Here is a 109,280-nt window from a genome sequence, read left to right as displayed (position 1 = left end):
GAAAAAGCCAAGCGCCTCACCTTAAAAATCATTTGACAACCTCATCTCATCTCCTCCCAGATCCAAAGGTCCAAATAGCACTATGGGTGGAAAGAGACAGTGAAATGGCAGAGAGAGCAAGAAGACTGTGGTTAGATGGGAACTTAAAAGGAGAAAGAAACACATTGAAACATGAATTAAAGTGAAAGTGAGGGATGGGACAACAGAAAAATAAGATAAAAGAGCAAAGAAGAATGAGTAAAGAGCTCAGAGCAAGAAGATTACAAAAGTAGGAACAGGGAGCAGGAGTGACTAACTAGTTTTGTAATTGGATAACGAACATTTTCGCAAGGTGTTGTGACTTATTATGTAGGCCATGATACAATTAAATTAAAGCCACTATTTTGGGAGTTTCTTTTTCTTTTTTTCTTTTTTGCTATAACTATTATTATTTCATCTCTGTGCATTCAACACAGAGGTGGGTCTTTGACATGTCAAGTCAAGTCAATAAATGGTAAATGGCAAATGGACTGTACTTGTATAGCACCTTTCTAGTCTTCCGACGACCCGCTCTACCTCCTGAGCCAAATCACAACAGAAGTTATCTCAGGGCACTTTTCACCGAGAGCAGGTGTAGAACATGCTCTTTCATTTACAGCAACCCAACATTTCCCCATGAGCAAGCACTTGGCGACAGCAGCAAGGAAAAACTCCCCTTTAACAGGAAGAAACCTCAAGCAGTACCGGGCTCTAGGTGGATGGCCATCTGCCATGACCAGCTTGTAGTGCTGTGTACCTAAGTTCATGTATTCTATTCATGTATTCTAACACTCACTCATCAATCATCTCATCAGCATTTAGGGTGGAGCAAGGGGAGGTATATGTATGAGTGTGTGTGTGTGTGTGTGTGTGTGTGTGTGTGTGCGAGACAGGGATTCAGTGGGTGTCTCTAACAGGAGGGTTGTGTAAAATGACAGAACTGGAGGGAGGAGTGCCTGTGACAGTAAGACAAAAAGGAAGACAGAAAAGGAATTTGGAATGAAAGAGTTAGACTTTCACTCTCTCTTTGAATGTAACATCTAGGTGAGTGTTATCCGAAGGTCTAAATAAATTAAAGTTGTCACCATTATGATGATTGTACTTAGCTGTGATCACATTAGCAACAGACATTTTGTCAAAACATTTTGGCAACAAATATTAGAAATTATATGATGAAAGACGTTTTTAATGGTTCGCCCGTGTTGCAAACAAGCTTTATTGTGCACACAACCACAAGATGCTGTAAACTTAGTAATGTTAAGAATGTTAAAAAATGTTAAGCCGACATGAAACACCCATTTCAGACTTGTTTTAGTGCAGCGCATTAGAGCTATCATACATTTTCTTCTATTGGTTAATTACAATTAAACCCTCAATTTTTAAATTTTGTCAGCAGACGTGTTTAAAAATCATAATTATTAATTGATTTTTTTTTTGTCATCAAGATGGAAGCGTAAACCTTTAACTGAAAAGCAAACATTTTGACAGCTGTTAAAAGCTGTTAAAAAATATATGAAGAATTATTTGATTAAAAGTATTATTTAACTGTAAAATTGTAAATGGTTTGAGTTTATACGGTCTAGATTCTTTCTTTCTTTACATTGCTTTTGACTGCTGCTGTTATAAAAATGGCAATAATGGGTTAATTGTACTGCTTGTGTGCTACAGACCAGAAATAGGCCAGACTGATTATGTAACTTACCAGGAAGTCCAGTTTGTGTGAATTTTTTCCCATTCTTGTGACTGTACATTCACAATTTTGACTCTTAAACTCAATGCACTGTTTTCACTCAAATCAATACTGTACATTTACAATTTGAGAAAACACAACCTGGCCTCAGTTCCTCAGTACTTTTTAATAAATCGTCATCTGTTCAACTCAAGCATTTGTATCATCTGTAATTTTTGCTTTGTATTCAGTCTAAACACAATTTTAAAGGGTGGGTCACCGTCCCAGAATAGTGAAGCACTGGGGCACAGCTAAAGCTGTCAACTGTGTTGAAATGAAGCACATTAAAGTTAAACATTTTAAACTTTGTGCTTTATTACAGAAAAAACAAGATGTTTGTTGTCATTACTTAAATCCATTTTTCATCTTTAAGAGATGTTTAAAGCTTGATTGTTGCCAAGTGCTAATTACATTTGAACGGCTGTATGACAATACTGACCCATTCTTTTTATATAAACCTAAACCCCAACTGTACAAGAAACTGTACCTATCCTGCATTGAGCTAGATTTGATAGATGTCAAATGAAGATATCTGTTTTTTAGTTCCTGTCATTGGGGAAAACAGGCATTCAATAAATGTAGAATGATCAAGTGAACCCTCCTCTGCACTCTTTTTGTTAGAAAAAAAAAAAATCCAAATAATTCATATCATTTAATATCATAGAGATACATATGTACTTTTTTCACAATTCGTTGTGCAGAATATGTTTACTGTGATAAAAGTATAAGCATTAACAAATAATCTCGTTTGTGTCTAGCCATGTTATACATAGTCTGGGTTTAAATTGAACTAGCAATTGTCACCTCTGAGATTCCTGCACCCTCTCCAGGACAGAATATAAAAGCAACACAAGGCAATGTAAAATGACATCTAAATACAATTAAAAAATGTTACATTTGGAAATGAAAAGAGGCTAAAATAGAATAAGACAGATAAAACAGGAGAATAAAAGTGACAGTGTAACCCTCAAATTTGATTTGATGAAAGGCAGCAGCAAACAGAACAGTCTTCAGCTGTGATTTAAAAGTACTGAGAGTTGCAGCAGACCTGCAGTTTTCTGGGAGTTTTCCAGATATGTGGAGCATAAAAACTGAATGCTGCTTCTCCATGTTTAGTTTTTACTCTGGGGACAGAAAGCAAACCTGCCCCAGACCACCTGAGAAGTCTAGATGATTCATAACGTAGCAGCAGATCAGAAATGTATTTTGGCCCTAAACCATTCAGTGCTTTATAAACCAACAGCAGTATTTTAAAATCAATTCTTTGACAGAAAGGAAGCCAGTGTAAAGATCCAAAAACTGGAGTGATATGATTCACTTTCTCAGTCTTTATGAGGACTCAAGCAGAAGTGTTCTGAATCAGCTGCAGCTGTCTGATAGAATTTTTAGGGAGACCTGTGAAGAAACCATTACAGTAGTCAAGTCTACTGAAGATAAATGCATGGACAAGTTTTCCAAAGCCTGCTGAGACATAAGTCTTTTAATTCTTGATATAATCTTTAGATGATAGTAGACTGACTTTGTAATTATCTTAATGTGGCTGTTGAAATTCAGGTCTGAGTCCATGACTACACCAAGATTTCTGGCTTGGTTTGTGGTTTTTAACATTATTGATTGAAGCTGAGTGCTGACTTTTAACTTCTTCTTTGGCTCCAAAAGCAATTACTTCAGTTTTATCTTTGTTGAATTGAAGAAGAATTCTGGCACATCCAATTGTTAATTTGTTCAATGCACTTACGTAGTACTTGTATTGGACCATAGTCCCCTAATGATATGGTTATGTAAATTTGTGTGTCATCTGCATAACTGTGGTAACATATTTTGTTGTTTTCCATAAAATGGGAGGTTACATTTAGGGCCTATAGTTGCTCATTAGTGAAGTGTGTAGATTGTTCTTTTTTGAATGGCTTGATGACGGCAGTTTTCAGGGCCTGTGGGAAGACACCTGAGAGAAGAGACGTGTTGACAATCTGTAGAAGATCTGAGGCCATGAAATTTGAAATGATTTTGAAAAAGCCTGTAGGCAGAATATCAAGGCAGCAGGAGGAGGATTTCAGATGTTGTATAATGTCCTCCAGGTTTTTATGGGTGATCAGATAAAATTGTGTCACTATTTATCATTCAGTTCTTAATCAGTGCTCATATGTTATCTTGGCAGAAGACCATCACCAGTAGAAAATGTCCATCCATAGTGGAAGCACATTGTTTTAAATAATTTACAGTCATAAAAGGCGGACTATTTAATGTAGCCTGACAGATACTGGACTTTTTAGGTTGATATTGATATATTGTTATCGATATTTGGGAGTAAAATACCTTTAGACTTTACCTGTCTACCTCTACTGTCCAATGCCTGATGCAGAGAACAGACATGAGATACTGTGAAACCTAACCAAAGCTCTTCAAGTTCTTAGTACAGAGGCATTTACCAGCAGGCACAGCCACAGTGGCAGCGACAGAGTTAGAGCAGGAGGGCAGGCAGAACGTACAATGGAGTGATAGCACTTGCCCACATTGCCAACTTTATCAACAGCTATAAACTCAACAATCTGCGAGCAACAGGAGGCGTTGTAGTTTGCCTGGATGATGGGAGAGCTCAGGGAGGTGTATGTGAGGGTTCCACCACCTTGACGCAGAGAAATGCGCTTAATCCCGGTGCCATTTCCATCAGTAAGGTTGGCTGATAGCTCCCACTGGAAAGGTTTACACTGAGATACATCTTGGGGACAATCATCAGCCAGTACACTAATCACTTTACACAGAGGCTGAATAAAATCTGTAATCTGGACAGAACAGAAAAAGAAAGATGGGAAATGTATGCATGAATCACAGTGATTTTTGAAATTGGAACATGAATTTCAATTTAGATCTGTAGGCTACTTGTATATAACTTTGTGCATCTGTTATAGCCATCTTTGTGGCTGGCTTTGTAGCTATGTTTCAAAGCCTTTCTAGAAATTTGTTTTAATCTTTCCAACTGGGTGTGAAGGAGAATTTGATCGGTTACCTTATTAACAACAGAGAATCTAAGAACAGCGTAATTAGAGTCGACGCCACTGGGTGACTTGGCTTCCAGGGTCAGAGTGACATCAGTGCCTGTTGGTGTGTCAGCAGGTGGCGTGATGGTCAAAGTAGCATTAGTATATTGTCCGGTGGTCAAGCCTAGGCTGTCAAGAGAAAAAAGAAAAATACACTGGTTACAGGAAATTATTGTGAGCAAGCCACACATTTGATTTTGCTTGAAATTTTGATACATATAGGGGAGATTCTTTGCAGATTGGTGTGGAGTAACACCTTTGGATGACTCAAACTTTTCTCCAACTGTGGGATTGCATTGTACTTGTGCATAGTACTCCACCCAGATGTAACTTTGCCCTAAGCTACAGGCAGCAGGAATGGGTACTTGAGATTTGAGATGTGTTGGCATTGATCAGGACATTTAACAAAGTTTGAAACAAAGAATGGCTTTTGGCTGCTTCCCCTCACCTGTTTGGGTAGGACATGGGGAAGTCTCTGTTATTTCTGGCACTGATGAGGTATTGATCTCCAGAGCCCTGGGTCATGACACTGAAAGGGAGCTTGAAGGCTTTCCCTGGCTCTACACTGCTGTTCACCAGAGCCTGCAGGGAAAAGTGGTAAAAGAAGAAGTTCTTATACTCTTAGAGAGTTCAAGGTCTGCAAGAGTTAATATAATTCAATATGTAATTTTTATAATGAACAGGATAAAAACTGTGGGGACAGGTACATGAGATGTGAAGAGGAAGTGAAAAGACTGACCTGGATGTTCACTTTGGAGACAGACATCTGGGTGGTAGACTGTCTCTGAAATGTACTGTCTGACTTTTTGTCAGTTCCTTTCAGAATGACCACAAATTCCCCCTCAGGGACCTCATCAACTGTCACCAGGATGTGTCCGTTGCCCATGTCAGTTATTGCACCATTTCTAACAGCCTCAGGACCAGACACAGTTACCAGGCCAACATCTCCAAATGTCATTGAGGATGGACCTTTTCGACCCATCACTGAGAGCATCAGGGTGGCTGACTGGTCTGGTTGTAGAGAAGAAAGATGCAATGTAGGGGGAAGAACAAGAGGGGAATTCATTTTCATGGCCAAAAGTCAGCGGCTGATTTTAGAGTTAACACTGTACACTTTTAGGAATGGGTTGTGGAAAGATGCCGCAATTTGCACTACCTCATTTTTAAACTGGGATACACCATCAATTGTGGACTGAGTGGTTTAACATGTGCACTAGTATCCTGGTTTTGAATCTTATCCTGGTTTTGATCATATGAATGAAAATGAGTGAATGAAACTTTATTATTGTGTCATGCATACAACTGTATGCCCAGCCCACATGGGTTTACAAGACACCATAAATCCAACAAGCCAGAACCTGAGTACAACGCATATACATTCTAATTTACTGTCAGAAGCTTACCATAAATTACTGAAAACTCTAAGTAAATACTAATTAAACTATATATCTTGCTTTCTTTTCCAAGCTTTTGAGATAGCAAACTCAAAGACATCAAAATTAAACAGCTATTCCAGTTTTTGCTCATCTGAACACCAGAATATTTCAGGGTTTTGTCGAGCAATTTCACGAAACAGTAACTCTCTTAAATTATCATAATTTGTACAGTACAATAGCAAAGGGGACTCACTTTCCACTTCATCCAGATCACAATTCTCACACAGTCTATTTTCCTCCGGAATATTTTTGAATCAACCAACATCAATGAGCAGAGGAAGAATACCAGCTCTCAACTGTGAAACCAAAGATCTTTGGCTTCTAGATAAACGAGATGTTACATATAATTCAGGACCAAAATTCTGTTTGATATGCATATATGTCCTTAATTTTGGCTTTGAAAGAACATTTTCAAACCATTTTTCTTCAAATTTCAGTAAATGTTTATTTTTAATGGAGTTAACATTACAGCACAGATTATTCCTATAGATATACAGTATATCCATCTCTAAAATTGAGTGAAGCTCTTTTGCCTAAGGAGAACTGTATAATTTACTCCACATAAATACTTTCTTATTTATTCTATCTTCTGCCATTTTGATTAGACGGTTCCATAGTCGGATCATTTCACATTTTCATTGGACAGACCCTGGTACCCAACCCATGTCTTCCTGAACTGCTGGAATTGGAGCAAATCAATGAACCCCCAGAAAACATCTTATAGCTCTATTCTGTATGAAGTCTATAGTTTTAGATTCTTTTAAACCCCACACCCCTGCAGCATAATTCAATATTGGGGAGACACATGCATCGTAGAGTTTTTAACCAATATCATTAAATACTTTCAATTTAGTAATAACTGATCCCAAAGCTTTCCCTGCTGAGTCAGCAAGGGACCCAATTCCAACCTCATAAGTCATAAATCCATCAAGAAATAAACCCAAGTATTTATTACCACTAACATACTCTGCTTCTTTCCATACCTTTCAAAATGTATAATGTATAATGAACAATAATGTTCAGAAACCTGGATAAGGTGTTAACATGCAACAGTATCTTGGTTTCTATCAGAGTACTACAGTTAGCATATCCAGGTTTCTCAAAACCAGGATAAGGCCTCATACAGGTTTCTGAGAACAGGATAAGGTGTTTACACGTGCAAAGCATAACCAAGATACTCGAAAACAGCATCAGCACCAGGATACTAGAGTGCATATAAACATGTTTCTGACCCCTTCTGAGTAATTTGCTTATCAGTCAAGCTAAACCTGCAGGAACTGTTTTTGGCCACTTGGGGGCAGCAGAAACAGGCTCTAATCATGTTGGCGTACACACTGTATATTATCATCTTATAGAGTTGTTATGCAGAGCTTTACAGGTGCCTATTAACACGTCCAGCAGATATGGAGCAACATTAGTATTCATTTGAAATTGTGTTTCTGGCCACCATTTGATACCTGTTTTTAGCTCTGTCATGAACTTCATGAACTCCTGAGGGAAATATCTGACTCTTTAGCTGCTAAATGCTCCCTATGTTCACCAGCTAATTGCTAACTTTATCTGTCTACAGTGGGTTTATCAGAGCTTTTTTACTTGCTCTCCACATGTGCCCCTTGCCTGCTATGAGCTTTGAGAGTGAACCAAATTAATAAAGTTTTGTCTTAAAACCAAAACAACAAGCTTAAAGATGCTAAAACGTTCCTTAGAGCTGAGGAGAACTGTAGTCGGATGATTATTGCCTGTTGGTTTGTGACTAGAGTGACACCTTTTACATATGGGTAGTGATGTGATCCATCATTAATGTGAAAAAATATTGATTATAGCTGCTTTAAATAGGTATTGCCTTGTCTGCCTGAAGTAGGCAGTGATGAAGTAAGAAGGTTATTATTTGTGTCTTTATTTTTTTTCAGTTTTCTTCCATTCTTCTTCCATATTCTTCCAATTTGAGCAGAAGTCACTTAGGAGGTACTTCTGGTGACTTAATTTTTTTAATGAGGCAGTTGTAGCACAGTGAAATCTACTTTAGATAAAACATGTCCAGCAATTTACTACAAAGTAATTTGTAACATTTTTTTCATTCATAGCCATCATATGATGACTCACAAACAATAATTTGAATGCTTGGTATTATGGGTGGGAAATTTCCTTAAAACTTTTACACATGCTGTATGGTTGGAAAAATATGAAAAGAAATATAATTACATTAAAAAAAATATAAATCCCTACCATAGGTCAAAATTAAAAATGACAACAAAAATGTCGTGGGACCATAGCATTTATGATTGATAATTACACATACTTACTCTGTGTTTTTAAAATGTTCAGTCAGGATGATACTGTTTCTTTATTGCATGTACTCTACCTGCCTGTGGACGTCCACTGAGTATTGCATAACCTGGGTGAGATCCTTTGAAGCTCTCCACAAAGTCATAGATAAAGGTGATAGTACTCTGGCCTGGAAACATATGCACAGACTGACGGTAAATACAGATACACACCAAAAGAAGCTCAGTGTACTTTTATGAGATCTGACTGAATGCCTCTTAACTGTTGAAGTTTTACTAACAAATTTGCAATAATTTGTGTTATTTGGTACTTTGAAACCAGAATCACTATCAAGCTAGATGTTTTGCATGGACAAAAAAGCAGTGGGAATAAATGTGAGCATGCTACTGATTAGAACCCATTTTAAACGCCACAGTCAGGGTCAGGGTGTGAATATGGGCTTGGATTACCTTAAATTAAGGGAAATTAAGCTTATATGTGTATGTATAAGACACAATTTCAACAGCAGGTTCGTTTTCTGTAGGACATTGTGTGATTATCAAATTATAAGTATCTGACCTGTGACTTTAAGTGTGTATGGTTGGTTGGAGTTGATGTTGATCTGCCAGGTGCCTGTCAGCTTGTCGGCATTGAGACGAATTCTCCTCAGGTTACCTACTGTCTGAATGGTTCCCAGTTTACCGCTGGCCTCACTGTGGCTCTGGCTCACACCTGGAATTTCCAAGAATGAAATTAGTCATCAAGTTATTTCACAATGGCATTCTCAGCAAGAAAGATTAATTGCTGCATTGGGAGTGATGTGTTACCTGCAGGGTTGGTCAGTGTGAAAGTAATGGATGTGCCTGTGATGTAGATGGTGATGTTTTTCAGAGGCTCGTCCAACGTGAAGGGGAAGGTCTCCTGCTTCCCAGGGTTCCTTGCTTGCTGAAGGACTGTCACCTGAGGGAGGGGCAAGAGGAACCAAATGGGTGATTTACCTCTCGATTCTTCATAATAGTCTAACCATTTAAGGCCTGGGACATGCTTCAGATAGTGGGAATTGTATAACGGACTTACTTATGCTTAATCAGAACTGCACGATCTTACCAGGGCTGAAGTGGATGTGTCAAGGATGACGTCTGTGGCCTCAGGCAACTGTTTCTTGGACACGTGGATCGCCTGGCCTCCAGAGACCAGAGCCAGGTCCTTGTAGTCATCAAAGGAAGCAGCACTGAGGGAACGACGGCGCCTTGTGCTGGTGTCAGTGATGAAGAATGACACCTGTAGATGAGTTAATAGGGAGATTATATCCCCAGCCTCTCAAGTTAAATACTGAGTGAACATGGGACATAACTGGATGTCAGTATTTACCGTTGACTTAGTGCTCCTGATGAGAGCATCAATAGTATCCTTGAGGTCGATGTCTTTGGCTGGAGCATCAGTGAAAACATAGATGTAGGAGGAGGCAGGGGCACCGGTAAGAGCCAACTGGAGACATCAAAATAGTTAACCTGTTAAGTTCATTCTGAATCATCATGCTCTTAGAGGGATCCATAAAAATATGTGGAACTACATTTTGAAAATGTCAATCCGTTTTAGCACCTGAAGTCCTGATAGGCACATCTCGGGGAGATCACCACCTCCGTTCACTGTGAGCTTAGAGATTTCTATTTTCATCTCATCAGCGTCTGTTGTCCTGATTATAGGTCCAAACTCTACATATAAAACACAAAAAGGGCTAAATGCTAGTACATCATTCTTGTTTGGACTGTATCATTTCTCATCCTGCAGAACGACTGTGACTGTATGCTGTATAATATACTATGTGCAATTCAGTTTGATAAATCTACTTTACATTATATTACACTAATATTTAACTAGTGTAACAAGCATAACATAGAAAACAATAAATGGCAATATCACAACAACAGGGGTCTAACAGCACTAATGGTGTCCTAAACAGCTGCATAGAAGAGTTCATACCTGGGTCATTGAAGGTCACCAGAATGTACTCGGATGGCTCGTCCTGTGTTCCTTTTTTGCTGTCAATGATTTCATAAACAACATCCCTGGCTGCATCAATGTCATCTGACATACTGCTAGTGGTGTCAATAACAAAACACACAACAGAGGAACGGGCGATCCCCATCATTCTGTGAGAGAGGTGAAAAATTAAACGTCAAGTTAAACCTAATAGACCTTGCCACTGTGGACAGTGTTTATTTTCATCATATAGTATAATTCTTTCTTTCATTCATGCACAGGAAATAGTTAGATTGAGATGTTTTCCACGTCTGATGATTTACCTCAGGAAGCCATTGTCCCCAGCGGCCAGCCGGATGTCCTCCAGCAGCTGAAGGCTGGCGGCTGTGGCTGCATTTACAGCAGCATTGTGGAGGGCCACATTGTCCGAGCGACGCTCATCTTTGCTAATGCCTCCGCGAGGAATTACCGTGCTAGTCAGGTCAGCTGCACCTCCATGGCTACATTTACCTGTCACAGGATAGAAGGGACAGGTCGAACTGGGACATGGTTCAAAGAGCTATTTATAGTAGACTTGTGCCTGCAATGTACTCATGTGTGCTTTTCATCAGAAGATTGACTTGCCCATCATGAAAAATTATGTTTGTCTTGTACTCTAAGTAGAACAAACATGTTTTTAGACAACTGGCTCATGAGTGCAAACTCAATAAATGCTGGGATATCTTGAATGTCATATGAGAGTGACAGAAGAGAAGTGTGTTAGTTATCGGTTTAAGTCCCCCTCTAGTCAAAAATGTGTTTGAGCTTTACTGTGCAGCATGATGTATGTGTAGAGTTTGACACTAAAAGACCAGATTAAAAACCTAGGAGTAACCATGGTTGGTGAACTAAGCTTTAAGGATCATATTAATAACATGATCCTTTGCCTTTTTCCACCTCAGAAACATTTCCAGAATCAGAGGCTTTCTTTCTCAGTCTGACTGTCATGAGCAGGGTCTTCCAAACAAAACAATGCATTAATTACAATTAATCCAGAACTCAGCTGCACAATTTCTACCCAGGACAAAAAGATCAGACCATATAATTCCAGTCCTCCGGAACCTCCACTGGCTACCCGTTGTTTTCAGAATACAATTCAAAATCCTCCTTTTGGTTTATAAAGCACTTGCTAGTCTTGCTCCACAGTACATCTCAGACATGCTGTCAGTTTATAACCCCAACAGATCTCTCCATTCACAAGGTGGAAATGTCCTCCGTGTGCCTAGAGCACTCTAGTTTGGAGCCAATCGTGGTCTAGTATGCAACTTACACAAGTGTGACGTGCAAACTTGAAGCCTCCAGTGCACAAACACTGAGAAGGGACTTTAGAGTGAAGGAGACATTCTGCTTGTGTCCAGCAGTTAAACATTTAAAACAACAACAACATTTGTTCAATATTTGTATATTCAGAGATTCTTGATTTTTCAATGATGGAGAAGGAAAAGATGGAATTTTGAAATTTTTAACGAAGTAATTGTACCTTTTTTGAGGGAAAAAATTATTTTAGATACATATTATTCCGAGTATGTTTTATATATCTTACAACATGTCTGGCGGGGATCTTTAAATGTTTTATCTAGATTCCCAATAGAAAATTGATTTGCTTTCTTGCAGAGAACTTGATAAAGATTGACATGTCTCTCATATCTGTCTGTCTAGCCAGCAGCCAGTTTGCTAAGCTTAGCATAAAGACTGGAAACAGGGGGAAATGAATAACCTGGCTCTGTGTTGTAATAAAATCCAGCCAGTAGCTTCTCTTAAAGTCCATAATTGACACATTATCTCATTTGTTGAATTCATACAAAAACAAAGTGTAAAAATAACTTTTGATGTTTTATATGTGGGACTATTTCTTGGCCAGGAACAGTCACTTTCTGGAGCCTCAGCTGGTGGCGTGATGTCAGTGGTATCGATCTTCTTATCAAACTCTTCTCAAAAATATTTGCCAAAATGTCGAACTATTCCTTTAAGGTGCATTGGCTGATCCTATCCCTGTTTGTGAATAAATTAATGACTTCATTCTTAATGTGGCCTCCTATATAAATCAACATTTTTCGCTAATATTAAATATAATTTGCTAAATCAATAAGTGAAATATCCTCTTGTTTTGTTTGCTCTTTCTGTCATGGTGTGTTGTCGAGTCATGTATGCAGGTAATAATGATTTCATATCAATGTTCACATATTTTGACTCGCTGTGGAAATTAATTTCTTCCTTGAGGGAAATTAAAACTGAATTTATTTAATGTAGTGGACCTTGATAGGGCATCTGCACAATTCACAGACTGTATTGTTGGTGATCACAAGCCTCACTTAGCCTTGTGTTAAGAATCAGTAGCCCTGACTGTGAATGTGGGCCTGCGTATTTGAATATGTGTTTAAATATGGTTTGGTACTGATACTGATACCTTTAGGCTTGTCAGCAGAGAAGATTCCCATGTAGCCTGATGTGAGTTTCTTCTCTTGCAGGATGTTGGGAAGGATCGGATTGGGGCAAGTTCCACTGGCACAGTCACGGCAGGTGGCAGTGTCGATGTCTACACAAGCAAAATGCAAAGAAGATGTAGAGTGAAATATAAATTTAACTGCAAAACAAGGTAAGTGAGCATCACTTACATGGGTTGACAACTGCTGTTCTTCTGTATATGTTAGGGATAATACACAGAAATGCATGTGGTCAGGAGTCTTGTAGTTTTCATAACTGTACAGTCAGAGTGGAAGATCCCACTTATACCAGTCTCTGCAATTAAGATGTGTGTATTGTTTTTGTCAACTTTGAAATAAACTTGACTGCTTTAATAGCTAGGAGAAAGCTGGTAACAGCTGTGTAGTCTTCCAGCTATTCAGTTACTTTGTTTTTCATTTAGAACAAGTTATCTGAAAGTAATGCACACCCACCAGCCACTCTACTCTTTGGTCTATAAATATCTTCCCAGATCAAGTTTTACCCAGCCTACAATGATATGAATATTGTCTACTTTATGACATTGAACCCACCATAATATACAGATAGTCCTCCTATGTATATGGCAAAAATAATACACACGCACCTGCTAGGTTTTCCAGAGGAAGGTCTGGACGTATGAGGGCGATGTATGGCTCTGTGTATCCCAGCTCCACCCAGTTACTGTGGCTGTAGAAGTCCTGTCAGTACATGGAAACACACACATTAACACTTTATAGACACAGTTATCAATACTGTCTGTTATTCCAATGTTTTTCTCACCTCTCTTTTCAACATCTCCATGCCCAGGACTTTCCCTCCACCTCTCTCACCTGTAGTGTATGAAGGACTCTGCCCAGTGTTTCCCTGGCAGCCTGGAAGTTTTCCCAGCGAATGTTAGCTTTAATGGCCGTCATGCCTTCCATGATTAGGCCACGTCCCTCCAGGAAGGTCTCTGAGTTGAAGTGATGTGGAGCACTGAGGGAATTTTCCGCAGGTAATTACTTGGACAGTTTGAAAGCAAATCTAAAACTTTGCAATACATACATTCATTTATTTCATTTCTAATTATCGTGAGCTGTTATTTTTTTCCCACCTGTTGGCAAAGTCACGGTCTACCAGTCCGTGCTGGATGAAGATCTCTTGAAGAGCAGAGTGAAACTTGGCGCCTGATACTTCTCCTGTTGCTGTTGGGCCAAGACAGGCCTGGACCAGCTCTTCAGGAGATGAACCCTGCAGTCAGAGGGAAGAGGCTAGAGGTTACAGCTGCAGTAACAAGTCAAGAAGGGAGAGTGTAGTACTGTGGACGTACGCAAACGTCTGTTTGCCTAAAGAATGGAGCCATGTTTCTCACAAAGAATAGGATTAAGAAGTTACAAAAAATCAGCTTAATGACTGTTGTTCTAGATAAAAATGACTCTTATACACCTCCACTACTCTCATCACACTCAGTTTCAGTAAGATTTGATGGCTATATTTTAAAAACGTAGCATGAAACAACCACAAAATTATCATTTATCCAGTATTCTACATACTGTGTATCAAGGCTGAATTAAAACACACTAATATGTTGAAATGAGGGTGAATGTGTGTATATTGGAGTGTGTGTGTGTGTGATTATGTTTGTGCTGTTTGCACAGTTTTATCTTCCAATCCTACCGTGGGTTTGAACTCATGACCAGCAGCTTCAACCACCGCTCGACATGTCTCTGTCACTTTTTCTAACAGGGCCGTTCCTGTAATGCTGACATGAGTTGAAGCCCCACCCCAGATGGGGACAAAGGCAACAGTGGGCCCTGATAGGACCAAGGCCAGCAGGGCTATGCCGAGCACTGAAGTCATGATCAATCTACAGAGAGAAAAATATTATTAATTATCATGTGAATTACGGAAAAAGACTGTCAGTTAAGTTGGTTCAATGGATACGTGTTCTGATTGTGTATACTAACATTGCCAAATGTTTCTGGAAGATATATTGGAAGATGCATTAATGAATAATGAGAATGACGTTATGATGTTATTTCAGTTTTACTGAAAATGACAAAGGGAAAAGAAAATGCCAGGAACAGTGTCAAATATGGAGATTTCAAACCCAAAATAATGACTATGTAAAGGAGAAAAAGAGAGAAAATTAATATATAATGAAGAGCTGATTTTTAGGAGCCTCATCTGCCCTATTCTGAACCAGTATATTTGTACTTTGAACTTAACATAAAGGGTTAAAGACACACATTAAATACACACCTGAAGAATGTCCTGGTGTGCCACTCCCAACCAAGCATATAATTGCACTTTTTTTCCTATTATTTGCTATTCCGACAGATTTCTCAATAAGAGTGATTATGTAAACATTGAGCTGAAAGCCATCGAGACAATCAGTCCCACCTCTTATAAAGCAATATTTACAACAAAGTTCTGAGATAAACTGCAACAAAGTGTAAAAAGAAAATGAAACCAAAAACTATTAAAAGTATTAATATATAAAATATATACAAAAAGGAAATGTACAATGAAAGTAGCTCACAAAAATGTACATTTTATTTCAATTTAATTGACAAACTGCACATGAAGTAATGTAAAGGAAAACTTTTTTCAAAAGGAAAACTTAAAAAATGTTTTAATAATGTACTGTATATATTGATTACTTTCCCCATCAAAGGCTATTATATGATAAATTATAACACATTATCTACACCCAAAATTATTTTGCCATAATCCTTTCATTATTATAAAAAGAATGTCAAGAATTTTTAAGGATTTTTTTTTCAAGATTTTTTTTTCAAAAGGCAAAAAAATATTTCTGGAGATCCAATTTCTAAGTCTGATCTAATTTCTTTTCTCTCCTGTGTTTATGACTTAAGAACAGGTGAAAAAAATGTTTTGCCAAGATAATCTTTCTAAGTTCCATAAAAAATAAACAAAATTTCATCTGTGAAACAGATAGGGAAAAAAGTTTTGCCTGGCGAAAAAAAAGTTTTTCCAGGATCATTTTTCTAACTTTTTTTCCCCCTTTCGTAGAAGTGGGCTAATCTGAAGAAGGCTACAGAGTTTATGTTGCTATGAATGCAACCCCTTCAAGGTGAATCAAAACCCCTCATTTTGCAATAATGACCCGCTCACTGTACATTATCCTACTTATTATACAGCTATTTATTAAAGAAAATAATGATTTTACACAAAATATTGATTTAAAAAGTGATTTTATTGATTTCAAAATGATTTTAATGCTTCTGCTAACTCTATAGCCTTCTTAAGATTAGCCTACTTAGCATTTTAATTGTCGGGACTTTGCAGTTGACACTCCTGGAAACACAACTGTTACTAATGATACAACCGGTATCAATATGACCATTATCACTATCGCTTATCAGTTAAGTTAGTATGTAGCAATAGGCAACTAGGAGAGGCGCTAACCAGATCTGCTGCCGTTGCCTGCACTCCACTTTTCCCTTTCTGTAATGGTTGGAGCCCAGTATTTTTTTTTGTTTGTTTTTTTTTTTTGCCACAGGGTGTCGCGAATGAGCTTCAATTGGTATCTTACTGGATTTCTTTCTGTGGATTGATATTATTGGACCTGGTCCTCCAGAGTCTATAATCAGAAATGCATCCATAGCAATGGTCTGTTATTCAGTAATTATATAATTGACCAGAATCAACAAAGTTGTGTAATAATTAACATTAATGACCCGCTCACTGTCCCTTACATAGTTGGCAAACAGTGTTGCTAATCAACAGTATCAGGAAATGACTCAGAAAAATATGTTTCAAAATGACCACACTGTGACAAAAAAAGGGTTTTACCGCTCACAGAGGTTCAAACAAAGATGGGGCAAGTTAAAATTTGACTTGATACATTCCTCCCACGTCTCACATTGGAGGTGGAGGAGTGGAGGGTAATGATTCCAACAACATGGTATAGACTTTGAATAACATTATGTAATATTCATTCATTTCAACATTGAGCTTTGCTTTCTGGTTTGTCCACATGCCAACATGGAGACTGAGTATGAATTACATTTTCATGTGAAATATTCCCTTATTTGATGTATTTTCCATTTCATCCCTGTCACCCTGATCTTTATCCAGGATACAAAGCTTGCCAGTGTTATTATAGTCTTAAATGTTCTGAGGTCAGAGCATGATATTTTCTATGAATTATTTTCTCCTTATCTTCACTGCCTGGGACTTTCATTTTAGTATTATATACAAATAATTTACATTTATGTATCTATTTGTTTGTTTTTCTGAGTTCATTCTCTCGCTGTCATAAATACCCCTCATAATGATAAAAAATGCTTGGCAGTATACACAAAAAGTTTACTTGACAAACTAAATATGAAATAAATATTGTCCACAGCTTTACTCTCTTTTTTAAATTTGATTTGTTGATACGTTCTCCATGTACTCATCTATCACTTTCTCCAACATATTCCAGCTAACTTGTCAACTCATTAGGACATTATCATTTCTCGCCAAACGACTGTATGACAAATGTGCTTTTTGAAAGAAGGTACACTCATCACAATGTAGATGTTGACTGTTTCCAGATGAGACCAGATGTCAGCCAATTGATATGAAATTGAATGCCTCCAAACTAGTTGTGATGTCACAAATCCTGCTCAAAGATATGCACCTTAAACTCAGATTTTTGGTAAGCACAGAGAAAGTTTCTTTCTCCTTCTCCCTTCAGCAGATTAATGTGTAAAATACCATTCAAAGTCAGCTCATACCTCATTCTGCACAGTGTTTATTTTTAGTTTAGTAAGTAGTAAGTACTGAGGACTACCTAGTTAATTGCAAAATATGTGGATTGGTTTTTGCATACTGTAAAACAGTTATCTTTTCTGTGTAAGCACACAAACAGTCATATTTAAGGTGAAATGTGTTTTAAGTAGTGTTCACCACTAGATGGGGACAGAGAAGTTTGTAACCGCTAAGCAAAACACAATTTTGTTCTATCCACACTTTGCTCTAATAGATACTGTAAGCTGCCAAGTAAGTCATATTTGAATGTTGTTTTTCTAGTTGAAAGTAGATTATGACAGTGTTAATCACACAGTGGATGTCAAAGTCAAAATGTGTTGGTATATAGACTATACTTCATGTTGATGCAAAATACAGTATCATCATAGAAACTACAACACAACTCGTGAAGTGTCAGGGGAACTAGTTCAAACAAGTCTATTCTTGGCATGACAAGCAGTCACGTAGGACAGACAATGACACATCACAAATATCAGATTTCAGTGTTTTGTCTATTAGACCTCATGAAATTTCCTTGTTCCCCTCAATTTCCAAGTACCTCTCTGAAATGAAATATCAGTCATATTTGCATCCATGTTCACACACTCACTCATTCATCAATCATCTTATCAGCATTTCAGGTAGAGCAAGGGGAGGTGTGTGTGTGTGTGTGTGTGTGTGTGTGTGTGTGTGTGTGTGTGTGTGTGTGTGTGTGTATGTGTGTGCGAGACAGGGATTCAGTGGGTGTCTCTAATAGGAGGGCTGTATAAAGTGACAGAACTGGAGGGAGGAGTGCCTGTGACAGTAAGACAACGAGGAAGACAGAAAAGGAATTTGGAATGAAAGAGTTAGACTTTCGCTCTCGTCTTTGAATGTAACATCTAGGTGAGTGTTACCTAAAGTTCTAAATGAATTAAAGTTCTCACTATCATGATGATTGTACGTAGCTGTGATCACATTAGCAACAGGGCCACAGCTTTTGACTAACTATGATTATTGCTATAGGCATCATTGCATGTTATGATGCTCCTAAATTTTCATGATTATATTCGACTTCTTGTCTTTATTAAGTTATTGTGAATGTTTTGTTTGTACATTTTATTATACAGCTCATTATAATATAATTTTTGTTGCAGACTTACTTTTTTCCATGCTGCCTTAAAACTCCTACAGTAGGTATGTTTTATGCTTTTTCTATTACATTTAATTGACAGTTCAGTTTTTTATCATATAACTCAAACATGGAGATACTGTACCCAGTCATACATACTTTCAAGAGGTAGTAAACATGCAGCTCCACAACACAAACAGCTCTATTTTTTTTAATGTAAAAAGAAAGTATTCCAATACAAGATACTGTGTCTTATAAGCATACTATACTCCACCTGTACAGCAGTAATGTGGATATATTTGGGATAAGGAATTCACAATAAAATTTGCTGTGAGAATAGGAACTTTTAAGAAATCACAGAAATTTTTAATGTGTGCATTGCCAGTTTATTAGGTACACCTGCCTAAAGTGTAAGCAGTCTGATAAAACAGCTGGAAATAAAACTTTCCTTCACAAAGGTTAAAACTGTGTGGCTCACTTTGACATTAATTCCTCTATACTTTATGTTTGGCATTCCAAGAAACATCTGCTTCTCATATTGCAATTATTCAAGGTCTTCATTTTTCATTTTAAAGGCAACTCTAATACCACAACTCAAAATTTTACTCAAGCAAAAAACAACCACTGATTTGTGACCGTAATACATGCAATCTACATATTATACATCACTTATAGCTGTACAGATAATGGTTGAAATACACCACCAACAGAGGCTTCACTAAATTCTCTTGAGGAGGAAAGCAGTCATGTCATCAGTGTTGTGTCATAGGTATATTTACTCATATGTCTGTGTTCATGTGCAGACATAGTGCTGTATTTACCTCATCTAGGCATGCAGTAGGAGTTGTAAGTCTGTGGTTGAGTGTAAGAATGCAATGCAAACACTTGTTTTGATTTGTCACATTTTTATTCTGAACTTTTTAATGATCAGAACATGTTCTATGAAATGACAGCTTATTCTGGCTATTATCCTGAAAACAAAAGCCCACTGCTCCAAAGGCCCTTTGCTCCAAAAATACACACTCTGGAGTCGGAGTTCAGTGACCGCTGGTCTTTTTACTTTCCAGATTCCATTAACATATTTCTCAGTTTAACAGATAATGTATAAATCATAACATATGACTTTGTATGACTCCTAAAGAAAGACTTTTCATTTCAGCTGATATTTAACTTAACTGAGGGCTCTTCTGTGAACTAAGTTAAATAAACTAAAGTAAGATGTGTAACGTTACTGTTTGACATTCCGAAACACCGCCAGTCAGCAGGTCCACACAATTTTTATGACGAGATTTCATTAAATCAGAGTTCTGCTTTGTGAAACATCATGCCAAATTTATCATAAGAACTGAGTGAATTGTGATAAGTTTGTTAAGTTAATTTACATTCTGTTTCCTACTGTTGGAGGAAAACCTCTGTTAACGCATTGTTACATTTAACGGAGCCAGGCTTAGCGGTAAACATCTACTCCTTCTAAAAGATAATTATGATTTCGGCAAACATTTAACATAGTTCAGTATTCATTTTAGCTCCATGTAAAGTGAATAATCATGACGTTTCCTAGATAATTCTCATCTGCTGTAATGATGCAGTTTACATGTACTTACATTTTTATAACTGCTGATTGATTAAATTGGAGATCTACTGAGTGAAACATGACGCTGAATTAGCAGAAGACCTCAGTAATATATAAAAAGTCTGCTTTGTCACATAATAAACATTATCAGTGTCTGATAACTAATAATGATGCACTGCCATTATTTATGGTTAGGCATTCCAATTAGGCAACCTGTCGTCTTTTGTCCTTAATATCTTAGTGTATTTTGATGTGCTTGTTAAAAAATAATTATGTTTTATGGTGTGACAACACTGTGGTTAAGGTCTGGTTAGGTTTAGGTACAAAAACTGTTTGAGTTGGGGAAAGATTGTGGTTTGAGAGCAATGGGGCCTCAGAACAGTGGGCTTTTGGAATAACGGGCTGTCAGACTATAGGCTTTTTAGTCCATTGGGAAGTTTTTCGAACTATTGGGATTTTGGAGTAATGGGCTGTCAGACCAATGGCATGGCACCCTACTGTAGCATGTTGGAGGTAGATGGGCGGAGTTCCCATCATGCTCTAAGACAATGTGTTTATGGACATAAGTTTAGGTATATTGTGTTTCCAAATCACCTCACACAGATGTTATCTGATACACAGTGATTAGTGTTACTGTTCTTTGCACTAACTCTACGATGTTTCTTGTAGCTAACAGATTGCTGTAATAGAAGGCATTTTTACACCATGAGTGAAGTCATGTGGATGGTTAGTAACCTCCCTCCAGTAGAAGTGTGAGCATGCACAGTGTTGATGATCTATTCTGTTACTAATAAAAAACATTGTCTTGGAGCTGTGCAGTGTATGGGGCACAGGGACTGCTATGAAAACTGAGATTATTTCTCCGCTTGAGTTCTTGTCCCTGCAAAACACTAGGAACTGGATTGACACTCTTGTATGTGTCTATAATTGGAGATATAACAGTGAATTATCAGCCCAGAAGAACACTGGTAGAGGGCAGCGAAAATAAAAAATGAAATTGAAATTCCCTTTCTGCTTACAGAATCTGGTAGGTCAGAGCATACTGCATAGCACCTGGTTGTCACAGCAAGTCTTAGATCACTTTGCTATGTTTGTTTTCTGTAGAGGTATTCTTGGTTTAGTTGTTCAGTTTATGCTGATAAATTGTTTGCATGTGCAGGTTAGCTAACTGTTTCACTTGTTTTTACTATTTTTCATTGGTTGGTTTGCAAAGCTGCCAGCTTGATTTTACTGACCACACACATGCATTATGTCACAGTATACATGTTCTGTTACAGTACACAACAGTGGTAATTGCTGTAATCATTCCTCCTGTTTATACTGGCTGCTAAAAGATCCCCCTCAAATGTGCTTTTAATGTAAATGATAGGAGCCAAAATCCACAGTGTGTCCACACAGTCATTTTGTGCAAAACTGTATGTAAGAGTTGATCTGAAGCTTATATGAGGCTTCAGCAGTCTGAGTTAGTCATATCAAGTGGATATCTGCTACATTTACAGTCTTTTTAGCATCAAATTCCCTCTTTGTGTTTCCTCTGGGAGTGTTTCCCTGTTTTATTTTATTTTAATGTTTATTTGGGCACCTGACTATTGACAGACAAATTCTGAACCCGTCCTTTAGCTGAGTCCTTACTTATTTTTTCCCTGGTGACAAGCAGACTTTGGTTATATCCCAGACTCTAGGGTTTAGCGCCTATTGGCACAGACCGACTGCGGTTACATGACTACATTGCTGTGGAGACATTCTGAGTTGCTTTGCATTGGATGATAGAGCGTTGCACCACGAACAGATTTGGCTGACTTTCACTTTCACGTGATTTATTGTATGTATTGTGGTAGTTTGGCCCAAAATATTCACAAAGTACAAAGTGAATATCTCAAAGAAAACAAGATAGATTGACACCCAGCTTAACACTTTAATCCTGACAATATCACATCAGTATTCAGTATTATATAAGTTCCCACACATTCCCTGACTGTATTGCTTGACTAAGCATGTACAGTTTCCCAAGAGCTGGTATGTGGTTAGACCACAAGAACAGGCTTTGACATGCTGTTTGTGTCAAAGGGATACTGTAGAGTTGTTATTTTCATTTGGATTTCTAGAGAATGAGGAACAAAAGGAAAGTGTTTTTAGTGTATTTTCTGAGACTAGAGTACACATCTAACAGCTGGTATGTAAAGCAGTTTTCCTTGGAAATTCTCAACTGCACGCATAGCCTGAGTACAGGCATTACATTAGTGTGTCATTATGCAACTTGACAGGCTGTAGAACAGGACATGAATACATCATACGTGAAATGTCAAGTCACTGTGAATTTTTCATTCCTGTCATCACTGTGTGATTGTACTGTTGAAAATCCTAAAATGCAGGCTGTTGTGGTCAATATGAGTCAAAGTCATAGTACAGTAGACTAAAGCCAAGAATAATACTTTAATCCCATCACTGATATTGTTGATTTAAGTCTTTCAATTATCTATTTAATTGCACTTAATAAAGATTTCTTTACCGTTTCCTTGGCAGCTTGGTAAATTTGTAATTGATCAATGAAGATTAACAAGCAAGACGATTATGATGCTCATTTGATTGAATCATGGGATATGAAGATAGGAAGTGAGGATTTGTCAGCTGTCTACAGGCAAGGGCATGTCTACTGGTGATAGCATCATCATCACCATCATCACCCTCAGCTCCATCACTATAGCACAGTGTACTCGTAAATATTTTCTGCTATAAACAAATGTGAACATGCAAAATAGAACATCAGCTACTACAGAAGGAAACATGTACAAAGCATTCAGCTTCCCAACAAGAACAAGCAGGCAAGTACCCGTACCTCTGATTTTAATCATTAGCTTCTTGTTGCTGTCTTTTTTCTTTTAGAGCACCAATGTCGAACATGACCTCCACCTTGGATGGCTTAGAGGAGAAGCAGTATTGTCCCCTGCTACAGATCATGCGGAAGCACAACCTCAACAACAACACAGAGGCCAATTTGGTTGTAGTTTGCTTCCACGGTCTGGTCTCCTGCTTAGGGATTTTGGAGAACACCCTGATCCTTTGGGTGGTGGGCTTCCGCCTACGGCGCCGTACTGTAGCTTCAGTTTGGGTGCTCAACCTGGCCATGTCTGACTTCCTAGCCACCCTGACACTTCCCTTCTTCACTCACTACCTTAGCTCCTCCCACAGCTGGGAGCTTGGCAGCCTACTTTGCAAAATACAGGCTTCCATCTTCTTCTTGAACATGTTTGTGTCAGCCTTTCTGCTGGCAGCCATTTCACTGGACCGCTGCATTCTGGTGGTCAAACCAGTGTGGAGCCAGAATCATCGGTCAGTGGCAGGAGCGTGGAAGGTGTGTGTACTGGGTTGGCTATGGGCAGCAATTAATACATTTCCTTACCTCCTGTTCCGCTCAGTGACTGAGAAACTGGATGGGAGGAAACTGTGCTATCATAATTTTGCAATGTATTCAACCATGCTTGAGAGAGACTGCAAAGTGAGGCAAGCAGCAACAGCCATCTCTAAGCTGTTGCTAGCATTCTTGTTCCCCCTGGTGGTGATTGCAGGGAGCTACATCCAAATTGTTCTCAGCCTGAGAAACAGAAGCAGGAAAAGGAAGCAGAGTACCAACAGGTTAACTGATACACTGATTGTGTCAAACAATGCAAGTACCCCTACAACCACAAAAAACACCAATATCTTTCTCAAGCCTCTGGCTTCTGATCCATCATTGTCTCTGGCACCTACTTCCTTGTCCCCCACCACTACCCCTAATCAGAACAGTCAAGGCCAGTTGTCTAAGAGCTTCACCAAGATGGTAACATTTGTGATCGCAGCATTTGTACTGTGCTGGGCTCCCTATCACATCTTCTGTATGATTGAAGTAACAGCCCAGTATTGGCGCCCAAATCTCAAACTGGTAGAGGTGGGGCTGCCCCTGGCCACAACCATTGCATTCTTGAATCCAGTGTTGAACCCCATTCTGTATGCCTTCAGCTGCCCAAACTTCTGTGTGAGAATACGACAGAGTCTGGGAGCGGTGTTTGACGGACTGGTAGAGGAGGGAGGAGGGATACTGATGGCCCAAAGTAGAAATATACGAGCTCATATTAGGCGGAAGAGCAGTCGAGATGTGAGCTTTGCAGTGCCAGGGTCACCAAAGGGTTCACATTCACCCCGTCAATCACCTGACATTCCACCCCCTTTCATGCCCTCTCATCATGGCCTCAAAGACAGTCAAACAGAGAAATCAGGACAAGAATCAAAAAGTGAGGTGGAATGTAGTTGAAATGCCAAAAGTATTGGATTTGTGGCTTTATATTTGTTTATAACTGAAAATTTTTTTTGTTTGTCCGTATCACTTTAGTATTAAATTGACAGGCATTTTATACAGTCTGAAATTATTGAGCTGCTTTGGTTTATTAGTCATGTCACTGTTTTTACTGTAAAACCTTCTTGTGAAGTCTATTGACTTCACAAGAAGGTTCTGGGCCGAGCCTGCACGGTCCTTTACAGTCCTGTTGGCATCCTTCTCTGGCTGCCGTGTCATTATTGTTATGATTGTTGTTATGATCGTTGTTATTCTGTCTCCCCCCCCCCTTTCCCTCTTTCTCTCTCTCTCTCAACCCAACCGGTCAAAGCAGATGGCCATCCACCAAGAGCCGGGTTCTGCTTGAGGTTTCTACCCGTTAAAGGGGAGTTTTTCCTTACCGCTGTCGCCAAGTGCTTGCTCATGGGGGAATTGTTGGGTCTTTGTAAATTAAAGAGCACGGTCTTGACCTGCTCTATGTGAAAAGTGCCTTGAGATGACTTTTGTTGTGATATGGCACTATATAAATAAAAAAATGATTGATTGATTGATTGATTGACATGTTATCATTTGATTCCAGTGCCCTGAAATTTCTCAACATTTCTCTTCTCACAGTAAATTGTACATAAACAGGAAAAGAAGTGAAAGAAATGCACTCCTGCTCTCCCAGGAGAGATTAGCATGTATCTTGCAACACCTCCAAGAGGTCTGAAGATAAATGTGAGGGGTCATGAGAGGAATACAGGAATATGAAAGAAAACAAACATATTTCAGCTACAACAGACTATGTTTATTATTTTATTCAAGAGAAACATAAGAGAGAAAATTTATATTCAAACTGCAAAAGCTAACAACTTTGGTTGCTTTAGGTTGAGGGCTCGTGCTATTCAGATTACGGCCACCAGAGAGCAGTATAGCACTGATTACGTAAACAGACATGAAATGACAATATAGGATTATTTAAATCTGAACTAGTGAACGTCTGATCACCTTTCTAAGTGATTGGATTTGATCATATCTGATACCCATTTTGATTGACTGTCTCATCACTGCTGTTGCAATTGTCTAGTTTCATCACGCTCAGTCGGACACACACACAGGCGGAGGTGTAATGTAGGCCACAGCAGTGTGGGATTACCATGGAGGTAGTTGTAATTTGGAGAGAATATTAGAGAGTGAAGATCCAGAATATAAAGACAGAGCAGGATTAAACGGGTCAGACTGACATACAAAGTTCCACTTTCCTCTCTGCCATTCAGTTCCAGCAGATTATCTTCCACTCTCTATCCCTCCCTTTGGGATGATCTCTATTCCTCTATTTCCCTCTCTACACTATGTCTTTGTGGATGTGCAGCAATGGCTTGTCTCTTCAAAGTGATGGAGCAAACAAAGAAGATTCAAAGTGAATTAAAAAAAAACAGGAAACAGAAATGCAGTGAGGAATGAAGTGTTGCCAGAGGTTGACGTGCATCCTGTGTACATTCTACTGAATAGTTTTACCATTGTGGATTGCAGAACAATAATATATTAAAAGACATCAAAATGCTTTGAAGGGATCTTTTAAGTGATGTAGTGATGCAGTGATGGATGGGGATAGATAAGGAAAAAGATAATTAAACAGCAGGCGAACAATGAGCACATTGACAATGTAAGATGTTGGAAACGATGGAACCAGAGAGATTATATAACACACTGTGAAAAACAGTTGGTACAGATGAGTGATAAGGAAAGAATGAGAGAAAAAGAGAGTAGGTGGGGGGAGGGTGGAAAGTATTGCTTTAAAAGGGTTTAATGCATTGCTACAGTACTTATAGCCGACAGATGCTGACTAGAGAATTAAAGCTGCATCGCAGATCAGTGATTTTCTTTTTACCATCATGCACTCAAATGCTGTATACCCTCATATATACACACATACAGTGAAGGGGAAATTACTTGGCATTTGTTAAAAAACTTGTAAGAGCAAGACAGTTGCATGTCAGCGTAAATTCAACCAGAGAGGATCAAAAATAGCAATGTGTATGCACACACAACTGTGTATAAATATTATGTATGTTTGTGTATATTCAAGGAGAGTCTAATAAAATTTAAATAAAATGTTCTCTGTTGTGACTGAAAGTATTTCTGTTTAAGAGTTCCCTGAGTGGGAACAAGCAGGTTCATAGTGTCATTTTGTCTGTAAAACATTATTTGGAAGGAGCATTGCACCACTGGCATTATATGATTCATTATTGTTATATATCATATCATCATCATCATCATCATCATCATCATCATCATCATCACATACCACTGCACAACCACTACAAGATCACTTAAAGCTGGAGAAAGTAATAAACCAACTTTTTTTTTTTGTAAATATCAGTATTAAACTTACCACTGGGCTCCAAGGAAGAACCAGGCTTTATAATGATTTCAAGTTTGTCAAAAATTATTTTCAAAAAGTGTCTCTTGCTGTAAGATTATGAAGGTTGTCGAAGCCGGTCCCAGAATCTGGCACACTGAGAGACTTTGTCTTTGCTTGCAGCTGTGTGTTTGTCAATGCTGGCAGGATGCAGCATGTGAATTTATCTGCTGCTGTGACTTGTTGACTACATAACTTTAAAGGAAATGAGCTTGACCCTTGTTAGTAGATTTCCTGTTTCTTGTAATACCAAACCCTGGGTCACAGTACATTGGTACTTTCCTTTTGTTTTAGCATGGGTGTTCATAATAAGACAAAGTGTGTTTGATTTTCATTGTAATTGATTTTAAGCATATTGGCAAACCTTGTTGTTCAACTTGTGGTGTTCCACATGATTCATGAGTTACCAAGAATCAGTAGATGTAATCACCTAGGTAGATTATATTTTGCTGATTATTGAGAACTGATTACTGACAACAAATTGTTGGTATGACAAGGCATTGTTTGTAACATACTATGCCTTACTATTCCTTTTCAGTGTTTTGCATGTATGTAAAGTAGGATGTGTGGGAGATATCTAGGAACTAGATTCCATCAAAGCAAAAAGATGTAACACCACTGAAGTGTGGGAACAAGTAGAGCACAAGTAAAGAGTCATAAAGTCAGTGAGCTGACTGAGTAATGTCAGGTAAAATGTCTAAAGTTAAAGTTGGCTAACATTAGCTGCCTTAAGCTACTGGTCATACCAGACCAGGTAATGGTGTAGCAGCAAACGGTGAGTGTTTTAAACTGAGCAAGGACACGTTTGATTGCTTATGAATTTATCTTTTAATTTGTAAGAAGAACAATGTGTAATTTCAACATTCAAAGGTAGTCTCACTTTAATGTGCTAATTAGCAGTACTCTAATGCTTATTTCAGATTTATTCCTGATGAATGAGCCATTCATGGACTTACGACTAGTTTGCAACTGCTGATGAATGTGTCTACCTTATTGTAAAGTGAGTGCTTTGACTGACAAAAGGTGACCCCAAGACAATGCCTGTCTCTGAGATGCTGTCAGATTTCCACTGTGCAAAGGATGAAGGTAAAATAATCTTTGCTGAACAGAAGCTAATGTGAGAGTGTTAAAGTAAATGTGTAACAGTAGCACAAGTAGAGTAGAGTCATTAAGTCAACAAACTGACACAGTAATGTCAGTTACACTGTAATATCTGTCTAGTTTGCTACCATTGGCTATCATTAGCCACCATAAAATAGTGGTCATACTAGATCAAGTAAAGCTGTAGCAACCTAATGTTTTATCTTTCATTTGAAAAGGGGCAGTGTATTTTTTCTTCTTTCAAAAGTCAAAAGTTGCACTTGCAGTTCTCAGGTCAAACTTTACACTTTTTACTCCATAAGTGGTAAGGATCGTGGAAAGGTCGAGTTCTCACTCCATTTTTCATCCATCCAGCAATTTTGTTTTCTAGTGTGTAATGAGCATTTGCATCCTCAACAGGCTGCTAGCATGACATTATCTCCAAAGATATAAGTAATTTGCAAAATAGTGACAAACTTTTCATTTGCACCAAAGCAAATAAGCATAACTTGACTGAAATTGATATTATGGTCATAATTGGAATGATATTGATAAATATGAAGTCACATTGCCCTAATTGCTCATAACCTAATGATGCTGTGGTTTGAGGTTTTGACACTTGTTGCTGTCGAATTTCTGACCCAAAGGATAAAGCATGATAAATGTGGATTTTTTTTCCAGAAATCCTTGTTCTAACAACAAATAGTACATAAAATTTAAAAATTAAATAAACAAATGACTTGGTAAACTACACAATTGCAAAACAACTGCATTCTCACTCAGTGTGTGAGAGAGAACCCTAACCCATGAGTAAGTCCATCATTATAACCCATGTTATGCTGACAACTGTAGGCCTTTTTCACGGAAGACATGGTGACTTGTCACAGTGGGAAAAGCACAGGTGTAAATAATGAAATGAATCAAGGCTGAATTCCATTTATCTGCTTCAGTTTCAGGGTCCTGATATTGTGCATGTTGGCTCACTGTCACACTGTCATGACTTACTCAGACACTTAAATAGAACAGAGCCATCATTAATGGTTATTAGTAACACGTATGCTTATTATTACATTTCAAAATGCCTGCTGTGATAAAGTCCTACTGCTCACACCAACAGAATTATTTTTTTTAAAACATTTTAACTATATTTTTATTGAACAAGTTGTGGTTAAAAAAGTATGTTTTCAAATTTGTTTGTTTCGATGTTCAATTTGTCTATGGGAATATTCTCTTTAATAAAATGCTTTAAAGTGATGGGTCGAGTCAAGTCAAAGTGACAGTCCTCACAGTGGGAACTCCATGAGGTCTACTCAGGTATGGGAACAGTTTGGCTCTCAGTTTTCCTTCAGACTACATTGGAAATGGCTCATCCCCTTTATTTATCCTTACCTGCTCCGCTGAGCCCTTCTTTGGTTCCCTTTTGGGGATCAGTCATTTCCAAAAATCTACTTAATCCTGTTTATCAACATAAATTTAAGCTCCACTCAGTTGCAGGTGGTGTTTAATTCATGCCCCACCTATTTTATAAAGAGTGATACAATTTTATACAAACAACATATCACAATGGTGCCCTTGGCCCAAAGCAGGAGAATATCATACATTGTTGGCCAACACATTGTACATGTACGAATTGTGTTCGCTCGTGCACAGGCCCATATGGTGAATGTGATGAACAATGGGAAGTATTACAAAGTGCAGAGGATTGGGGACAAGCCTACATCAGCATTGGAACAGACGAGATCATAGAAATAGAGAGAGAAAGAGAGAGGGGGAGAGAGAGAGAGAGAGAAATACAGGATTATTGGAAATGTCATATACATGAACAGAAAATAGTGTCAGGCTCAAAAAAGACAAAATGTGTGTGTCACTGACATTTTTTCAAAATATTTGCATTTTTAAGTTAATTTCTTTCACGAGAGAATCCAGGAAAACACACACACACACACACACACACACACACACACACACACAAACACACACACACATATACACACTCATATTGATTATGAAAGTAATATTAATCAACACCAAGAGTTTAAAAAGACTGTGTGTAATGAAGAAATGTACAGTGAGAGAAAACCAAGAAAAGAGCTGGATACAAGCCAACGGATGAAAAATTGAGTGATGAATGTCGATACAGGAGAAGGGATGAAAGAGAGATGAGAGAAGGAGGGGCAACAACAGTAGGAGATATGCCACAGATTATCAACCAGTGTCAGATGCTCTAGAGACACATAAAGGGGAGGAGTGGACAAGAGCGTGACAAGAGGAGAGACAGAGAAAGAGAACGTCTCTGTGCATGCAAGCCAGGCTGCAAAGATGACTGACGTGAAGAGCGTATCATCTATGGAGGAGCCAGAGGGGAAGTTAATGAAGAAGGTTAGTTCACAGTGATGTCAGAATACAGTATGACTTTGCAGTGTCCTATGTCCTGCCAGTCTTCCTCTTATAAACTCAACGGAGTTGTCACAGCATCTGTCATTTGAGGCCTGGCTGGCATGGACACTAACTTATTTGTTTACTGCTTACAAACTGAATTACCGGGTGTGTTTTACTTACTTGAAAACAATACATATCAATGAGGATTGCCATTTAGAGCAAAACTAAGAAAGTAAAACCAACAATTTCCATCGCTTAATTTTTTTTTTTATATGAGTCATCTTTTCTGTCCAAATTCTACAAATGCTGGAAATGCTCTGGGCTGGTACACTTATAAAGGTTATATTAAATGCTAAAACTAAGTGTGTGACCAACAGTATATGTGAGTGTGCATGTTTTTAGTCTTAAATCTGCTGCTGCAGCTTCTCTACCTCAGCCTTTTTCTCTTTTACAGTATTTCAAGGAATGTTGGTTCATTTGATTTTGAAGTGTGCAATTCATCCATTCAGTTATTTATTCTTTCATAATCTCTGCTACATAAATACATCTCTCACTCAGTTCTCTTGCTCTTGCCATTTATTTAAGTTTTGTTGCATCCTTTGCTTCTTGTAAAATAACTTTCTCTCACCTACATGTTAAATCTGTGTCTGTACACCGTTCTACAGGGTTCCATCAAAAAGAAGATCGAGTCACTTCGGCGATGGAGCTCAGCCAGTATGAAGAGGCCTCCAAAGACTAAGGCCAAGACCTTGAGTCTGTCCTCCCCCGTGGGAGACCCAGAAGACATCTGGCTGCAAGAGGGAGACAAGAGGAAACTGCGACCCATTGTTGACTCTGTCTTCGGACAGGTAGGACAGTGATTGGGCTTTATAAGGGTCTGTGTGTAAGTGCCCTTCTGAAAATGACATGCCTGTGTCTGTGTGACATTGTTAGCATGCTTCACTGATGATTATAGGGAACAGGGAAGAAGAAGACCGCAAACTAGCAAAGTTTGGTGTAAATAATACAGGTTTCATAACATTCATGGAAGAAGCTTTGCAAATGTTTTATGGGGAAGGAAATGCACTCAATATGTTTGTTAAGCAACAAGGACACATGATTCATTTGAGATGAGAAACAGTGATTGTAAGTATAACTTGGTTTACAAGAAAACTCCAGAGGGTACATTTAAATTGTTTGATTGAGTTGGCTTTCATGAAGTGAATCTTACCTTGCACGTGTCAAAGAAAAAATACAAACCAGCAATTTAAGGATTTAAGATTTTCTCTTATTAAACTGTTTTCTTTTATCTTCATGAGAAATCATCTGAGACCCATAAATATGAGAATGTAAGAATATGACACCCCAAACCTACTTGGCAATAAGCCTGTTTCTCATTCTGATTCAAATATAATAACATAGCGCACTAATTTGTAGATCACAGATATTACAAGCAGCCAGTAATGAGGAATGCAGAAGTATGTACTGGAATGCCGAGACATCATCCTGTGACCCTACTACAATCATGTTGCAAAAAGACTCCTTCCAAATCATAATAGTAAGAAGGATTATTTTTTCACATCAACTCAAGATCATGTTAAGAGTGAGGAGATGGCTGGTGAGTAGAGGACACATAATTAGATTTCTCATAGACTGATGGAAAAAAGCCAATGACCCGATGGAGACAGGCCACAGGCAAGCACAAAAAAAAAACCACAAGAACAGCAGAAAGAGGAAGTTAATTTCAAATGACATCAGAGAAGTAAGTGGTCACAATGAGACACAAAGACAGAATAACCACTCTACATGTACTGTACTGTAGATAATCAGAGCTTCAGCCTCTCATACTGATTTCACACCCTGACCTATGACCTTCCAGAGGCATGTAAACACTGTACTGTGCACATGTGAGAACATGCTGACTGTGTCTCATATGGATCAGTGAAAGTCAGTCCAGTACATTCAGGCTTGTGCATATGCTTCAAAAAGTGCTCTGTTGTGTGTACAGTATGTGTGTAGGTGTATGAACATGCAGGTGTTTAACATGTTTGAATGTGTGTATTCAGATGGACTCTGCTGCACTTTGTTCAGCTGTACTTGTACCCATATGCATGTACACAGCTGAAGGGAGTAGGTGTGGATTTTTTAATTGTGGTTGATTGGAATTGCCACACTTCCTGTTGTCATCAACAGCAACAGTTCCTGACTCAACCCAAAGTTTGTGTCTATGTCACAAAGCCAGTGGCTTTATTCAGTTCCTGGTCAGGTTCATGCTTGTGGTTCAACTTATGATTTGAAATCTGTATAAATGCTTTAAATATTATGTAGTTTGAATTATTCCCAGTTATAATGTCTACTTGCAATTCCATCATTATTACTTAATAATAATGTAATATTAAGGCAGTTGTTACTAAGTGTGTTTTAGTGAGCTCTTTTAGTGAGTATTACAGTAAATATCTGCTCTTTCGTCTATCACTGGCAGTAAAAGCAGGAGTTCATATCACATGGTTTACAAAATGTCACTTTCTAATAAATCTTTGCATTCACAAGACAATGACTCACTGAAAGGAAAAAGGAAGTCTTGGTGTATTTTTCTTCTCTCATGTATTTTTCTTTTTTTATCCTCCAGTTCTCATTGTTCAGATGAGTCATCCATACACTCAGCAACAGATGGAATGAATGATGAGAAACTGAAGGAAGGGAGGGCTGGGATGAGGGCTGAAGAGGGATGGATGTCATAAAGAAAGAGAGAAGAGATTGATTGTGATGTAAACAGGATTTAGAGCTTTAAAGAGTGAGAGGACAAGACAGACAGACGCACATCACTTGTACAACAGGAGAAAGAGTTAACTTGAGGCACAAAATACAATTTCGTCTTATCTTAACGCTAACAAACATGGATTTGTTCGACAGATGCAGCGCATCAAACTGTAAAGAGTCAGTTAGTGTCAGTGAGAGATTTTGAGTTTTAAAGTTGAGTCACACCACACAGTGACCTGCATGCTAATCCGTGCATTATACAAGTTTAATTACTCTGCTTAACTTCTATTTCTTACTATCAAATGCAAAACATGGCTTATAAGCCAGTTTACTCACAGATAAAAGTGTTGGTTACTACTGAGTAGGCAAATTAAACATCCCTGTGCATTATAACATAGTTTAACACAGTGTGACAAAAAGAAAAAGAACGTTTTTTATCGTAAACAAACATGGCGATCACTATAGGTTGTAGGACGAGTGTGGTTGTTCTCACCTTGTTTTTGCTATTTCAGACCCTGACATGTACACCTGACCACTAATGTTTTCATAAAGGTTTCCAACTTCTGACACGTTCAGTGAACAGTCACCGTATACACACCGCTTTGCATTTGTTCATTATAGTAATTGTAAAGATTGAAGATGTGTCAGTGTGTCAATATAGGTCAACAACGTGGGTGGTATTGCTGGGAAATAGAGTACCTTATCACATGGCCTTGTTGTATTTACCAAGTGCATCTGTCATTGCTCAATTATGACTAGACTGTGATTACTGGAACAGTCTAATCAGCAGCAGGATTAATTGTAAATAACAGGATGCCAAAGGGTGTAACTTTAAACAATGCGTTGGGAAAAAGGATTGGAATTGAACTTTTGAACTTTCATGCCTTAATGTTTTGTCTGAAGTTTTGTCAGTTTTATAGTCTGGTCCTGAAGAAACCTGCAAGTAAGAAAATCTGTTTTCTGTGATTTAAGTAGTAGCAGTTACATAAATTGTCTGTGAGGGGCCAGTCTTTATAATGAATAATTTTACCGTACTTTTACTAAACTTTTAAACTTTTTAACAAAATGTTTAATGCAGGACATACTCGAACAAAAATAAATACCCTACAATAGAAAATAACACGAACAGTGCCAATTAAAGATCAAAGTAGGTAAATTTAAAGTCCTCCTCGCCTGTTTTGTCTGTTTTTCTTCTTGTTCCTTCAGTTGGATGTTTGAGATTCAATTTACAGAATGATGTACGTATATGTAGAGTTTGACACTAGAAGGCTGTACATTCGTCTGCTGAGGGGAGAAAGTTTCTCCGTGCTGATCATAAATCTCACTTTAAGACATGTACCTGGCAGGTACAATCATAATTTTATGGCATCACAACTAGTTTGAAGCCAACTGTGCTCTAGTATACAACTTGCACAAGTGTGATGTGGAAACTTGAAGCCTCCAGTGCACAAACACTGAGAATGGACTTTACAGTGAAGTAGGAGACATCTTGAGTCCAACAAAAAATATTTGCATATTCATAGATTCTGATTTTTCAATGAGGGATAAGCAATAGATGTAATTTTAATCATTTTTAACTAGGTAATTTAACTTTTTTGTTGAAAAAAACATATCAGACACAAATCACAGCAAGGTTAGGTCAATATTGTATAAAAATCTAATTGTGAAAACAAGAATATCCAAATATTCATATATTTGAAAAATCATCCAATGACATAATTGATTACTGAAAATAAATAATACATGTGAGGCAAAGACAGTCTGACGTTAAACAGGATTCAGCCTCTGCTGCACCGATTTTGACCACTCTTTTTTTAACCTGTCTCTCACAACTCCCATAACTTTATGGAACTGCAACATTAAATTGGCTAAAGTAGCTCTTTAAAATGGGTTCATTTTTGCATTTATTCATCAACTGCTTTTACCAAACTTTAATGGAGTGTAAAACATTTCACAGAGAATTTCATCCACAAAATTTATTTTGTGGCACTAAATACATTTTTGTCCCTTGAAAGGATGTCAGTTGTCCACTGAAATACTGTGCGTCATGCTCTGAACCATGGAAATAATACAGTATTCTGCCTTTTAGAGATTTTCAAAATAACTTTAAGGAAACATGATTATTTTAATTTTTAGTACTTCTTTTCTCTTCTTTTCACTGCAGTCATTGTCATGACATAACATAACAGTTGTTAATCAAATTATAGATTTAGACAGTGAGCTGAATTTTTACTCGCAAACCTCAGTATTTGTAGAAAATGAGAACAGTGTTATGAAAACAAGAGCAGCTTTATTAGACAGAATTAGTTGATGGACCTTTACCCCTTTGAGCAGCGACAGTTTTGTCATATACTCATGGATAGAGATAAAGAACAGGCAGTTCCAGCCTTTTTGTAATTTTCTATCTATTATTATTTTCTTTGCAGAGAATTTATAATCCACTGGACCTCTAGGACCTTAGAGAAAACTCAAATCAAACTTTTAGGTCAAATGACAATGCATGAACTAAATCTGGACAGGTGCAAAAGGAATTATCTTCCTTTTGGGAATGGATAAGTGGGCGAGAATGAGAGCAGGGACTGTGGAACAGTCCAGACAGCCATATGTGGCTGCAGTCTGTAAATTCAGGTTAAAATCGGGTTAAACTGAAATCCTCCACTGACTGTACCAGCACTTTTACCTTACCTTATATGAATATTGCTGTCAGCACACTTACTCTGGGATGTTGATCAAAGTTCAAGACTGATTGAGGTTTCATTAAGTAATACTTAATAATGTATATAACAGATGTATAGTCCTTATCTGTTTTTGCTTCTTTCTTTCTATCTCTGTTCTTGATCTCCTCCTCAATCTCAGTATGTTTCTGGGTCTTATACAAACATACACAGACTATTTGGTGAAGTGATGTTAAATAGTGTGTCCTCTTGTGAAATAGAACTGAGCAATTCTGATGTTGAGTCAGAACCATAGAATGTATAAAAATAATGGACGTAGTCACCGTGATGTCAACCACTGGTTTGTGGACTCCCGTTTTGAAGCCTCGAGTTTAGCATTTTGACTGTTGCCATCTTGGATTTTTGGTGCCAGAAGTGATGAGAAGTAACCATATTTGGACAAGAGGGTGGAGCTGACCCTAATGCTAGTTGCTAGCTTGGTTAGCAGGGTGCATTTACAGCCTACGGTTAACTGTGATAATGCTAATGCTAATTTTTGCTAGCAAAAAACAGGCTTAAAACCATTAAAACAAAATTTACCAGAAAAACTTAACATCTGATTCCCTAGTGGGTCTTTTAGTTCAACCAAACACTGTAACAAGTGTTACAGTTGACTTTCATGAACTGAAAACACACTGAAATAGCTACAGCTACAGCTATGCCTATACTCTGTGAATGTGGAGTTATGCCATGATTACATTACCTAACCAACATTGTCGCTGTGGTAGCAACTTGTCAATCACAACTTAGCCATGCCTTAAAGCGTACCTTGCTTTATTGTCTATTGTACTCTAAATGGGGCCGTAATTTACAAAATGAACATCATGATGCATTGAAAAAGACTTCAAACTAGCAATTGAGACCATAAACTCAAGTCTTTACTGAGGTAATAAATAAAGTTAGAAGTAGGATCATTTTCTCATAGACTTCCATACAATCGGACCTCTTTTTGGAGCAAGTGGAGTCATCCCCTACTGGCCATTAGAGAGAATGCAGGTTTAAATAACTTCCGCATTGGCTTCACTCTTCAGACCCGAAGCTACCCGCTTGGTCAGGACCAGCTTCAGTCAGTTAATGGATAGATTGGCTTTAAATGCATCTCACCAGGTTTCACGTGTTAAGTGGTTGGACTTAAAGCTGCATTCATTGATTTTTTTTTTTCTTTCTTTTGCAACTCGGGGGCAGCAGAAGAAATTCTTACCTTTTTTAAATTCCTATGTAGAACATGTTTGCTAACAACGGCATATTTACATACCCAGGAGATAGAGATCAACCTTAGCATTCATTTGGAGTTGTGGCTCTGGCCACTTGGTGGACAAGAAGCCAAAATTCACTCTTTTTTTTTTTCTTTTTTTAGAACTGTTCTGGTCTCCACCCCAAGAATAAATATCTGGCTTGTTAGCTGGCTAAATGTTCCACTATGTTCACCAGCTAGTCAGTAATTTTGTCTTTGTGTGCTGTTTGGTGCTGGGCAGATAGCATGGTGTTTAGCAGAACTTTTTCGCTTAACACAGCTGACTGCTGCTGTTAGAAAAGAGTTGATGAGTGTGGTGAGAGTGAGCCAGAACAGTAATGTTGTGGGCCGTAAACACCAAAAAAATGAGCTGCAAGAGGCTAAGGAGAATTGCAGATAATTCTGTGTGGGTTTGTGATTACAAGCAACAAAAAGTCATTTGATACATTGTCAATATAAAAATATTTATTAGTGCTTAAGAAAAGGTGTAATTATCACTGTAACATTTTGAGGGGAGTCAATCATTTCAGCATATCCCCAAAACAAGGTCTAACAAAACGTTGGAATTAAACACAGGAGATTGCTGTCAGTTTTCTGTTTCCTACCCACAGTCAACATCGATTTCTAACAGATAACCATCACTGCAATCATTCACCAACCTTAACCAAGTGGTTATTATTGTAACCATGACGATGCATATATATGTCATTCTAGAGAGCATAGATAACAACGTATTTTGTCATTTTGTCAACTCTCAGGACTTGTTGTTTGAGGGCCTTACATAAAAGAGTCAGGTCTGGACTCATCAATTATATTACTATTTTCTTCTATCATTCTGTTGACAGCGCCATTGTGTTGTCCCTCATAAATGTGTGGGTTTTGCATGTGTTGGATGATTTCAGCCTTCATCTGTTTGCTGTGGACATTGACTGTATATAAATATGGACAACGCATTTCCACTTCCTACCGCTACACAAAAGTGAAACCAAAATATCTCCTTTCTGAGAGCTGCCATCTTGCTTGTGTTATGTCATTTGGCGCCAGAATCTGCACAGCAGGGTCGGATGGCAGGATGACAGCCTGCAGGGTTCACCGCATCAGCTGTCCTGCTGCCCTGACAGAGGTTTAAGAGCAGCTGTCACAGCTGTCAATCATGTCATCACACCCCCTTTTTATATCATCAAATAACTAATTAAAAACAAACTTATAAGAAAAATGAGCACTTGGACATACATCAGTGTGTACCTAAACTGACAGAAACATCTTTGGGAAAAATTTATTTGATGTGTATTTTGATTTTTTTAGTTTGGCTCATGTAACATGGAGGGGGCGTACAGCAGCCAGCCACCAGGGAGTGATCAAGTTGTTTTGGCTTCACTTTTGGGGAGCTGTCATGACATCCATATTTATATACAGTTGATGACTGTGGGCCATGTTGGTGGCACACCTCAAAGTCATATTAAGTCAACTGGGTTCATCTTACATCTGTCTTAGCAGACATGCCACATAAACTCATTTGCTAAAGAGATTAGCTCACGTTCATTCAGAAGGCATTGTTTGATGTGAATCGGTGGAGTATACAGACAAAGACTGAATGAGAGGATGAGCACCTTATATTTCTATGAAAGCACTGGCATTAGAAAAGGCTTAATATACACATAGGAGTGCTTTTACACTTGTAATGCACTGGGATTATGGTACCAGCCTTGTGGGAAATGCAGGCTAGAAATTTCAGAATCACAGTTTAATGACACTGATACTATGTAGGCTGAAACTGCTATACCGCTAATCACAATATGATGTTGATGACTGCAAAACTGCTCTATTTTTTGTAAAACTTTGGTTGTTTGCAACATGTATCTACGTAATCATAGTTGAGTCATATTTGCTGATTTGAAGCCTCTGTTATAAATGTGTGTTCGTATGTCAGCGTGCATATGTAAGCATGCAAATACATGTGAACACATACCATCTCAGCCAAAATGTTTGACTTGACCCGCACCAAAGCTGTTAGCATAGCATTGCATGCAAAATCCCAACTTTTGGAATCTGTCCATCATGTTGTTTACTGCACCAGCACTGGATTTTCTGTTGGCCTATCTTCAAACCTTGTCTTTCAGGCATCTGGTCTGCTTGCTGTTGTCGAGGGATGGGGCATGAATTTTCACCCAACTGCTCTGTTTTGGATTTTATCACTGAAAAGCTTTCTGTTCACGCCAAGTTTTTTTGTCGAGATGAGTATTTGTGCTTTTTTTCCCTCTTCTTCACTGAGCAAGACAAAACCAATTCCACTATCTTGTTCTGTGCCCATGTGCTTTTCTGCAGGTGTCTGTGTCTACTTTATTTGTATGTAACTCTTTACATTTGCGCAAGACATCTCCCACTTAAAACCACCATAGACTGAAGCCATTGTTGCGCTTGATCTGAAGCATTTTATGCATGTTTGTGAAATGTATGATAGGAAACAATGCAGGAAAAAGCCCATTACAGGACTGAAGCTTCCATTTGCTAATCTGGTGGGCGTCCAGCTGGATCAGTGGGCTAAGGCACATACAATTATATAACTGAGACATTGTAGATTCAAATCCTTTGTCGCAAGTCATCTCATCACTCTCTGTCCTCTCTACTTAATAGATTCTCTGTGGAAATTCAATTTTTTTTAATTCCCCAAAGTCCATAGCAAGGTCAGACCACAGGGTCAAGTATGTGGAGCTGGTGGAGATTCAGTGATTGGTGCTTGAAAGATTTTCCCTTTCAACATCTCCCTTCTCACAATTCCACTCTGTTCTCCTCGCACTTTCTGCTTTGTGTGCTGTCTTGATCATTTCAAACATTTCCTAAAACTAAAATGAACTGATGTCTTCAATAGCAAAGCATTAGGCTGACATCTAGTGTTGGCCATTCAGTGTTACGGCTAAGCACAGGTTCATCTTTGCATCAGTAACAAGCTGAGCTTTGCTGCACTCTTCTGGTCATATATTGACAGTGTAAAGTGTAGGACAGCTGCTCATGGATGAATATTTAATCCTGTTAATGTACCAGATGAATTAAAATGTGTAGGTGTTTTCTCTTCTCACAAGCTTAGCATGCTGAAGCCAGAAAAAAAAAAAAAACTTCAATGATCAGAGAAGAAATATAGAAAGATTTGCACGGAAAAGGATGCTGTGGTATGAAAAGAAGAAGAAATAAAAAAAGAATAAAAAGAAACACAATTTCAAGAGTAGAATATAAAGGGATTAAACAGAGGAAACAGATCCAGTGAAGTGAATGGTCTTCATAGGAAGATATGGGGAAATGTAGAAAAACACCAAAAATGTGTTAGTTCTCCTAAACTGACCATAGAGGATTAGAGCTGCAGGCACTCAGCTTGGGCCTTACACGTACTGCGCTAATCTCTGGCACACATACCGCACCACATGACTAGCATACAACAGGGAACAACACACACACATGCTGTATATACCCCCTCCACACACACACACACACGCACATGCACATGCACACAGTACATACAAGCATACAGTCGCGTTTCCATCACTTCAGTGGACATTATATTGATTTACACTCATTTCCTGGAGACTTACCCTAAATCCTAATCTAACCATTACCCTATACATATAACCCTAACCTTACCTTAACCTTAAACCAAGTCTTCATCATCTTTTACAGTTTTTCTCAATCACTTACACACCATAACTGCTTATTAAATTGCTTACTAAATATCCCAAACCATGACATCATCTGCCAAAAGACAGACCCATTTCCCAAAACTCTAAACACTATTGCCCTGTTTTCACTCATGTGCTCATTTAGAAAGCGCTGGCATTCAATATCATTGAATAATTAACACACAGTTCTCCAGGTAGAAACACTACGAGTCAAAATTGTTCACACACCAATCAGGACCTCAGAATAGATAGATAACAGGGCCATGGGCCACAAAGACTTGACGCAGAGTAGATGTGATTTCTTTATTTATGTACAAACTGTTTTTTTCATTGGTTTATATTGGTAAACACATGGAAATGATTTTACTGTGCTCTATGTTTTTATGTTTATTGTATTCTTTCGTCTTTATCAGTTGCCTATTTTTACAGTACGTTTACTTTCTCACTCAATTTCAGTTTAATTTACTACAGTACATTGAGGAATTAAACATTTTGAAAATGTATTCATATGTTGTATCTCTATATTGTGTTCATCATGGAAAGACATTCTGGGGGAAAACTATAAGCACCATTATTCATTGTATTATTCAGCTTCTTACAGTGGTGTTTTGAATGGATCTTTTCAGTGTGTAATGGCTGTTTTGTGTGTGTGTATTTGATGGTTTTTGTGTGATGTCTTAAGGCAAAGATTGGTTTAGATGTAAGATTAAATGGTTTTGAGTGGAGAGTTTGGTTTTGACATGGAAGTTTGAAGTTTGTGAAGATGAGCGTGCAGTTTTGCATTTGTGTCTAGAGTTCTGAGGAATGGAGCATAATTTCAAGAAATGTGTCTTAGCAATCAAGAAAAACTGTAATGGCTTACGTAATGATGACTTGACTTTTTGTCCTCAAAATGGAGGGAAATACACATTGTTACTGTGATAACATATTTATGTCCCCACAACATGAGTAATGCATGTACAAATACCCAGTCTTAACATCCATATTGTAGTTGCTGGACTAAATTTAGCATCAGACAATGTATAAGAGGGAAGTATGGAGTTGCAGTTCATGAAATCACATGAAATAAAGCCTGATCACAACTGCAATTTTAATCTATTTGAAAGTGTGAAAAGGATTATACAGTCCTCGTAGCAGCAATTGCACTGCAGCTTTGCAGTATCTACATAATGAAAAGATATTGCATTTCTTTACTGAAGTGAAAGAAGTATCAGCACAACATTTATGTAATATATAGAGTGTATAATATATAGTGTTCGGTTTTGCTGCCGGGTAACGAACCTCACATCTCCAGTTTTGGGATTTTCATGCAGTTTTATAATGAAATATAGGAAAGAAGGAATGATGAATAGAAGGAAGGGAAAAAAGAAAGGAAGGAAAGGATGCAGAGCAGGAAAGAAAGAAGAAAAGTAGAATGAAAAATTAATGAACAACAAAGGAAAGTCTTGTACAAATTGAGAAAATTCTGCCTAAATGATTTGTGTCAAAGATTTTAAAAAATATATGTGTTGATATACAAATAATTATGTCACATTGAAGCCACTAGGTGTACAATTTGTAATTTCCTTTCTTTGGTGGCATCTGATGCCACTTATATTAAAAACTTAGATTACCTTTTGTATTCTTAACCAGAATAACCTGCTACCAGACTGTAATACCTACTGTGGAGGGAAAGTTTACAGAAAATATAACTGAACTGTTTAATGAATAAATGAAACGTGTTTTCTTTTTTAAATACTCAAAATTCTCTACCGTGTTTGGTTGAGGGCTTTTCAAAAATTTCTTAGGTGGATGAGATCTGCTTTGGGAATTTGACCTTTTCCTCACTTTCACTGTAAGAGTAGAGAGGTTACACTCTCTGTTGTATCTTCTATTTCATCAGTCTCACCATTTCACTACATCTGCCTCTCTTGAACTTCAAAAGGGACTGAGTAAGATAAATATTCCTCCTCTATGTCTCCCACTTCAAGCCCCTACTCCCCAGGCCAACATCACTCTTTTTCTCTAATCTGAAATGCCAGGGATTAAACAGACAGCCAACTCCCCATCCATAATTCTACCCATCCCCTCCCCCTTTCTCTCTCTCTGTCTCACACACACACACACACACACACACACACACACACACACACACACACACACACACACACACAGAGTTGTACCAGACTAGTCATTTTGAGACCATAAGCACAATGTTTGAGAGAGGCAAAAGTGGGTTGGATGGATTAGATTAAGTTGGTCCAAATTCAAGGGATCACTCGTGGTGAGAGGGGGTGACATAAATAAAAAAAAAATGTATGTGTGTTTGTTTGATAGAGAGGCAGAGAGAGAGAAAATGGTCGAGTCATGTAATCAGAGCCAGAGTCTGGCAGCAGGTTGTTTCAGCCCAGATATCAACCAGCTCTCCAACCCCACCCCGTCAATCTCCAGCACCCTGCTACTATTCCATATCACACTACACGTCTCAAAGCTCAACATGACAGCCTCCAACAACCTATAGGAGTTTAGGATTTAATGCAACATCAGAAGCCTACCTTGCCTCTCACCGGACCAATAGGATCTTGGATTGTGGCACGTGCACTGAGAGGAGTCCTCATTTGCTTTCAGTAGTAGTGGTGCAAGTGGAAACGTTTGCTTTCGCCTCACTGGGTGTTGAAAGGCGATGCCCTATGGGATGCACTGGATGTAGTATGTTGTTGAATTTTGGAATTTTATGTGACTATTGAGCAGAGAGGGAGAGAAAGTGGAAAAGAAGAAGAGAAACAGGGGAGAAGTGAGGGGACAAACGAGGAGGAAAGGGAGGGGGGAAGACAGGAAGAAGTAACAAGAGGGCAGGGTGATGGGAAACATCAACAAGGCATCTAAAAAGAACAGTAAGAGGAATACGGTAAGGAAGAATTCAATTGTTTTTAACTAAGAAAAATAGATTTATCAGTGTATTAAACTGAATATGTAAGATCATTCTTAACATGTTATATTTAGATATCAAAACTTAGAAGTCTGCGGAAGTTTTAATTTCTCAGTTGCATTTCAGCAGAACAAAATTCCATAACTAATTATCAGATGCAACAATTTGCAGTTCAATAATGATACATAAATAAATGTATCATATTGTAAATCTTAATGTATAACTGTCGTAACAGTAGGTAGCGTGAATTAGCCAGTTTCATTGCAGTCAGTGGAATTTAAGCAGTAATGTTCTCTGTTTCCTGATCTGGCTCATTCCCCTCCTCTAAGGGGGTGTCACCTGTCGAACGAAGCAGCACCCCATTGGCTGCAGCCATGCTGGGGGGTCTGGCTGGTGCAGGTGAGGTGGACACAGACGAGGAGGAGGAAGGAGGGAGCGAGCGGGATTTTGAAGAGCCGCTGTGCGCTCTGGTTAAGAACTGCAACATGCTGCACAACATAGTGGGGCCTGCTTGTATCTTCCTCAGACAGGGCTTCGCACAGAGCCAGCTTGTATGTATGACTCTCACGCACACACTCGTTTGACCACACACACACAGTTCAGTTGGAATTATCATAGCTAAAATCTCTTCCATAAACCTCTTCATCCATCTCCATCCATTTTCATAGTGCCCTCACTGTCCAAAGAGAGGTGACGTTAAGGTCATCTGTTAGTTCAGTGACATCATCACAGCCTCCTCATCCCGTCTCCACCAATGAGAAAGAAAGAAAGAAAGAAAGAAAGAAAGAAAGAAAGAAAGAAAGAAAGAAAGAAAGAAAGAAAGAAAGAACATTTAAAGGGTCACTTACACATATTGTATTTCCTATAAGAGTGCTGAGCTGTAAAAAGAGAATAATTGATAGTATAACTGATTATACTATAACGGCAGAGTAACTGGCCTCGCAATTTGTCCAGATTGTAATTTAGATCATAAATTCTCTTTCTAACAGCACTGGAGATATCAGGCACACTTCCAAGTTCAGATTAATGTCTTATGTAGAGAAAGGAGATGTGGCAGAGATCAATAAAAGAGTAATTTCCTGAGTTTGCAGCCAGCAGCACTAATTGAAAAGAGCCATTAGGAAAGAGGTGTAATCACTGATCACAGTTGCTTTACTGTGCTGGAGGCTCCTGAGATATTGGCTGACCTTGGGTTGAGACTAGAGGACAAATTGAATAAAACAATATACTGTTTTATTCTGAATATCATTCATGCATGATGTGATGTCATTTATATATTCTTCCACTGTAATGGTGTGTTTTCGGTGAATGAATAAATGTAATTCCATTGCAAAAAGATGAAAGCTATGGGGCCGTGTGCAATGTTAAGTTCTGACACTATTTTTTCATATGGCTTAACAGGAGTGTTAATGTCTCTTACTGACAGTCTGACACTTTGTTTAACTCCACATGTGTAACAGTTTCAAGGTGACCAACTTTATTTCAAAATGACTCTTTTAAAGCTGTTTTAATAGTTTTATATTAACAAGGTATCAAATGACTACATGTAATGTGAAATATGTCGCTCGTAGTGCACAAACCCACAGGGAATTATCACCCCACTCTACAGTTTCCCTCAGCTCTACGGAGTCATTGTTATGGTTTCTTGGCTCGCAGCTTCACTGTTTTGGTTCAGTCTCGTTGCTCTCATCAATTGATAAACCCACTGTACACTACAACAGGTCAGAACTTGAATATGTGAATTACATGCACAAATATTCCCGAATGCTACTGTGAAAGACCAGCAAGAAACACTGTACCTCTTTGTATTCATATGTGTGAGCGCACAGTTAGTTTCTTTCCCTTTAAGAGTGACCTGCAATGACGGGTCTAGACTTTTGGGGGCAAACATTAGTTACTTTACCTTGATCAGAGTCACAAATAATAGTCTAGCAGCATGGCTGAAGGGAGGACAATGTCAGTCTGTCAGTCTTGGCAACTTTTGGATAGATTTTCTACAGTCATTGAAGGCCTGCAGAGAGAGAATTGTAGTCACTATGGTGATCTACTGACTTCATCTAGTGCCATCATCAGGTCAAAATTTTTAATTTGTCCACTACTTTGTTTTATGACCAAATACCTACAAAACTATTGTCATCTATCCCCATCAAGCTCAGCTGTTTGGTGCTAATTAGCAAATGTTAGCATGCTAACACACACAACTAAGAAGGTGAACATCATAAACATTATCCCAGAGAAACATCAGCACGTCAGCATCATCATTGTGAGCATGTTAACATGCTGACATCATAGACTTATGTTAGAACTCTTTGTCATGCAGCATACTTTCTGAGCCATCACAGTCATGAACTTGTAGGACAATTTCCTGATCTTACTTAAAGTCACGGATTGAGGAAAGAGATGAGATTCCTCGACGGAGTCCATAGATTAGTCTATGAGATGGATAGGGTGAGACTGATAGCCTTTACTGGTTATTAATCCCTCATAATCCCGTTTGTTCTCTAAAATGGCAAACTAAAAATAAGACATTGAATCGATGCTGAGCAGCAGAGTATGACTATGTCTTGGACTGCTATTGAGAATTTTGTGTACACGCTGCAAACCAAATTTCCTCTGGGATAGTAATAAAGCTCATCATAATTGTATGTATAAAGGTCCTAGTTTGCCTTTGCACCCTTTCCCCTTGGGTGGCATTTAAGTTTTACTACATCATGAATTACTGGAATCTTCTCTGATGTTTTTCTTTAAACTTTAAATCTCTGTCACTGTTTTCTTAGACATTTTCTGAGGTGATCAGTGATTGTAGTGGTTTGCGAATGAAAGCAGCAAAACCAAACAAATTGGGAACAGCAACTAAAATATTTGCCTCTGTGGTTCAACTTAGCTCAACCTGACAGTCACAAATTTTAGCAAAAGTGACAACAAGAAAAATGATATGTGTCTGTTTGCCACATATTCATGTGTGGAGCATGTGCAGGTGTGTTAATGTTCGTTCAATCAAGTGCTGGCTGGACCACAGTGCAGATGCTGATGAAAAAAAATCAGCGGCAGATAGGGAAATGAAAAACCGATAAGCCTTTGTGATTTGTAATACAATTTAGCTCTGTAATCTCTCTGCCACTGTTCTCTCCCCTGCATCCTTTAATCCAGCCCTGTATTATTCCTGCTGCTGATGTCACAGCCTTGCAGAACACGTCGTGAACAGACTTATCCCAAGCATCACCTCCGTCTATGCCATCACACTGGGGAGCCAATTCACCATCAAACTTAAAATTGTTTTTTGTGCGTGTTTTCAGCGAAAACTGCTGCTGAAATCAGAGCAAACACTAACTACCATTTACTATAGGTTTATTGATTTTTGAAGATAATAATTTATTTTATAATTTCTCAAAGTGTCGTTTAATTATATTTTTCACCAATTTACTTAAACTTACTTAAACATGGGTGGGATTCTTTGGTTTCTCAGAATTTTATCAACACATAAACAATTTCATCAGCTTTGTTGTGTGCGTACAGGTGTGTGTGCTTCACTTCTGCGTGTTTGGAAAGTGAGGGAAGGGCTAAAGGAAGTCTGCATACTTATACATTGTGTTTTTACATCATACTGTACACTTTCAATGCTTGTTATGCAGCATATGCACAGCAGACTTTTAAAGCTTCTGCACCAGCAAGCGCAGGATGAGATTGGACATGAGCTTGTGTAGCAGGCCGACTAAAAGGGTTATTAAGGTCAGTCCGATCAAAAACCAAATAATCCTGTAATAGAATCTCTGCTCAGGCAGATGAACATGAAACAAAAAAAGCTTCATAGAAGCGAGAGGAGTGAGTGAGCAGAACTGCAAAAAGCTGAAGCACTAAAATGTTTGTTTCGTCATTGTGACTGTGTGTACTGTATGTGTGAGACAGAACAAGATGCACAGAGTGAGACTGAACGTGTGTGTGTAAACTAACTAGCTGTCTATTTCTCTATGTGTGTTCTGTCTTCTATCCATACAACTGCAGGACAGAGATCTGCGACCAGAGGAAATGGAAGGTACAGAAATATCAAATATCTAATCCAAATTCATCTCTTGACTGACCCGCCTTCTTTTCAATCCCTGTGTTTAACTGTGAAATCTGAGATGTGTGCTTTATATCGAAGAACTGTGTAAAACCAAAGTGAATTTAAATGAATTTAATTTAATAGTCAATTTAAGTCTAGGTCACACCTCCAAAAATAATTCTTAATTTGATAATGTATTGTTTTATTACTATAAAATAAATAAATAAGTAAAAACATAATTGTTGAATTGCTTTAAAAGTTTTGGAGACAATTTAATTGAACAGAATTCACAAATTAGAATTCCTCAATTTAACTGGAAAATCCAGGTACTGGTCTTTAACCAAGTTAGCATTGCAAAGTCAACATTTTTTTTACATTGTTATTGTAAAGTTCCAATTACAATGTGACATAATGTTGTGATAGACACATCAGTATCAAACTCATCACCCCCACCATGATTGTATGTTTTTACTGGTTACTGTTTGAAAGATGCTATAATCAATTCAAAAACATTCGGATGGCAATCTGTCTCTCTCACACACACATGTATTCCCTGCAGAACTACGTGAGGCATTCAGGGAGTTTGACAAAGACAAGGATGGCTTCATCAGCTGTAAGGACTTGGGCGAGTGCATGAGGACTATGGGATACATGCCAACAGAGATGGAGCTGATAGAACTCAGCCAGCAGATCTGTAAGTCCTGCTATGTGTGTGTGTGTATGTGTGTGTGTGTGTGTGTGTGTGTGTGTGTATGTATATATATATATATCTATATCTATCTATCTATATATATATAGATAGATAGATAGATATATGTACGCTGACTAGAGTGAATATAAATAATGTTGAATAATTTAGTACACATAATGTTTAGTTACAGAATTGACCTACCGTCACCATGTAAAGCGAATGTCTACAAGCTGTGGAGAGGACATGTTTTGGTCTATCATATAACCTGGTGGTATTTACCTGGTGCTGATGGTATGAGTGCTCACTGTACAATATTTCCATTACTTATGACTCTTGGGGTTCAGTATAACATTAAAACTTAAACTTCCCATAGAACTATGAATTGCAAAAAAGTGTTACATTTGATGTTATTACATATATTGGTCACAAAAATAAGGTTCTTACTGTAATAACTTGCCTGTTTAGCACCAAACAGAGATCAAGTAACAATTTATTTTGTATCAAATCAAATGCCCTTGCCCTCTAGGTGGCGGCAGAGTGGACTTTGAGGACTTTGTGGAGTTGATGGGTCCTAAGATGCTCGCTGAGACTGCAGACATGATTGGAGTCAAAGAGCTGAGGGATGCCTTCAAAGAGGTCTGCATTATGGTCATTGCTATCAATTACAAGCCCCCTACTTGAATGTAGCCAATAACATATATGAATTTATAGCCAAAAAGCCCATCTACATTGCATGTGGGACCCCCTGAAAATGCCTTTCCCTCACTTTTACTTCTTACACATCTTATTTTCTATGTATTTTTCTTTCTTTTCTCTCTACCCCATCCATTATTTCCAGTTCGACTCAGATGGCGATGGTCAGATCAGCCTTGGGGAGCTGAGAGAAGCCATGAAGAAGCTGATGGGAGAACAGCTCAACCACCGCGAGATCGATGAGATCCTGCGAGATGTAGACCTCAACGGGGATGGACAGGTGGACTTTGAAGGTGAGTGAAGAGGGGATTGTAACTTCAGTTAAGGAAGCTGAGCAATAAAAAGAAGAGTAAATGAAGCAAGGAACATGGAAAAGAGGATTACCTTGTTTTTCCAAAAATTCAACTGAAAAGACAGGCACCTGAAATTACTTTTAGGTCATTTTAGGGTACAATTCTTGAAAAATAATGCAAATGGTTATTTCAGGCATGACAGAGAGCTCTTAAGAATTCATTCAGCATCCAAGAAAACAAGGATATTAGATGGATTGTCTGGCTAAGGGCAGAAGACATACATTTAAAGGAGATACTATCCTTTTTCTTAACCAATGACAATAACTTTTTTTTCCCTCAGAGTTTGTGCGAATGATGTCTCGCTGACTCTTCACCAAACTGTTTTCTGCTGCACTGAACACAACATGGACCAGACTGCACACTGTTAATGTTCTTGTAATTCTTCTTCATGTACAAAGACTTCTTGGTGTCTGTTCTGTATTTTATTTTCTGTCACTTCCATCATCTCTCGAGTATAAGACAATCCCTTCAATGTGTTACCGTTGAATAAATGTAATGTGTATTTACTGTAACATGTGATGAGAGATTATGAAGAGAGTGACAGCTCAGCAAGGAGATGGTTTAAATCAAAGCTGTGGTTAGTTTAGAGATTAAATTAAATTTGATTAATTTAAGCTGAGAATCACTAGCAACACTACATATGAACTGAAACAATATGCAAGTTTGTATAGCAGTATCTAGTCACCTGAAGTAGTTGGGGTTAGGATTCACCATAACCCTGACCCTAACCCTAATGCTAGGTTTGGGTTTAGTTGTCCCAACCCAATACAATGGTGATAAATTGACTTTGTTTTGTTCTGCTCATAGCATTGAAGAATTACATTTTTATTTAAAAAAGTGAACAGCAAATCAGAGATTGATAGCTCAAAACACAGACAAATGAAAACAAATCCACCTACATGGCTATATACCACTAGAGGTAAGTGAGCAAATATGTTTTTACATAGTTTGATTGAACTGACCCTTTAAATATCTAGTTTACCAAATTACTTGGACTTGGATCTAAAGTCAGATGTAACATTAATATAAATGTGAGGACTTATTATAAGAATATCAATAATGCCACATCTAAAATCTTCAATCCAAATTTGGATTTAACTATTATGTTTGTGACTGTGATATTGTTGTAGTATAAATAGCAAAAGTGAGTGCTTTCTTAATAATAATTGAGATTATATTATATACATCTTTATTGTACAAACTACCACATGAATTCACAACATATCAATTATTTTAGCTTTTTCTTCAGGCGGCCTGTCAGATGTGCACTTTTGATATAATTCTACATAGGCAATTAAAATTTTTACAGATGCTGTAAGATTTAGATGTCAAATATCTTTTTGATACAGATTTGATAACACTAATAGGATGTTTTTTGGTGTCTACTACACATCTATACACTTCAAATGAATGTCCATACTTCTTTCCCTGTTCAGGTGGAAACTGACTGACAGACTGTCTCAAAGTATATTTTTTGCAAGCATATATACATGTTTAATGTTTTATTTGTACAGTGTTCAATGGGCCAGATGTTTAAAAAATTGCACTGTAAATAAAAGAAATGAAGTATAACAAAGTTTTTTACCGTCCAGTTCATTCATATGAAGTTGAAAAAACAGACACATTTCCCTTATTTCTATTTTCAAATGACCTGGATTTCATTTTACTGAATTATTTATTGATTTATATGAAACCAAAACTTGCTTCTGTTATGAAATTATTCTGCTTCCCCCTTTCTGTGTTCACATCACTCTCCTGCCTTTTTCCTCAGATGAATCTACATTTCTCATAGAGCTTTCCAGAAGCTTTCTAACCTCCCGACAAAATGTGTCAGATCACCTCTTTCTTGACACTTTTTGAGGTCCCCTATCAGCTGTTTTTTGAAAGCATGCACAGTCTCACTGTAGTCAACACTGAAAGGAGCCATTGGCAGTATCCCATCCCAAAGGGGAGGAACATACCAGCTGCAAAAGTCTGGATTGAACTCCATCACATCTGAGATCTTCATGATGTTGGCCTTCATCAAATTAGTGTCCCTCCGGATCATTTCATTGAGCTGTTCCACTAACTCCTTATCTCTCTTCTTCCTCTCTGCAGGAGGCATGTCAGACATGTTAATATGCACAAAATGACACAGTGGCTTCTTGTCCACATCCTTCAGCCTTGTGAAAGCGTGCTGCACAATCTCCAAGACCTCTTTCTCTCTGGAGTTGTCCATGCAAACACTGACAATAGTGGCGTCACTAAGCGCCACAGCGAGGCTTGCCACTTCCCTGTCACGCTCATGGCTATGATCATCTTGAGCCATCTGATGTGGTTTCAGTCCCTCGGTGTCGATGATCAGGATGCAGTCACACCCCAGTTCCTTCCTGACGTCTTTACTGACATTGATCAGCTGGATGAAAGCTCCTCTGGTGCAACCTCTGCTAGTGGAAAACCTGACCCCAAACATGGTGTTGAGCAGAGTTGATTTTCCTGAGTTTTCAGCTCCGATGACTGTAATGACCTTGAGTTTACTGTTGGAATTCATAATGTAGTGAAGTTCAGTTAGGACCTCCTTGATCCACTTCATCGGGATGTTTGCTGCATCTCCATCAACAAGCTCCACAGGGAAACCATCCAGCAGCATCTGAGCACACAGTGCAGGTAGTTGATCCATGGTTTTTCTTTGACGACTGTATTCTGGCAGGTAACTGGCACATTCATATAGCTGCCCACACTCTCGGAAAAAGTGTTCCAGGTGTAAAGAACAAGCAGACATTTGCTTGTCGATCTCTGCAATTTGTTCTTTTTCTTGGGGAAATTTCTGGCATTGCTCTTTGTAACGCTCCCGCAGAGCTGACAGCTGGTGCCGGAACAGATTGTCCAAATCTATTTCAAGCCATTTGAGGAAATAGTAACGTTGCACTTCTGAGGTGACCACCCCGTGAAAGAAGTCTGACATTGCAGCTGTCATCTCAAATCTTTGTTGTTTCCTTCTAAGGTCTTTTTCTTTTGTTTTCAGTGATTTGCGGTAGTCCTCAATGTTCTGATTGCCAACTTTTCGCAGTCTCCACCACTCATTTTCCAGCCACGAAAGAGCTTTCCAGATGTGTCCCTGGCTAGGCAGTTGTTTGTCTTTGAATTTGGGGATGTTAGCGATATGCGTGGTGATTTTATTTGCATTCTTCCTGGCACTCTGACATTCATCAGTATCCTCATCAACCAGGATCCCACTGCAGTGAGCTCTGTCGGCCAGATTTGCCAGCTGCACTTTGTCTGGACATTTTTCTAGAATCTTACAGATAGATTCCTGGATGGCTTTTATCAGCTCTGTGTCCGTCTTTTTCTTCTGAGTCAGATTAGTTGTCTTTAAGCTTGGTTTCAAAGTCATTATTTTGAGTGTAAAGTTTTTCCCCTTTTTGCTGCTAATCACAAAGACTTTTCCTTTCACATCTCTTCCTTTCAGACTGTTGAAGGAATCTGCTTCTGATTCATCACAGAAGATGTAAACAGCTGCAGATGTCTGACAGAGGAATGAGAACTGCTTGTCAAAAGCCCTGATGTCTCCCCTGAGGTTGGTGATGGCCACTGGCTCAGTGAATTTGTCTATGTTCCTGTTCCCGCTTGGGAGATACCAGCTGATTTCAACCAGCCCGTCTGAAATTCTCCTGGGGACATCACCAAATGCCATGTGACGATGAAAAAATCTGTCATGTTGCTGCTGATTGTCGCTAAGCAGTTCATTCAGTATCTGAGACTTGGATGAAACCATCTTCCCCAGCCTGACAAATGACACCAAAGGAATATCAGAGAGCACAAGTCTTTCTTCACACTTCAACTTTCTGAATGCCTCTTTGGAGGGTCTGAAGGTTTGGACAATTTCACGCATAGCCCACAGCATCATTGTGATTTCTCCTGTTTCATTGTTGGGCAGCAAGAGCGGTACAGCAAACTGGCAGAGTGACATTTTCAGAACTATGTTCTGGTGCAGAAAGCTATCTGAACAGAGAAACAGTGCTGTTATCAGGTCCAAGGGATTGATGGCATTGCTCTTATCTGAGTCCACATCATGGGACACACATTTGACACTTCTAGCATTTGCATTCAGCATCATAAGTTTTTTCAAAAAGGCCTCGGGAAGTGACTTTGCAGTTTCAAGATCGTTCTCTGATGTATCATTTTGATTCATCTCCAGGACCGTGCTTAGTGTGAGCTTGTTGTCATACTGATCTTCAAGTCCGATTTTTGAAAGCACCTCCATGAGACATGGATCTGTGAATCAACATGAAGAGACCACACAGTTTTAGACATGAAGATCAATTCATTCATCATACGGAGATTCTACTCAGCCTGCGATCACCAGCCTGTGATAACCCCTGATGATTAGGGGTTATCTTTGCTTGAGCTTGGAGAAAAACTTTTAAAGGGGGAGTATTGTGCACATTTCAAGGTCTATATCTGTATTCTGGGGTGCTATTGGAATATCTTTGCATGATTTACAGTTTTAAAAAACTCCTTATTTATCTTATACTGAACCTTTATACAGCTCTCAGTTCAGCCTCTGTCTGAAACAGGCTGTTTTAGATCCTGTGTCTTTAAGGACCCCCTCCCAATGAGCCCCCTCTGTTTTTATTGGACAGCTTCGGGAAGATGCCCCTCGGAAGACTTCCACCAGCTTCCACCAACAGACAGTAGCAGTAGGATTTCACTTCATTCTTTTCTCAAAATGGAAACTTCTCAGATATATCCATACATATCACTTCTTACATGAGTGAACAATCCGTGGAACAACCTTAGCAACAAAGGCTACAGAACGGACAATCTGAAGTCTGATGACAATCTAATGTCATCACGAGGAGGAAGTAGAGGAGTGTAAATGGCCCACTCCAACCCGTTCTCATTCCCAGGTCGTCAAATAACACCACTATGTCACGCCCCTCAGTGTTTGATACTGACACACAAGGCATCCTTTAGCGTCAGTATGAGACGCACCAGGCTTTCAACTAAGTCCAATGTAAACCCATCTGTGTCATTATTAGACACATTTTTTAATGTTCAGTGTCACGGCAGTTCGTGAAATTTAAATTGAAAGTATCTTTTTTGCCTGCACCAAACATTATAAATCACTGTTAAAAAATAATTATGTTTAATGACGTGACAACGGTGTTTTTAAGGTCTGGTTAGGTTTAGGCACAAAAACCACTTGGTTAGGGTTAGAGAAAGATCATGGTTTGGGTTAAAATGATTACTTGAAACGTGGTTGGAGGCAGGAAGCAAACAGTGGTCTCCTGCAGCAAGGTCTAACTTTTTGCCATCTATTTATCTAACCATCCACCCAACCCACCACCTGCGTTTAACAGCAGACTTAATGGAAGTTCAACACTAAATCACTTGCTTACCCCTTTGTTTTATCTCTACTCAGTTCGTTTATCATACACTTATCATAGTTACTTGAATAAATCCCACCCTTACTTATCATATAAAAGTTGCTTTTAATATAGCAAGTATTTTTTCATATAAAATATACAGTATTTGTATGTATATATATATATAGGGAAAGAGAGAGAGAGAGAGAAGGCTACCAGTTGTGTTTGTGCCAATATTTCCGTTTGGCTGTAACTACAGTAAATAGTATGGTTGATATGTTTGATTGATTTTTTTTTTAAGCAGGCAATGTAACTTCTCACCTGTTTGTATAGTTGTGGAGACTGGCTCACTGTACTGGTTGTTGAGCACTGTTGAGACAGAGATGGTGTACTCTGTGTCTGGCTCTAAGTCAGAGAACATCTTGTAGCAGTCTACGGAGTGTATTCCCTGCGACTCTTTCCCCGGACTTGTGACAGTTATAAGGAATCGATGTGGAATTTGCTCCATTTTGTCTCCCATGGTCCATTTCAAGGACACAGCCCTGGCCTCTGTATGCTCTTTTGTTAAGTGTCGAGGAGCTGGTACCGCTGCAAAAAAGCAGTCCTTTCAAATAAAAATGCTCTGTTCATTAAGTAAACTGTGAACACACTGCAGTGAGAGGAATATGAAATGTCTTACCTGTGAAAACAGATTCTTTGACCCATTCACTCAATTTGCCATCCTCGTCCTCTGTGGCCACTCTGAACAAATATTGTTGTCCTGGTTGAAGGTTGTTTATTTCAATTCTAAGAAAATCTTTGATGACTATATAATCTTCCTCCCTCTTAGAAGATCTCCACTCTACTCTGAAGCTCTTAGGTCCCTCTAGTCCTGCTGGGCATCCCCAGCTCAGCATCACAGAGTTTGGCTTTACTGACAGGAACTTGATCTTACCAGGAGGGGGCACCACTGGCAAACATAAGACATTACAAGAAATCATTTGGCCCACTTGTACAGTGATTTTAAATCCTACAACATGGCATGATCATATTGAAAAATGCTTTTTTTCATATCTGACTTTATTGCTTCTTAATCAATTCTCCATGGCAACAGTGCATGCTCTTCCCTTGTCGGGAATTTTAGAAACAATACTGTAAATCTTTTTCAATCAACCTGTTGAAAAAGGATTCAGTTCATTTCCTAGATTTAATCTTTTGTGCCCTTGTGTCTGTTTCGGTGTCATTAAAATTAAATCACTTTGAAAACATTTATTAACCGCACAAATACAGCATCACACATTTCTTTACCAGATTTTAAATCAGGAGAGGGCTATTTAGTTGTGAGAGGTTGAGCACATGTAGACACTGTATGTCTTAGGTGCTAAATATTAAGTTCTGCACATAACATTAATTTCTGCTCATAGAATGGATGTGTGAGAGGCACATTGTGTCTTAAGGCTTCCTGTTAAGAAAGCCTGTTTTGCCTTCTTACAATACTTATTAAAAGAAATAATAAATATTAAAGAAATAAATTCTCTGAACACAAAACAAACAAATGAAAACCAATAATAGTAAATGGACAAGCACAGATTGAATTTGTGGTTTCAGGGATACAGTATGCATTGATCAGAATTCTTATCTCAAAATACAGATTCTGATCAACTCAGATCAACTCACTTATCTGCTAATACTGACAACTGATCTGATACCAGTGTTCTCTTTTTCCCAAATGTAACATTTGGATACCTGTGTGGGGAACTCATCGCAGTCATTTCTGTGCTATGGTCAGGGATGATGTGACACTAAAATCTGAGTCAGTGGCTTTCTGTGACTGAATGAATGTAAATGAATGTAACTGATAGTGGAGCCACTGAACTTTATAATTACACTGATAAGGACACTTAATTTAATTTGGATCAGTTATATCATAAAAATCCATTCAATATGATAAATCCATAATACACTTACACATCTACATTTTAGTTACTGGGCTTGACCAAGTCTACCATTTATCACTGTGTAATAGATGTATAAATCACGCAGGTTTTCTGTTAGATAAACCTTCTTCCAACTCACTCACATTTGTAGAAATACATTTTCTGAACAAAATGATTTATTCTTTGTTTACAGAGAAGCAGCTTTCGGGGTTACAACTACCCAGCTGTATTTTAGTTACTGGGCTTGAACATGTGTCTTCTCTACTACAGCTGGTCATAAATGTGTCACATCAAAAACAGATTTGTTTCCTTATTGGTCTGCTTCACTATGGCACATTTATTTCAAAGATCCTTTAATAATGTCTGTTGTGCATCCTTTGTAACTTCAAATACATCAGTGTGCCTGTAATAATAATTATAATAATGATAAGGGACCACTTGTTGTGCCTCTGAAGTATTTACTCACCTGTATCAAGTAGTCCAGGGACCTGGGTTTCGTCAGCTCTAGACATCTGTAATAGAATTGTATGAAAAAAAATTCTGCACTTCACTACTACAAGATATTTTCCCAATATTTACAAATTTTCAGATTTCTTTGTGGGGGGTTCGCACCTGTCTTGCTGCATGTGGCATCTTCTGCAAGATGATGTCGTGTCCTCTGTGACTTCCCTGTGCACATGTGCTGCAGATCGGCATCAGATCAGTCCTGCAGAATACATCTAGAGGCTCTTGGTAGTGCTGACATCGTTTACCCTCGACTTCAGCACTCACATCTCTGAGTGTGTGTCTCTGCAGAGCACTCACTGTGTAGTGCTGCCGGACATCATACTCGCAGTAGGAAATGTTACAGGTCAGACAGATCTTCATAGCTGGAGCTTGGCAGCAAATGTCACAAATCACCTCTTCTTCTCTGTTTTCGGTCAGAAAAGTAAAGTGCAGCAGTTGGCAAATGTGTTTGTCTTTAAATTTATTGTTTTCTATGTATTTTGGATAGTTGTGGAAAATCATATCTGAAAGATAATCATGGTCTTTACTTGAGGGTGCACAAAGAATAGTAACAAATGTTTAAGTAATTAGTAAGTCATTTCTATTTTTGTGCCATGTCATGGCAATCATGTTCTTCATCACCTTTCTTAGCTCAATAACAATGTAGTAAATAAAAAAGTGGCTCACATGTCATCAGGCAGAACCATCTCCTCATCATATTGGGAATCCCTTGATCCAGAGTAGTTGGATGTGTCAGACGAGATGTGGGATTCTGCTGTCCCTGGATAGTCCCGACTGAGAACGAAAAGGACTTGATATCATTTACTCCAGCCAAGGCTAACTGTATTAAGAAGCAACAACAGGCTACTGTAATGTCACCTTATGGTAACTACAAGGATTGTGTTGTGTAATTTTCAAATTCAACATGTTTGTGTCTTAAATCCTTCCACTCTTTAAACCACTGTGACTCCAGACTGGATATTGGACTGTATAGCAGTAAAAGTATAGCAGGAAAAAATACATGTTGAAGATCACAATAGCTGTTGCAACTGGGAGTTGAGGATTAATCATCTTTCAGATCACTGAAGAGAAATGATCTAAAACTTAAATTCTGAAGCACAGATTGAGATTTCTTACAGTGTAGAACAAACAATTGGCCTGTTTTTAAAAACGTAACTGAGTCTTGCTTCTTACTGTTTGCCTTTGAAATCATACAGCTTATCCTGTGAAACGTCAGACATGTCTGACACATATCCAGAAGATGTATGAGGTTTATCCTTCATCCTGAAAAATTATACAAGTACAATGTACTGATTACAATTTACAAATATTTCATGCAACTAATGCAGCTTTGAATCCTTCCTTACTATAAGCCAAACAAATAAATAACTTGTGTCTCTTAATATTATCATTTAAGTCGCTTTTGCAGTCCCTGTGAGCTTTTCTGTATTACTCTACTTCAATGTCATAGTTTCTTTGAACTCTAGGAGGAGGACAGACAGCATGTGACAGATTTTGTCAAAGTGTGGCAACAAATTGTTTATATGAAAACACTACTGACAATGTCTGGTATCTCATTATCTCTCAGCACTTGGAAATGTCACCAAAGTTGCTTAAATGTATCAAAGAAAAAAAAAAATATTTAATTAATTAATCTACTGTGCTTTCTGTTACAGCACACGAATTCAACAGTAATGTGATCATGTTATGACATAAGTAAGTGCAATATTTGAAGATGTGATTTTTACCTGCTATGGATAACGTCATCAGGGCCTCTATGATCAGTTCTTAGTACTGGATACACAGCAGATGGAGGACATTGAGCTTTAAACCTGAAAATCATTACAGACATAACACAGTACATACTGTATGTATCAGCTTTTTCAGATGCTCCAGTTAATTAGACAGACAGATGTATAGTGTGGTATCAGACATATTTATATGCTGGAAACATACACTACCTGGGTGGGTCAATAGGACAAATCACATGTCCACCCCAAGGTTGGGGCATCCCATATGGGCTGCCTTTTCTGAAAGGAAGTCAATTGAAAAAAATGGAATCATCAGCTTCTATTCACTAAATCTCGATTCACTTTCCAAAAGTATTACAAGGTTTTCAGACCTTAGAGGCAAAAATGTAGCATGTAATATTTTTCATACATATATCTGAATACAAACTAGAAGAGGCTACAAACAGGCTTCTAACAAACCTTACATGTGTTCACTGCCAAAATGTTGCCATTGAAGTATTTGAAACAAAGGAAACGGTGAAAAGAGCTCAAAGTGCAGCTGAAGTAAAAACAGGAATACAAATACTGAAATAAGTTCAAGTAGTTACTGTAAAATGGACGTGCTGAAAGAAGTTGAAGTTTCACTTTAAGTGTAAGCACTGAAAACAGTTGGAGTATATTTTGTATGAACAGTGGAGGTTGCAGGAATTAGGTGAAGAAGCTTTGTTGTTGTTGTTCTTCAAACACAAAGACCTGAGACTTGAAAGAGTTTGAAGTGTCAGTCAAAGGTTTAAAAAAGGAGAAACATCATTTGAAGAATAAGAGATGAAAGCAGTTAAAATATCAGTTGAGGAGTAAAATATTAATGCAGTTGAAAGTCAGTGGGTCAAATTAAAACTGTAGGGATAAAAATGAAGCTACTACTAAACATACTGTATTAAAGTCCAATATTTTTCTTGCATTTTGTTTCTAGAATCAGGGTTTATATCGTTTGCAGAGTCTGTCTCATAATCAAAATATATCTGATCAATATATCTGATGTCTTCGATCTGAAAGAAATGAAAAGAATCAGTGAATTGTTTAAAAAGCGTTACTGCAAATAATTTCACTGCATATATATATAAATAAAAACAAAAGACATTCACATCTATGCTCTGGCAAAATGCTTCTACACTAGAGTTGTGTTAATATTCAGATTTGATAGATAGATTGATAGATCTTGATCCTGAAAATTATACAAGAACAATGTATTTTATTGCAAATCAGATATCAAATTAATATACACACACACACACACACATATATATATATATATATATATATAAGTGTGTGTGTGTGTGTGTGTGTGTGTGTGTGTGTATCCTGTGTGTTTGAGTATTTTAATATCAGAATCCCTCTCTTTCCTTTTCCTCTAAAGTTTTGAGCAATCTAATAAAATCTGAAGGATCTGATATTCTACATATTCATTTGCACTCAGAAATCCATCACATTACAGAAGCCAAACAGCAAGAAACAGCTAGCCTGTCTATTTAACAAAATTAAAGTTTTACAGGGATTTAAGTGTCGCATTATTTCTTGGTTGGGTGCAGTCAGAGACATCACTGTGCCCGAGCTTCAGAAAATGCTGGTAGGTGGATTTTGTACAAAGCCAGTCAAGCTGTGTCCACCTGTTTCCAGTCTTTGTGCTAAGCAAAGCTAATCACCTGCTAGCTCCAGCTACATGTGTATCATACAAATGATAGTGGTATTGATCTTCTCATCTAACTCTCAGCAAGAAAGCAAGTAAGCCTACTTCCCATTGAACTCTTGGTTAGTAAAACTATTGCATCACAACTTACATGTGAGCAAAAGTACATATGTTTAGGCTCAATTAACTTTGAAAGATAGTTTACAGATCACAAAGTCAACCTCAATATTAAAAACCTCATTATTGATTGGAAGTAAGGTTATAGTAGATACATTAATGTCATCTTACTGTTTATCTTTGAAAACAAGAGGGACTTCAATGGACTGCTCAGACCTCAAGCTCTCAAATCCACTGGTGGTTGACTCTGGTGGCTTCAATCTGGAAGGCAATTTATAATTTCAGGGGAAGTTTTCATAATAACACCTTATTTGACTTGAACATTTTCTTTCTTTCTGAAATGAACATGTAGTCAGTCATTTCAACAGTTAAACCCTCCTTCACTTAAATATGACCCCAATCCATTAAGAGATTATTACAGGTAGAAACCAGTCTCCCTAATCCAAAGACATAATGCCCATTTCACTGGGACTTTAAAGGTACCCTGTGGACTCTTCCTATTTGTACTGTAGCTAATAATAGAGTTGAATGAGGAGATCTATACCAGTGGTATCGATCTTCTCATCTAGCTCTCAAGCCTTCAAGAAAGCAAATAAGTGTATTTCTCAAAATACTGAAATCTCGCTTTAAACCAGTGGTAAATATTGCATCAAACCTTTTACTTTAACAAAAGTACATAACTTAAATAACTTGGAAAGATAGTTTACAGAGTGTTTAGACAGCTCATTTTGTAAGTAAGGTTACAGTATATAGATTAATGTCATCTTACTGTTTGCCTTTGAACTTAAGAGGGACATCATTGGACTGCTCAGACCTCAAGCTCTCAAATCCACTGGTGGTTGACTCTGGTGGCTTCAATCTGGAAGGCAATTTATAATTTCAGGGGAAGTTTTCATAATAACACCTTATTTGACTTGAACATTTTCTTTCTTTCTGAAATGAACATGTAGTCAGTCATTTCAACAGTTAAACCCTCCTTCACTTAAATATGACCCCAATCCATTAAGAGATTATTACAGGTAGAAACCAGTCTCCCTAATCCAAAGACATAATGCCCATTTCACTGGGACTTTAAAGGTACCCTGTGGACTCTTCCTATTTGTACTGTAGCTAATAATAGAGTTGAATGAGGAGATCTATACCAGTGGTATCGATCTTCTCATCTAGCTCTCAAGCCCTCAAGAAAGCAAATAAGCGTATTTCTCAAAATACTGAAATCTCGCTTTAAACCAGTGGTAAATATTGCATCAAACCTTTTACTTTAACAAAAGTACATAACTTAAATAACTTGGAAAGATAGTTTACAGAGTGTTTAGACAGCTCATTTTGTAAGTAAGGTTACAGTATATAGATTAATGTCATCTTACTGTTTGCCTTTGAACTTAAGAGGGACATCATTGGACTGCTCAGACCTCAAGCTCTCAAATCCACTGGTGGTTGACTCTGGTGGCTTCAATCTGGAAGGCAATTTATAATTTCAGGGGAAGTTTTCATAATAACACCTTATTTGACTTGAACATTTTCTTTCTTTCTGAAATGAACATGTAGTCAGTCATTTCAACAGTTAAACCCTCCTTCACTTAAATATGACCCCAATCCATTAAGAGATTATTACAGGTAGAAACCAGTCTCCCTAATCCAAAGACATAATGCCCATTTCACTGGGACTTTAAAGGTACCCTGTGGACTCTTCCTATTTGTACTGTAGCTAATAATAGAGTTGAATGAGGAGATCTATGCCAGTGGTATCGATCTTCTCATCTAGCTCTCAAGCCCTCAAGAAAGCAAATAAGTGTATTTCTCAAAATACTGAAATCTCGCTTTAAACCAGTGGTAAATATTGCATCAAACCTTTTACTTTAACAAAAGTACATAACTTAAATAACTTGGAAAGATAGTTTACAGAGTGTTTAGACAGCTCATTTTGTAAGTAAGGTTACAGTATATAGATTAATGTCATCTTACTGTTTGCCTTTGAACTTAAGAGGGACATCATTGGACTGCTCAGACCTCAAGCTCTCAAATCCACTGGTGGTTGACTCTGGTGGCTTCAATCTGGAAGGCAATTTATAATTTCAGGGGAAGTTTTCATAATAACACCTTATTTGACTTGAACATTTTCTTTCTTTCTGAAATGAACATGTAGTCAGTCATTTCAACAGTTAAACCCTCCTTCACTTAAATATGACCCCAATCCATTAAGAGATTATTACAGGTAGAAACCAGTCTCCCTAATCCAAAGACATAATGCCCATTTCACTGGGACTTTAAAGGTACCCTGTGGACTCTTCCTATTTGTACTGTAGCTAATAATAGAGTTGAATGAGGAGATCTATGCCAGTGGTATCGATCTTCTCATCTAGCTCTCAAGCCCTCAAGAAAGCAAATAAGTGTATTTCTCAAAATACTGAAATCTCGCTTTAAACCAGTGGTAAATATTGCATCAAACCTTTTACTTTAACAAAAGTACATAACTTAAATAACTTGGAAAGATAGTTTACAGAGTGTTTAGACAGCTCATTTTGTAAGTAAGGTTACAGTATATAGATTAATGTCATCTTACTGTTTGCCTTTGAACTTAAGAGGGACATCAATGGACTGCTCAGACCTCAAGCTCTCAAATCCACTGGTGGTTGACTCTGGTGGCTTCAATCTGGAAGGCAATTTATAATTTCAGGGGAAGTTTTCATAATAACACCTTATTTGACTTGAACATTTTCTTTCTTTCTGAAATGAACATGTAGTCAGTCATTTCAACAGTTAAACCCTCCTTCACTTAAATATGACCCCAATCCATTAAGAGATTATTACAGGTAGAAACCAGTCTCCCTAATCCAAAGACATAATGCCCATTTCACTGGGACTTTAAAGGTACCCTGTGGACTCTTCCTATTTGTACTGTAGCTAATAATAGAGTTGAATGAGGAGATCTATACCAGTGGTATCGATCTTCTCATCTAGCTCTCAAGCCCTCAAGAAAGCAAATAAGTGTATTTCTCAAAATACTGAAATCTCGCTTTAAACCAGTGGTAAATATTGCATCAAACCTTTTACTTTAACAAAAGTACATAACTTAAATAACTTGGAAAGATAGTTTACAGAGTGTTTAGACAGTTCATTTTGTAAGTAAGGTTACAGTATATAGATTAATGTCATCTTACTGTTTGCCTTTGAAAACAAGAGGGACTTCAATGGACTGCTCAGACCTCAAGCTCTCAAATCCACTGGTGGTTGACTCTGGTGGCTTCAATCTGGAAGGCAATTTATAATTTCAGGGGAAGTTTTCATAATAACACCTTATTTGACTTGAACATTTTCTTTCTTTCTGAAATGAACATGTAGTCAGTCATTTCAACAGTTAAACCCTCCTTCACTTAAATATGACCCCAATCCATTAAGAGATTATTACAGGTAGAAACCAGTCTCCCTAATCCAAAGACATAATGCCCATTTCACTGGGACTTTAAAGGTACCCTGTGGACTCTTCCTATTTGTACTGTAGCTAATAATAGAGTTGAATGAGGAGATCTATACCAGTGGTATCGATCTTCTCATCTAGCTCTCAAGCCCTCAAGAAAGCAAATAAGTGTATTTCTCAAAATACTGAAATCTCGCTTTAAACCAGTGGTAAATATTGCATCAAACCTTTTACTTTAACAAAAGTACATAACTTAAATAACTTGGAAAGATAGTTTACAGAGTGTTTAGACAGTTCATTTTGTAAGTAAGGTTACAGTATATAGATTAATGTCATCTTACTGTTTGCCTTTGAAAACAAGAGGGACTTCAATGGACTGCTCAGACCTCAAACTCTCAAATCCACTGGTGGTTGACTGTGGTGGCTTCAATCTGGAAGGCAACTTGCAATTTCAGGAAATGTTTTCATAATAACACTTTCTATTTGACATGAACATTTACTTACATAATTTAAACATTTAAACCTTCCTTTTGGCACTTACATACAATTTTGCCCCTATCCACTAGCAGATTAAAGGTAGAAATCCGCCTTTTTAATCCAAAGCTACCCTTACGTCCATTTCACTGGGACTTTAAAGGTGCCCTGTGGAGTTTTTCCACTTGTATGGTAGCTAATAATAGAGTTAAATAAGAAGATTGATATCATTCTCATGTCTGCACAGTATATGGAGCCACAGCCAGGAGACATTGGTATCAATCTTCTCATCTAGCTCTTGCCAAGAAAGCAAATAACCATATTTCCCCAAATACTGAACTATTGCTTTAAACCAGTGGTTAGTAAAAGTATTGCATCAAAAGTTATCCTTGAGCAAAAGTACATAAGTTTAGGCTTAAGTAACTTTAAAAGACAGTTTACAGATCACAGTGTGCTTAGAGAGCTAATCTCCATATTCAATATCTTATTATGAATTTGTGAGCGGTAAGGTCATAGTATGTAGATTAAGATCATCTTACTGTTTGCTTTTGAAAACAAGAGGGACTTCAATGGACTGCTCAGACCTCACACTCACAGGTCCACTGGTCGTTGACTGCGGTGGCTTCGGTCTGTAAGGCAATTCGTAATTTCAAGGAATGTTTTCATAATAACACTTTCTATTTGACATGAACATTTATTTACATAATTTGAACATTTGAACCCTCCTTTTGGCACATAAATACAACTTGATCCCTGTCCACTAGCAAATTTATTGCAGGTAGAAATCATATATCTGGAGCCACACCAATATATACCTCAATATCTCCTTTTGGTTAATAGTGATGCTCAGCAAAAAAAACATTTAATTGTAACTAATACATTTTAAAATACACTACTCCAATTGATTTCTTTGTGTTATGGGAATTTTTACTCTTTTTTTATTGTTTTAAGATTATATGTACTGTCTTATATTAGGCCTATGCTGTCTTATGGCAGAGTGCAGAGAGTGAGACGTTGTGTCTTCTTCCTCTTGTGTGAGCATGATGAACTGCCAGTTCTCAGTGATCTTAACAAAGGCAAAGTTGTGATTCAGCCTTCAGCTTTAAAACTCAGCAGATGCAGGTGCAGATAGAGTTATGAATAGACAAAGGGCGTCTGTGTATTAATTCACAAAACAACTGATAAGGGTGACGGATGCGGGATGTGAGATGTGTTATGATGCATGTAACTTCATGTACAAATAATCATTGTACTCATGATACTCATTCAGGCATCTCTCTCAGCCTGACAAACTGAAAGATTTGCATTTGCAAATGTGAACTCCGTTTATTGCAATAAAACTCTGAAAAAACCGATGCTCTCTGTGAATTTATCTATTGTTAAAAGCAATAATTCCCACAACACAACGCAAGTGTTGTTTGATTGTTTTATTAGATATCATTTGAAATTCCCCGATCTTACCTTTTGCCCTTGTCCTTTGAGCCAGCAGACATTCCAGACAATTCTTTTTCATGAAATGCGCACACAAGATTTTTCACATTCACCCTGAAAAGTATTAAAACAGTCAAATTCTTCTGCTGATCTGGAAATGGATCTATTGTGTGATAAAACCATATTCATCAGAGCTGCCATTGAATATATCTTATAAATACACTTCAGTCAGAGTGAGTGCATGATTGTCTGTACAGAGTAGAGTTGAAGTGTAAATCTCAGTTGACTTTAAGGTGATCTAAATAATATCTGCACAACCAGTTGAAAAAATAAATGAAAGTATATGAATTAAGAATAGTATTGATATGAATTGAGATGCTTAAAGCTCAAAAGTGACATTATGGATTCTTACCTTGCATTGTCCTCCTCCATAGAATCCATCACCCTTTTGATTAAGGAATCAGTCACATGTTACATCTTTATCCACCTTTGCACCATACAGCCAATGAACCATTAGAGATAAGTATCAACCTGCAGATGTGTTCACAAGCCAGTTATCAAGTATCGAAACCTAAAATTGGCTTCAGTATGGTGAAATGTCAGCACTCGAAATTGAAGATTGGTCAATTATTGCCAGACATCAGTGCAATTTAAGTATGAAAATTGGGTCAGTAATTAATTATTAAATAATGTTATTGAATCACGACTTTGCTGGGAAATGAGCCACCACCTCAAGATTCATAACAACGAACAATGACTGACTGAAAATGACTGAATATTTTTCCCAGGTTAACACAGTGTAGCGGTAGGCTTTGTATGGCAGCTCCACACTCTGAAGGCTGAGATGAACACAGAATGAAACACATGTACAACAGCAGACTGAACATTCCTGTTGTAAACTGGCCTGTGCCACTATACCGGTATAAAAGTACAGAATGTGCTGGGCTTGAAGGGTGTATGATTCATTTTAAGCCTGGCTAGTTTATGGCATGGGGACTGGTACAAAGCTACTGTATTTGAACAGATAGCTGGGAGACACAGAGGTGGAAGAAGTATTAAATTGTTTTTACTTAAGTAAAGTAGCACACTGTAAAAATACTCAACTAAAAGACAAAGTCTTGCATTCAGAATTTTACTGAAGTAAAAGTACATAGGTATAATCAGCAGAATATCAACGTTATATGAAAATGTTTTATGAAAATATCTGCAAATAAAAAGACAGCATATTTCATCTGCTCATGGCAACTTAAACATGATTGAAAATTTACAGTTTTGTTTAGACAACTCAAAGTACTCAGTGAAGGTCAGGGAAAGATTGTTGTCTTGGTTAAATATGGAAAAAGTCAACAGTGACAATTAAACCACAATCTTTCCCTAACTGTGACCAAAGTGTTTCTGTAGCCTAAACCTATCCACAGAGATGCAGGACAAGAAACCTGGTCTCTGGTGTCAATGTCCTGCACATTGTACAACCACCATCCACACTAACCACCTCCTGACTCCTAGGGAAGAACAAAGGACTGTTCGGACAGGAAAAAAGTTGTCAGTGATTTTAATCTATGCAACAATTATGCTCCTTCCAACATAATTCTTTGGCAGTATTTAACAGTATAAACATAATTTTTAGGAGACATGGGTGGGCAGATTCAATAAAGCATGGTTACAAACTTAAAAAATAAACCCACTCACTGTTTTAACCACACCCTCAACCTCAGTCTGACATATGGCATCGAAATTGAACATTTAATAGTTTCTCCAAGAATCCTATTTTATCACACCATTACTTAATAACTTTTGAATTCCTATTACTGGATTACACACCATTAGACAAAAATGTCTTCACTAATGTCTATCCTGATTCAATCTGAAATTTAAGGAGGCGATTCCATCAGCATTGAATTCAATGCCATGTCTCAATACAACAGAGGACTCTTACATTAACTTTAGTCCCTCCTGCATTGATCATCTTGTTGATAATGCCGCAAGCTCACTGCAAATGACACTCGACTCCATCGCCCCTTTAAAAAAGAAGACATTAAAACATAAGAGGTTACCTCCATGGTATAACTCCCAAACCCACAAATTAAAACAAACATTGTGAAAATTTGAAAGCAAATGACATTCCTCCAAACTGGAATAATCTCGCTTAGTGTGGCAAGATAGTCTTAAAATATATAGGAAGGCCCTCTGTAATGCCAGAGCCGCCCATTACCCATTATTAATAGAGGAGAATAAAAACAGCCCTAGGTTCCTTTTCAGTACTTTGGCCAGGCTGAAAAAGAGTCATAAATCTACTGATCCATGTATTCCTATAGCTCTCAGTATTAACAATTTCATGAGCTTCTTTAATGATAAAATTCTAACTATGAGAGACAAAATTCATCACCTCCTGCCCTCAACAGGCACCGATTTATCCCCAAACACAGGATCCTTAGAAGCAGCTGTAAAACCTGACATATATTTAGACAGTTTCTCTCCAAAATTGACCTTCCCTAACTAACTTCAATGATTTCTTCATCTAAACCATCAACCTGTCTCTTAGCCCCATCCCAACTAGGCTGCTTAAGGAAGTTTTACCCTTAGTTAGCACTTCTTTACTAGATATGATCAACCTGTCTTTATTAATAAGCTATGTGCCACAGTCCTTTAAAGTGGCTGTAATTAAACCTCTTCTTTAAAAGCCTATTCTTGATCTTGGCATTTTATTGTTTAACTATTTCATTTTTAACTGGATGATGCTTGAGAGAGCAGTTGCCAATCAGTTGTGTCACTTTCTACATAACAATAGTTTATTTGAGGATTTTCAGTCAGGATTTAGAGCACATCATAGCACAGAGACAGCACTGATGAAAGTTACAAATTACTTCCTAATTGCATCGGACAAATTACTTCTCTCTGTACTTGTCTTGTTAGATCTTAGTGCTTCATTTGACACCATTGACCATCATATCCTATTTACAGAAACTGGAACATTTAATTGGCATTAAAGGAACTTCATTAAGCTGGTTTGAGTCCCATTTATCAGATCAATTTCAGTTTGTACATGTTAACGATGAATCCTCCATACAAAAAAGTTAGACATGGAGTTCCACAAGGTTCTGTGCTTGGACCAATACTATTCACCTTATATAAGCTTCCTTTAGGTAATATTATTAGGAAACACTCAATAAATGTTCATTGTTATGCAGACGATACTCAATTACATTTATTAAGGAAGCCAGATGAAACCAATCAGTTACTACTAAACTCAGACAAAACTGAAGTTATCGTGCTTGGCCCTAAACACCTTACAAACACATTATCTAATGATATAGCTAATCTAGATGGCATTACCCTGGCCTCAAGCACCACCGTAAGGCACCTGGGAGTTATCTTTGATTAGAATATGTCCTTTAAGTCCCACATAAAACAAATTTCAAGGACTGCCTTTTTTCACCTATATAACATTGCAAAAAATAGGCACATCCTGTCTCAAAGAGATGCAGAAAAACTAGTCCATGCATTTGTTACTTCTAAGCTGGATTATTTCAGTTCCTTATAATCAGGCTCCCCTAACGACTTTCCAGAGACTCTCCAGCTGGTCCACAACGCAGCTGCATGTGCACTGACAAAAACTAGAAAAAGAGATCATATTTCTCTCATTTCAGCTCCTCTGCACTGGCTCCCTGTGAAATCTAGAATAGAATTTAAAATCCTTCTCCTCACCTACAAAGTCCTTAATGGTCAGGCACCATCAAAGAGCTCATAATAACCTATTACCCCACTAGAACTCTGTGCTCCCAGAATGCAGGCTTAACGGGGAGCTTTTCCTTGCCGCTGTCGCCAAGTGCTTGCTCATGGGGGAATGTTGGGTCTCTGTAAATTAAAGAATACAATCTAGATCTGCTCTATGTGAAAAGAACCCTGAGATAACTGGATTTGTGCAGTATAAATAAAACTGAATTAAAAAATTGAATTGAATTACTAGTGGTTCCTACAGTCTCTTAAAGTAGAATGGGAGGGCAGAGCCTTCAACTATCAGGCTCCTCTCCTGTGGAACCATCCTCCAGTTTGGGTCCAAGAGGCAAACACCCTCTCTACATTTAAGAGTAGGCTCAAAATTTTTCCTTTTTGATAAAGCTTATAGTTAGGGCCTGCCAGGCTCGCCTTGGACCAGCCCCTAGTTATGCTGCTATAGGCCTAGACTGCCACAGGACTTTCTATAATGCACTGAGCTCGTCTCTCCTCCTCCCCCTCTCCATCTGTATGGATTCATGTACCATTAATGCATGTTACTAACTTGGCATCTTCCCCTTGTCTTGCAGGTGACCTTTGGTTGTGGGCCGCCTTCTGCCCCCTTGTTCCAGCTTGACACCCACTATTATTATTAAATATATTTCAATTATTATTATTGTTGTTATTGTTATTATTGTTGTTGCTTTGCTCCTCTGTATGTCTCTCTCCCCTATCTCTTTCTCTCTAAACCCCACCAGTTAAGACAGATGGCCTAGAGCCCGCTTCTGTTTGAGGTTTCTTCCCCTTTAAAGGGGAGTTTTTCCTTGCTGCTGTTGCCAATTTCTTTCTCATGGTGTAATGCCTAGTACGGTCTAGACTTGCTCTATGTGAAAGGTCCCCTGAGATAACTTGTGATTTGGCGCTATATAAATAAAATTGACTTGACACTTTGTGTCCAAACTTTTGACTGGTACTGTATATGAAGACAGAAAGACAATATCATCTGTATTGTAAATGTTTACAGTAATGGCTTATAGAGAATTGGATATTTCAGAAAATCTAATATCTACAGTGAAATAGAAATTGTTTAAATATCATACCTGAGAGAGTGTCTCCTGGAACTCATGTAGTTGAACATGTTGGTGGCGGGAGATCGGAGAAAGCAAAGGAAGGGTTTCGGCTGCATAATATCACTTATAATCTTAACTGCAAAGTTACTGACCTCCCCCTCATATGTATAATATGTAACTAGTGTGTGTGTGTGTGTGTGTGTGTGTTCAAGTTCAGGTTCAGGTTAAAGTTCAAGTTCCATAAATGATAGTATGTCACACAGATATGGGAACTGTAAAAAGTCTCTTTATGATGTGTTATAAAACCTTCTTGTGGCATAACTTGTGGCTAACTGAATAATATCACATGAACATCTGCTGTAGAACAAAAATACATGAATTTTGATTCTATCTCAAAATCATTACATTCATAAACCATCCACACATATTTCATTTGTAGGTTTGTCCACTCACAAATGGTGTTTTTCTTAGACTGACTACAAAGACAGTTTTTCTGTGTTTGCTTATAGTACTTTAAGGACTAAAGGACCAAAGGGGACATATTATGCACATTTGCTTAGTTTTTTTTTCAATTAATTTCAATTTATTTATATAGCACCAAATCACAAGAGAAGTTATCTCAGGGTACCTTTCACATAGAGCAAGTCTAGACCGTACTCTTTAATTTACAGAGAACCAAATTCTCCCATGGGCAAGCACTCGGCGACAGCAGCAAGAAAAAAATCCCCTTCATGGGAAGAAACCTCGAGCAGAACCCGGCTCTAGGTGGGCGGCAATATGCCTCGACCGATTGGGTTGAGAGAGAAAGAGGGAGGGGGACAGGTGACAGAGAGACACATAGAAGCACAGCAACAACAGTAATAACAATAACAAATATAATAATAATAAAAATATGACTAATAATAATATTATTAGGTGTGGGCATCAAGCAGGACCACAGCATAAAAACTCCAGGGAAGAAGCAAAGTTAGTAACATGCATTAATGGTACATAAATGTGTACAGATGGAGAAGGGGAGGAGGAAAGAGGAGCTCAGTACATCATTGGCAGTCCCCCGACAGTCTAGGCCTATGGCAGCATAACTAGGGGCTGGTCCAAGGCAAACCTGGTCAGCCCTAACTATAACCTTTATTAAAAAGGAAAGTTTCTTGAAAGTTTAGTCAAGTCAAATGTATTCATAGCACATTTTAAATACAACTAAATAATTAAAACTAAAGATAAATAGGAAGTAACATACAAAATTAATGTAATTTCATCATTGTATTAAAAATTAAGGGGACTCAAAGGTAACTGTATAAACAGTCTAGGAGGTTATCTGACAGTCACTAACAATACTGAATGTCAGGCTGCCTGCCTACTAATCAGTACGCTGATGTGGTATACAGCACACACATAGAGTCAAGGTCCAATTAGACAGTTCTGACCATAAAAGTTGACAATGGCAAAAATGGAAGTTTTACTCTAAAACACTGTTATAACCTCCTCTTATCATTTTTTCCCACTTTACAACAGCCTCACTGGTGTTTTCTCTCAGCATACTAATCAGGCCAGAGTGCCTATTTCTTGACATACTAAACATACATAGACACGTGCAGATACAGCAAGATGAATGCAATAAAGTTATCATAACATAATACACAAAATAATTAATCATACAAAAAAATAATGAAGAGCCTCCATCTGATATTTAGGTCAAAATGAAGTCTAATTCACCTGTTTATATGACGTCCACATGTTTTAAATGTACAAGTGGGTGCAAATACCCTTTTCCCTTTCGATTACAAGGGCATATTACACTAGGGTATAACACACTGTAGCACTTTAACACAGGCGGTTAAATGCACAACACAAATGGATCCTTATATTTCCAAGTAAATGAGACATGTTTCTCACTTGATGTTAGTAAACTGGGATCATATACTGTAGGATCTCAGTAATGCAAGCAATATGTGTTTGTGAGTTAAAGTATATTAAAGTATGTGACGCTGAGACTTTTTACCTTTCTGAAGAGTGGTGTACAGTACACATGGAGTTGCTCCCACACAGCAGTGCAGCAAAACTGAGAACTCACCACCTACCTGTTTGAGTGGGTGGGGTAGTGGATTATCTAGATAGACAGAAAGATGAATACAGAGACACATAGAGAGAAGGAAGTGTGTATGTTTGTGGGATGAAGATTACATGTTCCCAATCCAGCTGTGGATGTTCGTCAGTTGTCTGTTTGACTGTATCCATATGTGTACTGTACTTAGGCCAAGTACTAGCAAAGCCAATAAGTGAAAAATCTTTTGAATGATGACACAAGCATCAAATCTGGTATAGGTTATCTCCAGAGATCACTTTTTGAAAAAGTAAAATGCCACCAAAATTCTTTAACCCCTTAACATCCACCCTTTTTATAGAATTTTTGCCTATTTGGCACACCCAAATGGAAAGCTTATAACAGAAGAACTGTAAGGCCATGATGCATGTATTAGGCTTCATTTGACATGTGACATCTTCTAGTTTCTGGAAATGTGTTTGTTTAGCATGTGGCTAAAACACAAACAAAACTACATCAGTTCAAATAAGGCTCAAAAAAGTGTTTTTGGTCTGTGTCTATTATGAGTCATATTTTACTAACAATAATTAAGACAGGTTTTATGCCAGTACTATACAGAACACCATATACTTTCTACATTTTGTCAACCTGTATAAAATTCCAGACCTCCAAGCCTAACCTTATGGGAGCAAGGGAGTTTTTAGTTTGTGGTGTCACTGGTGTCCCCGAACCTCTCCAATCATCTCCAACTGGCCAAATTGTGCCAATTACTTTTACTCATTACTGCGTGATGCTACCGCTTACAACTGGCTTAAACGGGTTGCCGACGACCCGGTGGAGTTTAAGACGTTAAATCTCTTAGTCTTAGTCTTTTTTTCCAAATGCTGCCCATTATGTTTTATACTCATTTTTTAACCAACTGACCTTGACAAAATATGTATTGAGCGTGGGATGAATCAGCACTGACCTAAAAGCCAGCTGATAGTAATCAGCCGACACCCACAACTATGACCTGATGCTACACTGTAAGTGTATATGTTGGACATCACAGCACTTGAGCACTGATGCGGCTGTGAACAGTTACTATATGCCTCTATCTAATATAAGTTTACAATGTCAATATGGAAAGTGGTAAAATGTGCGATATAATATGAAGTTTGCACATTCTTTTTCTCTAAAATAAAGGTTTATGATAATCATGCTTTTTTTCCAGGGTAATTTGACTGTATTTCTACAAGTCTGTTTCATTAAATTGACACTGACATGCAGGTTATAAATGGAATAATTTCCCTGTCTAACACTAGCATCTGCTGTGTGCCTCTCAGTCCCAGAGAAATTGGCAGAAATAGAGTCACAGAGCAGACGGGCTTCAAGTTTTGTGGAGCAAAGTGAAGGAATTATATAGTTAAGTTTGTCAGATAAAATAGTTGATTTAATCAACTGTATGAAAAATCATTTTCCTAAAGATATTTGGTATTTTCACTGTGTGCATTTTGCATGCCTTTATGGGCCTTGAAGCTGAAAAAGCTCAGGAGATGATATAATTATAAATACAGTATGTTAATATGGGGCAGAGAGGAGGACTTTTTTTATCAGACAAAATGAATGCATTTGTGAACAAAAAACTAACAAGATAAAAATTGCCAAAACACTGCGCGGCAACTTGCAATTTGTTCCTCAAACATTTCCAGAGTCAGTGGATTTGACTTTTCTTCAGTCTACAGCAGGCTCCTCACAGCAAACTGCAGACTTGTCTATGTAAACTGATGATGACAGTCTCTTTGGTTTGGTAAACTATGGTTGGTAAAAAGTATATTGGCAACATACTGAGTGCAGGGTAGATCATGCTGGTTGGGAGGACAGTAACTGCAAACAACAGCTCAGATCTCTTCGAAACATCAGGGGTAGAAACCTGTTACAAGTTGCTTGTTTAACATCTTAACCTAAATGTGTTGATAATCCAATTTATTACACTGCAGTTAATAGGTAAGGTTTGTTGTAAATATGCTTAAACAATCAACTGTTCTGATGAATCATGCTGCACATTAGGTGAAATATTTAGTTACTGTTTGTCTTTCCAAAATGATCTAAGAAGGAAGAAAATCAAGGGAACACTCACAGTACAGAGAGAGTAATGAGAACACACTCTTCAGCAAATGTGAAGGCGGATTGGAGAGGAATGAGTAGGATCTCTGGCGATGAGACTGTTGTGCCAAATGATGGAGAAGATTCAAGCAACAATATGACAGACTCATCCTCATTGTTACACTGTATTGTTGTATTATTTAATGTTTTAGATGATTGTACTTCTCATGGGCTTAAAACATGTAGAACTTTGATTCTGTGGCACAATGGAGATAAATGCAAGTCAATGTAGCTTCCTCAGCACTATGTCCAATGAGTGGAATGAGGGTTGTAACACAGAGGAAATGCTAAGTAAACAATGTCTGAGAAAAAAGGTCAGACATAAAAAGCACAAAGAAACTTTGATCATGGAAGTTCATTCTTGAACTTTGAGAACAGTAGAAAGAACTATGTGATGTCCCTCCCTGTAGTGGACTTACCAGGTTTAATCCAGGTGGCAAATGTTCGACTGTGGAGAGCTGCCAGCTCACCTGGGCCCTCTAGGCAATAGAAATTGATACATAAGTTTACTTCTCCCTTCAGCCGGCATCCACCCTGTATAATGTTCTATCTTCATTTTGGAATCATTCATTGCCTCCACAGCACATACTGTATGTTACACACCCATCACTGCTGTCACTGCTTTCATTGCTGATATGGCTAATATCCATACACTATTGTTTATGAGTTAAGATTAATAAATTATTTTCTTTCATTTGAGGGGAGAAGAGCAAAATGAAAAAACAACTTGACATAGTATGATCTTCTCAAGCTGTTATGGTGAACATGCAAGCAAATTGTTGCTATACTCATTCAGAAAACATGGAGCAGCACTAGCATTCATTTGAGGCAACTTGATGAATATTTACTCTCCTTGTAGCTCTGTTTTACACTACACCAAACCAGAAAACTACATGACTCTTTAGTTGCTAAATGCTCCACTATATTCACCAGCCAGTCACTAACTTTGTCTGTCTGCAGTTTGGTGCTGGGTAGGTAGAGTATACTGTGTTTATCAGAGGTTTTTAGATTAAAACAGCTGCCTGTTGCATCTGGAATACAAGTTTGATGAGAGTGGAGTTCAGGAAAACCAAAACAATGAGCTGAAAGAAACTATAAAAGTTCCATAGAGTAAAGATGAACTATGGTTCTAACTGCAGTAATGTCGTCACTGAACCCCTTTGTGACAAGTGTGTCCAAAATGTTTCAGAGATGGAAAAAAATGATGAGACATCAATAGACAAGAGGAAACAAAGTTGACTGGTGCTGGCTGAATGTCATCTGGTTCTACTTGAAGTTCTGGTGGCGCAAACACATAATACTGCATTTGCTTAATGTCAACTATAACTCAAAATGTATAAGCAAAGCCAATTGCCATCATACTAGTAAGGTGTAAACATTACACCCCTGTCTTCTTAGGAATAGATCTGGCTTTCCCTTGCCATTAGTCAGTTCCAAAAAGTCTAAAAAGGGTCATATAGACAGTAGATTTCTCTACTAGATATTGCTACTAAGCAAACTCTGAAATAGCTTAAACACAAACGCAAAAACACAGGTGAATCATATTTGAGTTGTAGGTGTATTAGTTAAAAGATTGCAGTGTAGTGTAGTGTTCATTATACTGAGTGTAATCTTTTGGTTAGATTTGACTCAAAATTGGTCAGAACTTTCTTTTGGCCTCCATGTCTATAATAATGCTCTCTTAATCTGTCTATTCTCCTGATTGATGCAGCATAACACACATTCATTGTTTAAACCCTTTTCAAAGAAAAATAGGAACAGAAATTGTTCTAATATTCATGGCTTCATGCAGGTGTTCAAGGTACATATACACATATACACATATAGATGACACATATACACATATAGACATATAGATGAAATCTATGAATGTGAGTCATTACATTAGTTGTACAAGATGAACAATTTGTAATTAATTCATTATATGCATGTACATGAATGAATATCTAAAACGTCTTTATAAGAATATAAAATAAGAAATAATACATTTCATCGAATTGTGAGCAGAGCACAATATTTATATACAGTATTTTGACCCATACATTTCAGTAGTAAAAGCATAAATTGAATGATTATTAATGTTACAAAAATAATGCAGTATAATTATTGCTGGTGTCAACATAAATCAGTGTGAGACACTATTGGTGTGCAGTATTACCCTCTTAGTTAAATGACAAGCAACGATAACTGAGTACAAAATAGCCATCAGCAGTAAATTAACAATTCTATCTTTCACTGTGTGAACTTCTCTCAAGTTGTTGAGTGATTTTTACCACTGTAAAAGCAGGAAAAAAATGACCTACTGGTTAGAGGACACATTTTAAATCAAGCTCCATCCAGTCTCACCATCACTTAACAGGAACCTATAGCAAGTACAACTCACAACTAACAACTTTGAAAATGTATTCATTTGTTAATCAACCAATCACAGTAGCAAGTTAGTTTGATATAATCAGGGAATGTCTTTTTACGTATAGGTACACTGTATATTAATCAGTTGTCATTCTTTAAAAATGCCAATTAGTGGATATCTAATAATCTGAGGCAGAAAGCAGCCATAGTACTAGCATAATTGTCTCAACAGTATGTACACATATCAATGGAAATCTCAGTTTCCTTTGAAACAATCATGGTTGTTTACCAGGATGGTTTGCTGCTATCAACCTACATTAGCCTGTATCTGCACCAGCGTAAGCTGGACTGCCTGCTAAATTCAATTTGTCAGTACATTCCTTGTAACAAAAACCTATGTTTTTAACTGTTATCAAACCTATATCTCACAGATCCAATTTTGTGCGATGTTACAGTTCTCATCATTCCAGTCGCCCTGTTTTGTTGCCCTGTGCCAGAACTCCACACAGTCCTGGTCTCTTCCATTATAGCTGTTGGGCTGGCCTGAACCCCAAAACCTGCAATCCAGAGAGAGACATCCAAATTTTAAAAAAATATTGCTCTATCCTTGGGTGGTTTAAATCAACATTGTCAAGAGATTTTATTTTGGTCATAAAGCAATATGAGTCTTGTCTCTTACGTTGTGGTCAGTGGGGTCCCGTCCACCCATTTCCACTGCCCTTCTACTCCTTCATCAGTCAGTCCAATCCAAACTTCTTTCTCACTTCCATACAAGCTATTGATGAAGGTCTATGAGGGAAGAGACACAAACTTGAAGCTATTGTAGTGGTTTCTCACGCATAAAATAGCATAAAAATAAAAATCAAATTTAACATTTTACTTTATTAGCACGTCATACATACAGTTGGAGTATAGTGGAGAAAATAGCTTAAAGCTGCAATAATCAATATTTTATATTAACAATGGATGAAATTGCTACCTGGAATATGAAAGGTGTTGCTCTGCAGTTTCACAGCATTTTAGTCTATTTCAGGTCATTGTTTTGGCTGAAGAGCCCACAAATTTACTGTTTGCTCAGCGTTGCCCGCTGCTGGCAACAGTCATCTTATTATTTATTTTCAATGCAGGAGATATACTTAAAGCTGCACTGATCAGTATTTTATGATATGATATGAAAAATGGCTCAAATGACATAAAGGTTTCACTCTGTAGCTTAAACTAAGAGTTCAAGTATAAAATATAAAAAGACAATATATGAATTATTTTTATATATAGGTGAAAAATACCATCAACTATATCAAAAATCTATTGTATGTTTTGTAGTATTTAGGATTAATTTTGTAAAATCTGCAAAACAGGCTACTTATAAATTGACCATTTGAGCACCTTTTTTTCATTGAACAGTTTCATTTTGGTGCGATGCATTTTTAGAAGTAGATAAAGCTCAGCTTCTTTTGACTTTGATTAGCCTATAATTATTTCCAGTAGAGTGCTTGTCAGCTTTGTTGACCACATTTTCAGAGATTTTTCAGTTTTTCACATTTTCAGTTTTAATGACAGGAACAGGAAAATAGCTGTCTGCTACAGCAGCAAACAGGTTTGATGAGGGCGGAAAACTGAACCAAAACAGTGAAGTTGTGAGTTGTAAATCCAAAACAATGAGCAGAAAAATGTAAGATGCTTTGTGGAGTTGGAGTTGAGGGGAGCTGCATAGCAGCTGTTAATTCTTTGTGGGTTCGTCACTATGAGGGATCCCTCTCACATTACATATAGTCAGTTGGTCCATTTTTGATATAAAATATTCAGTAAAAAGCCCTCTAGAAGCTGATTCATTGTGTTTTTACAATAAAAATTTATATAGTGAAACTTGCTCATACATGCCTATAGAAAAATGCACACAGATAAACGTACCATTTCTGCTTGGCTCTTTATGATTGCCAGATCTGCTCCTTTGCTTTTACAGTACTCTCTGCTCTGGCTCCAGGTTTTCTTTTCAATGGAAGTGAAGTAGCAGCTTAACTCAAACTTCCTCCAGCCATTGGGACACTTCTTATCTGTAATTGTAAGATATTTATCGATCAATAATCAAACACTGACAAGCATACATGCTCACAAGCACTGAGAGAACATTTTTTGGTAGTTTTCTGTAGGTTTGGATTTGTTTTTTATCAGATGGCATTTTAAGCCAAATAAACTGTGTCTTTACTAGTGTACTGAGAGAATACATCCATGAGTGAGAGTTAATCTCTCAAATCTAATCAAGACAAAATTCAGGCATTGCTTTCAGCTGTGTCCAGGATCATTTTGACAAAAAGGCCACATGCATTTTTCCAGGTGAGATGACATTTTCCCAATATGAAATGAGTTTAATATATGCTCTTTTTTGTCTGTTTCCATCAGTTTACCTTGAATCGTTGTGTTCAGTCTCTCAACTTCCCTCTGCAGCTGGTCTCTCTCAGCAGTCAAATTGTTGTTTTTCATTTTCAGCAGGTCTCGCTCCTCAGTTACATTTTTGCAGCTGCTTTCGAGCTCTTTTTTCTCTTGTATCAAGGAATTGTAAGAAGCCTGCAACACATCTGTGGCATTTACAAGTAAGTTGTAAGTAGCCTGGAGAGTGTCTTTTTCCATCGTTAGGTTTTGGTGTCTGCTTGCAAGCTTGTCTTTCTCACCGGAAGAGAAGTTGTATCTGTCCTGTAAATGCTCTACATTCTTAATCAGAGCATTGTAACTCAATTGCAGCTGCTCTCTTGATCTGGTTGCATTATTGAATTTGTTCTGTAAATTGTCCCTTTCTTTGATCACTGAGGTATAAAGGCCCTGTATCTCATTTTTGCTGTTAAGCACTGTATCGTGTTGTTGTTTAAACATGTCTCTGGCTTTAGTCAAGGCATCGTTGTTAGTCTGTAACTGGACTTTACTTGCCTTTTGCTGCTCTAACTCTTTGCTTAAAGCAGCATTAGTGGTCTGTAACTGGCTTTGATCTTGTTTAAGTTTCTTTTTTTCCTCGATCAGTAAATTGTTATTGGTCTGTATTTGATCTTTCCTTTTTGCTAAGAAGTTTAAACTTTGCTGTAACTGATTACGGTTGGCTTCAAGATTCCTTTTCTCTTTTTGCACCGTCCTCAGGTTCTCCTGTACGTTGTCTTTCTCTTTATTCATGTCTGTTATTTTGTTCTGATGGTCTTGTTCCACTTTTTTGTCTGCCAGAGAGGATGAAAATTAAATTATGAATCAATGATTTTACCATCATCAGGAAACTTTATGAAACATGAATATTTGACAGGGAAAACAAAAAGGTAGACTCACAGTGGACACTCTGACCTATGATCCCAACCAGAAGGACAACACACAGCAGTCCGAGGCAAACTGTTGCAACCTTGAGAGGGTTGTTCCTCAACGCGTAAGCTGAATGACAGCAAGAATAGAAACAGAAACTTGAAATTGATTAAGTGATCTCAGGAACTTGTGGTTTTATGCTTCATCTGTATTTTGACATTAAATGGTATTGCAAAATGCTAAACAGGACATCTATTAAAAGAGAAAGTGCTGACTAATTGTTATTTAGAAATGCATATGATTCTATATATATATATATACATACACAACATATTACATATACCAGCAGAAATCACATATATAATTTGTAAAACATATAACAAGTCAGAGGACCTGTCAAACCTATTAAGGTGGTTGCTTTATCATTTTTATCTTGGGTCGGGTAATATTGAAAAAATCACATTTTTTTAACTTTTGATGTAGTAAATTTGAAGTTAATTTGAGAAAACATCTATGAATAAAATAACCAGACAGAAATTAATGTTTTGGCTAATCCTGTGAATTAACTACCTGAAAAATCAACTACACACATTAAATCACATTAAAACAACAACTTTGTTTATCCAATACAGCAATCAGTCAGTCCTGCTTGTGATTTGCAACATTGTCCAACGGTACTGATAAGATAAATGCCTAAATATAAATTCTATGGCAAAATCTCAATCAACTGTCAAATTCCTATGGTCTCATAATATATTGTGTCATTTAGAAGTAGCTATACCTCGGCTTAGCTTCTTAAGTCCCAGTGATTTTTCACTTTTTCCAGTACACTGCTTGGAAGCTTTGTTAACCACATTTTAGAGTAGCTTCTTGAAATTTCTCACTGTTTTAATGGTAAGAAAACTGAGTTACAGCAATAATAGTAGATGCTTTTAACCACCGTGGGGGCAACAAGAACAAGCTATAAACACAACACCTTATCACCTTATACTGTAGTTGTTGTGGCAGGCACATATCTAGCAGACATGGAGCAACATTAGCATGTTTTTGGTGCAATTTTCAATGCAGTCCAATATTTACTCTTCTTTTAGGTCTGCGTCTCCACCAATTCCTCCACTGTTTTAACAAACAGTTGTCTACTGTTTGGTGCTGGTCAAAGGTTTAAGGTTTAACTGTTTCCAGACACATGACTCCAAATGTTGCTCTGTGTTAGCTGTGTAAATAGGCAATTGTTTGCTAACATGTTTGCCATATAAGCTTTAAGAGGTAATATGTCAGTGATGTATTTACATTTATCTCTGAGAAATCAGAAACTGAACAAAGAGACAGAACTAAAAAAGAAAAGTTGTTGGCAAAACCATGAACACCTGAGGCTAAAATGTTCTGTGAAGGGAAAGCGAACTGACTGTTGACAGTTTGGGTTGACTGTCTCATGGTATAAATTGTATAAATATCACCCAACATTATTTGAAATTAAGGTTTGTTACCTGACAACCGAAGGTTGGGCATGCCATCCTCTAAAAGTTGCTTGTAGCTGGTTTTACTGTCACTGACATCCATGTTTGTCACTGTAAAGGATTTGTACTCGACAGTCATCTTTGCATCTGCTCCTGAGAGTCTTAATGGTAAAACAAAAAAGAAGAACTAGCATCAGGTTTAGTTTTCAATAATGTTACTACAAAATCTCTCCCCTTTCCATCCTTTCCCTCTCATTTATGTTCCTCTTTTACATGCCCTCCAGTAAGTTCATATCTTTGCATAAAGAAGATGCAAAAAGTATCACAATGCTTTTATATAACCAAGATTAAAATTATCTATATACATCCTCAAGGTGCTGAAATGGTGCTTCTTTGTTGCTAATAGCTTATAATAATTTAATTCATGTGCCAGGAATTAGTTAAGCTTTTTGCAGTCCAAGAAGTGTATTAGTAATGTAAGATATAAAAAAAGTAAATCTTACCTCTCCTTGAAGAGATGATGACAAATACAGCCTGAAAATATCAGAAAATATCAAGGAACTTAGTTTGAAAGTAAAGTCTAATTTATAAATTGCCTTCCAGTAACTTCACCGTGCAAGGGCCATCGTAGTTATGTATCATGAAATGCCACGTTTACGATAAATACCTGTATGGTTTTCTTAAAACTGAACAGAAATCGAGGGTTGGTCAGTAGGCGGAGTGAGAGCCTCCCATCTTCCTCACTGATCCTGAGTTAGTCAGAAAAAGGAGTATTAGGTTTCTCAGTGTTACTCAGGACACTCTTTGCCCTCCAAGATTGATCTCAACACTAGTGGTGCAGTTTGTGGTGCTATTATAAGCTACGAAATTGCTTTCTTTTTTATTAGTTTTATAATCGTCATAACAATATTTTGATGGTTGCTGTATCATTTTTATCTTGGGTTGGGTAATATTGAAAAAATCACATTTTTTTAACTTTTGATGTAGTAAATTTGAAGTTAATTTGAGAAAACATCTATGAATAAAATAACCAGACAGAAATTAATGTTTTGGCTAATCCTGTGAATTAACTACCTGAAAAATCAACTACACACATTAAATCACATTAAAACAACAACTACGAAATTGCTTTCTTTTTTATTAGTTTTATAATCATCATAACAATATTTTGAACCAGACAAGATAAACTTATCTGTGAAATAAATTTGTGTGTCTGATCTGAATAAACACCTCCTCTCAGGCCATAAGAGCATGACAACCATCTGTGGTGCTGTGTTTGAGATCATAGGAAATAAAGTTTTCGTTTGGTGCTAACTGAATTCTGCATAGATCAGCGGAACTTGTGTATGTGTCCATTTCACAACACAAACCATATGCTGACATGAACAGATTTCACAAAACACAGAAACGCTGAACATGCAGTTTTCATGTCATCATACTGTGAAAGTTGTTTACTCAAGTTTTGTTCTAGCTATGTTAGATTCTACTTAAATACTACTCAGAATGCCAGTAAATCCACTTTGTGTAGACTCTGTTTCTTCATACTGTGATCATCATTAATACACTGTGTGTACTTTTAACACCAGACAGAGATTATATGAGACTGTAGAGTGTTAATTTGGTATGGAGATTTGTTTGGGTTTTTTTCACATTCGTCTGAACTTAATGAATATCTTCATACAACTTTATGCATGACGCAGTGTCCTCCCCCATCACTCTTATTGTTACACATTGCATATACAGTACTCTCAGTGCTCATATTTCTATTGAGCTCACTTTTCTGGACCTATTCTATTCCCATGTTGACTAATGGCTCTTAAAACAACAGTTAGGTGTCCATATGAACACTATAATTATTCCTCCTGTTCATATTGGCTACTAAAAGATTCCCTTCATAATGCACTTACAATGTAAGCAATGGGGCCAAAATCCACAGTGTGTCAACACAGTTGTTTTGTGCAAAATTGTATTTAAAAGTTGATGTGAAGCTTATATGAGGCTTCATCAGTCTGAGTTAATCATATCAAGTGGATATCTGCCACATTTACAGTCTTTTTAGCATCAAATTCTTCTTCTTTGTGTTTCCTCGGGGAGTGTTTCCCTGTTGAGCTGCAGTGGAAGTATACTAACAAAAAGAGGAACTCTGGCACTAAAAAGACTGTAACGTTGAAAGATTAGGACACATGCTGACACATTAGGATGAATTAAGCTTCATATTAGTTTCAGATAAACTTTCTTTTTTTTTTTGGCACAGAAGGAGGATTGCGGATTTTGTCCCCCATCACTTACATCTTCTAATGGTCTGGTTGAACAGGAGGAATGATTATGACAAGAAAAATCTGTTTCAGTGTTCATTTTGGCGCCTGACTGTTATTTTAAGACAGACTTGAAAAATTGTGAACCCTTCTTTAACATTTGTGTAGGTGCAGCTGAAGGTTACGTTTTAGCTCTGAATTTAAACATTTAGGTCGCTGCAGGAACAAATCAGAATCACATTACTTGTCACAAGTGTGTGGATGTGGGAAAAACTTTGATCAGCAACCTATCAAAATTTCAGCAACTCATGCTTAGTCGAGTTCCTGTGTAAATGTCACATGCTGTAGTTGATACAGCAAATCAGTTATATGACACAACCGAGCTGAACATTGTCAGGAAACACACATGCAGGCTGTGACCCTCTACTCATTTTCACTTTTGTACTTTTGTTCTTAAATTTAACAGAATTTACTAGAGCAAAATAAGAAATGCCTATATTTAATCCATTAGATGTGCACAGACCTCGGACTTGTTTGTAGCAATGTGAAATAATTTACTGGGGATCCATCATGCCCTCTTCCTCTGTGCCTGGTATGTGGTATGAAATTGTCAAATCAAGCAATGGTTCCAGGCAAACTTCCCCTGACAACAACTCATCTGTCCCTAGCCAACAAGGATGCAGAGTATTTTTATTTGTTTGAAAAGTCAACACAACTTACAAGAGCAAGTGATGATGAAGGTTAAGAAGCCACACAGGACTGCTGAGACGGCCATATTGCCAGCGTGCACAGCAGCTGTTAACAAAATGCTAGGCCCACAAGCAGCAAAAGAAATTGCAACGGTTCCGCTGTTGGACTGTACCATTGGAAGGCGAATCAATGACGTCTGCAGGCATTGAGGACATGGTTTTTGAAAAAATCACATCCATTGCGAAATTTTCCTTACAATGCAATGAATCAACAGAGGTCAATGGGCATGATCATTGGCTATTGGCAAATGTTTTCCTTGTAGATGGGGACCATATCAGAGAGGATTTTTTATTTTGCAAAGCAATGCCTAACAAAACAACCGCAGAGGAGATTTATCATGTGACAACTGTGTATCTTGAACAGGGGGGACTGAGCTGGAAGAACCGTATGATGTGATGGGCAGTGCCAAGGGTTTCATCAGCAGGGTCAGAGCGCAAAACCCGAACGTGTGAAGCACTCACTGCTTCCTTCACGGAGAGGCACTGGTTGCAAAGATGCTGCCAAAATCAGATGTACTGGACAGAGCGGTGAATATTGTTAATTTCTGTTAATTAACTGTACGAGTTGAAAGAAGAACTCAGAATGATTCTGATAGAAAAGAATTCTGCATATGTGGAATTGATTGCAGATACATGATGGGCACATAACTCAAACTGAACTCAACATTAAAATGCAAGGCAAAGAAAATCTTCTCACACTCTGGTGTACCTTTGTAGAACAGTGTAGGCTTGAAATGTTTCTCTTGTGCAGTGAACATTCAAACAGCACCACATTTTCTGTCATTATCTCTTAGCATCTGAAAATTCTTGCGGAGAGATTTAACCATTATTTTCCATCTGAGCCTTTTGCGAAGTTTGACTGGTTCCATGACCCTTGGAATTTATGTGCACTGGAAAGCTCAAAAGACTTGCCACTGATGGCACGGGAGCAACTGGCAGAGATCAGGGAAGATCGCACATTAAACATGAATTTTCAAGACACGGCTTTGGACATGTTTTGGATATCACTGGAGAGGGAGTACCCAGTAGTTTCAAGTAGAGCCATTGCAATTCTGCTACCCTTCTCCACGACATATTTGTGCGAACTGAGCTTTTCAAGCCGAACTTACATCAAGAACAAGTACAGGGAGCAACTGAGGGCTGTGGAGCAGGAGCTCTGTCTGCCTCTTATCCATTCCTGCCAGAACAGGGCGGTTGTGTGTATCATCCCAGGCTCAGGTTTCCCATTGATAGTAAGTCACATTTATCTCTGTCTCCCTCTCTCTCTCTCTGTTTTGAGATTTTACATATTTTTAAAGGGTGCCATGACTGAAAAAAGGTTGAGAAATGCTGCACTAAACCATGGCTGTTAGGGTGATAATAGTTAGCACACATAACAAGTAAACGGTTTAATTTCATTTTATGTTCATTAATGCTCATTTATTTTATGACAGATAAATAAAATCAACCTAACAATATTTGACAAAAATCTTTGATGGCAGCTTCCAACAGCACTGAGCCAACATGTCTTACCATTTAGTAAGTCAACTGAAAAGAAAATAAGAGGAAGTGAGGAGTGCTGACAGAGCGGGGATCAACTGCAGCACCCTTCTATTATCTTGTCTGAGCAGCTGGGTTGTCACGATCAGTTAAGATCTCAAAAAGAGCCAGAGAATCATGAACGCACAGAAATGACCGCTCCAAGGTGTGTGCAGAAAGCTGCATTGTTGTTCGCCCAAAGATTTTTTTTTAAAAAATCTTTGGTTCATTTGAATGTTACACTGACAGACTCCAGAGAAAAGGCTAAAAATATAAAGGCCCACAAGGCTAAGCCATGCAAATGAGATTGATCCATTTTTAAATGATTCACTACTTAAATACCTGCTAGTACAACCACAGACAATACCATATATATATTTGTATATTACATGTTCATATTAAGTTTATATCAAGGCATTTCAAACGGGATAGTCAGTACTGACCTATAGTCAGCTGGATAATAGCTGGGACTGTACAATTCAAAAGACATTGAAATTAAGTGTATTGTCTCTTTAAAAAGTCACACATTCTGTCCGCACATAGAATATCAAATGAAAAATTCCAACAAGTCATCAGCCTTAAACAACAAAATATTGTTGTCATTGCAAAGTGACCTTTATGAAGCACATTGTCATGTAGAACAAGTATCAGCAGGGAAACATAATTTGTCAATGTCCTTTCAAAACAACCCATAAAAGCATTAATTTGAGCCTTTTCTGATCTATCACCTCTACAATTTAAATATTATTAAGTTTAGGTAGCTAAAATGCTTGGTTATGGGTGGGGAAAGATGATAGTCACAGTTAAAAGAAACTGTTTTTGACTTAAACATCACCTCTGTTGTTTCCATTTCATTTATTGTAAAACGCCTGAGTGTAAAACACTGACAGTAAATTATTGATATCTTGGTAAGATGAAGGAATTCATTTTCATTTCATTTATTTGTACTGTGTACTTCTTTACTTGTGTGTTCAATTAAGATGTCATGGAGTATTGAAGAATTCATTCATTCTTTGGGATAATCTGTTGTTTTTTGTTGTTGTTCTTCCCTCCTTTCCCTACCTCTCCTTCTTCATGTGCTTGTTTTGGTCCCACCTGCCATCAGATTCTTCCTTCATATTGTATTATTGTTTTATTGAAGAATGCTGCATTTTTTCACCAAGAAACTGTCTGTGCCATTAATGTCTTGTGATTGCGTTGACAATACTCAGTGGAATAAAAAAAATATTGAAAAAGAAAGACTGTTAGGCAGGAAATGGAGGTGAATCCCGGTCTTCAAAGTCAGCCACCTTCACCTCCCTTCTAACAGGTTTAGTAGTGCTATGACATCATGCTACTGAGAGAGGATGGTCATCATTTGCATGGTAACAAAAAGTTGCTTGAATGGAAAATGTAAGCATGTCATTTTAAGTACATAAACAAATGACAGATGATTCTGGTGAGGACAGTCTCAAAGATTCATTTCAGTTCAGCTGTCTGCACTCCCACTATAAGGTCAGTGTTGTCAATTTGAAGTGATATTTTGCACATCCAGGCTGTAGTGATGATGGCAGACCCTGTAGAAAACTCGTTCCAGTAAGGACCATCTTGCACCAGGTGTGACGTACCCATTTGTGACCCCCACACAGCGGAAGCCCAGACGCTGGTAGAGCTGGTGAGCAGCGGGCGCATATGCTGTAGTTCCCAGGATGACAGTGGAGTATCTGTGAGTGACAGCAAACTCCAGAACTTTACGTCCCAGCGCCACGCCAACTCCGCACCGCCGACAACTGCGGTCAACTGACATCCGCTGTAGCTCGACAGAACCTCTTGGCTTCTGCTGACTGACTGCTGCTACAACACCCACCACTTTGCCTTCCAGCACTGCTACCCACAGACGGGAGTCTGAGGTGGAGGGCAAGGACACAACACAAACATGACGAATAAAGGATGAGAAAATGCAGTGAATAAAAGCAAATCATTAATTTTAAAACACAATTCATTTCTCTTTTTTTCACACAGTCAAAGTAACAAAAGATAATTGGCCTCCCCAGCCAACCCATTCTTATTATTACAACAATCAATCTTGGAACATGGACAACATCCTGTTTCAGCGGGGATAGTATTTCCTCTGTCATGAAGTTGTTACATTTTTCCTAGTGATAAGAATAACCTCCAGATCAATGTTGCATGAAAATTGTGTTAAGGAAAGAAAAAAAATATATCACAGCGCCTGCTGCACTTTAGTATCTTTCATACAGTGATCAGTACTGCAGTTTTCAGACATTATGCCTCTGGAGAGTCTTCCCAATAAATTTTTGAGTTTCAGCAGTAAATGTGCTGACTTTGTGTGACTTAATCTTCCAAGTATTTATCATGCAATGGACAATCACTCAAAAGGTTCTTTGTCCAAGGGTGCAACAATTGTGGACAAAGTAGAGCTAAACTGTATCTTATTTTACATCTTTAAATTCCCCTTCCACTCAAAAGTAGTTCTTATTATTTTTTCTTGTTCATTCAGTTGGATGTTTGACGTTCATTGTGCAGAATGATATTTGTGCAGAGTTTGACACTAGAAGGCTGTTTTCACATTCATCTGCTGAAGGGAGAAATCTCTTCTCTGTGCTCACCGAAAATCTGAGCTCCTAAGGCATCTACCTATGAACATCATAGTTTGAGGGAAAATGTAGTCAGAATTTACAACTTACACAAGTTTGATGTAGAAACTTGAAGCCTCCAGTGCACAAATACTGAGAATGGATTTTACAGTGAGGAAGGAGACATCTCATGTCTAGCAGTTAAACTTTTGAAATTAAACATATTTGGATATTTATAGATTCTGGAGTTTTAATGAGGAAGAAGGAAAGAGGCCATTTTAAAGATTTTTAACACAGTAACTGAATGATTTTTGTGGAAAAACATGTCAGACACAATTTATTATTCTGAGCAGATGATTTTTATATGTCCTAAAATATGTCTGTAGGGAATCTTTAATTATGTTTTGGTCTACTTATCTGCCAGCGCTTTTTTTGGCCAACAAGGCCTGCAGATGAAAGGCTTGTTTTTATTTACATGTTAGGTCAACAATTTTCATATTAATCAGAAAAAAAATATTATTTTCCCTCTTGCAGGTAATTTAAGGCCTAAAACTGATTATATCTGTACTCAGAAATTGTGCAGAAAGATTACTCTGTGAACCCGAACTTCTAAATCCAGGTAATTCTATTGTTATTTAACAAAATAGAAAATCTTATTGTTATAATAAGTTTGTGATCTTCACTTGATATGTAAAAAACTGGAATAGTGGCCATGAACATATACTGTATTGCTCCTGCTCAAACTGACTCAGTCTACATTTTGGGTTTTTGCAGTTCTACTTGTGCAAGGTTGCCCCAACTTTATGTTCGGAGAGCCATTCTTATCCATTGGCATGCTTAATCACAGAATTAATCTACGTCAGTTGAAAATAGTGGAAGCAGATCATTTTTCTGTACATACTGCATATGAAAATTACATTAAATTCCAGTAAATACCTGGGGATTTCATGTAAAACTCTTCAATGTCACCCATGTCTCTGCTCATGGCTTGCTCTAGGTAACCATGGATCACACGTCTGCTATAGAAGTAGCGCCCACACAGCACCATGGCAGGGAGGAGTCCTATCACCCACCAACACATGGTGATGACAAAACATACAGCTGCCAGAGGAAAGATATGGATGGATATGTGAATATGAACAAAATATGCAGTTGAACTACTTTTAACTTTCTTCATAACTGCAGTATAGAAGACAATTAAGGTCTGCAGATAGCTTTCACAAGAGAAAATATAATTGAATACAGAAAACTACCATGTAAAACTGAATAAGAAAGAAAATTGAAAAAGACTATATTATAAAATGTGGCAACATAAGGAGAGAAAGCACAAGGATTATAATAAACAGAAAAGTAAAAATGCCTTTTTGCAGCAGTCATGAAACTTTCAAAGAAAGGTTTTTGTATATACCACCAAACACACTTTTATAAACTGCAGAAACAATCACAGAAATAAGTAACTTATGTGGTTATCTTACCTGTCATAGCAGAATAGAGCAGCAGACTCTCGGGGTGATGTCTCAAGCCTCTGAAGGCAGTATCTGGTATCATCTCCATCAGCCCTTCAGAAAAGATCCGCTGTACCTGCAGTTTATCCGCAGGCTCAAACTCACGCACAACTATAGTTTGAAATCCATTTTGAGCTTTTGGTCTGCTGTCATCCCCTTTCTGTGTTTTTTCCTCCATATCAAACTTTTCAAAAATATGTGATGCAGCTAGCAGATAAGCAGGTATAACTAGTAGCTGAGGTGCAACCACTGACTACTTCTCTCTGCAATAATGCTCCCTTTTGTTATGTACCCCCGAGGCTTTTCTGCTTTTTGAGCGTTTGACAGTAAGGTTTCTTACAGATAAGATCCCCAACATACAGCACAACGTTTGTTTGGAGGCCAGTCACACCCTCTTATCAGTTCCCACATGAATGTTTCAAGAGATGTTGCTTCCAGTGAGTTGAAAAGACTCCTCCCTGACCACTCACTGGCCTCTGTCAGTCTTACAGTAATACTCACCTATTAGCAACAGCCAATAGGTTTCAATGAAAGGCAGACAAAGCTAGTGCCAGGCGATAGTCTTCAGGTTAAGTTATACTTACTTACTACTACGTTTTTCTGACATCTTATTAAGCTACTTTGAAGTGGCTTAGTAAGAATTAATTAATAATTGTAATTAGGTGTTGGTGTGTGGAAAGCAGTCTTACCATGTGTTTGATGGAAGGTAGATATCAGTTTGGTCTCTCTGCGTTCAGTTGACAAACTGTTAGCTTTACAAAGGAGCTGGAGGTGTGGGGAGGCGGTTACCAAATGAGGATAAATGTGACTACCTGCAACTCCAAAGTAGTCTTATTTACATGCAATGTGTCCTTAGTTAGCTTGTTAACATTAGCCACTGGTAAGTCTACATCAAGGACAGACCTCGAGAAGAGGAGACTTGTCAGTGTGGAGACTGTGGAGTTGTTTAAAGGCACCTTGACATAGCTGGACAGCGTAAGAGAACATAACGTAACTAATTAGTTTTGCTTTGGAGTAATAAGTAATCACTTATATGCAATATGTGCTTCATAATTGATAACTTTTCAACCTTTCACCTGAACTATGGTTCAGGAAAGTTCTTAATCCACCACTAAACAAAAATTTGCTCAAGAGTTACACACGCAAACAATATAAGAAGGCTTTGAATGAACGCAATTAAGAACATACGCAAACACCACCTGTTTCTATGTTGGCTTGAGGCTTAAGATGGATCTCTGCAAAATGAGCCACAAAAGCTACAGTTTATCCATCTGCACTACAAAGGGATGTATCTAATGTAATGCAGTCATTTTATCATAATTTCCACACAATGAAAAGTGACCATAGTGATGACGGCAGAAGGCGAGAGGCTGGGAGGAGGCAGGGAAACTGGCAGAGAATGACTCACTTCTAGTCCGAGAACTCTCAAAAGGTCTGTTGAGATCAAAAAGAATCGGTGTACATCAGACAAGACCAAGCATGCCAAATGTGACATGAGGGTGGGATCAGTTGGATTCTATATTTAACTGCAATGACGCATTTTGGTTGTGATGCATGTTATATGATAATGACACAAATGTTGGAGTGGGGGGAAACAGGAATGAAAAAAGCTAAAACAAGAGCAAGAGACAAAAACTGGAAGGACCAACAAACCTTCGATAATAGGAGAACTTCAGGATCGTTACCTTCAACTATCTCAGCTCACTCCTTCAGTCTGACAAGCACTTGACCAAAATGTTTTTCTCTCTCATTTACATGCAAATGAGTAACAGCACTGTCTGCTTAGAAACACTTTGTCAGTGCATCTTAATGAACCCTCTCCTACACAGGTGAAGCAGAAACATAATTTAATAATAACACAGGCAAACAATAATAAACATGAAGCAACATCTCTCAGAAATTTCAAACTAGAACTCACTAACAAGGCACACCTTGAACAGTTTTACAAATTTTCCCCCAATATCACAGAATCACAAACACAAATACACCCACACACTCTCTATCGTCATCTCTCATTTCCTTTTTTAAATACACTGAACATACTAAGAGCACAATCTGCCTACCAATCATTCCCTTGTCCTATGATATGATTAGCATCAACTCTATCAAAGATATTCTGATTTATTTAATTCCTCTTGATCTATACTGCACACACCTTTTCATTTATGCAAATAAATATGACTGGGTAATGAAATAACAAAACATCAATAATCATATTTTACCCATGAATGATGCCGCCTGATTTTGTCAAACACTATGGAATCAAATAAGACAGCATGATCTCACAGAAATACATGGAATGACCACGACCTCCTAAAGGCTGATTTATGGTAAGTTACTCAACACTTTTGATAAGTGTTGCTCAAAAGAAATTAAGTCGAGTTGAGTCATGCAATGTTTTCAATGTATACTCGGCAAGCTAGCTAAACAAAATAAATGGAATGGTGTATTTGGTGGACTTTCCCTGGCTGGCCTCTTGTCACAATGAAGTACCTGAAAACAACATGTAACAAATCGTCTAATATGTCCCAGCTTGGCCACAAACTACAGTATCTTTGCAGTAAACTGCAGCTCAGAAACACTCGTGCGTTGAGCTAAGATAACCAATATAACCATTCTGTCTTTTGGGGCTCAGGAGCAAACATATCTTAATCAACTTGAGTACATATTTGAATAAACGTCAATTGTCACGTGCTTTAGATAGAAGGCTATTATTAATTATGAAATGCAAGTAGGATAAACAAGGTGTAGGTATAGACTAGGTCAGACTAACGTTAGTATTCACTGATGTGTAGTTCAAGAGAAAATAGTAATCCAAAAGTAATTTTTAAACTAGACTTGCAAACAGCAGGGAGAATAATGTTTAAATATCGGTAAACTTTCAACTGAAGAACATTATCTGAAAAAATGCTCTCTTGTGCCTGTCAGGTGCTTGCTAGGATTATACCAATTGAATGTAAGCAAAAAATAAACATATGGTAGTCACTAATTGGGTAACCAGATGCACAAATGTATTTCTATTTTCTCATTAAGATGTTACTGACCTTTTGGTTTGACTCCACAGAGGAGGATGAACGATGATTATATGATGTGGATGGTTGCATGTGGCTTCTGTCCCTCCATTAATGCAGCAACAAAAATGAAAATACTGTATTTTACTGTCAAATCTTACAGTAGCCTACTCTTAATATCTGTTCTTGGTTTTGACTCCAAAAAGCATCAAAATTTTTACAGAAAGTAATTACAGTGTAGTAATTCTAGTTTCACTTTATTTTATTTCATATTGTTTTTAATATTATCAAGTGGGTTTATTTTCCATCTTATGTTACATGGGTGCTGAGGTCAGTGGTTGGTAGATTTGAGAAAAAAGACTGGTGTGTGTGTTTTTTAACCTCATAGCACCACTAAGGATGTTTTTTTCCAGGGAAGCTTTGGGTTTTGCTTGACCGGATAAGACCTACAGTGAGGTTAAACCCGTGGGAAGACATTCTGGGGTAAGCTGAAAGAGGCTTATTTCGGTTAATCAAGTCCAGTGGTGAGTCTGTGTCCATTGGGGAAAGGGAGGTCTTGTTATGCTTATGGCTTCAGAGACCTAGGCACCGATTTACAGATTGTGTACACATAACGAAATACTTTTTTTCATTATTGTTTTCACTTTGTAAGTCTCAAATTACCACCACTGAAATATGCATTCTATATATTGTATTTTCACTTAATTTTTTATATCTTATGTTTATTAACATTATCAAATGAGTTATTTTCCATCATCTGTACATTTACATGTTTATATGTTCATTTTATGTCTTTTTTGATGTGAAGCACTTGGTGCATGTCATTTCTTTTGTTGTAAAGCATTTTGAGCTGCATTATTATTAATCATCATCATCAGTAGTGATATTTTTAATCCAAACCATGATCTTTCCCTAACCCTAACCAAGTATTTTTTGTACCCAAACCAAACTAGACCTTAACCACAGCATTGTCACACCATAAAACATAATTATTTTTTAACAGTGATTTGTGACAGTTTTGAAAAGCACAGACAAATGCAGCCTGATCTCACAGAAATACATGAAATGATCGCACATAATTTTAACACTACGTGCCACCACTATGTAATGTGGTGTAAAAAGGTTGCGGCCATCTCACATATTTCTGTGAGATCAGGTTGTTCAGGAACTGATATACGGTATATTATGTTGATAGTCACTTTATCATGAAAACATCATAAATTATCTTGTAAATTAGCTATAAATCTATCAGTCGCTAACTATATCTGCTATGAATCAGTGCAGCTTCTTAAAGCTTGAGTTCGGGACTTTTGTCTCTCCCTTCTGGCATTGAGAGTAAAGGGGGGTGCTCGGCCCTGATTGCCTGACACAGGCAAGCAGCATGCTCTCATGTGCACCCTGAATGACAGGCACTCAGAGACAGATATATTTTGATGGTCCACCGTCCCAAAAACATATTTTTTGACAGTCCACTGGCCCACCAGGGTTTGTCCCAGTATGCTTGATGGCCAGTACACCACTGGCCATAACTGTTGCAGTTGTAAAACGATGGATAGATTGTTTTGAGCGTCACACAACACCCAACATGAAATTTAAAAACTCTGTATAATGTGACATACAAAGATTTATCTGGCAGTGATAGGCTTAATCAGCATTGTGTGAACTTTTTTGGCAAGGGCTTGAATGTAACAGACGTTCATTTATATGTAAAAGTTCCACACAGCAGGTTTAAAATATTTTCTGCTGGTATTTATCATTCACTGTATATCTATTGATCCCAGAACTGCAGAGTTTTGAGCAGTAATTAATTGGCCTCAGGTGAGTCTTGTGAATGGAATAGTTTGACAGTTTGGGAAATGCAATTATTTTCTTTCTCACTGAGAGTTAGATGAGAAGATTGATACCATAAAGAATCTATCAGCAAGATGGCAAATAAGCATATTTATAAAAACATTACACGTTACACACTTAATGATGACAATTTCCATCCACGTGCTAGATGAGTTTATTATGTGTACATAGCACTTATGCAATTCTCTCACCTGTAAATACAACAAAAAGACAGTCTTTTATGAATATTGCTTCCTTTGCTGCTATCCTGATTGTCCTGCGGTATGACTGGGCTAACTTGCTTCTACCATAAAGGATTACTGCACCAGTCAATAACATACCAAAACTACTCCTGCCATCTACTGACAAAACAAATATCACCCTACAACTACTTGAGGCGAAAGCAGGTGAGTTTTCCCCTAAAACTAATGTTAGTATACCTTGGTATATAGTAAATTTCGATCGATGCGGACATTCAAGCCTCTCTACTAATTGGCTGTTTCATGATGCAGCTTAGTCTAAACTGACATGAGTGGTACCACATGGCATACAGAGAGTTTCCTGTCACTTCGTTGTTGCATTATCTGTTGGTCTTTGCCAGAGAAAATATATGCTGCTTTTCATCCTCTATGTCTATTTAATCCAAGGTCAAACTGACTGAAGATTTCTGTCAGGAGAGTTTCTGTCAGTCTGTGATGTCATTTAAGCCTCTGCCTGATTTGCCTCACTTTGATCATCCATAGTGATCCCCTAGTCACATTTAGATGTTTATTTTTCCCATATTTGTTTATCCTAGTGTTGCAGTGGTATGAGTGATAGCTCATTTTTAACCTAATTTAGGTGGTGACTCAGTAAACTCAAAAGGCCCCCACAGCTAAAGCCATTATAGAAGACACATATTCTTCATGCAGTAAAATTTGATTCCATGCAAACTGTGCACTGCCATCCATAAAACCTTCCCACATAAGATGTAAATACACAATAATTTATATGAACAAAATCTGACTGAGCAACCCACATCTATATAAGAGAACGTTAAACAGTTTGAAAACAGTTTGTCAAAACGGAAAAATAGTGTCATATCCTGCTGGTCTGTGCTATTTTCATGTATGTGACTGTTATGGGTGGCTGTGGCTCAGAAGGTAGAGCAGGTCATCCACTAATCAGGAGGGTTGGTGGTTCAATCTTCAACTCATCCTGTCTGTATGTCAAAGTGTCCTTGAGCAAGATACTGAACCCCAAATTACTCCTGATGGTTGGTGGCTTGCCGTTATCTGTATGTGTGTGTGTGTGTGTGTGTGTGTGTGCGCGCGTGTGTGTGTGTGTGCGAACGGGTGAGTGAGCAGCAGAAACATTGTAAAGCACTTTGAATATAACCATGTAAAGAGGGCTGAATGATGCTTAGCAGGAGCCATACTACTGAAGCAAAAAAGAAATGCAGAAAAAAATACTATTGTTCAAGTGTCTTTCTGAAACTCAGACAAAAAGCTGTATCCCCAGGCGATTCAGGAAGTAGTGAACTTGGCAGCTGTTTAAGGCTTTAGTTATTTTTTGCTAATTTCTGACTGGAAAGAAGAAGAGAGAACTGGATCAGAGCCAGGAACAGGAGTAGCAGCAGTACTCTCACTTCCACTGCAGGGAAACAACTGTCCTTGTTTTGTTTGTTAGTGAGTGCTGCACTGAGTCAAGACCCTAGGGGGCTCAGGCTGTTCAGTTTGTGCTGAGTGGGCTACAGTGTGGAGGCCTCTGTCCTGGTCCGTCAGTTCCCTGTTCCCCCGCCATGCCTCTGGTTAAGTTGTTTTTCTGCTGCTTCTCCTTTTTCCTGGTGAGCATTAGTCACCATCAAAGTATCTATAGTGCAATCAGAAAGTAATACACAGTGATGTTTTTTGATGGTTTGCTTGTTTTTTTGTTTTTTATTGTTTTAACCCCAGTGCATTGGAATAGAAATTGAATAATGACTATAAGGTCAAGGAGCTTACGTTAACATTGAAGCATACATGAACAGTGTAGGAGTCCTAGCTCTTTCACACATTGTCTCCCAGTTTAGGACCAATGCAGTAAGGAAGATCCTGAACCTACAGACAGGGCAGATTTTTTCACTAACAGTGGAATAATCTTGACTGGCCAATAAATCACCCGATCTTGTTAAAATACTAACCTAATCAAGTAAAGGTACACAAGTATTATAAGCAAAACATACTTTAAGTATCAAAAGTACATGCTACTTTATATAGTTTTGTAGTTAGTACAGTGGTTCCCAGTAAATATGAGGGATTGTGAGATGATTAATGAGGTGGGGAAGAAGAGAAAAAAACTACTGCGACACAAAATTGTATTCATTTTTTGGACTTAAATCTTTTAATCTTAATTCTTTTTTTATTTGGGCCTCTAACAATTATATAAATGAAACCATCTGAAAAGTTTAGAGGGGAATTTGGTGGACAACTTAGACATTTAAAACATGACATGGGGCCTCAACTAGACACTGCTTTTTTTAAGGGGTCACAGGCAGAATGGTCTGGATCTGGTTTAATCTTTAACATTGTGTTGAATTATGTTTTCTATGTAAAATCTTAACTGTTGTGTTTGGGTATGGTGAGAAGTGTGCACACTCATGTGGTGACCTAGGCAACTGCCTATGTGGCCTATGCCACAAGCCGCCCTTGCCAATGAGTTCACCATAGACTGGAGTTCACTTGTATAACACTACAGCAAGATGAGAAGGAAAAACCACTGGAGGTCAGCAAAAACAAGATTTTCAGTTACTCTTAGGATTTTTAATTAACTGAATAAAATTGAAGGTAAAAATAAGCTAAACAGGAAAAACAGAAAGAATTAAAAAAAAAAATACAGAGCAGTTAGAGCATGGTGACAGGTACTGTATGAATGATTAACCCCATACTGAGAACCTCACAGAATAATTGAGGACCCAACATTCAAATGTGCAGTTTACTATAACATTGAACATTGACTTTGGCAGCTGAAATGACAACTGTCTCTTTTAACAGTTGTTGCTAGCGAGCTAATTAAGCTAATGTTAGCTCCAAAGCGGTCATAAATATGCACTGGACGGCTACATACATTATATCATTCTAAATAAGTGAGGATAAAACTAAACAGCCTCATCAGCTGATGAACCATGTAGAGGACATGGAAATACAGCATTGTATTGCAGTGTAAAGCTAGTTACAAGATTACAAGATATGAAAAATGTAAGATGAGACTAAGATTTCGCTCTAACATAACCCTGTTTGGCTGTTAAGCTTATGTGAACCAGCTAGACAGAGGTCAGATTTATCCTTTATTGTTTGTATTTTCAAAAAGTATGTTTCACTTTTAACATTACAAGAGACAAAGTTTTGAGGATGAGGACTAACCAACCAGTTTGGTGCTAACCAGTTGTTCCAGACTCATTGAACCAGATGTTGAGCAGCACAAAAAATTACTTAAACAGTAGTCACTATTTTTGTGGGCCCTCCAGTAAAGTGGTGCATCATAGTTACTAGGTAGTCCTAGGTTGTTATTTTGGGATAAAAGGCTTAGCCTGCAAATAACTGTATCAACTCCACAATTTTTTTAATGGTTTCATCATTCAATGAACCTAAATAGTTTAGTTTCCAGCCACTTTGCGTTTTCTTATTCACACGTACGATCCACTTTAATTCAGCAGAATCAAGATGTGAAGAAACAACAGTGCAATAGAAAGATGAGTATGAATGACTGTTGACTGAGGTGACAGTGACATTACCAGTAGAATAGAACAGAGCATCTCTGAGGATGACAGAGCAGGCAAAGAAAGAGAAGAAGAAAAGAAGGATGGAGTTGTAGAGAGAGATTAAGAAGTAAGAAGATGTACACAAAATTGAATTTCGTGCTGCAGGATTTGGTCAGGAGAAAGAGCTGTGACTAGGAGAAAACATGTGGAGAGGCTCCATGTGAGTCTGAAAAACGTGGACTAGAAGACACAAAGAAAGAAGGGGGATCCGCACAGGGCCGTGATTTTGTTTTGGTTAAAGCTTGTGATATAGTTGGTCTGTTACAGTTTTAATTAGGCAAGCACAGAGGGAAAGTAGGACACAGAGGAGTGGGTACTGTGGGTAGGAGGACTGATTTATTGCTGCTGTATCATGATTTGATGAGTTAGAGAGATCAGACATGCCTACCCCCTGAATTTCTAGAAATATTTTTTCTGAGGTTTTTAGTCTCTGGCAGTTATTAGCATTAGCCAAAAAATTTTACAGTGGGACAAACCACTGCTTCCTCAAGATCATAAAATAGTCATACAGAGTTCAAATCCAAAACACTACATGTACACCTTGCAAGGAAATGTTCTTTATCACTTTATAAAGTGAATTTGTCTATCCATGTCATGCCCCATGTGACAACCTTGATGTCCTTTTTCTTCCTGTAGTTCATCAAGGTGAATTCCTAAGTGTTCCCAGGCCAGCTGGGAGGTATATATCCCCTTAAGTGTGTCCACTGACCACAAGGTCATCTCTAATTTCTCCAAGGTGTTAACACAAGGGAACTAAACAACCCATAACTCTAAACCACTGAGATCTTGTAGAGCAAAGGTGGTTAGTTCTGCCTTGCTTTACAACGAAGAATCAGATGTACGTCATTGAAAAGACGACACCACATGGGACATATGTTATTAAAAAGGTGACAGTGGGACAGATGTTGTCTGTTTTTCATTATAATGGAGTTATTATTATAACAAAGGTTCAGGAACAAGACCACGCCCCTCTCTCTCACTAAATTCAATCACCTGTGCCTCACTAATTCAATCATCCGTGCATACCTATATAAGTGTGTCTAACCCCTTTCTCTCCCGTTCGTCTCAGTTCTCATGCGACCTACAACACGCTTGCATCGCAAACGCTTACCTCTCGCCCATGCTGCGTGATCCACGTTCCTCGGCAACATACCGCCCATGACTAGATCCAGCAGTACCAACGAGATATCTCCTTCACCACCACATCCACATGGAACCCTTCTCCTCCACACACATCCATGCAATGGCCCACTCGGACACGGCTCTTTTCCAAGCAATTAACATCTTCAACCGGATGTTTGCTCACCTCCAGTGAGCTCTCAAGGAGGCGGTCGTCCCACTCCTACGAAACAATGATAAAACTTACTAACTTTCCAACTCTATGCAGACTCTACTTCCATCAACCCTCTCGCCAGCAGCTCAAATCTTCCTGCTCTTCCGGGTTCATTGTCCGCCGCCAGGCCAACGCATACCACACACCGATGACGTCACAACGCCGCCTACTACAACAGAGCCCAGACTTCTTCAGCCCCAGCTGAAGGCCAGGCTGAACTCCGGATACAAATCCCGTTTCGCCGAACTGACAACAGAGCTAGGTTCTTCCTACTCCTCTCTGCCTCCCCTCCACCACCGCTCCGGACGGCCGCTCACTTCCGGGTTCCCCCCCCAGCGCCACCTGTATGCTGCACGTCGATGATGTCACGATGCAGCCAACTGCTTCAGCCCTCTCGCAGGGCCAGGTCGTATCTTCCCCTGTGCCCGCACTCTCCCTGTCTGATCTGTCTGCATTAAACATAAAGTACAACTGAAGCTGGTGAATGTCATTGGTTTTGCAAGTATTTGGTCATTAACCAAAGTGCTGGACAAATGGAAATTTGACAGAGGATGAAAGTTTTAACAATTTATTCTCCGGGGACAATGAATGACCAAGAATTATCTCCCAGCAATCCATTCAATAGTTGTCCAGACATTTCAATAAATACCAAAAATGTCAACCTTATGGTGGCACTAGAGGAAAAGTGAGAGGATCACCAAAGTCAGTAGGATTCATTCTCTGGGGATTATGAATGTCTGTACAAAATTTCATGGCAATCCATCCAATAGTTGAGATATTTCAGTCTGATCCAATGTAGTGGACCGACAGACATACCAACATTGTCGTCCCCAGAGCCATTATACAGAACAATTAGAACAGTGAAGTAAAAGATGGTTAATGACTACGTGGTTACAGTCAGGAACTGAGTGTGTTCATGGTTACATCAAATGAAAAGTTGACTCCCTACACTACTTCCTCCTTTGATCCCAATGGACAAGAGTCATAACTTCTACAGCTGCTAGCGGTCTTTGTCACTTTAACATAAACATGTTTAGGGGCACTTTCTGAAAAACACATGCTGTTGAGTTTCTTGGGAAGACAGTAATTACCAAGCATATCTGATTTTTTTTTTTTCAAGTGTACCATACTGGTCATTTCTTCTTCACTGTAGGCACCTATGCTTCTTTCCAATGTCCTGTGACATGACTTTGATTTGACCATGTTCTGAAAGATTGTTCTGATCTTTACAACCAAAGTGCTTGGTTACTCTCTTACTTTTCAGCCTGCTGTTTCCTTGGAGAGATACTAACCATATTACATTCACTACATTAATTGAGTTTACGGTGATACTGAGAGGGAAAACAATAAGTTGGGGTGTGAAGAGAGCTTGGAAGTGCAAAATGAAGAAAAGAAGGAAAGGTTAGATTTAACAGGTGATAACTACCTTTCCCGTAGTTGATCGATTGAAAAGTAAAATGTGCAAACTATTACTGATGGCAACTGCTGCGTCTACCCACAATTACAGCTGAGTGTTTTCTCTCTTTTGTTTTTGCAGCTTAGCCTTCACACTCCTCTTTCCACCCTTCAGTTTGTCTATGTTCCCCATCTTATGTCCTCTGTCCCTCTTAATTCCTCTTCACTCCACTGTTGTTTTCTCTCTCCCTCCTCCTTCTCCTCCCATGATCTCTCTATCATCTCACTTTAACCTGACAGATGATGTCAGAATTCACCCGAGACATCTGTAAGCATGTGTGTCCATCTGTTTGATGTGTATTTGTGCTGGTACATGTTTGCATATGCGTGTGTTTGATTCACTCAGCACTCTGTTTTGAGTGTTTTTCTTGTGTACATCAACATTTCTGTAAAAGGGTAGAATTATGTAAAAATATATATATATTTTTGGGTGGGCAGGATCCCAGCAAAGTTTATGATATAACACATTCCGCAGAAACGCTAAAATACACACTGAATTGCAAATGCTTGTGTCATTTAAAGCAAGCATGACATTTTGGGGCCACCTAGTTGAGAAAATGTAGGGAGTCTGTGCTGCTTGTTCATGTAAGAAAGTGTATCTTTTGTATGCATATTTGTAGGTGTGTGTATGTGTAGGCATGCAAGTGCGTGGATCTGGCTTTTGTGATGTGATGAGGAACGTCTGTCTCCCAGTGGGCCTTTCTCAAGGCGTACCAGTGATGCCAAACACTGCCAATAAGATTGCGTTCGCACGTGTGTGTGTGTGTGTGTGTGTGTGTGCGCACTTAAGCCTTCCAAATGTTCTCAGCTGTGAAGAGATCCAAGTACATGACTCAAACGTCACACCTCTTCTGTTGCTAGCTTTCTGTCTCCCTCTCTCTCACACAAATTTTCATCTCTTTCTGTCAACAGCGAACTTTGTTTTGCACCCCATATTGGATCAGTGACTTTTCACGTTTTTCAGTCTTTTTGTTACACACACACACACACATACTCAGAGTAACAGTCTGTGATACAGTCTGTGATGTCTATTTGCACAGAAGGTCTCTTCTATACTGATCATGCATGTACTTTAGAGATAAAATGTAGAGAAACTGAAGATTATAAGCTCCATTAAGGTGTTTTTTGTTGTTCTAGATTGCAGTCTATTGTACAGGTGTCCACCCCTTGTATATTTGTCCATATGTTCCTGAATGTGTGTTCATTCATCTGCATATTTGCATATTTCTAAGTATAACCTTGCACCCTCGCATGTGTTTGATATGCATTACACCAAGAACAACAGCGCCTCATCAAAAGTCTTTCTCTCATGTAGGCTTGTGGCAGCATCTGACTCCTGCTCTCATCTCTTTGATATGGAAAATATTTACAGTCCTCCTGACTGTGAAAAGATACATATATTAAAAAGATAAGTGCCAAAAGGACTATTTTTTTGAAGATAGTGCAACAGAATAATGAGAATAATAAAAAAAGGAACATGAGTAAAATAGAAATCAGAAACTGGACATAAACAGAATTTAGTCACAGCTGCTGACAAAAGAGAAAATGGAAATTACACATTTCTGGTTATCTATGAATGAGTGAGAAAAACCATGAATCAGAGGGGCTTGTCAGTTCATGTTGGAGGTTACATGTTAGAAAGAAAAGGGAACAGACAAAGTGAAAGAGATGTGAGAGGGAAAGCAGAGCATGTAAAGTCAGTTGCACATCATTAGAGGGAGAGGGTATGCGTGAAAGCACGAACACAGAGACCTGGTGAAGAGATGTGAAAGAGGACAGTCATATTGGCTGTATAGGAGTATGAGAAGTTGCATAAATTCCGATCCTGAACACATAAAATGTGAACAACGCTCAAAGTACGTCTTTGGATGAGAATGTGAGAAATTGTTTGCATGCTTGCGAATATGCGTGTGTTTGTGTGTGTGAGAGAGAAGGAGAGAGGGATGGGGGCCCAGCAGGTGGAGGCAAATTGTGACAAAGTAGTGACGCACTTGAACAAGTGCACAGAAACCAGCCCCCTCCCATCTCTGTTTTGCTCCCTCTCTTCTCATGAATAAACTAGGAGTCATTAATATTCATCTATTCAGCATGCTGTAGCATCCACAGACACGTTCATGTCCTGCCTCCCCACCTCGCTTGCAGCTCGGCCCAGTGATTCCGAATGTGTCTGACTGTTGACTGACGTGCACATTGTCCAATCGAACCCACACAATTGGTATGCCTTCTGCGATGATGGTGCGTCATGGAATTTTTTGTCACACAAAAGCTTGGAGACCAATCGGAATGTGAAGGATGAGCTGTATGATGTGTTTGTTTCATCCTTATATAGGCATGTCAAGCTGCATGTGGTTCCACAGAGTGTGATCTGTGTGTGTTTGCAGTGTGATTCTGTGACTTTTGTGACAGCTTTCTGTTGGCTTTGTTGTCTGTTTGCACAGAATGACGTCTGGCACAGACATACTGTTGGACAGTTAAGTGAACATTTTGTTAAAGGCAATGAAAACAAAGTGAAAATTTGGTTCCATAATTGTAGCAAAATATGTAAAATGTTTTCCTTACCAATTAACTGTGTTTGTGTTTGTATGCAGAATACAAAGTTCCCATGACAACAACAAATGAATGCTTCTTTTTAACTGCTGTAAATTAACTCATTATTAAAACCAACAGTAATTTGAAATGAGCAAAAACAAACCAAAGAAACAACGCTTTGTTTATTGACTTCTAACAAAGGTAAAAGTTTTATTTGAAAGTTCAGTTCACCCAAATTACAAAAACACATATTTTCTCATGTGGTATTGAACCATGCAGATAGTTTTGGTCTTTATGCGGCGAGATTTTGAGATATACACCTCTGAAACATCTGCCTTCACCGAGATACGATGGAGATGAATGGAGTGCTGGCCGCCACTCAAGGAGCTGCGATAAAAAGACACAAAATATTCAACAGCAATGTGTCTTTTCTGTGGACTATTTCTTTAATAGAAAGTGGTTTCAGTGAAAACTGTTGTGAGAGTGAGGTTTTAGTCAGATTTTGGAAAGAGAAACTGACTGAGTTTTTCAAATGTAGCTATTCTGTGCTTTGAGGGGAACCACTGAAATTCTGTCCTCTGCCATTTTGACAGCAGAAATCTGAGAGGCGGGTATCTTCAACAAGTAGGCGTCTCCCAAAGTTACTTTTTTTTTAGTATAAAATGTCCTCTTTCCATTACTATCCTTTCACTGCAGATCATCAGGGAACACTGTATGATGAAAACCTAAAGTTATGTATTAAAAAGACTGCAACTTTGGAAAAAATCCTCTTGATTTGACTAACTCAGACTGCTGAAGCCTCATATTAACTTCAGATAAACTTTAGAATGCAGATAACAAGGACTGTGGATTTTTCCTACTATTTTTTAATGTAGGTATATAAGGGCATGTTTGTATTGTTAGACCTCGACAATTAAGAATTAAGAGAATAAATTGAGAAACTTGAAAAAAATTGTGAACCTATCCTTTAATGGGGGGTTCATTTCACTGTCAATACATTTTCATGTTTCTCTTTACTTTCAGGAATAATCACACGTGAGTTTAGATAATGATTATTTACTGCCAATGCTGCCCTATTAGTGTTTTAATACTTATTTTTACAATGCTAATACTCATTATTATTTAACTAGTATTTGTGGTGTTGTCTCTTGTTTGATTATATGCTGTCAGCATATTGCAAAAGCAGGTGTTGTATGTGATGTCACTGTATCATTGTGCAGGGTCGATGTGTTTGAGATGTCAGTGAATAGTAATGAAGTTTACACTCAGCTCCAGCTCTGTTCTCATTTCCACACTTCCTGTTCTCTGGCAAAATAGTTGAGAAAGCTTGACAACTGCCTGGAGGACTTACACAATGGCATGTGTCAGTGTGTGTGTGTGTGTGTGTGTGTGTGTGTGTGTGTGTGTGTGTATGAAACGTCTATACGAAGCAATTTTGTTAAAACAAGTATGAATTTATTATTTCTTTAAATAACAAATAAGCCACTCTGTCATATAGAATTATTTTTTCTTTCTCAGACAAAACATACAAAACATAGAACATGCACATTGACAGACTCAACAAAGAAACTGTGAAAAATGATATAACTGGCACTTTGGTCATCTGACAGTGACCCCACAGTCATGGCCACTGAAAAGCACCGAGGCTCAGTTTGACCTCCTCCACGAGACACAATAAGAGACTGAACAGTGGAATGACACTGAATATTTTCGGAAATCATACTTATTACATTATTTTTCAATTGAAAAAATAAATCTTACAGGGGCAGTTTTATTCTGTAACTCAAAACCGGATAGAGAAAAAAAAAAAGCTGCTGTTGTCTCTTGTAGAGGCAAGGCTAACTTGCTTTGTGTAGTGTGTCTGTGTGTGTTTGTGTAGGTGTGTATACCTCACTAATATTGCCTCCTACTCTTTCACTCCTACTACATCTTGACCTTGCCCTCCTTACCTCTGCTGGAGCTATACAGACCCTCTCCTGCCATCTGTTCTCTGCCCTTGAGAGATGGAGAGAGCTTTAAGAATCCGGTGTGCAAAAAAGAAAAAAGAAAAAGAAAAGGAGAATTGCCATACATCAGCACACCTACAGTATATTGCTTCCTACAAGGCAATGTGGAAACTTGGATCAGAAAGGGAGTGATTAATACTCTGTGTGGGTGCCCATATTTAGTAACTTCCGCCTTTTCCTTTTTTTTCGTACTACTTCCACTGCCCGCTCATCTGCTTTTGCACTCGAAGCATTAACATCAACTTTAAAGCCCACTCCTCCCCACATCAATTCGGATCATCTCCATCAGTCTGCCTGCATGTCAGTTTGTCAGTCTTAATTTGTCTCTTGCTCTCACCAGACTCTCATTGCTCTGTTAGTGTATTTACAAATCAGCCAATTTGCACCCTGTCTGTCTATCTGGCATCACCCACCAATGAATCAGTGGAGTGACAAACCTGCTGGCGTATTTGCCTTTCGCGGCGTTGCCAGCTTGTGAATCCATTCATCCTCACTTATCCACACACAGACAGACAGATGTCCATCACAGCCAGAGCCACTCTGACCGGCATATATCTGTGACATCATGTCCATGTGGTCGATCCACTCAGTCCGCTTTAGTCAGATTTAGTCACGCTTTAGTCACACGGTGGCAATCTGCTACTTTTTGGCAGAATTCTGTTTTTGTTTTTAGTTGTTTTGTCCCAGATTTGCTCTTTGCAGTCAACTCTTTTGAAAACAAAACGACCATGTAGAGCACCTTGGATCAATTTTTTGAAAATATATTCTGCAAATATTGCCCCCAAAGAAAAGCATGACAGCATGATTCAGGAAATATTCAGTATTAGGTTTTTATCAAGATCTTCATCTGCATCCAGTTGACAATCTTTACACATTATATCAATATGTCACAGAAAGACATCCAACAATCAAATCTCTGGCTTCCTGACAGGAAGCATTCGTCCCCTGTGGTTGTCGCAAACGACACCATATTTACAGAAAATGGTGGATGCTATCAGTTGTAAAAGAAATGAATGAACAAATGACTACAAATGAGTGGGTTATTACTTTTCTCCTGCAAGTTGCTGCTTCTACGGCCAGCACTGTCCTTCATAGTCTTGCTGTATTCTCGCTGCTTCTTTTCTTATTGCTGCATGAACATTGTCATCCCCCTCACTTCCCTCTTTTTTCTCTTCCTCTTTCTAAACCTGTTTCTTTAACTCCCCTCCCCTTGTTTTTTTTTCTTTGTCACCCTTCCTTCTCCGTCATGCATCCCTTTCTCTGTCTTTTTCCGCTCTCCCAGCTTCACAGTATATTTTCTTCTCTCTCTGATTGCCATTGGTTATGCTAAACTCTCCTCGCTGTGCATTGTGCTCTGTCCTGTAGAAGCACTAGCCTTCACAGTTTTCCTGGATCAAGATGAAAGTGATTGTGCTGTACCACAGATATCGATATCAGTTTAAACACTTACAAGATACATACCTATTTACATGACACTTTAAGTGGTTACAGTATAGTCATTACTGTGCACTGATTCTAACAGTAATTGTTGTATTTGTAGCAGCCAGTTAACTGGATGCACTAATAGCACAAGTAGTTTTAACTAAGTTGAGGTCACAAAATTAACAACATCATTCACAACTGCTATCAAATTGCACTGATATTAGTGATGGACTCAGCCCTCATAGCCCTGATTGCAGGGAATAATGACATCATACAGGTGTGACACAGAAAGCCATACCTGTAGAGTATTGTAGATATTATATGACCTTAGCTGAATAACTCTTAGCAGCCCTGAAAAGTGTTAAGCCCTGTAGGTGGTAGATTAAGAATCTAACCATCCCCCTATCTCCCTCGCTGTGCCTTGAGGATTGGCTTACAGCAAAGTGGGCAAAGGGGGTTTAGAGAGTCTAACAGAGATCCTTGCAGCCTTTAAAACAGGCTGGAAGGGAAGGGGTGTGGTACTAAGAGTCAGATTCAGCCGAATAGGAGGTGGAAGTTGAGGAAGAGGGTGAATACAGAGAGGGCCAGTAGAGAGAGGAAAGAGGGCAAGGAGGATGAGGGAGAGGAGGAAGATGGAGGCAGGTCGAACTCAGGCGGGCATTCAAGCTCGAAGCATCGTAGGGTGACACCTGAGTCCTCGTTGCCGTAGTTTGCCCAGTACTCTTCTGGGTCAAGTTTGGGCAGCGCCAGCTCTTCCTCCCCCAGCTCGTACTTGACTACTGATGTGGTTGAGGATGGGCCTTTCCCGTACAAACCAGCCTTGATGGTCTCTGAGGATTTCTCAAAGATGCCTTTTGTGGATGACTGGGGCTTGTTCTTGTGAAACCACCAGCGGGTTTTGGTGCTGAAGGTGGTGGTGGTGGAGCCGCCGATGGAGCCTGGGTCGGGCAGGGGGCAGAGAGCGAAGTCCATCTCACGAAGGAAGCGAAGGTCCTGGCCGCGGCGGGTGGAAGGGGAAGCGCAGATCACCTCAGATGAAGAGACGCGGGCCTCACGGAAC

General features: G+C 38.2%; 7 protein-coding genes across 8 annotated transcripts in view; 2 read left to right on the top strand and 5 right to left on the bottom strand.

The window, feature by feature from the left end:
- Positions 1-3,770: 3,770 nt before the first annotated feature.
- Positions 3,771-14,861, bottom strand: vwa11 (von Willebrand factor A domain containing 11). The gene is made up of 17 exons (XM_042389165.1): positions 14,610-14,861; positions 14,047-14,183; positions 13,784-13,928; positions 13,558-13,651; positions 12,916-13,044; positions 10,793-10,979; positions 10,470-10,639; positions 10,089-10,201; positions 9,858-9,974; positions 9,594-9,767; positions 9,314-9,446; positions 9,066-9,218; positions 8,579-8,676; positions 5,525-5,791; positions 5,234-5,367; positions 4,755-4,914; positions 3,771-4,530 (listed from the first exon to the last, which is right to left on the bottom strand). The coding sequence occupies exons 1-17, from the start codon at positions 14,790-14,792 to the stop codon at positions 4,150-4,152; spliced, it is 2,775 nt and encodes a 924-aa protein (XP_042245099.1). The 5' UTR covers positions 14,793-14,861; the 3' UTR covers positions 3,771-4,149.
- An 8,414-nt stretch (positions 14,862-23,275) lies between these two features.
- LOC121881392 (prostaglandin D2 receptor 2) lies at positions 23,276-24,708 on the top strand. Its single transcript, XM_042389155.1, has one exon. It carries the CDS (start codon positions 23,277-23,279, stop codon positions 24,663-24,665), a length of 1,389 nt encoding a protein of 462 aa, XP_042245089.1. The 5' UTR covers position 23,276; the 3' UTR covers positions 24,666-24,708.
- Positions 24,709-30,480: 5,772 nt separating this feature from the next.
- Positions 30,481-50,325, top strand: cabp2a (calcium binding protein 2a). 2 transcript variants are annotated; one of them, XM_042388083.1, is made up of 7 exons: positions 30,481-30,549; positions 31,215-31,397; positions 47,815-47,845; positions 48,414-48,548; positions 49,072-49,181; positions 49,384-49,531; positions 49,872-50,325. In XM_042388083.1, exons 1-7 carry the CDS (start codon positions 30,490-30,492, stop codon positions 49,895-49,897), a joined length of 693 nt encoding a protein of 230 aa, XP_042244017.1. In that variant the 5' UTR covers positions 30,481-30,489; the 3' UTR covers positions 49,898-50,325. The 2 variants fall into 2 exon arrangements, with proteins under 2 accessions (XP_042244017.1, XP_042244028.1); XM_042388094.1 differs by lacking the exons at positions 30,481-30,549; positions 31,215-31,397 and adding exons at positions 43,744-43,791; positions 44,142-44,363.
- A 10-nt stretch (positions 50,326-50,335) lies between these two features.
- On the bottom strand, positions 50,336-61,728 carry LOC121905182 (up-regulator of cell proliferation-like). Its single transcript, XM_042423227.1, has 11 exons — positions 61,645-61,728; positions 61,047-61,136; positions 59,303-59,371; positions 59,090-59,173; positions 58,536-58,625; positions 58,029-58,136; positions 57,468-57,765; positions 57,322-57,367; positions 55,619-55,888; positions 55,261-55,527; positions 50,336-53,845 (listed from the first exon to the last, which is right to left on the bottom strand). The coding sequence occupies exons 3-11, from the start codon at positions 59,350-59,352 to the stop codon at positions 51,378-51,380; spliced, it is 3,681 nt and encodes a 1,226-aa protein (XP_042279161.1). The 5' UTR covers positions 59,353-59,371; positions 61,047-61,136; positions 61,645-61,728; the 3' UTR covers positions 50,336-51,377.
- A 15,204-nt stretch (positions 61,729-76,932) lies between these two features.
- Positions 76,933-82,919, bottom strand: LOC121913576 (CD209 antigen-like). Its single transcript, XM_042436248.1, has 7 exons — positions 82,757-82,919; positions 82,284-82,414; positions 80,827-80,925; positions 79,926-80,720; positions 79,432-79,574; positions 78,200-78,309; positions 76,933-78,077 (listed from the first exon to the last, which is right to left on the bottom strand). Exons 2-7 carry the CDS (start codon positions 82,390-82,392, stop codon positions 77,939-77,941), a joined length of 1,395 nt encoding a protein of 464 aa, XP_042292182.1. The 5' UTR covers positions 82,393-82,414; positions 82,757-82,919; the 3' UTR covers positions 76,933-77,938.
- Positions 82,920-86,700: 3,781 nt separating this feature from the next.
- On the bottom strand, positions 86,701-91,235 carry LOC121884359 (N-acetylaspartate synthetase-like). Its single transcript, XM_042393134.1, has 3 exons — positions 90,827-91,235; positions 90,288-90,452; positions 86,701-88,659 (listed from the first exon to the last, which is right to left on the bottom strand). Exons 1-3 carry the CDS (start codon positions 91,032-91,034, stop codon positions 88,280-88,282), a joined length of 753 nt encoding a protein of 250 aa, XP_042249068.1. The 5' UTR covers positions 91,035-91,235; the 3' UTR covers positions 86,701-88,279.
- Positions 91,236-106,278: 15,043 nt separating this feature from the next.
- The window catches only part of rtn4rl2a (reticulon 4 receptor-like 2 a), a 5,150-nt gene continuing 2,148 nt past the window's right edge, over positions 106,279-109,280 (bottom strand). Inside the window, 1 exon segment of the mRNA XM_042423853.1 lies at positions 106,279-109,280. This exon segment is cut by the window's right edge and continues 335 nt beyond it. Coding sequence (XP_042279787.1) covers positions 108,755-109,280 — 526 coding nt within the window. The 3' untranslated portion in view covers positions 106,279-108,754.

Source organism: Thunnus maccoyii, chromosome 2 (assembly GCF_910596095.1).
Source record: "Thunnus maccoyii chromosome 2, fThuMac1.1, whole genome shotgun sequence".
NCBI lineage: Eukaryota > Metazoa > Chordata > Actinopteri > Scombriformes > Scombridae > Thunnus > Thunnus maccoyii.
This window is presented reverse-complemented; position numbering and strand designations above follow the sequence as displayed.

Coding starts and splice junctions, on each gene's coding strand:
- cabp2a (XM_042388094.1), top strand. CDS start 43,744: ATGGGAAACATCAACAAGGCATCTAAAAAGAACAGTAAGAGGAATACG. Junction 47,846..48,413: donor GCGACCAGAGGAAATGGAAG/GTACAGAAATAT, acceptor TATTCCCTGCAG/AACTACGTGAGGCATTCAGG. Junction 48,549..49,071: donor AGAACTCAGCCAGCAGATCT/GTAAGTCCTGCT, acceptor CTTGCCCTCTAG/GTGGCGGCAGAGTGGACTTT.
- LOC121884359 (XM_042393134.1), bottom strand. CDS start 91,034: ATGGAGGAAAAAACACAGAAAGGGGATGACAGCAGACCAAAAGCTCAA. Junction 90,453..90,826: donor GCTCTATTCTGCTATGACAG/GTAAGATAACCA, acceptor TTCCTCTGGCAG/CTGTATGTTTTGTCATCACC. Junction 88,660..90,287: donor GTTTTACATGAAATCCCCAG/GTATTTACTGGA, acceptor CCTCCACCTCAG/ACTCCCGTCTGTGGGTAGCA.
- LOC121881392 (XM_042389155.1), top strand. CDS start 23,277: ATGACCTCCACCTTGGATGGCTTAGAGGAGAAGCAGTATTGTCCCCTG.
- LOC121905182 (XM_042423227.1), bottom strand. CDS start 59,352: ATGCCCCAACCTTGGGGTGGACATGTGATTTGTCCTATTGACCCACCC. Junction 59,174..59,302: donor TGTCCTATTGACCCACCCAG/GTAGTGTATGTT, acceptor AATGATTTTCAG/GTTTAAAGCTCAATGTCCTC. Junction 57,766..58,028: donor ATGGTTCTGCCTGATGACAT/GTGAGCCACTTT, acceptor GACCGAAAACAG/AGAAGAAGAGGTGATTTGTG.
- vwa11 (XM_042389165.1), bottom strand. CDS start 14,792: ATGACTTCAGTGCTCGGCATAGCCCTGCTGGCCTTGGTCCTATCAGGG. Junction 13,045..13,557: donor TCCTCTGGAAAACCTAGCAG/GTGCGTGTGTAT, acceptor TTGCTTGTGTAG/ACATCGACACTGCCACCTGC. Junction 5,368..5,524: donor TCTCCAAAGTGAACATCCAG/GTCAGTCTTTTC, acceptor TTTTCCCTGCAG/GCTCTGGTGAACAGCAGTGT.
- LOC121913576 (XM_042436248.1), bottom strand. CDS start 82,392: ATGACTGTCGAGTACAAATCCTTTACAGTGACAAACATGGATGTCAGT. Junction 80,926..82,283: donor GCCCAACCTTCGGTTGTCAG/GTAACAAACCTT, acceptor GCTGTCATTCAG/CTTACGCGTTGAGGAACAAC. Junction 78,310..79,431: donor TAAAGAGCCAAGCAGAAATG/GTACGTTTATCT, acceptor CTTCCCTCATAG/ACCTTCATCAATAGCTTGTA.